General features: G+C 40.1%; 1 protein-coding gene across 1 annotated transcript; it reads right to left on the reverse strand.

Annotated features, from left to right (window-relative positions):
• Positions 1 to 13,418: 13,418 nt before the first annotated feature.
• Positions 13,419 to 91,970, reverse strand: PIG-S (phosphatidylinositol glycan anchor biosynthesis class S). Its single transcript, XM_068346487.1, has 11 exons — positions 91,857 to 91,970; positions 85,745 to 86,056; positions 85,073 to 85,306; positions 58,635 to 58,759; positions 56,841 to 56,937; positions 49,080 to 49,256; positions 46,997 to 47,108; positions 40,972 to 41,125; positions 40,678 to 40,803; positions 40,196 to 40,419; positions 13,419 to 13,547 (listed from the first exon to the last, which is right to left on the reverse strand). Exons 2-11 carry the CDS (start codon positions 86,007 to 86,009, stop codon positions 13,433 to 13,435), a joined length of 1,629 nt encoding a protein of 542 aa, XP_068202588.1. The 5' UTR covers positions 86,010 to 86,056; positions 91,857 to 91,970; the 3' UTR covers positions 13,419 to 13,432.
• Between the last annotated feature and the right edge of the window lie 38,030 nt (positions 91,971 to 130,000).

Below are 130,000 nucleotides of genomic sequence, written 5' to 3' on the forward strand. Positions count from 1 at the left end.
GTTCGTGGTATATATTATGAATATTAATGGAGTTATTATTCCAATATACTCTATATTATTCCAATATACTCTATATTATTCCAATATACTCTATCTCCAGAAACTCTGATGTGTTGATTATCTTAGCATCGTAAGCCGCACTATTATGAATATAGATCGCAGTTCCTAATGCATCAACAGAAGGGACTGAGCGAGATGCTAAAGAGTAATTTCCTTTAGAAGGAACAGCATCATTAGTATGTTGTAAGCATATTGCAAGAGGGTTATAAATTTTCAATAGTCTTTGAATTTCCCCTAGATGTAAATGGGTATTAAGACCATTAATATTCCATTGTATCATGTATGGATTCAACATTAAGGCAATGGAGATGGATTTTCACTAGGCAGAGCGTCATCTCTGCTTATTTGACCACAGTTAGGTTTCTGGTTAACAGCTCTAAAATTAGAGTTTTTAAAAGGTTTCAGTTCTTTAGATATAGTTTCCTGAATCTTTCTTTTATTATGATTAACTTCTCATTATCATTTTGAATGGGTTAAGTTTTTCTATTCAATTTCTTCAACATACGTTCAATCCTCCATATTTGGAGAGACAATTCCGACGAACAGGAAATATTAACTCCTTTCAGTCTAAAGGCGAGGCTCAACGCTGAGCAGTAGTCTTTCACTGCCGAGACCGAGAGGAGTTTTCCTCCCGTAGGTATAAGAGGAACTTCGCTATCAATGATATAGTGGCATTGGGAGGAGTGATACCCCTTCCACAACAATAACCACAGAAGACTGCCCACTTTTCCTGGTAGACGGCGGTTGTTGATTCCCAGAGGTTCCTGGACAACCTCTCTACAAGAGTAGATGATGGATAACCTCGAGGAGTAAAGTCGTAGGGATTTTACAGCTTGTGGTAAATCTTCATGTGTGGTTGTCTGAGAAGATCGTGACGTGGAGGAAGCTCCCTTGGCACCTCTGTGAGCAGATGTAGAAGGTCCAGAAACCCTTATACCTGGTGCCACATCGAAGCTATGAGGGTCATCGCCAGCTTTTGGATGCCCTTACCTTGTTCAGTAATCTTCTTATTAGGCAAAAGGGAGGGAATGCGTAGACATCTATGTTGTCCTCCTGTTGATAGAAAGCCTCTAGCCAAAGTGCTTGGAGAACTGGTACTGGAGGGCAGTACATCAGAGGCTTATTGTTCAGAGACGTCAAGGACAAGTCTAATCTGGGCGAATCCTACAAAGTTGGGACTCTGTTGGCTACCTGATGATTCAAAGACCACTTGGAGCCAATTATCTAAGTTGCTCTGCTCAGATTTTCCACGAGAAAATTTATCTTGTTCAGGATGAACTAGGCTGATAGGGTACAGAGTTCTTTCGTCTATCTTAGTATTTCCCCAGCTAGTTAGCATAGGTGCTCTGAGGAGGTACCGCCACTACCGGGTTGTCATCCCTATCAACACAACGGAGTGTCTTGTTGCAACTGCTGGAGCACCAGAAAGGTTTTCCTCATTTCCAGGAATTTTAAGTGGCAATGGCGCTCGAACTCGTACCAGAGTCTGTAGACCATGTGATGCTATATGTAAGCCCTCCACCCTTATTTTAATGCATCCATAAAGAGCATAAATTCTAGGGGAGGAGGGAAGATCTATCCCCATGAGGAGGTTGGTATCTGATGCCTACCACCTCTGGTCTCTCTTTTGCTTGGGCCCTGAAGGTACAGTGGGTCCTTGTGCTCGGCCCCCTACTGGACTTCAACTGCTACTGGAGAGACAGTATGCATTATCGTCTGTTGGTCACTAGACGCTCCATGGAGGACAGGTGGCCTATCAGATGGAGTCACTGATGTGCTGGTAGTGAGTCTAGTGGCAAGAAGGGGCTCACTACTTTCTTCAGTCTCTCTATTCTGCTCTCGTATGGAAAAACTTTGCCTAGTCTGGTGTCTAGTAGCCTTCCTAGGTATACCAGTTTTTGCATTGGCTGCAGGGATGACTTCTCAAGATCTACCACAATCTCCAGATTGCGGAAAAACTCGAGAAGTCTGTCTCATTGTTGAAGGGTCGCTATCGAGTCTGCTAGAATTAGCCAGTCATCTAGGTATCTTAACAGACGAATGCCGTTCTTGTGAGTCCAGGTTGACACCAAGGAGAAAACCCTTGTGAAAGCCTGAGGTGCTGTGGACAGGTCAAAACAGCACCTTAAACTGGTATTGCCAATTGTCTAGGATGATTCTTAAATACTTCCTTGAAGACGGATGGACTGGAATCTGGAAGTAAGCATCCTTAAAATCTAGTGTTATCATGAAGTCCTCGGGTCTGACTGCCTGTCTGACCGTATCTGCTGTCTCCTTCTTGAACAAAGTTTGTTGAACAAACTTATTCAGGTAGGAGAGGTCAATGACTGGTCCCTAGTCTCCAGACACCTTCTCTACAAGAGTGTGTCGACTGTAGAAGCCTGAAGACCTCTATTGTCGAACATTCTCTCCTTTTCTGGCGGACAGGTGGCCACGAGGTGGCATTCCCTCACTAATGACCATATGATGTAAAAATGTGCTCATGCGTTGTTGACGTAAGGCCCGAGTTTATATGTTTGTGCAAACGCTTGGGTTTGCATATATTGTCGTTGGCGCGAGAAGCTCACCTCGCTCCCCAACAGGTGGATGGGTACGCAACAATGCGTTTGACTTTCCTGCCAAATTGCGGTTTACTCTTCTATGGGAGTCAGCTCAGTCACACGATGGGGTTCGTGAACACTCTTGTTCGCGTAAACCCTCGTTGGCAAGAGCTCTCGTTTGACTTGGGTTTACCTGCTCATGAGCCGAAGCTATAAGAGCTTCACTCATCAATACTCCTGCGGGAGTTTAGCGAGTGGTCATGTGCAACCCAGCATTAGGATTTGCAACAAGGACGGGAGATCCTGTGTACATATGTGAGGAATGTTGGAATCTTTCCCTAAAGGGAGGAGAAACTTCCACCCAGAACACAAAGGCTCCAGCTTGACGATGCTGGAACATGACAGATGTGTCTGCCGCAATGGCTGTGCTCATCCTATGCACCACCTCGTCGTCTCGCTCCAGCGGGCTTGAAAGAGGTATGGAAGAGTCCAGGACCCTTTGCATTGCGCCGTGTGGAGGAGACCACTCATGGGAAGACATAAATTGTGAACAAGAAAGGTGGCTCCCCTTTGAGAGGGGCAGCTTGATGCTTCAGACTTCGCAAACCCTCTGCAGGCTGATCGTTTTCAAGTTAAGGGAGAGCGCTGTCATCAGCGCGATGACAAGCAAGACCGAAGCCAAGCTCTGGGTTGGTCGCATTTAGCCTTCCCGACGGAGAACTCCAAGAAGAGCTGAATCGAAGCTGTTCTAGCACAAGTATCAAGGGTGCCTGTGCAAGCGGTTACAAAGTGGGCAAGGAGACAGAACCAGGTAGGGACGCTAGAAACTCCGACAGTACATTACCTTCAGATTCTCTGGAAGAAAGATCGAGGTCAAACTTTTGAGGAAGTCAGTGCGTTTCCTCTGTGCCCGACAGAATCGCCTCCAGCGACTAGCAATAGAATAAAGAACATGAAAACGTTTGTGGGCATATAGCTAGCGAAGCAACCGGATCTCTATCGGTAGTAGGGACTTGCCCGCCCTTGGGTGGGATAAGTGTAATTGTAAGCGAACATATGTTTGCTATCGATCGTAAATGTAAGCATGGGCTGATTCCATCCCCTAGGAAATAAAGGGGTTAAAGAATAACCTAGAAGGGTTATGTCTAACGAGACCATTGTTCTTTGAGGGTATGATAGTGAACTGGATATCACAAGGGATCGGGGACCGAAACCATGTGAGTGTTCTGATAGAGAGGAGAAGTATGAGATAATAACCCCGAAGGATTATGTTTCCCGAGCTTCGTTTCCGAATCGCAGTGTGATGTGGTGGACGCAAGCAGTTGGAAAACATTCTTATATGCAGCAATCACTGGGTAGGACTATGTCTAATGGATTTTAGGTAAATTTCCTGAATGCAATTTCTCGAAAGTCAAATTCTCGAACTCAATTGCTCGAAATATAATTTCTCGAACTATCATTTTCTCGAAAACTGATATCTATTTTGTTCAGAAAATTGAATGGAAAAATTTTCATGTATTTCAAGGAAAAATATCACAAATTTTTAAGTACAGTAATTTGTATTTTTCCTAACATACTTACCTGGAACTACTTTCTTAGGAGTTACTGGTAACTCTTCCCAACCGACCAGAATTTTGTGTAGTTTACCCTATTCCCATTTTCTATGGGTGACCTCAGGCGGAGTGATACGCGCCCTGAGGCGACCCGGGGTCATAGAGCGTGCTAGTTCAGGTCATGCTCCTCAGTAAGTTTCATAGCCAAAAAGGGTTCTCCTCAACCCTGCAGGACCCTCGGGGAACGATGGGCGGGCCATAACCCGAAAGTAGTTCTAGGTAAGTATGTTAGGAAAAATACAAATTACTTAAAAATTTGTGATTTGTTCCAACACAGAGTACTTACCTAGAACTACTTTCTTAGGAGACTTAAACTTTAGGAGGAAGGAGTGTCCTGCAGGGACTAGGGTCTGACGGTTAGGAGCACGATCGGGCGAAAAAAGGGAACCTCGAAGAGGAACTAGGTTCCGATGACCTCCACTAGAAACTGAATGAAAATAGGGGAAACTACCCAAAAAACTAACTTAGTGTCTAAGTGGCTTACCTCTGAACCATTACTTCTGAGACGTATTTCTTGTTGAAGACGTATATCCTGGCCGCCAGGGCCTCTTGATTCACGCCCACGCTGGGGATTAAGGGTAAGGGAAAGGATGATAAAGGGGAAAGGTAAGGGATGAACGTGTGTCTCATGGCTTACCACCCCCTTAAACAGCTCGCTCCGGGGCACCATGATACTCACCCAATCCTTAGACTTACTCCTCTTCGCCTTCTTCTTAGATGGCCTGGACTCCTTCTTCTTGTGTCTTGAACGGGAGCGGGACTACTTCTTCTTCCTGGACCTCTCGCGCTTCCTCCTCGCGGACCTGGAATCGTCCTCTGATGATGAATCTACGGATGAGGAAGACGAGGAGGAGGAGAGGGAATCAGCCGAACCACCTGAGGCGTCCAACTCCGCGGGGGTTACTCCATGACGAACCTCTGTTTCCGCAGGCTGCATGAAGACGGGCGGAAGCATCGCCGAGGGCGCTGGGGGGGACCGAGGAACGTTCTTCCGGGCGATCCAATGGTCAAACTCCTCTTCTAGTCTGAAGGGTGACCTGCAGGGTGTTCTAGGGAGATCCCAAACGGCGGGGTCCGAATTTGACGAATGGCTTTTCTCGGTATCGCCCCCGCCGGCCGAAGTACCTGAAACACACACCCAAGATGGGGGAGAAGAGGTAGTACCTGACTTCCCCCACATCGGGTCTTCGGTAGAGACGGGCCCTGCGGGCACCAGGACCTCGTCTCCCACACACACTCCTGCGCTTCCCTCAGGCCCCACACATGCCTGTAACACATCAGAAGCTTCTCCCACAGGTAATTCAGACTCTTGGGGAAGGACAATGGGCCGCTTCCCCGCAACGGACTTACCTCGACCCCTACTCTGGGTAGGGGAAGATGGAAGGGAACCACGTTCCGACGAGGCATCCGGGGACACCAAAGCAGAGGACGCGGTAGCTTTCTTGGGCAATTTCTTGGCCGACTTCTTCTTCTTAGTCCCATAAAGGACCCACTGAATCTCGCCCCAAGACTCGCACTCCGAGCACGTGGCGGTAGGGGAGCACACTTTGCCCCTACATGACAAACAACGCGAGTGTGGGTCAACCTCAGGCTTCGAAAGGAAAGCCTCTCAAGACTTACCGGCCACAGGCCCAGGGCAACAGCGTGGATGCTCCATAATGAAAACACTAACACCAAGAGACACAAGGACACAAGGGAAAGGGGTAAGGATATGGGCACAGGAACCACGTGGTAAACACAAAGGGTCGGGGACACAAAGGGTCGCACTGGGTAAGAGAGATCGCGGCGAGATGTGAATCACATCGCGACCAGAAACTTACTGAAGAGCACGACCTGAACTAGCAAGCTCTCTGACCCTGGGTCGCTTCAGGGCGCGTATCACTCCGCCTGAGGTCACCCATAGAAAATGGGAATAGGGTAAACTACACAAATTTCTGGTCGGTTGGGAAGAGTTACCAGTAACTCCTAAGAAAGTAGTTCCAGGTAAGTATGTTAGGAAAAATACAAATTACCTAAAAATTTGTGATATTTTTCCTTGAAATACATGAAAATTTTTCCATTCAATTTTCTGGACAAAATAGATATCAGTTTTCGAGAAATATGGGATTCGAGAAAATGATAGTTCGAGAAATTATTTTTCGAGCAATTGTTGATTACTTATTTTGTAGTTTATTTATCTCCTTATTTCCTTTAATCACTTGGCTATTTTTCTCTGTTGGAGCCCATGGGCTTATAGCATCCTGCTTTTCCAACTAGGGTTGCAGCTTAACAAGTAATAATAATATTAGTAATAATAGTAGTACAGTAGTTAGGCGAACATTAGCGAGTGTCGAATGTTTGCGAGCACTGATAAGAACAGTTGCACCGATGTGGAAGCTTACATATCTGCATGAGCAAGCAACTTAAATGTCTGTGTATGATGTGTCTCTTTTGTACAGCTGTATCACAAACTGAAGCACACATAGTTACAGTTTACTCCAAATTAGAAGATGAAGTTATAATAAGAGGTATTGCATAGAGAGATTTGCTCTGTTCTCACTGTACTTGTGTGCTATACAACAAGCACCGAGTGGAGTGTGAGGTATTAAATGCATAGGGTGGCGAGTGTGCTGCACCCCCTCTATAGTTAACAAGTGTTGGGTTAGGCGCATAGGTATAAGTATGTGCTGAACTCCCTCAACTCTATGTTGTGGTGAGAGGGGGGTCTAGTACATAGCTGTTGTTGGATGCTGAACTCCCTCAACTGTTTGTTGTGACAAGAGATGGCTCTAGCACGTAGCTGTGTGACCATTGAACGCCCAGTGAGGGCGAGTGAATAGGGAAGCTCGTAGATGGTTGTGCTCCTCCCCCCCTAACCTCTCTGGGTGAGGGGTTAAGCACTCTAGCGTATGATGCTTATCATTCTCGTCAAGAAACAAAAGTTTCATCATGGTAAGAGTTTGAAACCATGAGACACAAGTCCCTAGGGAACTGGCTTCTTAAAGCTCCATAAGCTTTGTTGTGCTTTGAAGAGGTACAATGTAGGTAATAACCCTAAACAGATACAGGGTATAGCCTACGAGAGGTTTGTCCCTTGTAAGAGGTTACCACCCATGAGCTACAGATCCTGAAGGATCTGGCCTCATGAAGCTCCAAGAGTTCATTGTATCCAAAGGCATGATGTCACCAATAACCCTTAAGAGTTAAAGCCTATGACTCATTGATGGAAGACGGCGACCGCAAGCAGTCCTGCGGCACTCTATTAACAAGAGACTTTTTAGTTTTTTAACTCGGAGGGTACGGAGGAAAGGCAGTCTCTCCCTGTTGGCAATTCTCCCTACAAGCGGGAAGATTGCTGGACAGTAGTTTGTGGTGTTGCGAGCCAAGAGAAGGTTGTGAACTCAAAGGCAGTGTGAGAGCAACTGAGTTAGTTTATCAAAGAACACTCTCTTTTATATACAAAATCTCAAAGCAACAAGAATTTTCATGTTCAAATATTGACACTGTTACAGAGGAGAAAAGCAGACATGAATTTTCAGGTTAGTTTTAGTGCGAGGGGAGAGCGAAGATACAAGCACAAAATGAACTATGTACGATCGTGTGACACACGGTTGGTACATGGCTCCCCCTCTAAAAATGACATACTGTACATGTTAAATAGGGTGCCCTGATCTAGAGAGGCGAACTGTAGGCGGGTCATTTGGCAGAAGATAAGCAGGTTTTAGATGATCAATGGAGACCCAGTCTTCTTTGCCACGAATGTTTAGTAGGAATGCTTTCGGACTGCGGCGGATCACAAGGAAAGGGCCCGTGTAAGATGCCATCCATGAGACGTTGAAACGTGGCCCCAGCATTACGAAGGCCAAAACAGGAGTAATTGAAGGTGTATGTACCAAACGGAGTGGTGATGGTAGTCTTGGGGATGTCTTCTGTGTTCATAGGCACCTGATAATACCCCTTTAGGAGATCGAGCGTAGAGAAAACCTTTGCTTTGTGCAGGTAGGAGGTCACGTCGGCAATGTTTGGGAGGGGGTAGTGATCCGGCTCTGTTTGCATGTTCAGGCGCCTGTAATCCCCGCACGGACGGAGGGAGCCGTCTTTCTTCAGAACGATGTGTAAGGGTGACGACCATGGGCTGGAGGCCTTTTGGCAAAGGCCCATTTCCTCCATTTCGGCGAACGTCTGTTTGGCGGCTGCCAATCGTTCCGGTGCCAGACGTCTGAATTTTGCGAAGACTGGGGGTCCCGTCGTCTTGATATGGTGATAAATACCGTGCTTGGCAGGAACCGTGGCCGTTTGGCGAAGTTCTGGACGGAAAACTTCCGGGTACGGCGTGAAGAGGTGGGCGTAGGCATCCGTGGGTGCGCTAATGTGGAGAGCGAGGTTAGAGGGGGCGAGTTGAAGAGGTGTCGACAAGTACGAGTCTGCGTTGACCAATCGTCGGTGGGCGACATCGACCAGAAGGTGGAAATGAGAGAGGAAATCCGCACCGAGGATTGGCAATGTGACGTCAGCAACGAGAAACTTCCAATTGAATTTACCGTTTCCGAACGATAATGTGAGGTTCTCGTAACCGTAGGTGGGTATCGCAGATCCGTTGGCAGCTACCAAGCGGACGTCGGCAGATGTAGACAGACTACGTCGTGTCTTGAAGAGTTTCCTTGGCAAAAGAGAACGACAAGCACCCGTGTCTACCAAAAATCGCACGCCCGTTCCTGCATCATGTAAAAAGAAAAGATTAGAAACACGGGAGGCCACCGTTACGAGCGATGGCCTACTTACACGTTTTTTGGCCACTGACACGTACCAACCGTGTGTCACACGATCGTACATAGTTCATTTTGTGACACACGGTTGGTACAGTAGTAAGTGGCTGTAGAAGTCGTTTGTTGGGGCGCGAGCGATTGGTGGGTGGTGGGCGGCTTTGCCGCTGCTTCGGCACGTCACGGTGTGGGCGTGTATGTCCTACGGCATTCATGTCAGCTTCGGTTGACGTTGAATAGGCATCCTCTTCGTCAGGGGTGGAGGCGTTGATGGAGGTCTTGAAGTGGCTGTTCATAAGGGCGTCGGCTTTGGTCATCAAGTCCTTTATGGGTAAACTATCGACATAGGGTATGGCAGCGCGTATAGGTCCGGGTAAACGGCGTATCCAAAGGGCATGAAGTAGGTTCACCTCACGAGGAGAGCCGTCTGCGGCAGGTTGAAGGCAAGCGATACTGGTCATTTCCCTGAGGGCAAGCAAAGCCCTTTGGTCCCCCAACAGTTGTTGCGAGAGCTGAAAAAGCTTTGCTACACGGGCGGCTGGCGACGGCGAGTACTGCTGCAGCAGGTATGTTTTGAGGACGTCATACGCTATTGGGGTGTCTCCTTGTTCACAAAGCCAGTCGGATATTTCCGGGAAGGTGTCCTCGGGTATCGCCGCGAGAACATAATCTGCTTTGGTGGTTGAGTGAGTCACGCCCTTGATGCGAAACTGGACTTCTGCGCACTGAAACCAAGCAAACGCCTCTCCACTGGCGAACGGTGAAAGTTTCAATGGGGCAGCCGCAGCGCCAACTTCTGTAGAGTCCGTCATAGTACCAACGATGGAGGGGCGAGGGGGGTGGGGATGGAAGGCGGTGGGAGCGAATCGACTTCCGGGGTCACCAATGTTGCGAGCCGAGAGAAGGTTGTGAACTCAAAGGCAGTGTGAGAGCAACTGAGTTAGTTTATTAAAGAACACTCTCCTTTATATACAAAATCTCAAAGCAACAAGAATTTTCATGTTCAAATATTAACACTGTTACAGAGGAGAAAAGCAGACATGAATTTTCAGGTTCGTTTTAGTGCGAGGGAAGAGCGAAGATACAAGCACGAAATGAACTATGTACGATCGTGTGACACACGGTTGGTACAGTGGACTGTGGCCAGAGGTAACACCCAAACTGCTTAGTGTCCGAATGCCAACCACACTCCAACGTTCACTACACAAAAAGGTAAAACGGTGGAATACCCAAAAATCTAAGTAACAGGTCAAGAGAACTGGGCACTAGGCACCACCCCTTGATTTTATAATGGGCAAGGGGACCCAGTTAGGACTGTAATTGCTTAATATTATTCAGAGATAAGCCGTTTTAAGGTTATTTAAGTACAGTACTAAATATTGGTGGAGGAAACAAAAAAAAGGAAAAACAATGATACTGAGGAGAAAAAAGACAAAATTAGTGGCTGAGAAGGGGACATTTACAAGGGAAGGAAACGCTTCCAGTTTACAAGATAAAGGGAAAATAAGTTTATTTCATTCCTGAGGAAAAAAAATAATATTAAAAGAGTCTTATTAGAAGCAGATTTAATAAGAAAAAAAAAAGACAAATAATTAGGTCGACAATAAAATTTTTTCTCAAATTTTAATAAGCAATTAAAAAAAAACTAGTATCTCTTCACACTCCAGCCTCACAATAACAAGATAAAAAAAAATGATTTGAATAACAAAAAAAAAAAAAAAAAAACAAGAATTATTCACATGCTGGACACTTATGGGTTCCATATACAAGTATAGCTGTGGAAAATGGTTTTCCTTTATGTCTCAATTTTACTAAGTAACTTTATTTTCTCTCTTTAATTTGATCACTCCAATGAACATGCACACCCTTCTAGTTTTTTCTATCAAAACAATTGTAAATCATTAGACACAAAGAGAAGCCAAGGGTGGAAAAGAAAGTATACATTTAATGTAAAATGTTTAATGAACTTTATCAAGGACTAAACTAAATTAACATCTTGTGAACATATATACAGACCATTACTAATGAAATTAGACAGCATCTAACAGTGAGTGCAAAATTATTTTCTTTGTAGCAGCATAGGAGTGAATGATCATCCATTCAGATTTTTACATCCGACAATTACATTATTTGTACATTACAAGAAAATAGAAAATCATACACCAGCAACTTACTGGAAATATATAATCATCAGACAAAACATATATCTATTTCATGTGCATTTCAAAAGCGCTGTTAAAAGATTTAGGACAAAATTTCACAGAAATTAGTCCTCATCTTTCTTTCCTGCTAAATATTTTTTAAATTGAAATATTGTATTGTACAACTAAAATTGTGAAAATAATGAAGACATCAATAATTTAAATATTATAACAAATCAAATGTACTTTAATTGAATAGCCAACTGCGCTATACAGCATCATTATCATGTATTATTAATAACAGTTTGGAAAATAAGATTTATTCCAATAATTACTCAACATCCATTGTGCTATTCATTTTGAAAGTACAACTTGGTTTACAAACTCAAAATTAGATACTAGAGAGTTATAGGGTCCTTTGACTGGCCAGACAGTACTACATTGGATCCTACTTTCTGGTTACTGTTCATTTTCCATTTGCCTACACATACATCGAATAGTCTGGCTTATTCTTTACATACTCTCCTCTGTCCTCATACATCTGACAACACTGAGACTACCCACCAATTCTTCTTCACCCAAGGGGTTACTGCATTGTCATTGTTCAGTAGCCACTTTCCTCTAGGTAAGGGTAGATATAACTCTTTAGCTATGGTAAGTAGCTCTTCTAGGAGGACACACCAAACTCAAACCATTGTTCTCTAGTCTTGGGAAGTGCCATAGCCTCTGTACCATAGTCTTTCACTGTCTTGGGTTAGAGTTCTCTTGCTTGAGGGTACACTTGGGCACACTATTTTATCTTATCTCTCTTCCTCTTATTTTGTTAAAGTTTTTATAGTGTATATAGGAGATAGGTTGGCCAGGGCACCATCCGCCCGTTGAGATACCACCGCTAGAGGGTTATGGGGTTCTTTGATTGGTCAGACAGTACTACAGTGGATCATTCTCACTGGTTACAGTTCTTTCCCTTTGCTACACATGCACTGAATAGTCTGGCCTATTCTTTACAAAGTCTCCTCTGTCCTCATACAACTGACAACACTGAGATTACCAAACAATTCTTCTTCACCCAAGGGGTTAATTGCTGCACTGTAATTGGTCAGTGGTTACTTTCCTCTTGGTAAGGGTAGAAGAGACTCTTTTATCTTTGGTAAGCAGCTCTTCTAGAAGGACACTCCAAAATCAAACCACTGTTCTCTAGTCTCTTTTAGCTTAAAAGAGTATTACCCCACTTCAAGGGCTACCACCAACCAAACCCAAACAAGGACTATTCAAAAGAACCTCTCAAGAAGTGAAGTCACTGATCTAGTCCCTTAAAGTAACCCTAATCCCCTAACTTCACCACGTAATAAAATGAAACTGTGGAAAAAAAATATAATTTTTAAACTAAAATGTCTCCTTCCACAAGTGAAACTAATAAACAACGCTAGTCATACATAACTTGAACTTCCTTCAAGTTTGAGGAAGCAAAAAACAGAGTTCATCTTCCATTGGCTTGCACTTATTACATTCAGGACCAAACAGTCTTTGCCTCTACAGGATGATGCATATTTCATGCGGGGAAAACTTAAGACCCATACTTACAAGTCTTCATACAGACTGTAAAAACTCTAATTTCAGAAGACATATCTTTAATAGATAAAAACTTGCATCTTTGTCTCTACAGGTCAACAGGCGATACATATTTTATGCAGGTCAAACGTAGTCCTTTACATATACAGTGGATCAGATTACAAAATTCACAAAATCTTATTTCAGAATACATACTGTACCTACAATAAGATAAAAACTTAATATAACCTCAATATCATCAAAAGCCTGAAAAATCCTCTAATGAAATTAGCATCACCAGATGAGATGTACACTAAACTTTTGACAAAATGGCTGCTGGAGGCTGCCTCTACAGCCATTAAACATACTGTAGTAGTCATTGTAGAGGTATAAGATGGTTGGGTTAGTCAGGGAGTACATACCAACTACAACTTCTCTAATTTTCCAGTTTCTTACTCAAGCTACGCTTGCAAAATATTCAGCACAATAAATGTTGGGTAAGATTTAATGAAATATAATAATTAGCATTCTTGAACTTTCAAAAGGCTGTTCTGACGCATTCAATCTTAATCTATATATTAAATTGTATTTAACTTATTACATCTCCGTAAAAACCTAATGACTGGGGCCTATACATCAAATGCACTAATAATGACATTACTGTACACTATAAGAATCTTATTTGGGGTCTGAAAATTAATATACTGTACTGTATCTTCTTCAATACAATTTTATGGGAAAAATTACTTCAACTTTGTTCCTCAATCTAGGGAATGTGTAAATATCTAGTCATTTTTTATTTTTGGTGTATTTTGCTTCTTGTAGAGACCAAACACAACCTTGAATGACAAAATAACAGGAATACTCACAGGCAGGAACAATGGTACGTATATTGCATACCTGTAAAAGATGAAGATTAAGTTAATGAAAAGAACATTAACTCTTTGTAATCAAGTCAATACAGTAGTGTTGGAGAATGAATGAGTAAAATAGATACAGTAAATTCCTAAGTTAAACTACCTTGATTTATTGAGCTTCAGGATTTATCATATTAATTGTTATTTCATATTTTGCCAGGCTACCCTTCAAGACATTATGGATGGGAAGATGAATTGAATTTGGTCATATGATGAGGCAATGGAGGCCAATCAGGAATGACCTGCAACTAAGAGAATATCTTGCAGTTGCCCAATGAAATATACTGTAATTTAAAAAAAAGATAATACTGTAGTGATAAAGTAAAATGATTTAGACAGAATTATCATTGGCTGTGTGATATCTTGAATGTTCATCTGAGGAGTTTACTAAAAGGCCTTTATTATTAACTTGGCTGATTTCATTACTGAATTGGGTTTAAGAATTCACACCATATAGCACTATGACTGGGGCAGCCATTTACTGCCAACTTGCAACTATTATGTAAAAGTTAAAAGAAGTTAGAAGTTAGGATTTAGATGTCTGAATTCCACTTTGTAAAGAACTGAGGACAGGAGACCGTAGGGGGAAAACCCTGCAGTTGTACAATGAATTAAAATTTAAAAGGTTGGATTACAAGGATAAAAGGACGCGAGAACGGAGGTCTATTGAAAAGCTAAAAAGTGGGTGCAGATAAAGACTGAAGGGAAACTGTAGACTTAAGAAATGTGTACAGTACACCACATGATGAACACTAACGACACTACCCACCTATGTGATTGGAAATTCAGATGGAAGAAAGAAAAGTATTGTATATCAAAATGCACCTGAGAAGTTGAGTGATTATACTGTAATGTACTAATATATTTTGATAAGGCAGGTGAAAATGTTATTTTCATTAGTAAAATAAATTTTTGAATATACTTACCCGATGATCATGTAGCTGTCAACTCTGTTGCCCGACAGAAATCTACGGTCGGGATACGCCAGCTATCGCTATACAGGTGGGGGTGTACACAACAGAGCCATCTGTGAGCAGGTACTCAAGTACTTCTTGTCAACAAGAACTCAATTTTCTCCTCGGTCCACTGGTTCTCTATGGGGAGGAAGGGCGGGTCCTTAAATTCATGATCATCGGGTAAGTATATTCAAAAATTTATTTTACTAATGAAAATAACATTTTTCAATATTAATCTTACCCGATGATCATGTAGCTGATTCACACCCAGGGTGGTGGGTGGAGACCAGCATACATGTTAACAAAGAAGCTAAGTATCCCGTATTTCATTTTATTAGTTATTCAAAAATAACATAAAATAAATAAGTACCTGGTAAGGAAGACGACTTGAACCATTACTCTGCCTTTATTAAGTACGTCTTCCTTACTGAGCGTAGCGGTCCTCTTAGGATGCTGAACGACTCTTAGGTGCTGAAGTATAAAGGGCTGCAACCCATACTAAAGGACCTCATCACAACCTCTAACCTCGGCGCTTCTCAAGAAAGAATTGACCACCCGCCAAATCAACAAGGATGCGGAAGGCTTCTTAGCCGACCGTACAACCCATAAAAAGTATTCAAGAGAAAGGTTAAAAAGGTTATGGGATTATGGGAATGTAGTGGCTGAGCCCTCACCTACTACTGCACTCGCTGCTACGAATGGTCCCAGGGTGTAGCAGTTCTCGTAAAGAGACTGGACATCTTTGAGATAGAATGATGCGAACACTGACTTGCTTCTCCAATAGGTTGCATCCATAACACTCTGCAGAGAACGGTTCTGTTTGAAGGCCACTGAAGTAGCCACAGCTCTCACTTCATGTGTCCTTACCTTCAGCAAAGCAAGGTCTTCTTCCTTCAGATGAGAATGTGCTTCCCTAATCAGAAGCCTGATGTAGTAAGAAACTGAGTTCTTAGACATTGGAAGAGAAGGCTTCTTGATAGCACACCATAAGGCTTCTGATTGTCCTCGTAAAGGTTTTGACCTTTTTAGATAGTACCTAAGAGCTCTAACTGGGCAAAGTACTCTCTCCAGTTCGTTCCCCACCAAGTTGGACAGGCTTGGGATCTCGAACGACTTAGGCCAAGGACGTGAAGGAAGCTCGTTTTTAGCAAAAAACCGAGCTGCAAGGAACATGTAGCCGTTTCAGATGTGAAAACTATGTTCCTGCTGAAGGCGTGGATCTCACTTACTCTTTTAGCTGTTGCCAAGCACACGAGGAAAAGAGTTTTTAATGTGAGGTCCTTAAAAGAGGCTGATTGGAGAGGTTCAAATCTTGATGACATAAGGAACCTTAGGACCACGTCTAGATTCCAGCCTGGAGTGGACAACCGACGTTCCTTTGAGGTCTCAAAAGACCTAAGGAGGTCCTGTAGATCTTTGTTGGTGGAAAGATCCAAGCCTCTGTGGCGGAAAACCGCTGCCAACATACTTCTGTAACCCTTGATCGTAGGAGCTGAAAGGGATCTTACGTTCCTTAGATGTAACAGGAAGTCAGCAATCTGGGTTACAGTGGTACTGGTTGAGGAAACTGCATTGGCCTTGCACCAGCTTCGGAAGACTTCCCATTTAGACTGATAGACTCTGAGAGTGGATGTCCTCCTTGCTCTGGCAATCGCTCTGGCTGCCTCCTTCGAAAAGCCTCTAGCTCTTGAGAGTCTTTCGATAGTCTGAAGGCAGTCAGACGAAGAGCGTGGAGGTTTGGGTGTACCTTCTTTACGTGAGGTTGACGTAGAAGGTCCACTCTTAGAGGAAGAGTCCTGGGAATGTCGACCAGCCATTGCAGTACCTCTGTGAACCATTCTCTCGCGGGCCAGAGGGGAGCAACCAACGTCAGCCGTGTCCCTTTGTGAGAGGCGAACTTCTGAAGTACCCTGTTGACAATCTTGAACGGCGGGAATGCATACAGGTCGAGATGGGACCAATCCAGCAGAAAAGCATCCACGTGAACTGCTGCTGGGTCTGAAATCGGAGAACAAAACAACGGGAGCCTCTAGGTCATCGAGGTAGCAAACAGATCTATGGTTGGCTGACCCCACAGGGCCCAAAGTCTGCTGCAAACATTCTTGTGAAGGGTCCACTCTGTGGGGATGACCTGACCCTTCCGGCTGAGGCGATCTGCCATGACATTCATATCGCCCTGAATGAACCTCGTTACCAGCGTGAGCTTTCGATCTTTTGACCAGATGAGGAGGTCCCTTGCGATCTAGAACAACTTCCTCGAATGAGTCCCTCCCTGCTAGGAGATGTAAGCCAAGGCTGTGGTGTTGTCGGAGTCCACCTCCACCACCTTGTTTAGTTGGAGGGACTTGAAGTTTATCAAGGCCAGATGAACCGCCAACAACTCCTTGCAATTGATGTGAAGTGTCCTTTGCTCCTGATTCCATGTTCCCGAGCATTCCTGTCCGTCCAATGTCGCACCCCAGCCCGTGTCTGATGCGTCCGAGAAGAGACGGCGGTCGGGGTTCTGAACAGCCAAAGGTAGACCTTCCTTGAGAAGAAAGCTGTTCTTCCACCACGTTAGAGTAGACCTCATCTCTTCGGAAACAGGAACTGAGACCGTCTCTAGCGTCATGTCCTTTATCCAGTGAGCAGCTAGATGATACTGAAGGGGGCGGAGGTGGAGTCTCCCTAACTCGATGAACAGGGCCAGCGATGAAAGTGTCCCTGTTAGACTCATCCACTGCCTGACTGAGCATCGGTTCCTTCTCAGCATGCTCTGGATGCATTCTAGGGCTTGGTTGATCCTTGGGGCCGACGGAAAAGCCCGAAAAACTCGACTCTGAATCTCCATACCCAGGTAGACAATGGTCTGGGATGGGACGAGCTGGGACTTCTCTAAATTGACCAGGAGGCCCAGTTCCTTGGTCAGATCCATAGTCCATCTGAGATTCTCCAGACAGCGACGACTTGTGGGAGCTCTTAAAAGCCAGTCGTCTGACGGAGCCGGACACAAGATCATGGTACTGCTGCACAGTCTGTGAACTGTCAACCATGGGGAAGCGAGGAAGTACAGCGACAACCCGAAACTGTCTAGACTGTCTGGGTAGTACAGACAACTCCTTATCGGGTTGCTGAGGTTGCCGCACTGCGTCACAACAAGTCACCTCTGCTGGTTGTTGAACGTCTTCCCAGTGACACACTGACTCCGTAAAAAAAAAAAAAAAAAATTCTCTATCAAGGACTAAGCTTGGACTGCATGTCTTGCAACAAAGCTCAAGGTCTATGGGAGCAGGTGTGGCAACAGACGGGGTTAGCGACTGAAGCGGAACCATTTACCCTCCCTGGAAGCATGTTATGCTTAAATAAAAGTCCATAGGAGGCTAAGCAGCTTAAGGCTCCTCTCCAAATGACAGAGTCCTCAAGGGAATATCAGAAGGAGGGAGAACAGCACTTTCTCATCTACAGGAACCATATCCGAGAAAAGCTAAGTTCTCTCAGTGAGGGTTTCACTGGTGCAAAAGCAGCAGACCAGAAGGCAACGTTATGAAACTGCTTGACAGTCTGTGAACTGTCAAAAACTGAACTGTCAACCACAACAGGAGCGTGAGGACATACAGCACTGGTGTATAAGTAGCAGACCAGAAGGCAACGTCATGTAACTGCATGACAGTTTTTAAGTTGGCAACAACCAAAGATGTGTGGGGAAGCCTCAACTCCTGCCTGACTAGTTTGCTGCTGGCGAGTGGCGGTAACCACAGTGTGTTGCGGAGGCTGACACACCGTGTCAAAACACGGCAGCTTGTGGTAGCTCCCGCACGGCAACGGAGTGCTCTGTGTGTGGGAGTCATCATACATCTGGCAGGGTTGACTGTGCATGGGTGGAGGAGCTCTCACAACAAGAGTGTGAGAGCATGAAGCCATGCCGGGCGCACAACCGTGGGAGGTGTAGGCCCACGGGTGCATCGTCAACCTTCTCCGCAGTCGGAGAGTGGGAGCTGGCAACAACAAAAGCAGAGTGCTGGTGCGTGGGAGGGGCTGCGGTGGGTTGAGGAGCATGCGGTATGGTATGCAGAGCATGCTGTAAGGTATGCAGAGCATGCTGTAAGGTATGCAGAGCATGCTGTAAGGTATGCAGAGCATGCTGTAAGGTATGCAGAGCATGCTGTAAGGAATGCAGAGCATGCTGTAAGGTATGCAGAGCATGCTGTAAGGTATGCAGAGCATGCGGTATGGTATGCAGAGCATGAGGTAAGGCATGCGGCTCATGCTGCATGGTATGCGGCTCATGCTGCATGGTATGCGGAGCATGCTGTAAGGTCTGCAGAGCATGCTGCATGGGCTGAGGAGAATGCCGCAAGTGCTGGAACCCGGCAACTCCTGATGCGGCAGCTCAGGCATGTTAGCAGATGGTGCAGCAAGAACATGCGTCTGGCAGTGAGGACTGCGCATCGGTGGAGGAGCTCTCACAGGTGTGGTGTGGGAGCAGGCAGCCGCAGTATCTGCTGAGCGCACAACCTCGGCGGGTTGTAGGTAAACAGGCTGCATTGTCAACCTTCCAGCATGATACTCCTGCATGAAGGAGCAAGCTGAGACTGTATAGTCTGCAGCATGGACCACTAGGGTCTATGAAAGACAACAACAAACGGAGCTACTGTCCGTTGTGACTGAGGGTCTAAAACAGCTGGTGCGGCAACAGACGGAGTTACTGCCTGTTGCGGTACCACCTAGCCTCTCTTAGGAGGTGTGCAGTTGTCGTACTGCAGCGAGTCCGAACTGACCCAGTGGCTACACCTAGGCCGTTGGACTTGCGCGGAAGGGACCGACTTGCACTTAAAAGCTGCAAGATTTGGTCCATGGTTTCTGCGAGAAACCTCTTCCGCAGACGAGGAATAAATGGGCTCTCTCGTCTTTGTGTGGGTGGGGTGATCACGTCGGCAACGTGTGTAGATACACCCGAAACCACAGAGGGAAACGTCTGTTCGTCGATCAAGGCCTGAGGAACCCATAAGTCCTTCGACATTACTTCTCCCCTGGGCTTGGGAGCTTGTAAGAGGTATCGGACTAGGTGAACCACTGGCACGAACAGACGAACCCTCGAACGCAACACTGTAACACTTTGCGCATATCACTTTATCACTTTTGATTTTCTGTTTGCACTTATTTCACTGAACTCGAAACTTTAAGTGGTTTGTACCTGAAACACGCAATCCTATCCTTCATTAAAAGGTAGTAATTGCGAAAACAGTATTACAATGTAACAGAAAAACATAATGAAAGATAAAGAATTCAGTGGCTGGAAAAGAGACTAAACACTAGATCAAATAAACTACGTTTAAAATCTCTCACCGCATAAAGCCTGGGAACAAGAATAAAACTCTAGAAACGTTTTACCTTCTTCCCCTCTATCGACTAGGGAGAAGAGCAAAAAAAACGAGAACAACGTTACCCGCTTGAACGAAACGTTTATCCTCCTCTCTCTCCCTCCGTCTCTATCTCTCTCTCTCTCTCTCTCTCTTGACTTAGAACCTGAGAGATGAGCCCAATTATATATATCGTTAAAACATATTATTTGTTAAAGGAAAAAAACTGAAAGGTTTCCCAAATAAAAAGTTCCTTTATTAGAATTAAAACCATTTAAGCTAAGAAAGAATGAACGAAACGCTATAATCGGTTTACTCTTACTGCAACGTGAAACCGTGAATACTCTCTCTCTATCGTAACGATAGAGCGCAAGTTGAACGTTCTGAACGTCAACAACTGCGGAGACTAAACAAAACGTTAGTTCAACTTTGAAAACAGTACGAGACTTATCAAAGAAATTCTTTCAAAAACATAAAATTAAAATAGCATAAATTCTTAACAGGAAAAACGATATGACGAGCTCAATGTTAATTAACTTCGGTTCCAAGTAAGGACCGCCTACTATTAGGAAAGGTCGCATATTTTTTTTTTTTTTAAGGAAAGTTAATCGAAGAGGCCTATAAATGGCGGAGAGATATAAAAAGTGAAAGAGAATCTATACTCTCTTCGACACCAACACTTCCATCTAAGGGAAGGGTCGGCCATTTAAAAGTGAAAGAGAGTCCATACTCTCTTCGTCACCATAATTAATTCAAATTAATTCCAAAAGCTTGCTAAGCTAAAGATAAAGCTTCCTGAATAGCGAAGGCTAAACTCTAGAGCAAATACATCACCAAATCGTGAACAATAACTCCAGAATCAACAGCGTATCCAAGTAGGTCTAGCCGGAGGCACGACAGAGGAAAAATTGAGTTCTTGTTGACAAGAAGTACTTGAGTACCTGCTCACAGATGGCGCTGTTGTGTACACCCCCACCTGTATAGCGATCGCTGGCGTATCCCGACCGTAGATTTCTGTCGGGCAACAGAGTTGACAGCTACATGATCATCGGGTAAGATTAATATTGAAAAATATAATAATCTTTTTATAGGCATCATCAGTTATCATCATCATCAATAATAATAATGACCACAATAAAAATAATAATTTTCCTGGAAGTTTCCAAATAGGAAAGTACCATACTGTACAGTACGGTCATTATCTTTGTGGGGTGATTACATTAATCTTATCTGGCTTCATGTAAATCTACCTGCTACTAAATATCTGACATAGTTTAATTGTCTGCTATTAATAACCCGCTACTGATTTTGGTCTAGTGATTTAATCGCAATTTTGTAAATCAAGTAATTAAGGTCACAGAATGCTAAAATTAATTAGCTGCATCCAAATTTATTTGTTGTGATTTATAAGAAAATAAAATCCTTTATTTTTCTTATATTTTGAAGAACTAGTTACATATACAACATGATCGAATATGGGATGACAGTAACAATGGAATGAATTAAGTATCATAATCATCATCATAAAAGTTTTCATTAGCTCTTCTCTTGATGAAGTTAAAGACATGAAATGATCTAAATTGATTTTCTTCTAATCTGCACACTGTCTTCCTGAAATGTCAAAAAGACCAAGTGTTCATCTGTCACCTATTTAAATGATTCTTGAGAGTTCCAACAGGTCTTCGTCCTGCCGCTTTAATATTTGTTGCTTTCATGATTAACAGTTCTTGGCCTCTTTTCATCTCATATCCAAACCATTTCGATCTTTGAGCTCTTAACCATTTTTTTCAGGTTTTAGACACCACATTTCTCTACAAATTACTTATTTGTGATATCATCTTCATACCTTACTGCAGCCACAAATCCTAACATTCTAAGGTCACACTTTACCTAATTCATTTTTATTTCTTTGTCAGTGCCAATGTTTCTACTGCATAGAGTAGTATAAGCCTCTCTACTAATGGCTCTTCCTATATACAATAAAACGGATTTTGAGCGAAGCGAAAAATCTATTTTTGGGTAAGATGGCCATGTCGTCCTGATGGAAGTTCCTTAAAGGCAGCTTCCTAGGGTATATTACAACTACGGCGATATTCCCAGAGAATTTACCTTAAGGTACCCAGAATTCTAACTCCTGGAGCGAGTATCCCTAAAAAAGACCTTAGGGATATCGTAAATATCAGTGGACGTATTCTTGACACGCCTCATAGCAATCTATACCCCGAATAGAGTTAACACTTCGTAGGGGTCAAATGGCAAGAAAACGAAAACGAGAAAGAAAAGGGGAGAGCCGTTCGTAAGGCCCTCTCTTCTCCCGTTTTGTAAGCGTGCCCTGCGCCGATTCTGGCGCCATCTGCATTCCTTGTAGCGAAACACGAGGTGCTACAGATACTGTATGTAGGGAGGGATCCTACGGCCCTTTCATTGAAAGGGAAGGGCGGGTCCATCAGGACGACATGGCCATCTTACCCAAAAATAGATTTTTCGCTTCGCTCAAAATCCGTTTTTTGGGCTCAAGCCATGTCGTCCTGATGGAAGTATACCAGAGCATTACTGTATCTGTGGATTCTCAAAATGTGCCGTACTCCTCGGAAATATTTCCCCCAGTCGACGCGACCTAGAGACCTAAGATGTTACCGTCATACATCTTTTCAACTAATCATAAACCATGATAGAGCTTCCTGCCCCCAACAGGGAAGAGTCTTACTAGACTCTGGGAAAGTCTCGAAGAGTACATATATCTAAGTATGAACCCCAGGCAAGCGAGTATAGTGGTCTCACCCCATACTGGGTAAAGCGAAGTTCGAAAAGAATCACTGTGTCAATATGAAATATCGACCAGTCCTCCGCTCAAAACACGTATTGGACAAAGGTTCATATCCGCTTAGGAGGAAACTCGTAAATCCGCCACCATCCCTTTATGGGATGGAGTCCTCCAGCTAAGGGGAAGCATAAACCAATGCAATATTAGCTTGCATAAGGGAACATTCTATTAGAATTATCCCCGGGTAAATATACATAGAATGAATGCTCACAGGTGAAGGAGACGCAAGGTTCTCAAGAACCAGTTTATTGACAGACAATAAACAAACAGGTTAACCACACTCATATATATATATATATATCTATATATAAGAGGAGGATAACTAAAACTTTAAGCATAAGTATGATAGTAAACAGCAACTTGTTTGTCTGAAAGAAAAAACATTGGAGCCACTTTTAAGATACCAAAGTATCAAAGTCAAAAGTCTGTTTTACTAATCAGTCACATTAGCGTTAGAAACGCTCGGCACGCATGTTTGCACTTATGCTGGGTTCACCTTTGAAAGTGGAACAGTCAATGTGGGTCACCCAGTACCCTCACATAGTATGTAGTACAACATGTGACTACATACTCACCCTGGAATTAATTGTCCCAATTAAGTTACTGTTCCTCGCAGAGTTAAACAGCAGGGTTAACGACGCAACCCACTGCCACCACAGAACCTCTTAGTTGCTGCACTTGCTTCGCATAGTGACGAAAGAACACTCTGGAAGACTTCCAGCCAGTGTACGAACGAAGATGTCCAAAATCCCTACAACTAAAGAAGTTTAAGGATGAAGCAACTTTCCTCGGATCGTGACCTGTGGGTGAACAGTCAGGATCCGCTCTGCGAATAAGATATGTGATTTTCGCCCTGAGTTATTTCAGTAATAAATTTTTGAGCCTGACGTTTCTCCCCTGGCCAGATGGCCATCCTTGAAGTCTGAAGTTCTACGAAGATAGACCTTTAGGCATTCTACTGGACATAGAGATGCATCTTCTTTCAGAGGGCAGATTCTTCAGGGACCCCACCTGATGGTGGGTAACTCGTTCTTGGTGAGAAACGTAGGATCCGGAAATAGGTTCAGTTCACCCATCCAGGGACTGAACACGACCTTCCTCTCTCGAGAGGGGTATGATCTCACTAACCCTGGCCCCGGACGCGAGTGCAAAAAGGAGGATAACTTATGGGTCAAATCCTTTAACGCACACTCCTTATTGTTCAACAGTGAAGCAACATGAAGAACTTTTCTAAAGACCATGAATTGGGCTTTGGAGGTGCTAAAGGTCTGAGCCTAGCGCAGGCTTTCGGAACTTTTATAAGAGATCTCGTTAGCGAGGTCGACCTGGAAGGCATATAGAATGGATCTTGTCAAAGCAGGCCTACATGATAAAATCGTGTTAGTTACCGATCCATAACCATGGAGATGGATGAAGAAAGACAAGCAGAAGTCCGTTGTGATCTCCTGCGGAATCTTCGTCTGACAAGGGCTACCCATTCTCTCCAAGATGACTCATATTGCCTTATAAAAGGTTTGCACTTATAATCCTTTAGGAAGTCCGTGCTGGCTTTCGACATCCCGAAACACTTTCTCACCTGATTAAGGAAAGAAATCATGAGCTGCTGGGTCCGGGTTTTCTGTGATGAAGCGCAGACAATTGACTTCTGGACTCACTGGGTCAGAACTGGATCTGGTAGCGGTCGAAACTCCAATCGTAGTTCCAATGCCAGAGGGAACCCCACACTGTTCGGCCACTTGTGGGCCACTACTGCCGCTACTCCCTTAAATGATCTCAGTTTGTTGAGGACCCTCAACAGAAGGTTGTAAGGAGGGAACAGATAAATCCTGAACAATCTGTTCCAGTCGAGGGACATCGCGTCCACTGCTTCCGCCAAGGGGTCCTCGTACGGGGACACATACAGGGGCAACTTCTTGTTGTCTTTCGTCGCAAAGAGGTCTAGCCGCAGTTCTGGGACTTGACTCCGAATGAAGGAGAATGGTCCTGCGTCTAGGGACCATTCCGACTCTATCGGTGTGAACCTGGATAGAGCGTCCGCTGTCACATTGCGGACTCCTTAAAGGTGAACTACTGACAGGTACCATTTCTTCTTCCCCCAAATCGGAAGATGGCCAACATCACCTGGTTGAGAGGTGGCGACCTTGATCCTTGTCGATTCAAGTATCTCACAACTCCCCCGCTGTCCAGCACCAACCTAATGTGGATCGAGCGATGCGGGGAGACTTTCTTGAAGGAAAGAAGGACTGTCATAGTCTCTCGAAAATGACTGTGAGAGGTCTTGAATAGACTGGACCAAGACCCTTGGGCCTTTTTCTGATAAGAGTGAACTCCCCATCCCTCCTTCGAGGCGTCTGGGTGACTCGTCACCGACGGGGGAGGTGGATGAAGAAGAACCGACTTCCTAAGGAGTCTGGCTTGGGACCAAGGCCTGAGAAGAGTATTTCGACGAAGCGGAACTGGTCTTCTCAGATCTCTTCGCGCATCTGATGCATAACTACTCCAATCTCCGGTTGCATCCTTTAGCTGTGCTCTTAGCACCGGGTCTGTCACCGAAGTAAACTGGAGAGACCCCAGTACACTCTCCAGTTCGCATCTGATATCCATACGGAATCTAGAAGTCTCTTGACAGAACCAGCTATCTCCTTTCTTTTCTCCGCCATGACGGAGAAAACGGTGTGACATTAGGTCCCAGTGGATTCACACCCACCGGAACTTAGAGATGGAGGAAGTTGAGACTTTTCCTGTTGATCTTGAAGCCTAGATAAACTAGGAAATGGATCACATACAGGGAAGCTTGCAAGCATTCTGTCCTGGGTGCTGCCCACCCCAGCCAAAAATCCAGGTAGGCTACTACCTGAATTCCCTTTAGGCGTAATTGACTGAGAACTACGTTCGCAAGCATCGTGAAAATCCTTGGGGCTATTTTAAGCCCGAGAGGCATGGCTTTGAAGACGTATAGTCTTCGTTGTAGCCTTAACCTTAGGTAGGAGGGGAATCGACAATAGATTGGAACGTGCCGATAGGCGTCTGACAAAACTATGGAGGCGGTAATTGCCCTCTTGGGCAGTAAGGTCCTTATGTGTTGTATTGTTAGCATCTTGAACCTGTAGTTCGCTATGAACCTGTTAAGTGGCGACAAGTCCAGAATGACTCCGAGATTTTCGAGTCTTTCTTGGGAACACAAAACAGCCTCCCTTGGAATTAGATGGACTTTACCCTTCGGATCACTTTTCCTCTAACAGTTCATGAATGAACTCCTCCAGAACGGGGGTGGAGTATCGGAAAAACGCCGAGGGTATGGGGATGGAGTGCTGTACCAGCTCCAGCCCAGTCCCTTCTTGAGTAGGCTGTGGACCCAGGGATCGAAGGTCCACCGATCCCAAAAGCGTTGGAGACTCCCTTCTACCAATATCATCTCGCTCGGACTGTTGTCCTGAGGTCTTGCCTCTCTGACCTCGACCACCCATGAAACCCCTTCTCCTTGAGGGGCGCCTAGACGAAATTCTGGCTGCTCCTCTAGGCTTGTTCGACAGGCAGTTGACTGACCTTCGAACGATGGGTTGAATGCCGGAGACTGTGTCGACACGAATTGGGGAACCCACTGAAGTGTGGTCGGGGTTTTTGCCACCATCTGGGGCACTGAGGGCATCAGCAAATGCCGTTGCTGCTGATGTCTACTTGACTTAGCTGGCCGAGAAAGTATCCTAATCCTTTTAGTCTTCCTCCAAGGTTGGGGACCCCATCCGGGGAAGAATTTCTCTTGGTAGACAGGCCCCACTCCCGGAGAAGATTTCTATCGTCCGTGGCGGCCCTATCAACCTTTTTGACCGACTCACTAGGGAAAAGGTCTTTGTCCCAACTGTTGGAGGAGATTAGTTTCCTTGGCTCGTGCCTCATCGTAGCCCGGGCGAACTCGAATTCCCTACAGGTTCTCTTCGCCCTGACGGAGCTGTAGAGATCCTTCGTCACAGTGGCCATATGAGTCTTGATCACAACCATGAACGTTTCATGGACCTTGGGATCACTTGTCATCGTCTCAACGTGGACTGAAGAGACAAAGAGGCAGCCAGTCTTTCTTTTGTCTAGAGTTCTCTCCGCAAAAGAAAACCAGACAGCTTAGAGAGGATCTCGCCGAACCGGCATCCGACAAAATCCGCCTCCCACATCTGGACTGAGAAGGTAAGATGGACGTCCTTCCAGTCCTTGATTTGCTTACTAAATCTTCCTTTCTAAAGGCCAGCAACAAGGGTTTACACTCCACCAGGGAGGGGAAAGGCTTGCCAGCCTCGACTGTTTTCAAAACCGCCGCAAACCCTTTCAGCGAAAAAAGGGGGAAGGCTGTGGCAGGAGAGGACACAAAGGAAGGGAGCCTCTTACTCAAATACAGCTACCTTTGAGTTCATGACGCCCCTCTCTTTCATCGAAGAAGAAAGCAAGGCATGAGCCTGTCATGGTCTATCACTACGACCTCCTTAGGCTCTGTCTCTTCCTTTGAAGCTGGTACCTCCTTCCACCGGACCTTGCAGTCCGGATGTGCCCCTGCAGTTACAATGCAGCTGCCTTCCCATTCTTCTCCCTCTGCCTTTGTTGGATCAAGCCAACAATGGAGGGAGGGCCTGCTCTACTGCGAGAGCAGATGATGTTGAGGGAGCAGGTTCAAGGACCTGAACCGGAGCAGCCGACCTCTCTCGGCCTCTTCCGCTACCTTGTCCGGAGCTCGAACTTCATCCTGGCCTTCTGCCAGGAGGTCTTCCTCCAGACGTTCGGACACGTCTGGCATCCTGTCGTCCAACTGGATGCTAAGCAAGGCGACCGTGACTTCAGCATCCACGGGATCTGAATTAAGGGGACCTCCTCTTGAGGTTGGGGAATCACTGTAACAGTTGATGCCCTAGGAAAAGAAAGCCCTCATCTTCTCATTTGGAAGATAAGGTCCAGAGGTAATTTTATGAAAGCCCCTCACCCAGGTACGAAGCTTCTCCCTAGCTATATCCCTTGAATCCACCGTTGTAGGGGAGACGAAAATGGATTTTGAGCGAAGCGAAAAGAAAAACCTCAATAGATAGGTTAGTGCATATGAAACATACCTGGGGAACCCAATACCGGAGAACATCCGTGGAGACAGCGCATGCCACACGCCTCCTTCAGAACCATGTCCGCAGAAGCCCTACTGCGGACGTTGCAGAAATACATCCGCACTACGGATGGTCCTCCTGTAAAGAGAAGAAATTTCCATGAGTATCAAGTGAACTACGTATCACTGGATATGCACAGTAGCATAACAAAACGGAAAGACACATCCTTGTATTTCCCGCACACCCAATTGTTGTAGCCTTCCAATTCATAAAATCGTATAGTTAATCTATGCCAGATTAACCAATGGAAAATTTCCAAAGGAAGAAGGTGTAGCCCCCCCTAAGGAATGATTTTAAAATACCGGATAGTAGACAAGAAAGAACTCACTTTCTTATCTGTAAGGCCAACAACAACGGGTCGTGCAAGACCACAAAGAATAAGGAAAAGACACATACTTGTGAATCCCCCACAATCACCTGTGGAAGCCCACCAGCCATTAAAATCAAATGGTTAGTCTTTGCAAGAATAACCAAAGATCATATTTTCCCGAGGGAAATTAGGTGTAGCTCACACCTAAGGTAAGATTTTACCATTCTGGCTAAAGATGAAAAGAGTTCTCTTTTCATCCCTGTAAGGCAACACCAAGTGACTGTACAAGGCAACACAAGTAAGTTAGAGAAGACAGTGTTGTAACCTACTATATCATGTTCTCCCCTGGTAGAAGACATTAAACAGGGAAGAACTGATACAGTACATGAGGGTGGTGTGCCGGCCGGCTCTTGCCGGTCAGCACCCCCACCCCCTTTTCCAAAGGTAGGTCTCAAGTATGCAACTTAGGATCACCCAGACGGGGAAGAACTCCAGTTCCTATGCCTGAACCGGTCGGTAGTGGTTGCCGGTCCATAGCTACCCGGTTGGTACCCAGCTGCCGGCCATCACTCTTAGTGGCCGGCCAACCGAGTGATGTAGCAGGCCGGCCCGGCAGCGGTGAGTAAACCCTGCCGGCTGGCATCCACTCCAGGTAGCGTCCGGCTGCCGGCCGCCACTCAAAGCGGCCGGCAGGTGAGCAAGGAGACCGGCCAGCAAAGGCATAAGACCACTGCCGACCGACAGCAAGAGAACTAGCGAACACCCCCCTACCGACGGCCGGCCACTAGGCCGGCAGACGGCAAGGACAACACAAGAGAAGACAACAGAATGGGTGCCGGGCTAAGAGGCTATGTACCTCCGCGCCCGACACCCGAAAGAGTGCCGAGAGGAAGGGGAGACACTAAGTCAAGCTTCCTAACCACTGCTTACTGAAACTACAGACGGCAGCGGTTGAGGGACCAAGGAAGGACCGGGCAGCACTCAAAGGATAGGGCCTCTGCCGGTCGGCACTCTCTGCCGGCCGACAGGGGACCACGTCAGCTCCCCATCCCAACCTATGCTAGGTACGGATGTGAGACGACTGACACAAAGGAAACAGAAAATAGAAGGGAAGGACAGAGGGTCCTGTCCAACCTTGCCTTGGTTAAGGATCATTCCAAACTAAGAAAGCTCATCTCAGCCAGCGAGATCCAGGGAGGGAGGCCGGCACTACTGGCTGCCTCCCTAAAACCAAGGCAAGGAAGGAATTGCTATTCCGGAAAGGGAACATATCCCGAACCCGGAACAGCAAAGAGGACAAGTCTGAGGGGTCACCGAGCGAAGGGATCATAATTACCGAAACCTTCCAAGGTGAATCAAGGAGGATAAACCTCCTATGCCCGTGTCAGGCAGCAAGGGAGACTCTGCCCCACGCTAGACCAACACGGACTCAGACTAATACACTGCTGTACTGTCCCCCTCTGAACCAAATCAGTTGGAGCAGGAAGGTACAGTACTACTCCAGCATAGTTATATTTGAAAATTAATTCAAACAAACCACTAGAGTTAAGCCTAAGGCTTAAACAGAGGGAAAGGGTTTGCCCCTTCCCCGAAGAGAAGGGAGCAAACGGGGAAAAGATAATATTATCAAGACCTAAGACAACCTAGCTTAGGCACTAAGAGAATCGATTACCTAAATCACCGAAACTCACTCCAATACTATCTTGGAAATTACTCGAAAAGGGCTGTATGTATAACGTTGCCTAACGCTTTAAGCAATATAAAATCACACTTGGAAGACTAAATATCATGCAGGAAGTACAAGGACCAATAACTAGGCTACGAAGACTAGTGTTGGTCAGCCTAGGCAAAGCTTTCGCCAGGCGCACTACTAACGCATCATAATAGAATTCCTAATTAAGCTAAGCAGCTAATTATTAAAGCGCAGGGGGCTGGGAACGTCGCTCTTGCTAACAAATAAATCCTATTCTAGCGAGCGACAGCGTCCATGACGCCTCCAGCAGGCAACAGCTCTTGTATCAAAGATAACTCTTATAAATACTTTAATTTTAAACAAGAGCCTACATTTATACATAAAAGAAATAGTACTCAACTTATCCGAAAAGCAGAAGAAGTTGGAGAAAGCATAATATGAGAGTAAATCCAAGATTTTGGTAGAAACACAGGAAAAAACACCGAGTTGTAAAGCTACGCAAAAAGGAATGCAGATGGCGCCAGAATCGGCGCAGGGCACGCTTACAAAACGGGAGAAGAGAGGGCCTTACGAACGGCTCTCCCCTTTTCTTTCTCGTTTTCGTTTTCTTGCCATTTGACCCCTACGAAGTGTTAACTCTATTCGGGGTATAGATTGCTATGAGGCGTGTCAAGAATACGTCCACTGATATTTACGATATCCCTAAGGTCTTTTTTAGGGATACTCGCTCCAGGAGTTAGAATTCTGGGTACCTTAAGGTAAATTCTCTGGGAATATCGCCGTAGTTGTAATATACCCTAGGAAGCTGCCTTTAAGGAACTTCCATCAGGACGACATGGCTTGAGCCCAAAAATGCTTAGGATACAACAGTTTTGATTCAGCTTTTCGTGGATACATCGCAGCCCTCATAAAGGAATTGTAATTTCTTGCTTCATTTTATCATTCTATATTTATGTCCTCCATGTGTTTCTTCTAGTCCGAGTTATGTTTCTATATCATAAAGTGTGTTATTTCCTAGATTATGACTACTACTAAATTAGTAAAATTAACTAACTTTTGTGGTTATGTACTGTATTGTATTTAGGTGTTCCGACTTACATCACAACTCCAGTCTTAGGAATGAATCTACGCTGTAACCCGAGTACCTATTTTACCAGTAGTATGTCAATTCACCTATATTTTATTTAGTATACTACCTATCTCTTACTGCTCTCGTGATTTCTGCTTCCTAATCCACTACGTTTCCAAATGCTGTAATAGTACCTCTTCTACAACCTGCCCATTAATCACAGCAGGGTTCTCAACTCTTGTTTATTCCACATTTGCTCTTTGCTTATGTGTCATGATTTGAAAGCCTCTTCTTCCATGTAGATTTTGTAATCCAGAGCACCTCTTATGACACCATCTGCTAGATTCAGTGCACAGTAATGAAGTCAGACCCACTTCTTTCCCAAAATAACCACGTCCTCATATTCCTGATTGTACTTTTTCCTTTGCTTCTTTTCTAGTCCCCAACAGTTTTAGGTTGCTTACACTGCCTTTAAGTCATCTCTTCATTCCACTATAAAACCTTTTAAAAATTCTCACCACTTCCTTAGATTCTGCTGCTAATATTCAATCATCTGCAAACAACAGCTCCCAGTGATCCCATTTCTTGGACTCCTTTATAGTCTTCTACATTGCTATGATAAAAAAGCAAAGGGTTCAGACCTGATCCTTGACGGAATCCAAAATTTAACTCAAACTCTTCTGATACCTGTGTCTTCCCTCTAAGTGTAGTGTTATGGTAAAGTAACATCATAATGTCCATTTACTTATCTCGGTTCTCTATTGAATTACTTTTTCACTAACCACAAATATGTGGGAACAGATTCTTTCTCTTTACCAATTACAAACACTGCTTCTGTTATTGATTTCTCTGGTATAGAGTCATTATAAACTTTTACAATTTTCTTCGACTTTCCCCTCGCATCATTTCTGATATTTACATGACATGTTCCAGGAGTCTTATTTCACTGTAATTTCCACACTGCGAAATCATCCAATCTACTTTTGAACTACATTACTGTAAAATTCTTTTCCAGATCTTTTCTTCTGAACTCTTGTCAGGTTCTCATATACTCTAGTAAGCTCATATGACAGGATCTCTGACTGCTTTTGCAAGTCACTTATTATTCCAGATGGTCTTGGAACTTTTATGTTTTTTATTCTGATAAGTTCCTTTCAATTTCTTCAGCTCTTATGCTTTTTGTTGGTCCCTCTATTAGCCTATTCTCTTTCAGTTCTTTTTCCTTGTAGACTATAAATCTCTATCCTCTTCCTACATGTCCTCTGCTATAGCTTGAAAGCTTTCTTCTTCTCCAACACCATGTCTCTCTTTCTCTACAAGCCTTCCCAATATAACCTCCAAAAGACCCGATGTAAGTCAATTTCCAACGTAGGTAGAATTTTGCTCTATAAAGTTACTTATATGTTCCCTATACACGTACTGAACATAAAAGGTACTTACAATATACTGTACTACTATTTTATAAAAGCTGGGTACTGTGGTAGGTTTCTTTATTGAAAATATAATTTTTTTTACCTAAAATTTGCTTTTTTCTACAAGCTTGTTCTCTTTTTTTTTCAGGAAGGCTGAGAAGATGCAATTGTTATAAGTGACTTCCCTTCCCTTTCCCAGTTGTTGAGATACCAGACCTGGTGGGGTGTCTCTTAGTAATTGAGAAGTTGATGACAGGGAGATAAATAAGCCTTGTCAAAGAGTAAGATAGAATTAAGAAAAAATGAAGGCTTTTCACACTGATAGTGAAGTTATTAAGCTTTGTCAATAATTAAAAGTAAAGTCAACAGTAAGACTAGGAAGGTTGATTTAAATTAAAGATTAAGTGTAAAGAGGGCTGTACAGTATAATACAGAGCAAATCCTGATTAATTCTATATATTAAAATGGAAAACACAGATGAAAGACTGAATAAGGTATACTATACTTGCACAGACAGTGTAATATATGAGTGAAAAACCATATTGTGGTTTTTTTTCTTTTTTTTGAGATTCATATGGTGCTTTATTTACCAGAGGAATAAGATTTCTATAAGGAGATAAAACAATCTCATGGTTTTATAACAAAAATATAGTAGCGTATTATGATACACGATATAGTTGTTTAATTATATTCTTTTGTGATTGTTGTAATTAATCAAGACATTTAGTGTTGAGCTTATTGGATTGAGAATCGGTGATATCAATTAGTTTAAGTAAATATGAGGTGGTTGTTTTTTATAGTTTTGATGTGGAAAATATGATGTCTTCATTTGTAATATGGATTAATATCTAATAGGATTGAATTATTTCTAAATTGGATAAGTTTAGGGCTTAGATTAATACTAAGGTAAAACTGTGAATGTATGTGCTTGCATGTTTGTGTGTAAATGGCGAATAAAGTAAAATATAAGTAGAAGTGTGTTTGATTCTGGTCCATACTAACTCTAAACCCATGACACTACTTACATTAATAAGCTTTCATGTGAACTAAAGCACTGTACAGTACATTACTTCATTGCTATTGTATGATGTTGAAACCGACATAAGGTTGTGTAAAACAGTGTTAACATATTTTATTCTTTAAATTTATCATTTAAGGATGAGCGCTGTAATGTCAGAACTGATATATGTCAAACTGATGTACTGTACTGTATATTATTTCCCATACCACAGAGGGGAAAAAAAGAAAAATGTTATTTTGATAACAAAATAAATTTTTTAATATACTTAGCCGGTGATTATATAGCTGCAACTCTGTTGCCCGACAGACAACTCTACGGTAAAACCTCGCCAGCGATCGCTACACAGGTTGCGGGTGTGCCCAACAGCGCCATCTGTCGTCCAGATACCCAGTACTCAATGTAAACAAAGACTCAATTTTCTCCTCGTCCCACTGCGTCTCTATTGGGGAGGAAGGGAGGGTCCTTTAATTCATAATCACCGGGTAAGTATATTCAAAAATTTATTTTATTATCAAAATAACATTTTTCAATATTTAACTTAGCCGGTGATTATATAGCTGATTCACACCCAGGGGGGTGGGTAGAGACCAGCAATATATGTTTACACTTTTATGAGCTAAAAGTTTTTATTTCATTTTAGAAGTTATCAAAATAACAAAAACAAAATAAATAGGTACCTGGTAAGGAAGTCGACTTGAACAATTTCTCTGCCTTTTAAGTACGTCTTCCTTACGGAGCCTCGCGATCCTCTTAGGATGCTGATCGACCCCCTAGGATCTGAAGTATCAAGGGTTGCAACCCATACAACAGGACCTCATCAAAACCCCTAATCTAGGCGCTCTCAAGAAATGACTTTGACCACCCGCCAAATCAACCAGGATGCGAAAGGCTTCTTAGCCTTCCGGACAACCCAAAAAACAACAATAAAAACATTTCAAGAGAAAGATTAAAAGGGTATGGAATTAGGGAATTGTAGTGGTTGAGCCCTCACCCACTACTGCACTCGCTGCTACGAATGGTCCCAGTGTGTAGCAGTTCTTGTAAAGAGACTGGACATCTTTCAAGTAAAATGACGCGAACACTGACTTGCTTCTCCAATAGGTTGCGTCCATTTTACTTTGCAGAGATATATTTTGCTTAAAGGCCACGGAAGTTGTTACAGCTCTTACTTCGTGCGTCTTCACCTTAAGCAAAGTTCGGTCTTCCTCACTCAGAAGTGAATGAGCTTCTCGTATTAACAATCTGATAAAGTCTGACCAAGCATTCTTTGACAAAGGCAAGGATAGTTTCTTAACTAAACACCATAAAGCTTCAGATTGGCCTTGTAAAGGTTTAGTACGCTTTAAATAGAACTTAAGAGCTCTAACAGGGCATAAGACTCTTTCTAGTTCATTGCCTACGATCTCCGATAAGCTGGGGATATCGAAAGATTTAGGCCAAGGCCGAGAAGGCAGCTCATTTTTGGCTAGAAAACCAAGTTGTAGCGAACAAGTGGCTTTTTCTGACGAAAATCCTATGTTCTTGCTAAAGGCATGAATCTCACTGACTCTTTTAGCCGAGGCTAAGCATACCAGGAAAAGAGTCTTAAGAGTGAGATCTTTCAGGGAGGCTGATTGTAACGGCTCCAACCTGTCTGATATGAAGAATCTTAGTACCACGTCTAAATTCCATCCAGGGGTAGCCAAACGACGCTCCTTGGTGGTCTCAAAAGACTTAAGTCGGTCTTGCAGATCTTTATGTTTGGAAAGATCTAAGCCTCTATGCCGGAAGACCGATGCCAACATGCTTCTGTAGCCCTTGATAGTGGGAGCTGAAAGGGATCGTCCTTTTCTCAGGTATAAGAGAAAAACAGCTATTTGAGCTACAGAGGTACTGGTCGAGGATACAGAAACTGACTTGCACCAGTCTCGGAAGACTTCCCACTTCGATTGGTAGACTCTAATGGAAGAAGCTCTCCTTGCTCTAGCAATCGCACTGGCTGCTTCCTTCGAAAAGCCTCTAGCTCTCGAGAGTCTTTCGATAGTCTGAAGGCAGTCAGACGAAGAGCGTGGAGGCTTTGGAGTACCTTCTTTACGTGTGGCTGACGTAGAAGGTCTACCCTTAGAGGAAGACTACTGGGAACGTCTACTAACCATCGAAGTATCTCAGTGAACCATTCTCTCGCGGGCCAGAGGGAAGCAACTAACGTCAACCTTGTCCCTTCGTGAGAGGCGAACTTCTGCAGTACCTTGTTGACAATCTTGAACGGTGGGAATGCGTAGAGATCCAGATGTGACCAATCTAGGAGGAAAGCATCTATATGTATTGCTGCTGGGTCCGGGACTGGAGAGCAATAGATTGGAAGCCTCTTGGTCAGCGAGGTTGCAAAGAGATCTATGGATGGTTTTACCCCAAGTGGCCCAAAGTCTCTTGCACACATCCTTGTGGAGGGTCCATTCGGTTGGAATTACTTGCCCTTTCCGACTGAGACAATCTGCTATGACGTTCAAGTCGCCTTGAATGAACCTCGTTACTAGGGAGATGTCTTGACCTTTTGACCAGATGAGCAGGTCCCTTGTGATCTCGTACAACGTCAGTGAGTGGGTACCTCCTTGTTTGGAGATGTACGCCAAGGCCGTGGTGATGTCCGAGTTAACTTCCACCACTTTGCCTCGAAGGAGAGACTTGAAGCTTTTCAAGGCCAGATGTACTGCCAACAGCTCCTTGCAGTTGATATGCATGCTCCTCTGACTCGAGTTCCACAGTCCTGAGCATTCCCGACCGTCTAGTGTCGCGCCCCAGCCCACGTCCGATGCGTCCGAGAAGAGAACGTGGTTGGGAGTCTGAACAGCCAGGGGAAGACCCTCTCTTAGGTTGATATTGTCCTTCCACCAAGTCAGACAAGACTTTATCTTTTCGGAAACCGGGATCGAGACCGCTTCTAGCGTCTTGTCCTTTTTCCAGTGAAAAGCTAGATGGTATTGAAGAGGACGGAGGTGTAGTCTTCCTAGTGACACAAATTGTTCCACGGATGACAGCGTCCCTACCAGACTCATCCACAGCCTGACTGAGCAGCGTTCCTTCTTCAGCATCTTCTGGATGGATAGCAGGGCTTGATCTATTCTGGGGGCTGATCGTCTTGTTGTTCAGCAACGTCCTCATCAGAGGGTTCCTCATCCGAAAACTGATGAGGAAACGGCAACGGAGTGGGCAACGTCTGGCTCGCTGAGTCCGGTCGCACTGGTGGATGCGTGACGGAGCCGGACGCAATATCATGGAACTGCTGCACAGTCTGTGAACTGTCAACAACCATGGGTGCGCGAGGAAGCACAGCGTCAACCCGAGACTGTCTAGACCGTCTGGGTTGTGCAGTCAACACCCTACCGGGTTGCTGAGGTTGACGCACTGCGTCAAAACAAGTCACCTCTGCTGGTTGTTGAACGTCCTGAACGTCAACAACCACCTCCGAGCGTCGCTTAACGTCAACGTGCGGCTGGCAACCCACACTGGGTCGCATCGGTGGAGGAACCACCTCAACTGGCAGACGCGAGTAGGTTACCTCAGCGTCAACAGGGCGCACAACCGACCGGTTGGAAGGTTGTTGGCCAGAAGGTTCGGTAGCAACCTTCTCCGCATTAAAGTCCTCTATCAAGGACGCAAGCTTGGACTGCATGTCTTGCAGCAAAGCCCATTTAGGGTCTACGGGAGCAGGTGTGGCAACAGACGGGGTTAGCGACTGAGGCGGTACCGTTTACCATCCCTGAAAGCCTTGTTATGCGTGACATAATTGTACAGCAAAACTTCAAAGGCTCGAAAACAGCTGTGAAGTTGACCTGTAAACAACTTGGAGCGTCTCCTGGCCAGGCGCCAGGGAGAGTCTACGAGAATTGAGAAGTCTATCTGGGCAGAGGCATGAACTCCCAAGCCGAGAACTTCTCTCGTGTCATATCAGACTCTCGCTCTATAAACCAGTTTAAAAGAAGGGAAAGCAAAGGCTGTATCCCCCAAACTCCTCCTGGTGAAAAACCAGTCGCCTAGCCAACGTAACGCTCTCTAGGAGAGCGAGAGAGCACTAGCTTAAAAACAACGGCTTCGAAGTAGCTAGGCCTAGTGTAAGTTCTGACGTTTAGGCGAACGAGGAGCAGCAGTTACAAAAAGATCCGGACAAAGATCCTTAAAAAATCATCATGATTTAATTAAAGTCCATAGGAGGCTAAGCAGCTTTAGGCTCCACTCCATCTGACAGAGTCCTCAAGGGAATATCAGTAGTAGGGAGAACAGCAACCTCCTCATCTACAGGAACCTTGTCCGATAAAAGCTGAGTCTCAAGCAAGGGAGAGACCTACCGTGGTGGCAATGCTTTACAAGCAGAGTCCACACTCACTGGTGCATTAGTAGCGGACCAGAACGCAACGTCATGTAACTGCTTGACAGTCTGTGAACTGTCAACAACTGAACTGTCAACCACAACAGGTGCGTGAGGACGCACAGCGTCCACTCGAGACTGCTTTGACTGCCTAGACTGAGCAGTCAAAACAACTCTAGAATGCGGAGGTTGACGCACAGCGTCAAAACAAGTCAACTCCGATTGTTAGTGAACGTCTTGAACGTCAACAGGAGCATCAGCAAGTGGCCTAACGTCCAAATGCGGCTGAAAAACCACACGAGACCGCATCGAGTGTGGTTCTAAACAACCTGACTGACGTGACTAAGCTACGCCAACGTCAACAGTAAGCACAAAGGAACGTTAGGTTGGCTGAAAGCCAGGATATCGATGAGATAAACGGCTAGACTCAACGGACTAATCGGCAGAATAGTCTTCCATAAGGGAGGCAAGCATATACTGCATGTCTTGCCATACAACCCATTAAGGATCAACGGAAATGGTTGTGGTAAGAGACGAGGGTAACGTCTGTGACCGCAACACTTTGCCTACAAAAAAGACTCTCGGAGTCTGTGTTACGCTTTTGTTAGGCGGCGAGCAGTTATCCGATGACTGCATAGGGTCAGAGCTGTCCTAATGGTTGTAACCAGGACGCTGGACCTGTCCTGAAAGGACAGACTTTCGCTTAAGGGCTTCGAAACCTTGTGACAGGTTTCTTATGCGAAAAGCCTTCGGATGACGAGGAGAAACAACTTCTCTCTCGTCTTATGGTAGGGGAGATCTTGGTAAGATACACCCGATACCATAGAGGGAAAACGTCTGTTCGTTGGTCAAGGCCTCTCGAACCCATAAGTCGTTTGAAATTACTTCTCCCCTGGGCTTGGGAGCATGTAAGAGGTCCCGGACTAGGTGAACGACAGGCACGAACAGACGAACCCTCGGACGCAACACTGTAACACTTTGCGCATATCACTTTATCACTTCGATTTTCTGTTTTGCACTTATTTCACTGAAATCGAAACTTTTACTGATTTCTACCTGAAACACGCAATTCTACCCTTCATTAAAAGGTAGTAATTGCGAAATCAGTCGTATAATGCAAGCTCATTAATACCAGCAAAAAACAGAAAACATATTTTAAGATAAAAAAAAAAAAAATCATTGGCTGGGAAAGAGACTAAACACTAGTTCATATAACTACGTTTTCAATCTCTCACCGCACATAGCCTGGGGACGAGAATAAAAAACTAAAACGTTTTATCCTTCCTCCCCGTACAGCGACTAGGGACGAGAGTAACTCGAGAACAACGTTACCCGCTTGAACGGAACGTTTTCTCTCCTCTCTCTCCCTCCGTCTCTATCTCTCTCTCTCTTTCTCTCTTGATTTCGCACCTAAGAGAAGAGCCCAATTATATTTCGTCAAAAAAACATGTTATTTGACTAAAGGAAAAAACTGAAAGGTTTTTCAATTAAAAAGTTCCTTTAAAATAGAATTTAAAACATTTAAGCTAAGAAAGAATGAACAAAACGTCAGAATCGATTTACTCTTACTGCAAAGTGAAACCGTGATACACTCTCTCTCTATCGTAACGATAGAGCGCATGTTGAACGTCCTGAACGTCAACAACTGCGTAGCATAAATAAACTAAACGTTAGTTCATCTTTGAAAACAGTACGAAGACTATCAAAGAAATTCTTTCATAAAATATTACATTTAAAAAGTTTTAAATCCTTAGCTCTTTAAAAGCTAATTACGATATAAAGGGCTCAACGTTGATTAACTTCGGTTTCCAAGTTAGGACCGCCTACTCTCAGGAAAGGTCTATATAAACAAAACATTAAAATTATTTTTATATGTTTATAATAAATGGAAAGTTAATCGAAGAGGCCTAATAAAGGCGGAGAGATATAAAATATATAGAGGAAAATCTATAACGTGATATAATTACTAAAAGCCTAAACACACTTCCGTCTAAGGGAAGGGTCGGCCATTTAAAAGTGAAAGAAAGTCCATACTCTCTTTGTCACCATAATTAAATCTATCCAAAACGAGTTCAAGATTTAAGATGAAGATAAAACACCTGCATAGCGAAAGCTCAAAACTAGAATAAAGTACTTCACCAATTAGTTGTGAAAAAACTCCAGTTTAGCAACAGCGAGTAAGTACGTCTTGTCGATAGCTCGACAGAGAGAAAATTGAGTCTTTGTTTACATTGAGTACTGGGTATCTGGACGACAGATGGCGCTGTTGGGCACACCCGCAACCTGTGTAGCGATCGCTGGCGAGTTTTTACCATAGAGTTGTCTGTCGGGCAACAGAGTTGCAGCTATATAATCACCGGCTAAGTTAAATATTGAAAAAAAAAATATATATATATCACCTAATTTTCCAATTTTTGAAGTTCCCCACTTTTTTTCTGAACAGTAATCCCAAAATTAATAATGTTGTCCCTATGCATTGCATATTGCAAATAATTTACTTTTGCAAAAATACAGTACATATACTTACTTCTGATTGTCTGGGAAGTACAAAAGCGCCAACATTGATGGATGGAAGAAAGCCGCATCTGCCTGCATAAATGAGCGACTACAATACAGCGTTGCTTCCTTAAGTCGACCTTCCCTTGTTGCTGCGCCGCATTCACCCCATTCTTCGACAGCACCCCACACCCAACCTCCAACTTCGTCGCTAATCACCATATTGCTGATCTCTCCAACTAATTCACATAGTGACTGAAAATGAACAGTTATTACATCACCAGCATAATAAATGCTAAGCAACATAACATAAATACTTTTTTTTTCATGCAAATCTAATAAAATTACTTTGTAAACTCTAGTTTCGGCATGCCTTTGCAATCAACCTGAAGCAAGCTGCAAAAAGGTTCAATACAACATTTTAAAAACTGCTGTTTGAAAAGACACTAATTTTGTAAGTGAAAATTGCTTTAAGGATTAATCTTTTCTTTATTTAACAACCAGTGAACTCACCTGTAATGTTATGCGAATGTTAGCCAGATAAGAAGACACCCTTGCACGGGCAAGGCCATCTAACTGCCAGTCAGCCAATTTGCAAGACTCTCTGGGTTCCATTAACAAAATGCCTTCCTCATTTTTCTATGAGAGAGAGAGAGAGAATTAAAACTTTCTACTTTACTTAGACACCATATACTGATCTGAAGATTTACTTTTAATCTGATTTTACACAATGATCAGATTAAAGATATTTAGTCAATCAACAAATACCCTTCAGTGATCTGAGTGGTAACAATGTAATATACATACTACTGATGGTACGGGTAAAAGTTTGTGGAGATGAGTTAATACAGTTGTCATAATCCAATGAGTATCAAGATCAATGTACTGAGGGTATGAAGCGTTGACATTCAGTGGGGGAACATTGTGAATCATCACTCCTCCCCACCTTGGTACCATAAAACTGAAAAAAAGATTTAAAAATGGGATTTATTATTTCAACACTTGACCAACATTCTTTGTGTTATCTACTTATCAAATGCAACTTTTATGACAGCCTAGTAGGTAATAGGTTGGCTAACGCATATGCCATTTATTGAGATACTAAAGGTAGAGATTACTGGGTCCTTTGAATGGCCAAATAGTGTAACATTGGATCCCTCTCTGTTTATGGGTCATTTTTCATTTGCCTACATATACACTGAATAGGTTGGCATATTCATTACATATTCTCCTTTTTCCTTATACACCTGACAACACTAAGCAAATCAAACTATTCTTCCCTTAAGTGGCAAACTACATTAATTGTTCATTGACTACTTTTCCAATTGGAAAGGGTAGAAGAGACTCTTTAACTATGGTAGGGAGCTCTTTTAGGATACTCCACAATCAAATCAATGTTCTCTAGTTTTGGGTAGTGCCATAGCCTCTGCACCATGGTCTTCCACTATTTTGGGTTAGAGTTATCTTGCTTTAGGATACACTCGGACATACTAATCTAGTTGTTTTCTCTTTTCGCTGAGATATGGATATATAAAGTACTGAGAAGTAAAAGTACACCACCAGTCAGCTGTAACTGACCATTTAAATCTATGATTATTAAGCATTTAAAGATCTGTGTGCAAGGCAACATCGCATAATCATGACAATGGACAACAGGAATGCATTCTAGAAGAGTATTTCATCATAATTAGACAATAAAAATAGAATCGCTATGCAAAACTTGGGAAGTCATCCTAGTATTCCCAGTCTTCTCTAGATTACTCTGAACTAAACACAAACAATGCTTCCAGGTAAAGGTGTCACTAAACTTTAACTTGACATTCTGATTACTAATCAACTAATAGCTGACATAACTTTAAAGAAGAGGGAGTGTTAGTGAACAATACTCCTCCATACATATACTGTAATCACAACACTCAGGTTGTTGGTCGGTTTACGTTACACAAAGCCGGGAAAAATTTGAATCACATTGTGATTTATCATTCCAGAAATGGACTCTTTCGATTCGTATTAAAGTGCAAAATAAGGACATCTTATTAGACTCAAGCAACAAAATGAACTAAAAAAAGGAGTTCTCATAAAGGAAACACTTATCCTTGAGGAGGTGCTGTATGGTCTTCAAAGAATTTCCTGTGAAAGGTTAGAACAGAGAATCTTATACAGCATGAATACCAAAGATATATTGTCTCCCATGCTCTAAGGCCAGTGTATCAATGTGCAAGGTGCAAGGTACGGACTTAGTGTTTGTATTGGAGACCTCGCAACTTCAAGCTCCTTTGAACTTGCCACAGCACCTCAGTAGCTGAAAGTCATCAGATATGAGTGATGTCATGCACGGCATCCAAGAGTGGAACTATCATTCCAGTTTTCATCGGCATACTTACATTATAACAAACCATCAACCACCATTCACGTCAAACGTACATAAACAATGCTACACTCTCCTGATTGAGGCTAGAGAGGAAGGAGGGTTTTGGAGACCACACAGCACCTCTCCAAATATTTTTTCCTTCATCAAAACTTAATTTTTGGGGTTAAAGTGCTGTGTGGCCTGCAAAGATGTACTGTAGTACCAGAATAGTATTAAGTAAACTCTTACCCGTTCATGGACATCCATCTGCCACCAAGCCTAACCTACACCTCATACACGTTCGCAAGAGTAAAAAGAAAAACCAACAAGTCGACTCTTCCCCCCTAAAGGAGAACTGAAGAATACTGGCTGCCTCAAGGGCCTGGTGATTTGGTCCTTTCCTCCCGACTACCATTGCAGGGATCCCAAATGCGCCAAGTACCATGCATGAATGTTATACTGTTTGGATTTGCTTCATGTGTTCAATGAACACCCTATACCTAGACCAACCTTTAAAACTCTAGGTGTCCTGAAATTGCCTATTAGCAAAGAAAGCTAGCGTAGAGGAAATTTTCCTCACATTGTGGTTTTTAGGGATGGAAAAAGCATGTTTAAAAAATAACTAAGAATGTCATCAAAATATGGATAGCCTCTGTTGAAAGGTTGAAAAGTGCTTGTTGGACTGTGTGTTTTAAACAGACTACCTTCTTAAGATGAGGATCTCTGTAAATATATTAAGGTAGACCCTGGACAGAGGATGCTATATTCTGACTCATGAGCTTAGATATAAAACAGATCTTGTCTACAGAAAAGAGATCCAATGTCAAGATTAAATCACCAGATGACCTGGGATATTGCAATGAATTCCAAGGCTTTTCAAAAGGCTGCCAGTTCACTGACTCTTGCTCCCAAAGCTAAAGTGTAGCTTTCCATGAAAGTTCATCAAGAGAAATAGTGTAGTTATCCAACCCAACCAAAAACCCTAGGCAGACACCCAGAAACCATATGAGTGAGTGGAGATGGTGTTATGCTAAGCAAAAGACTAGATGATATGAAACCTGGTCGAGTCGAGTTCCATGTTAAAGGCATGCTTTAAGAGGTTCTGTTAAGACAGATTTATATGACAGTATATTTGATGGCTGGAACTTCCTCTCCTCAAACACAAACCTTACCAAAGTTATAACTAATAAGCTAATGTACACTCAGTCAGGATTCAGTTAACACTAAGCCAGAAAATGACTGAAGTACAATTAAAAGTAATAATATTCACCTTAACCCAGTTAGACAACCTCCAATGAGATTATGCTAGCCTAACCAAGGTATGACCAAAGTTAACCTTCCTTTGTATTTCATAACAATATAATAATTAGAACTCATTGATAATGAAATTAAGTTACCAAAATGGCACCAGCAATCAACCCCTTCTCCCTTTATGTTATTAAGAGACAAATTGTCTAGGACAGTAAAAGTACTTACAAAATTATAGGAAACACATCAAATTAAAGTTTGGAAGGCAAGAAACAAACACAATTACTTGAGTGCTAGAGCTAACCAGACATGCCTATATTAGTACTGTATTTGATAAACCATGAAAGGCAGAAAAAATCTGAATACAGGTCGTATTTTAATATTCTTGAAGTGATTTTGATTACACGAGAATTGAAGAGACAGTGAAAGATGGAAATGGAAGGTTGTTAAAAGGAGAGGAGGCAAGGAAAAGGTGGGCGGAATATTTTGAAAGTTTGCTGAATGTTGAGGATAATAGGGAGGCAGATATAATTGCTGTTCCAGGTGTTGAGGTGCCAGTGATGAGAGATGAGAATGAAAGAGAGATTACAATAGAGGAAGTGAGGAGAGCACTAGATGAAACGAGAGTAGGAAAAGCATCTGGTATGGATGGTGTGAAAGCTGAGATGTTGAAGGAAGGGGGTGTGACTGTACTTGAATGGTTGGTGAGATTGTTTAATATGTGTTTTGTGTTGTCAATGGTACCAGTAGATTGGGTTTGTACATGTATTGTACCACTATATAAGGGTAAGGGAGATGTGCATGAGTGTTGTAATTCAAGAGGTATTAGTTTGTTGAGTGTAGTTGGAAAAGTGTATGGTAGAGTAATGATTAATAGGATTAAGGATAAAACAGAGAATGCAATCTTGGAAGTACAGGGTGGTTTTAGAAGAGGTAGGGGTTGTATGAATCAGATTTTTACAGTTAGGCAGATATGCGAGAAATATTTAGCAAAAGGTAAGGAGGTGTATGTTGCGTTTATAGATCTGGAGAAAGCATATGATAGAGTTGATAGGGAAGCAATGTGGAATGTGATGAGGTTATATGGAGTTGGTGGAAGGTTGTTGCAAGCAGTGAAAAGTTTCTACAAAGGTAGTAAAGCATGTGTTAGAATAGGAAATGAAGTGAGCGATTGGTTTCCAGTGAGAGTGGGGCTGAGACAGGGATGTGTGATGTCGCCGTGGTTGTTTAACTTGTATGTTGATGGAGTGGTGAGAGAAGTGAATGCTCGAGTGCTTGGACGAGGATTAAAACTGGTAGGCGAGAATGATCATGAATGGGAGGTAAATCAGTTGTTGTTTGCGGATGATACTGTACTGGTAGCAGACACAGAAGAGAAGCTTGACCGACTAGTGACAGAATTTGGAAGGGTGTATGAGAGAAGGAAGTTGAGAGTTAATGTGGGTAAGAGTAAGGTTATGAGATGTACGAGAAGGGAAGGTATTGCAAGGTTGAATGTCATGTTGAATGGAGAGTTACTTGAGGAGGTGGATCAGTTTAAGTACTTGGGGTCTTGTTGCAGCAAATGGTGGATGGAAGCAGATGTACGTCAGAGAGTGAATGAAGGTTGCAAAGTGTTGGGGGCAGTTAAGGGAGTAGTAAAAAATAGAGGGTTCGGCATGAATGTAAAGAGAGTTCTATCTGAGAAAGTGATTGTACCAACTGTGATGTATGGATCGGAGTTGTGGGGAATGAAAGTGATGGAGAGACAGAAATTGAATGTGTTTGAGATGAAGTGTCTAAGGAGTATGGCTGGTGTATCTCGAGTAGATAGGGTTAGGAAGGAAGAGGTGAGGGTGAGAACGGGTGTAAGAAGTGAGTTAGCGGCTAGAGTGGATATGAATGTGTTCAGGTGGTTTGGCCATGTTGAGAGAATGGAAAATGGCTGCTTGCTAAAGAAGGTGATGAATACAAGAGTTGATGGGAGAAGTACAAGAGGAAGGCCAAGGTTTGGGTGGATGGATGGTGTGAAGAAAGCTCTGAGTGATAGGAGGATAGATGTGAGAGAGGCAAGAGAGCGTGCTAGAAATAGGAATGAATGGCGAGCGATTGTGACGCAGTTCCAATAGGCCCTGCTGCTTCTTCCGGTGCCTTAGATGACCTTGGAGGTAGCAGCAGTAGGGGATTCAGCATTATGAAGCTTCATCTGTGGTGGATAATGTGGGAGGTTGGGCTGTGGCACCCTAGCAGTACCAGCTGAACTCGGCTGAGTCCCTGGTTAGGCTGGAGGAACGTAGCGAGTAGAGGTCCCCTTTTGTTTTGTTTCATTGTTGATGTCGGCTACCCCTCAAAATTGGGGGAAGTGCCTTTGGTATATGTATGTTGTACCTCCGACAAGTAGAGAATGGAGGTTGAGGGTTTGTTGTGACGTAGGTATGCCGGCGAGAACTGGAATGATGATTAATTTCTGGGATGCCATGCATGATGTTATTCATAGTAGATGATTTTCAGCTATTGAGGTCTGTGGCAAGTTCAAATGAGCCTGAACATTTGCTAGGTCTCCCCTATATGCACAGTCTATGCCTTGCACATTGTTACACTGGCCCTAGAGCACGGAAAACAATATTTTTTTGAGATTCCTGTTGTATTAGATTCCCTGTTCTAGCCTTTTGCAACACTTTAAACTATAAAAGCCGGAGGTAAATGGTTGTGTCATCGACTATAAAGTTGCCATTAATCTCCAAATGGCATGGTCATTTTGCAGAAGGAGAGAACAAGAAATTCTTATTTTGGGGTAGACATCGACACATTTTCGAGTAGAAGCAACATGAACATCAGGGGAGTTTCATAAAAATGAAAGAGCATCAATTGCAAGATATGTATTCTTAATTGATACGCATCATCTACTTTACCTCAACCTGAATGACAAACTGAGATTGGAAAAATCTAGAGCAACTGCTTTGAGTCAGGCATAATAAATCTATTTAGATTGGTCCGTACAAAACTAGCAGCATGATAGCAAAGGATGAATGACAGTGTAGTTTGTATGGTTAATAATAGGATGTTAAACCAAGAATGGTTTAAAAATAATACTAAGGGTGCTTAATGCTAATTTTATCAACAAGAACTTGAGAAGATTGTTCCTCAACATAGATACTTCACAACATATGGGCCATTTGTTTAGAAATCTTGGCGTATCACTTCTCTTATTCACTAATCAATTCTTAAATAATCTGTTAAAAAGTAATCACCTACCTGTTTATTTCTAAAGGAGTTCCATCTGTTTTATGTATGAAGAGTGGAGACTGTTTTACCTTTGGAATGTAAACCACAAAGTGAAGTGATGGCCTGGTTCGGACATACGAACCTAGAATAAGTCAGAAAATTGCTGTTGTAAGGTTGATTACAAATAATCGTAAGCATTATCTTAAGTACCAGAAAGTGCAGTATGATATAATGAATGACATATTTATCATAAACTCTGCTAAAGATACCAAGTATTTATCCAAATACTATTCTTATATTACTTGTTAACTGTTTATCATGAAAAACTGTGATAAACTAAAGTAATAAGTAACAGTACAGTACATATAAACAGGAGTATTTTGTCATACATATATCCTTTATTTCCTTGTAAGCCATTAAAGTGGGAGAGAAATTTCCAAAATTTTTAGAAAATTATCCTGAAAAAATACTAAAGTTTTCTTGCATTTCATATACAGTCAACATATCCCAAATTTATATCACAGCAAAACTTTAAAAATAACCAACAGAATTTTGATGAAAAAAATTATATCCATACTCACCTGATGTTCATATTACTGTACTTTTTCTATGGGTGCTCAATTTACTGATATTTACCCATAAAATTATAAAAACTTCTCATTACCTTTCCTTTCAATAAACGCATGACTCTAGTAAAGTAATGAGGCCCTTTGGTGGGCAAGTATGGGAATGATCAATTTTATCAAATTTCCATTTATCTGTAAGATCCACTTTGATGTTCATATGGCTGAGACCCACATTCTATGAGGCGGTGGGTAGCCAGTGAAGTAATGCAGGGCATTTAAAGTCCCATAATCAATTAAATACAATCATAGATTTGGAGAGGCAAATGTAACAGTATCCATAGTTATGTAACACTAAATATAGGAAAGCATTCCAAGTTTATTAACACTATATAGAAGAAAGACTAAAGCAATTATTACACAAGCATTTGAAATTTCTCAGTGTAAAGTATATAACAGTATCAGCCTCGTCTTTTTTTACCATGTTGTAACCGTGTAAGAAATGAGTTAGCGGCTAGAGTGGATATGAATGTGTTGAGGTGGTTTGGCCATGTTGAGAGAATGGAAAATGGCTGTCTGCTAAAGAAGGTGATGAATGCAAGAGTTGATGGGAGAAGTACAAGAGGAAGGCCAAGGTTTGGGTGGATGGATGGAGTGAAGAAAGCTCTGGGTGATAGGAGGATAGATGTGAGAGAGGCAAGAGAGCGTGCTAGAAATAGGAATGAATGGCGAGCGATTGTGACGCAGTTCCGGTAGGCCCTGCTGCTTCCTCCGATGCCTTAGATGACCGCGGAGGTAGCAGCAGTAGGGGATTCGGCATTATGAAGCTTCATCTGTGGTGGATATGTGGGAGGTTGGGCTGTGGCACCCTAGCAGTACCAGCTGAACTCGGTTGAGTCCCTGGTTAGGCTGGAGGAACGTAGAGAGTAGAGGTCCCCTTTTTTGTTTTGTTTCAATTGTTGATGTCGGCTGCCCCCCAAAATTGGGGGAAGTGCCTTTGGTATATGTATGTATGTATGTAACCGTGTATGCTGTGCTGCATTTGGTCTTGAATAACTCAATGCAGATCTGTATTTTCAATTTAAGTACATTCCCGGACATTTAAGTGTAAATGCACCTTTACTGAGAAGACATAAAAGCACTGAGGTAAGACCAAATACAGCACTACATACTCGGTTACGTAACAGGAAGAGTAAGTTGATATTGATACTGTCATTTGAGTGAATTTCAAGCCCTTGTGTATTGCTGTAACAGCTTTTTGCCTTTCCTATCAAGCCTTTTCTTTCTTTGGTTGGTGATACAGAATTGTAAATAAATACCCACAAGTATTGCTTTATACAGTAACGGACCTTCTTCCGAATAATCAAATTAGCATAAAGGAAACCTGTGAATGATAGGGTCTGACTGATAAAAATAATCATATATCAGATTTTTTGTACTGGGATGCTTATCCTATTGGGACCTTTCATCTTATGTCATTCCATTTTTCCAACTAAGGCTGCAGCTTGGTTAGTAATAGTAATTATAACAATAAGCATATCAAATCTTACCTAACTTTGCTTCAATAGCATTTATGGTCAAAGGCAACTGCTCTTCTGGTAAGGCAAAATGTGAATAGGACGATGACCACTGCGGGGATACATTAAGGCCAGTCATATACAGTACTTGTGACCTTATACTGACATCTGCAATATTCTCCACCTGTTTCACTAATGGTTTCAAGTAATCTGCAGGAAAAAAATATCAAGACTATTAAAAGGCTAAGACACATTGGAACAAATTTCCGAGTAATACTTTACATACTAACAACCACGAGATAATATAGTGAACTCGTTTCCTTATAACCTATAATATCCAGCAAGCATAATGATTATATGTTTGTAATAGTTTTGATACTCGGCATGCAAAATGCTCGTATGTTCATACAGTTATTGTTTATAAAAATGTTATTTTTATAATAAAATAAATTTTTGAATATACTTACCCGGTGATTATATAAGCTGCAACTCTGTTGCTCGACAGAAAACTCTACGTTAAAAATCCGCCAGCGATCGCTATGCAGGTAGGGGGTGTACTTCAACAGCGCCATCTGTCGTGCAGGTACTCAGTACTCAATGTAAACAAAGAACTCAATTTTTTCCTCGGTCCACTGCGTCTCTATTGGGGAGGAAGGGAGGGTCCTTTAATATATAATCACCGGGTAAGTATATTCAAAAATTTATTTTATTATAAAAATAACATTTTTCAATATTTAACTTAGCCGGTGATTATATAAGCTGATTCACACCCAGGGGGGTGGGTAGAGACCAGCAATAAATGTTTACATTATTATGAGCTAAGGATTTTTTATTTTATTTTAGCAGTTATCAAAATAACAAACTTAAAATAAATAAGTACCTGGTAAGGAAGTCGACTTGAACAATTACTCTGCCTTTTTAAGTACGTCTTCCTTACGGAGCCTCGCGATCCTCTTAGGATGCTGAGCGACCCCTAGGAGCTGAAGTATCAAGGGTTGCAACCCATACAACAGGACCTCATCAAAACCTCTAATCTAGGCGCTTCTCAAGAAATGACTTTGACCACCCGCCAAATCAAGTAGGATGCGAAAGGCTTCTTAGCCTTCCGGACAACCCAAAAACAATAATAAAACATTTCAAGAGAAAGATTAAAAAGGTTATGGAATTAGGGAATTGTAGTGGTTGAGCCCTCACCCACTACTGCACTCGTTGCTACGAATGGTCCCAGAGTGTAGCAGTTCTCGTAAAGAGACTGGACATTCTTAAGATAAAAAGACGCGAACACTGACTTGCTTTTCCAATAGGTTGCGTCGATTATACTTTGCAGAGATCTATTTTGTTTAAAGGCCACGGAAGTTGCGACAGCTCTAACTTCGTGTGTCCTTACCTTCAGCAAAGCTTGGTCTTCCTCATTCAGATGGGAATGAGCTTCTCGTATTAACAGTCTGATAAAATAGGATAAAGCATTCTTTGACATAGGCAAAGATGGTTTCTTAACTGAATACCATAAAGCTTCAGACGGGCCTCGTAAAGGTTTAGTTCGTTTTAAATAGAACTTAAGAGCTCTTACAGGGCATAAGACTCTTTCTAGTTCATTTCCAACCATACGATAAGTTTGGAATATCGAACGGTATTGGCCAAGGCCGAGAAGGCAGCTCGTTTTTGGCTAGAAAACCAAGTTGTAGAACATGTAGCCGTTTCGGATGAGAATCCGATGTTCTTGCTGAAGGCATGAATCTCACTGACTCTTTTAGCTGTGGCTAAGCATACCAAGAAAAGAGTCTTTAAGGTGAGATCTTTCAGGGAGGCTGATTGTAGCGTTTCGAACCTGTCTGACATAAGGAATCTTAGTACCACGTCTAAATTCCAACCAGGTGTAACCAAACGACGCTCCTTCGTGGTCTCAAAAGACTTAAGGAGGTCCTGTAGATCTTTATTGTTGGAAAGATCTAAGCCTCTGTGACGGAAGACTGATGCCAACATGCTTCTGTAACCCTTGATAGTGGGAGCTGAAAGAGATCGTTCTTTCCTCAGATATAAGAGGAAGTCAGCTATTTGAGTTACAGAGGTACTGGTCGAGGATATGGATACTGACTTGCACCAGTTTCGGAAGATTTCCCACTTCGATTGGTAGACTCTAAGGGTGGATGTTCTCCTTGCTCTAGCAATCGCTCTGGCTGCCTCCTTCGAAAAGCCTCTAGCTCTCGAGAGTCTTTCGATAGTCTGAAGGCAGTCAGACGAAGAGCGTGGAGGCCTTGGTGTACCTTCTTACGTGTGGCTGACGTAGAAGGTCCACCCTTAGGGGAAGTGTTCTGGGAACGTCTACTAGCCATCGAAGTACCTCGGTGAACCATTCTCTCGCGGGCCAGAGGGAAGCAACTAGCGTCAACCTTGTCCCTTCGTGAGAGGCGAACTTCTGCAGTACCTTGTTGACAATCTTGAACGGAGGGAATGCATATAGATCTAGATGTGACCAATCTAGGAGAAAGGCATCTATATGAACTGCTGCTGGGTCCGGGATTGGTGAGCAAAATATTGGGAGCCTCTTGGTCATCGAGGTTGCCAAGAGATCTATGGTTGGCTGGCCCCAGGTGGCCCAAAGTCTCTTGCATACATCCTTGTGGAGGGTCCATTATGTTGGAATTATTTGTCCCTTCCGACTGAGACAATCTGCCATGACATTCAAGTTGCCTTGGATGAACCTCGTTACTAGTGATATGTCTAGACCTTTTGACCAGGTGAGGAGGTCCCTTGCGATCTCGTACAACGTCAGAGAGTAGGTCCCTCCTTGCTTGGAGATGTAGGCCAAAGCCGTGGTGTTGTCCGAGTTCACCTCCACCACTTTGCCTTGAAGGAGAGACCTGAAGCTTTTCCAGGCCAGACGTACTGCCAGTAGCTCCTTGCAGTTGAAATGCATTGTCCTTTGACTCGAGTTCCATATTCCCGAGCATTCCCGACCGTCTAATGTCGCACCCCAGCCTACGTCCGATGCGTCCGAGAAGAGAACGTGGTTGGGAGTCTGAACAGTCAGGGGAAGACCCTCTCTTAGGTTGATATAGTCCTTTCACCAAGTCAGACAAGACTTTATCTTTTCGGAAACCGGGATCGAGACCGCTTCTAGCGTCTTGTCCTTTTTCCAGTGAAAAGCTAGATGGTATAGAAGAGGACGGAGGTGTAGTCTTCCTAGTGACACAAATTGATCCACGGATGACAGCGTCCCTACCAGACTCATCCACAGCCTGACTGAGCAGCGTTCCTTCTTCAGCATCTTCTGGATGGATAGCAGGGCTGGGGGCTGATCGTCTTGTTCAGCAACGTCCTCATCAGAGGGTTCCTCATCCGAAACTGATGAGGAAACGGCAACGGAGTGGGCAACGTCTGACTCGCTGAATCCGGTCGCACTGGTGGATGCGTGACGGAGCCGGACGCAATATCATGGAACTGCTGCACAGTCTGTGAACTGTCAACAACCATGGGTGCGCGAGGAAGCACAGCGTCAACCCGAAACTGTCTAGACCGTCTGGGTTGTGCAGTCAACACCCTACCGGGTTGCTGAGGTTGACGCACTGCGTCACAACAAGTCACCTCTGCTGGTTGTTGAACGTCCTGAACGTCAACAACCACCTCCGAGCGTCGCTTAACGTCAACGTGCGGCTGGCAACCCACACTGGGTCGCATCGGTGGAGGAACCACCTCAACTGGCAGACGCGAGTAGGTTACCTCAGCGTCAACAGGGCGCACAACCGACCGGTTGGAAGGTTGTTGGCCAGAAGGTTCTTCTCCGCATTTAAGTCCTCTATCAAGGACGCAAGCTTGGACTGCATGTCTTGCAGCAAAGCCCATTTAGGGTCTACGGGAGCAGGTGTGGCAACAGACGGGGTTAGCGACTGAGGCGGAACCGTTTACCATCCCTGAAAGCCTTGTTATGCGTGACATAATAGTACAGCAAAACTTCAAAGGCTCGACAACAGCTGAGAAGTTGACCTGTAAACAACTTGGAGCGTCTCCTGGCTAGGCGCCAGGGAGAGTCTACCAGAATTGAGAAGTCTATCTGGGCAGAGGCATGAACTCCCAAGCCGAGAACTTCTCTCGTGTCATATCAGACTCTCGCTCTATAAACCAGTTTAAAAGAAGGGAAAGCAAAGGCTGTATCCCCCAAACTCCTCCTGGTGAAAAACCAGTCGCCTAGCCAACGTAACGCTCTCTAGGAGAGCGAGAGAGCACTAGCTTAAAAACAACGGCTTCGAAGTAGCTAGGCCTAGTGTAAGTTCTGACGTTTAGGCGAACGAGGAGCAGCAGTTACAAGATCCGGACGAAGATCCTTAAAAAAAATCATCATGATTTAATTAAAGTCCATAGGAGGCTAAGCAGCTTAAGGCTCCTCTCCATCTGGCAGAGTCCTCAAGGGAATATCAGTAGGAGGGAGAACAGCAACTTCCTCATCTACAGGAACCTTGTCCGATAAAAGCTGAGTCTCTCACTGGTGCATTAGTAGCGGACCAGAACGCAACGTCATGTAACTGCTTGACAGTCTGTGAACTGTCAACAACTGAACTGTCAACACAACAGGTGCGTGAGGACGTACAGCGTCCACTCGAGACTGCTTTGACTGCCTAGACTGAGCAGTCAAAACAACTCTAGAATGCGGAGGTTGACGCACAGCGTCAAAACAAGTCAACTCCGATTGTTAGTGAACGTCTAGAACGTCAACAGGAGCATCAGCCAGTGGCCTAACGTCCAAATGCGGCTGAAAAACCACACGAGACCGCATCGAGTGTGGTTCTAAACAACCTGACTGACGTGACTAAGCTACGCCAACGTCAACAGTAAGCACAAAGGAACGTTAGGTTGGCTGAAAGCCAGGATATCGATGAGATAAACGGCTAGACTCAACGGACTAATCGGCAGAATAGTCTTCCATAAGGGAGGCAAGCATATACTGCATGTTTTGCCATACAACCCCTTAAGGATCAACGGAAATGGTTGTGGTAATAGACGAGGGTAACGTCTGTGACCGCAACACTTTGCCTACAAAAAAAGACTTTCGGAGTCTGTGTTACGCTTTTGTTAGGCGGCGAGCAGTTATCCGATGACTGCATAGGGTCAGAGCTGTCCTAATGGCTGTAACCAGGACGCTGGACCTGTCCTGAAAGGACTGACTTTCGCTTAAGGGCTTCGAAACCTTGTGACAGGTTTCTTATGCGAAAAGCCTACGGATGGCGAGGAGAAACAACGTCTCTCTCGTCTTATGGTAGGGGAGATCTTGGTAAGAAACACCCGATACCATAGAGGGAAAACGTCTGTTCGTTGGTCAAGGCCTCTCGAACCCATAAGTCTTTTGACATTACTTCTCCCCTGGGCTTGGGAGCTTGCAAGAGGTCCCGGACTAGGTGAACGACAGGCACGAACAGACGAACCCTCGGACGCAACACTGTAACACTTTGCGCCTCGGACGCAACACTGTAACACTTTGCGCATATCACTTTATCACTTCGATTTTCTGTTTTGCACTTATTTCTACCTGAAACACGCAATTCTACCCTTCATTAAAAGGTAGTAATTGCGAAATTAGTCGTATAATGCAAGCTCATAATACCAGCAAAAAACAGAAAACATATTTTAAGATAAAAAGAAAAATCAGTGGCTGGGAAAGAGACTAAACACTAGTTCATATAACTACGTTTTCAATCTCTCACCGCACATAGCCTGGGGACGAGAATAAAAACCTAAAAACGTTTTATCCTTCCTCCCCGTATAGCGACTAGGGACGAGAGTAACACGAGAACAACGTTACCCGCTTGAACGGAACGTTTTCTCTCCTCTCTCTCCCTCCGTCTCTATCTCTCTCTCTCTTTCTCTCTTGATTTCGCACCTAAGAGAAGAGCCCAATTATATATCGTCAAAAAAAACATGTTATTTGACTAAAGGAAAAAACTGAAAGGTTTTTCAAATAAAAAGTTCCTTTAATATTAGAATTTAAAACATTTAAGCTAAGAAAGAATGAACAAAACGTCCGAATCGATTTACTCTTACTGCAAAGTGAAACCGTGATACACTCTCTCTCTATCGTAACGATAGAGCGCATGTTGAACGTCCTGAACGTCAACAACTGCATAGCATAAAAAACTAAACGTTAGTTCATCTTTGAAAACAGTACGAAGACTATCAAAGAAATTCTTTCATAAAATATTACATTTAAAAAGTTTTAAATCCTTTAAAAGCTAAAGACGATATAAAGGGCTCAATGTTGATTAACTTCGGTTTCCAAGTTAGGACCGCCTACTCTCAGGAAGGGTCTATATAAACAAAGCATTAAAATTTATTCTATATGTTTATAAAAAATGGAAAGTTAATCGAAGAGGCCTAATAAAGGCGGAGAGATATAAAATATATAGAGGAAAATCTATAACGTGATAAGATAATTACTAAAAGCCTAAACACACTTCCGTCTAAGGGAAGGGTCGGCCATTTAAAAGTGAAAGAAAGTCCATACTCTCTTTGTCACCATAATTAAATCTATCCAAAACGATTCAAGTTTTGAGATGAAGATAAAACCCTTGCATAGCGAAAGCTCAAAACTAGAATAGTGTACTTCACCAATAGTTGTGAAAACAAATCCAGTTAGCACAGCGAATTAGTAGGTCTTGCCGGTAGCCCGACAGAGAGAAAATTGAGTTCTTTGTTTACATTGAGTACCGAGTACCTGCACGACAGATGGCGCTGTTGAAGTACACCCCCTACCTGCATAGCGATCGCTGGCGGATTTTTAACGTAGAGTTTTCTGTCGAGCAACAGAGTTGCAGCTTATATAATCACCGGCTAAGTTAAATATTGAAAATTATCAATTTCTGAACTTCAGTGTTCTGTTTGGGCTATATTTAGTTCTACATGATCTTACAAATAATACAAGAACCTGACATGAAAATACAGTTTTTTCTTACATAGTTTCCATAACAATCATTGACAATATTTTTGACAAATTATACTAATTCATTGTGTTATGAAATCACTTATCTGATAATAAATTAAATAGTTTTTATTCTTTTTTATGGAAATCATGTTCAGATATCTAACCACTTGAATGTTATTCACTTTAATGTGCTTGCCTTTTACAGCTGGGTTACAATTGTTTCCACAACAGTAATGCAGTTTCAGTGACCCTTGTTAAAAGTAATTTCTTTCACTCTGTCATATTTTCTCAGTCCATCTCTCCTATCCAAAACTTCCACCTACTCACAACTCCTGACTATTCCCTCTTAATAATTCTATCCAAAGCTCTAGATTTAGTTACATTTTTATTTTTACCCTTTTCTTGCCTTCTTTCATTCCTCATTATATTCTGTTATCCATTCTCTCCTAGCTCTCCTTTCTGTTGTTTGTATCATTTCATTTCCTTCTCTTGTTGTATTTTACTTACATTGGAACTAATTTCCCATTAACACATGGTTTGTACACAGAGGTGAAGTCAAAAACAGAATGTATGGTAAACTAGCCCTCCTATTTCATAGCTAATCCTTAAAAAGAATGTATAAAATGTCTGCATTTCTTGTCTAATAAGCAGTATTAGTAAAATATGAATACAGTATTGAACTTCACTAACGGATATTGTGTATCACATGAAACGGAAATTGTGTATCACATGAAACAACGAATATTGAAAACTCAGTGCCACACACACAGGCTGGATATGTTTCAGTTTTCATCATTTCAAGAAATGAGTCTCAGATTCTAAATCTTGCAAGCCAAAGCTATTCTTATAGACATGTAAATAATTCTTATTTTTCTATAACTTACCTGAGACAGCTTTCTTCGCATCCCAATTCACAGATATCAACTGTGGCTCAGGTACCATCAATGTAATAGTTACGTCATAACCTGGCTCAGTTGGGATCTGAAAACATGAAAAATATTGAAGCATGTGGAGGTAGGTAAAGACATTCCATAATACAATTTCTTAATCGAAAAGCATTCTAAACTTACACGCAGGTTACATCTTACAATCTCATGTTATAAAAATTTTGGCCATTTATTTCAATTCATGATGGCCATAACAAAGTTCAAAGCTAAAAAAAATCCATACTGTACTATTATCATTATCATTACTAGCCAAACTAAAGCCCTGGCTGAGGAATCAGAGTGTTACAAGCCCTAAGGCTTCAACAAGGAAAGCAGCCTAGTGAGGAAAGAAATTATAAAAATATCGCATAAATTATCTATGACTGGTAACGAATAAAAAGAATAATTCTTCAGGTCAGTAACAACATTGAAATAGATCTGTCATATATAAACAATGAAAGGAGACTTATGTTAACATCTTTAACAGAAATGCATTTGCAACAAGACTGAACTTTTGAAGCTCTACCAATTCAACCACCAGATTAGGAAGATCATTCCACAATCTGGTCACAGCTTCTACAATGTGGAGTATTATTTGAGCCTCCTGAAGGAGAAGTCAAGATTGGTAGAATTAACAACATTCCTAGAATACATAAAGGGTGGTACAGTTTGGCAAGATCTGATTACAAAGGAAGGTCAAAATAATGAAACATTTTATACAATATGCACAAAGACCTAATTGAATAATGGTACCAGAAATTAATATCAGATCATGAATAAAGAAATTAAATAGACCTCAAGTAATTGTCCAACAAATTAAGATGAGAGTCAGCAGCTAAGACCTGATAGAAGAACAATACAGTACCCAAAACATGGTAGAATGAAAGAATTAAACAATTTCCTCAAGGACAATTGATCACCAAGAATCTTGAAACACTTCCTCAATCAGACAATTTTGATATTAAATTAATCAAGGACCAGAGCTCAGAACTCAATACTGAGAATCTCCAACACCTTTAGAAGGAAGGAAGGGATGATGCTCCTAGTTCAATTCAGGGGATCTTGTAGCAGATTTTTTTTTATTTTTATTAATGTATCACCTACATAATTCTGTAGAAAACTGAAAGATTACAATTGTTCTAATGATAATGCTATGGGGCCTATCAAGTACTGTAAAATGTAGGCAAAACCATCTTTGGATAAGTTCTCAGTGAGACAAGAGTACCAGAGGCTCTCACGCAGCAGTAGAAAAGAGGCTCGAATGAATAAAGAATCCAGGACTATTATCTGATGTTATCATGAATGGGGACACATCCTTCTAACTGACAATTCCTCTTCTTACCACCTTATCAGGCCATAAACTTACTAAATGTAAAGGGGTTTTCAGTTTTCATTTACTGTACTGTATTTCATGATTATTTCCTCCTGTCTTTTACATGCGGCTATGCAAATTTCCTTTATTCTTTTTTTTTTAAATTAGTTTTAGTTGGGCTTTAGAATGGTTTAATAGAACCTAACTTAATTCTTATGGAGAAAATTCATTGTGTTGAAATAAATTGGTGATTGAATGGCCTTCTGGAACCAAGTAAGTTTGAGCGATGAATTTCTAATGTAGAAATCGTGTCTAAGTACAGAATTAAAGCTGAAAATTCTTTTAAGATCTGTGGATCACTTGATATCATACCTAACATTTCACCTAAGAGCCTGGGGTTCGATCGAGATAGAAATTTATATTATCAAACGATAACTCACCTGTCTCATGGCTTCTTTTCTTTGTTGCCCTTTCAATTCATGAAGAACCTTATTTCCATCAGCTTTTTTACTAGCAAGTGTGTTAATAACCATATCCTTAATGACTGAACTAAGTAATTTTACATCTGAAACAATAAGAAACAGCAATATTTATTAAAAAGAAATTATGTTATCATACCTGGTAACAGAAAAACAAATACTTCCAAGAAATTAAATGTGGATCTAAATCATATCCACTGTACAAAAGTCTATAAGTCTAACTTTGTTAAATAATAAAGATGCTACAAATAATGTAGAGTAGTGATACATACATACATATACCAAGGCACTTCCCCCAATTTTGGGGGGTAGCCAACATCAACAAATGAAACAAAAACAAAAAAGGGGACCTCTACTCTCTACGTTCCTCCCAGCCTAACAAGGGACTCAACCGAGTTCAGCTGGTACTGCTAGGGTGCCACAGCCCACCCTCCCACATTTTCCACCACAGATGAAGCTTCATAATGCTGAATCCCCTACTGCTGCTACCTCCGCGGTCATCTAAGGCATCGGAGGAAGCAGCAGGGCCTACCGGAACTGCGTCACAATCGCTCGCCATTCATACCTATTTCTAGCACGCTCTTTTGCCTCTCTCACATCTATCCTCCTATCACCCAGAGCTTTCTTCACTCCATCCATCCACCCAAACCTTGGCCTTCCTCTTGTACTTCTCCCATCAACTCTTGCATTCATCACCTTCTTTAGCAGAGTAGTGATACCATGGATATATACTGTAGATGATGATTATCAAGAGAAAATCCACAACATTGAAAAGGGACAGTGTAGTTTAAGCTAAGATTTCTCTTTAACAATATGGATATAAATATTTACTTATTAAGAGTTGTAGCAATTATTATTAAATGGGAAGATTATCAGGCCTTATGAGGTAAACTGACTCTAACAGATCTGGCCCAAAGAAACTGGGAAGAACATAATGTAATATAAAATAATAAATTTAATTGATTAAAAAGATTATATGCTATAAATAGAAACTTGCAATTCACTTATAAAATGAGACTTATAGGCTAGAAAGAGCCTAATAGTTCACTTGCTGCAATAACTGTCTGTGTTTTTTATAGACTTAGGCCTTAATAACATTAGTGTATTTCCATTAGTTTAGTGAATAAAAACAAAAACTGGAAAAGGACGTCTATTTCATATCATTTTGGAAAGTGTCTTATGGTAACAGAACGTTGGCACCGACCAAAATATTTCATTATTGAAACCAGGAATTATTTATAAGATATTACATAAAGTAAACATGGCCAGTTAAAGTTGCCAAGATATATTTCCATTAAAAACAGCAAAATGGTTTCTATATAGTGCCAGAACAACTGTATCTTAATAAATTATGCATATGATACATTTGAAGATTTAGAAAAAACAATTTATATTCTTTGGTGAAGATACACAACTAAAACAAATCAGTTGTTCCACCCCATGCCCTATGGTTTGTCATCTGCAATGCATCATTACTACTCCTTTTAGTATATATATTCTAATATCCTATTTCACAGATATTACTGAAGAAAAAAGTAAACTAACTTGTGAATTAGCAGTGATAAAACCTTTTTATTTTAATTTATTCAAACTAATGTTAAATCATAAGATGTTATAACAAAGAAGAAGCAAAAATAACTTTATTCTATTCAGTTATGAGGTAACGAAACATAGCCGAGTCATCTGAAGAACCTCCCCAATTGTTTCCATGAATATTTTCTATGGCTTAGTCAATTTTATATCTTGAATAATTTATGATTCTATTTTCACCTTAATAAATAATTCATTGGCTTGTGTGATATTGGATTTGGAAAAAAATCAAAAGTATTTTTGTTAAAATGATATTTTGATTATAAAATAAATTTTTGAATATACTTAACGGTGAATATATAATAGCTGACGTCTCCGACGGCTCGACAGAATTCAAAAACTCGCGAGCGATCGCCATGAAGGTAGCGGGTGTGCCCACCAGCGCCGACTATCGGCCAGATACCGCATATACATGTAAACAGCTCCAGTTCTTCTCATCCCGCTGGGTCTCTATCGGGGAGGAAGGGGGGGGCCTTTAATTTATATATTCACCGGGTAAGTATATTCAAAAATTTATTTTATAATCAAAATATCATTTTTAAATATTAAACTTAGCCGGTGAATATATAATAGCTGATTCACACCCATGGTGGTGGGTAGAGACCAGTATTAATACAGTTTACGGCGTATATGCTTAGAGCTTTTGACAGTTATACATACACACATATACCAAAGGCACTTCCCCCAATTTTGGGGGGTAGCCGACAACAACAAGAAACAAAACAAAAAGGGGACCTCTACTCTCTACGTTCCTCCAGCCTAACCAGGGACTCAGCCGAGTTCAGCTGGTACTGCTAGGGTGCCACAGCCCAACCTCCCACATTTCCACCACAGATGAAGCTTCATACTGCTGAGTCCCCTACTGCTGCTACCTCCGCGGTCATCTAAGGCACCGGAGGAAGCAGCATGGCCTACCGGAACTGCGTCACAATCGCTCGCCATTCATTCCTATTTCTAGCACGCTCTCTTGCCTCTCTCACATCTATCCTCCTATCACCCAGAGCTTTCTTCACACCATCCATCCACCCAAACCTTGGCCTTCCTCTTGTACTTCTCCCATCAACTCTTGCATTCATCACCTTCTTTAGCAGACAGCCATTTTCCATTCTCTCAACATGGCCAAACCACCTCAACACATTCATATCCACTCTAGCCGCTAACTCATTTCTTACACCCGTTCTCACCCTCACCACTTCGTTCCTAACCCTATCTACTCGAGATACACCAGCCATACTCCTCAGACACTTCATCTCAAACACATTCAATTTCTGTCTCTCCATCACTTTCATTCCCCACAACTCCGATCCATACATCACAGTTGGTACAATCACTTTCTCATATAGAACTCTCTTTACATTCATGCCCAATCCTCTATTTTTTACTACTCCCTTAACTGCCCCCAACACTTTGCAACCTTCATTCACTCTCTGACGTACATCTGCTTCCACTCCACCATTTGCTGCAACAACAGACCCCAAGTACTTAAACTGATCCACCTCCTCAAGTAACTCTCCATTCAACATGACATTCAACCTTGCACCACCTTCCCTTCTCGTACATCTCATAACCTTACTCTTACCCACATTAACTCTCAACTTCCTTCTCTCACACACCCTTCCAAATTCTGTCACTAGTCGGTCAAGCTTTTCTTCTGTGTCTGCTACCAGTACAGTATCATCCGCAAACAACAACTGATTTACCTCCCATTCATGATCATTCTCGCCTACCAGTTTTAATCCTCGTCCAAGCACTCTAGCATTCACCTCTCTCACCACTCCATCAACATACAAGTTAAACAACCACGGCGACATCACACATCCCTGTCTCAGCCCCACTCTCACCGGAAACCAATCGCTCACCTCATTTCCTATTCTAACACATGCTTTACTACCTGTGTAGAAACTTTTCACTGCTTGCAACAACCTTCCACCAACTCCATATAACCTCATCACATTCCACATTGCTTCCCTATCAACTCTATCATATGCTTTCTCCAGATCCATAAACGCAACATACACCTCCTTACCTTTTGCTAAATATTTCTCGCATATCTGCCTAACTGTAAAAATCTGATTCATACAACCCCTACCTCTTCTAAAACCACCCTGTACTTCCAAGATTGCATTCTCTGTTTTATCCTTAATCCTATTAATCAGTATTCTACCATACACTTTTCCAACTACACTCAACAAACTAATACCTCTTGAATTACAACACTCATGCACATCTCCCTTACCCTTATATAGTGGTACAATACATGCACAGACCCAATCTACTGGTACCATTGACAACACAAAACACACATTAAACAATCTCACCAACCATTCAAGTACAGTCACACCCCCTTCCTTCAACATCTCAGCTTTCACACCATCCATACCCGATGCTTTTCCTACTCTCGTTTCATCTAGTGCTCTCCTCACTTCCTCTATTGTAATCTCTCTCTCATTCTCATCTCCCATCACTGGCACCTCAACACCTGGAACCGCAATTATATCTGCCTCCCTATCATCCTCAACATTCAGCAAACTTTCAAAATATTCCGCCCACCTTTTCCTTACCTCCTCTCCTTTTAACAACCTTCCATTTCCATCTTTCACTGTCTCTTCAATTCTTGCGCCGGCCTTCCTTACTCTCTTCACTTCTTTCCAAAACTTCTTCTTATTCTCTTCATATGACTGACCCAGTCCCTGACCCCACCTCAGGTCAGCTGCCCTCTTTACCTCACGTACCTTGCGCTTTACTTCCACCTTTTTTTCTCTATATTTTTCATACTTCTCTATACTATTACGCTGCAGCCATTCTTCAAAAGCCCTCTTTTTCTCTTCCACTTTTACCTTCACTCCTTCATTCCACCATTCACTGCCCTTCCTCATGCTGCCTCCAACAACCTTCTTGCCACATACATCACTTGCAATCCCAACAAAATTTTCTTTTGCTAACTTCCACTCCTCCTCTAAATTACCAGTTTCTCTTACTCTCACCTCGTCATATGCCATTTTCAACCTTTCCTGATATTTACTTTTTACCCCCGGTTTTATTAGCTCTTCAACCCTCACTAGCTCCCTTTTACATCCACCTACTCTATTCCCCCACTCTTTTGCTACAACCAATTTTCCTTCCACCAAAAAAATGATCAGACATACCGTTAGCCATACCCCTAAACACGTGCACGTCTTTCAATCTTCCAAACATTCTTTTTGTTATCAACACATAATCCATTAATGCCCTTTCTACTACTCTTCCATTTGCCACTCTTACCCATGTATACTTATTTTTATCTTTCTTTTTAAAAAAGCTAGCACTTATTACCATCTCTTGTTCAACACACATATCTACCAGTCTCTCACCACTCTCATTTTCACCTGGTACGCCATATTTCCCAATGACACCTTCTACCTCTCCAGCACCCACTCTAGCATTTAAGTCACCCATAACAACTACATAATTCCTTCTACCCAGTCCTTCTACACACCTAGTTAATTCACTCCAGAACTCATTCCGCTCTTCTTCACTTTTCTCACTACCTGGCCCATACGCACTGACAAACGCCCAACATTCCCTACCCAACCTAACCCTTACCCACATTAACCTAGATGATATCTCCTTCCATTCCACTACTTTACCTGTCATCCATTCACTCAACAATAAAGCCAAGTTATATCATAACAAAACCCAAATAAATATAGGTACCTGGTAAGGAAGCTGACTCTAACGATTACTCTGCCTTGTTAGTCCGCTTTCCTCACGAAGCCCAGCCATCCTCTTAGGATGCTGAAAGACTCCCAGGAGCTGAAGTATCTAGGGCGACAACCCATACAACAGGACCTCATCAAAACCCTTAATCTGGGCGCTCTCAAGAAATGACATTTGACCACCCGCCAAATCAAAAAGGATGTGAAAGGCTTCTTAGCCTTCCGTACAACCCAATTAAAAAACATTTCAAGAGAAGATTAAAAGGATATTGGAATTAAGGGAATGTAGTGGTAGAACCCTTACCCACTACTGCACTCGCTGCAACGAATGGACCCAGTGTGTAGCAGTCCTCATAAAGAGTCTGGACATCTTTTAAGTAAAATGACGCGAATACCGACTTGCTTCTCCAAACAGTCGCGTCCATAACACTTCGCAGAGATCTGTTTTGCTTAAAGGCCACAGAAGTTGCTATAGCTCTTACTTCGTGCGTCTTAACCTTAAGCAAGCAACGATCTTTTTCACTCAAGTGAGAATGAGCCTCTCGGATTAAAAATCTAATAAAATATGACAAAGGATTCTTTGACATAGGCAATGAAGGTTTCTTAACTGAGCACCACAAAGCCTCAGATCCACCTCGTAAGGATTTAGTCCGAGCTAAATAAAACTTCAGAGCTCTAACTGGACACAGCACTCTTTCAAGCTCGTTGCCTACGATCTCTGACAGGCAAGGTATATCAAATGACTTAGGCCAAGGACGAGAAGGCAGTTCATTTTTGGCCAAGAAAACCAAGCTGAAGTGAACATGTGGCTTTATCTGTAGAAAAGCCGATGTTCCTACTGAAGGCATGGATCTCACTGACCCTTTTAGCTGAAGCAAAGCACACTAAGAAAAGCGTCTTGAGGGTGAGATCCTTCAGGGAGGCTGAATGTAATGGCTCAAACCTGTCAGACATTAGGAACCTTGGGACCACGTCTAAGTTCCATCCAGGAGTTGCCATACGACGCTCCTTAGAGGTCTCGAAGGACTTAAGGAGATCTTGATTATTGGACAGATCTAAGCTTCTATGTCTGAACACAGACGCCAACATGCTCCTGTAGTCCTTAATAGTGGGCGCTGAGAGGGAGCGAACATTTCTCAGATGTAGGAGAAAGTCTGCAATTTGGGCTACAGAGGTACTGGAAGAGGAAATGGATGATGACTTGCACCAGTCTCTAAAGACTTCCCACTTCGACTGATAGACCTTGATGGTAGATGCTCTCCTAGCTCTCGCAATCGTTCTGGCTGCCCCCTTCGAAAATCCTCTAGCTCTTGAGAGTCTTTCGATAGTCTGAAGGCAGTCAGACGAAGCGCGGGGAGGCTTTGATGAAGACTCCTTACGTGGCTGCCGTAAGAGATCCATCCTTAAAGGTAGACTCCTTGGAACGTCTACCAGCCATTGAAGTACCTCTGTTACTCACTCTCTCGCAGGCCAGAGTGGAGCAACCAATGTCAACCTGGTCCCTTCGTGAGAGGTGAACTTCTGCAGCACCTTGTCTAGGATCTTGAAAGGTGGAAAGGCATAAACGTCCAGGTGAGACCAGTCCAGCAGGAAAGCGTCTATGTGAGCTGCCTCTGGATCTGGAACTGGAAAGCAGTAAGTCGAGAGCCTCTTTGTCAGAGAGAGTAGCAAAAAGATCTATGGTGGGTAGACCCAATGTCATCCATAGCTTCTCGCACACAGTCTTATGCAACGTCCACTCCATGGAGAAGACTTGTCCTCTTCTGCTGAGGCCGTCCGCCAAGACATTCATTTCTGCACAAATCTCGCCAAAGGAGAGATGTTACTGCCTTAAAAGGAGTTCCTTCTGATCCGTGGATCAAAGAACCGAGCCTTCCAGACTGTCCAGTGGAGCACCCTAACCCAAATCCGCTGCATCTGAAAACAACACATGGTTTGGGTTCTTGATCGCAAGAGAAAGACCTTCTCGAAGTCTGATGTTGCTGTCCCACCAAGTCAGACATGTCTAGACTGAGTTGGAGATTGGGAAAGAGATACTCACTAAGCCCTTCTCCTTGTTCCAATGTTTAGATGAAATAGGAAAGGGCATAGGTTGAGTCTCCCCAGAGAGATAAACTACTCCAGCGATGAAAGAGTTCCCACGAGGCTAGTTCAAACTCTTACAGAGCAACTGTTTTTCTCTTGCAAGTGAAGGACTTTTAACAGAGCTTGTTCCATTCTTGCGGGAGACGAAAAGGGCCGGAAAATCAGACACTGTATCTCCATTCCCAAAAAAAGAATAGTCTGGGATGGGATACTGTAAGTTACGACTTCTCTACGTTCACTATGAGACCTAGCTCCTTGGTTAGGTCTAATGTCCATTAGAGGCTCTCCAGACAGCGATATAATGACGAACACCCTGATTAGCCAGTCGTCAAAATAAAGGGAGGCTCTGAATCCTCAAAAAATGTAGAAAGCTTGCTACATTTTGCAAGGGCCTTGTAAAAACAAGAGGAGCAGGAATGAGGTCGGAGTACAGTGCTCGACAGTGGTACATTACTTTCCCGTCCACAAACCTCAGATGTAGTTGAAAGTTTGGATGAATCGGGACGTGGAAGAATGCATCCTGAAGGTCGAGAGAGACCATCCAGTCGCCTTCCCTTAATGCTGTCAATACAGCTTGGTAGACTTCATCGTGAAGTTTGTCTTGACAATGAACACATTGAGCGCACTTGCATCTTACGTACTCCTGCAGTGAACGTGGCTGCCAGATCATTGGAGCCATCCCTGATAGTCTTGTTCCTGTAGAGAACGTGGCTGTCAGATCATTGGAGCCATCCCTGATAGCCTTGTTTATGCATGACATAATTGTACAGCAAAACTTCAAACGCTCGAAAAACTCCTAACAGGAGATGGTCTAGCTCTGAAGCCGACCATAAAATCTTGGAGCGTCTCATGGCCAGGCGCCAGGGAGAGTCTATGAGGCTTGAGAAGTCTATCTGGGCAGAGGCAGGAACTCCCAAGCCGAGAACTTCTCCCGTGTCATACCAGACGCTCGCTCTATAAGCCAGTATAAAAGGAGGGAAAGCAAAGGCTGTCTCCCCCAAACTCCTCCTGGTGATCAACCAGTCGCCTAGCAAACGTAAAGCTCTCTTAGAAGAGCGAGAGAGCACTAGCTTAGAAAACAACGGCTTCGAAGTAGCTAGGCCTAGTGTAAACTCTGACGTTTAGGCGAACGAGGAGCAGCAGTTACAAAATGGTCCGGACAAAGATCCTTAAAAATCAGCATGATTTATTTAAAGTCCATAGAGGGCTGAGCAGCTTTAGGCTCCTCTCCGTCTGACAGAGTCCCCAAGGGAATATCAGTAGGAGGGGGATCAGCAACTTCCTCATCTGAAGGAACCTCGTCCGACAATTGCCGAGTCTCAAGCAAGGGAGAGACCTGCCGTGGTGGCAATGCTTGACAAGCAGAGTCCACACGCAAAGGAGCATCAGTAGCAGTCAAGGACGCTACGTCCTGTAACTGCTTAAAGGACTGACCAGCAACAACAACAGGTGCGGGAGGACGCTCGACGTCAAGTCGAGACTGCCTTGACTGCCTAGATAGAGCAGTTAAAACAACTCTTGACTGCGGTGCTTGACGTTCAACGTCAAAACAAGGCAACTGAGCTGGTTGGCGAACGTCCTGAACGTCAACACGAGACTGCGGCAGCGGCTGAACGTCAACACGAGGCTGCGGCAGCGGCTGAAAGTCAACACGGGACTGCAGCGAGTAAGGATCCAAGTCACGTGACTGACGTGACAAACTACCGACATCACGTTTCATAACGTCAAACGGACGAGTAAATGCTCATTTGGGCGGCTGACGGCCAGAGTCTCGTTTAGTGTAACGGCGACTCGAAAGCGAAGGTTCATCGTGAACCTGCTCAACGTCATACTTCTCCATAAGGGAGGCAAGCTTAGGCTGCATGTCCTGCAGGACAACCCAATTAGGATCAACAGGAGTCGGGACGGGCCGAGACGACGGTAACGTCTGTGTCGGCAAAACATTGCCTTTACCGCGACCCTCGGACCCCGTGTTACGCTTGCGTTTAATAGGCGAACCGTCTTCCGACGACTGCAAAGGGTCAGAGCTGTCCCCATGGCTACAGCCAGGACGCTGGACCTGTCCTGAAAGGACTGACTTCCGCTTTAAGGGTCTAGACACTTTGCTCCAAGATTTCTTTTGCGAGAAGCCTTCGGATGACGAGGAGAAAAACAGCCTCGCTCGTCTTATGGTAGGGGCGATCTTGCTAGACACGCCCGATACCATAGAGGGAACGTTTGTTCGTTGGTTAAAGCCTCTTGTCCCCATAAGTCCTACGACATTACTTCTCCCTGGTAGCATGGGAGCCTGAAAGAGGTCTCGGACTAGGTGAACGACAAGCACGAACAGACGAACCCTCGGTCGCAACACTAAAAAACACTTTGCGCAATTATCACTTTATCACTACGATTTTCTGTTTTTGCACTTACTTCACTGAAATCGTATTTTTCAATAATTTCACATTAGGCATGAATAAAAACTGATTTCTACCTGAAGCACGCAATTCTCCCCTACATCAAAAGGTTATAATTGCGAAATAAGTCGTATAATGTAAGCACATTAATACAAGCAAAAATCAGTAAACATATATATCGAATAAAACGGAAATATATAAAGTTAAAAGTATCAGTGACTGGGGAGGAGACTAAACACTAGTTCATTAAAAACTACGTTTTCAATCTCTCACCGTACAGTGCCTTGGGACGAGAATAAAAACTAAAAACGTTTTATCCTTTCTCCCCGTACAGAGACTTGGGACGAGAGTAAAAAACTGACTCGAAAACAACGTTACTCGCTTGGGACGAGAATAAAGATCGGAACGTTCTCTCTTCCTCTCTCTCTCTCCGTCTCTCTCTCTCTCTCTTGATTTCACACAGAAGAGAAAAGCCCACTCACCCTTCGTCAATAAACAGGTTATTTGACCAAAGGAAAACACTGAAAGGACTAAGAAATTGAAAATTAACAAGTTCCTTTAAATTAGTATTTAAAACATTTCAGTTTGAAAGAAGAATGAACAAAACGTCAAAATCGATTTACTCTTTCTGCAAAGTGAAACCGTGATTCTCTCTTTCTCTATCGTAACGATAGAACGCAAACTGCGTAGCATAAATAAACCAAACGTTAGTTCATCTTTGAAACAGCACGAAGACTATTCAAAGAAAATCTTTCATAAAATATCTACTAAAAAATATTCATTTCATAACTCTTACAGAGCAAATGATTTAAACTTAACGAAAATAAAAGTTGAATGGGCTCAACGTTGTTTAACTTCGGTTTCCAAGTTAGGACCGCCTACTCTCGGACTAGGGGAGGAATAGGTAAGGTCGCATATAAACAAAACATTAAAATTTATCTTGATGTTTAGTATAAATGGAAAGCTAATCGAAGAGGCCTAATAAAGGCGGGTGAGATATAAAATATATAGAGGAAAATCTATAATTAACAACAACAATTTATAACGTGATAAGATAATTGCTAAAAGCCTAAAACACACTTCCGTACACTAAGGGAAGGGTCGGCCATTTTTACTCTATGGAAAAAAACCAGAGATAAAAGAGCAAGGGCAAAACACTTTTACTCTCCTTTCAAAAGCATTTCTTTTGAGGATAGTATTGAATAATCCAACACGGCGAAAGCAATAAAACCAAAACCAAGTACTTCACCAATTCGGTAGAAAACTCGAAGTCATAATAGCGAGTGGAATCGACTTGTCGATGAAACCGACAGAGAAGAACTGGAGCTGTTTACATGTATATGCGGTATCTGGCCGATAGTCGGCGCTGGTGGGCACACCCGCTACCTTCATGGCGATCGCTCGCGAGTTTTTGAATTCTGTCGAGCCGTCGGAGACGTCAGCTATTATATATTCACCGGCTAAGTTGAATATTTAAAATTCCATTTTACACCACTGAAGAAATTCTGGCATTCACCCAGATCTCATATATTCATTTGAATTTATTATTATTTATTCTACTTGTGTTTATTTCAATTTATGTTATTGAATATTAATGAGTGAAAAATACTTTTGTTAATAAATTTACCTAAGTTTACTACTGTATGTTATGGAAAGGAGAACGATCACGATCACTTCCTAAAGGCCGTTTGGACCGGCTAGCAGGAAGCTTAGATCCCCGATTACGAGAGCGCTCGGAAACACGTCCTGGCTCGCTGCTCCGATCACGACAGCTGATATGAGATTTGTCACTACGCTGGTATGATTGCATAAAGGACGAGAGCCTGCTTTGCATGTCTTGAAGAATTACAAAGTTAGGATCCGAATGTTGTGAAATCGGTGATGAAATCACAACGTTCTCCTCATCGCTAAACGGAACAGAGCGCCTAGAAGGCGAAAACCAGTCTGAAGGCTGCTTGGGAGCTTGGAATGAGGTAAAACCTGGTCCTGAGTGCACAGAAGGATCCTTGGAAACGTCCAGCGTTCTAAAAGGACGTTTGATCGGGGAACTTTCAAAAGGCTCTGGAGTATCCCAGTGACTACAGTGAACCCTCACTACTTCGCGGTTCGACCATCGCGGATTCACCACTTCGCGGGTTTTTTCCATAACCCATATATATATACATATCGCGGATTTTCCGGAAATTTCGAAAATACCGCGAAATCTGAAGACCCCCAAATACGATATTTCGTTACCTGTAATTCCATTAATACTGTAATTAGTAATATCTGCTCTTACTGATTGTTCATTGCATTACATATGATATATAATTCAGCACAGAAAGAAATAAAACACGAAAAGAGAATGTGATCATACGATAATACAGTACTGTATACAGTACGTAGTAAAATTAAATCGAACATGAAACGCAAATCAGATGCAGTCATACAATATTAGAATGGTGTAAGGCTGCTGATGGCTACTACTGTACTACAAATGTAATGGATGTGCATCTTTTCCATGAATCTTTTGTATGTATACGTACGTAGTACTGCATCCAATAATATTCTTTTTGGGCTCAAGCCATGGCGTCCTGATGGAAGGTTCCTGTTTGGTAGCTTCCTTGGGTATAAGACTACTAAGATATTCCCAGAGAATTTAACCACAGGTTATCACAGAATTCTAACTTCTGGAGCGAGTATCTCAAAGGTTTCCCTTTAAGACATCGTAATACAACAGGGGACACGCATGTCTGAACGTGCCACATAGCTATCTTCACCCCGAACAGAGTTAATGCTTCGGTGTGTAAGGGCTGAGAATAGCTGGGAGCCGTTCCACAGCTAATCTCACTCGTGGCTACTACTGATACTCGAGACGTAAACAAACGGACGCCATTGCTCTGATGACGTCACGCCCGTCTTCATCCTTTGTTTAGTAGCTGCCCTACTTAGACGGATTTTCCCTTGTGTTATCTTTATCGCTTTGCATCTTCGCTATGTCGTTACCTTCAGCCTCGCCTTCTTCTGGAAAGTTGAGTACAAGGTTCCAGTATTGTTTAATTAAGCTCTGGCCGTAAAGTAAATATTATTTTGCGAAATAATTGATGTTTTGTGGCAGAGCTGTGCCTCTACCGGACCCGCCATTTTATGGCGTCGTTGTTGTTTTTACATGTCTTATTTAGTTAGCCACAACAACGCTTCCGGCATTATATACTAATCGAATATATTAGTTTATTTAGTCTTCATAGCTAGGAACTTTTATATCGTGTTTAGACGCTTTTTATCGGTCATCGATTGACCTCATACCAGTCGGCTACTATAGCCCCCAGGCCAGGAGCCTACATACAAGTGTTCATGCATGATTTATTAGTGATCCTAGACTAAGTTATGAAGATAGTGGCATTATTATTTTACAATACTTTTGACAGTGATGCAAATGTTTTCGCCTTCAGGGACCATATAGGGGATAGGCTAGTCAGTGATTCTTTCTAGCCTAACCTAATATTAGGACCCCTATATGCTTCCTTCATCCCCTGCCTTGGCATTCCCTCTATTTAGCCTTGATCCCTTTTCTGAGTAAAGGGATTAATTGTCTAATAGAGTATATATCGCCTCTCTGTCCTCCCTAAAGGAATGAACCCCCTTTAGGGCTGCGTCTGAGAGTGAGGTTAGGCTAGCCTACCTCTATGGCTAGGATAGTCTATGACTTTCCTGCGATAGCGATATGTCTTCTTCCTTGCCTAGTTCAGGACTTTTAGCCCTGTTCTAGGTCGGGTTAGGAAGGTTTCTCTGTTCCATGCTGAAACGGTACTCTTGCACCGTTTTAGCCGATCAGCCTGATCTTAGGTTAGGGAGTGTCCTCCCTTCCCTTAGTGGCCGCTCTGGTACAGAAACCCTTCCTGGGAAGACTTCTCTCTTCTCCCTCCCCACCTATCTCTTGTATAGCCTAGCCTATGCTTAGGTTAGTTTATACTCATCTGTCCCCTGTCCTACAACTCCTCCTTAGGGTGGAAGAGTAGGGCTACCCGAGCTTCCTTGTGCAGTCCACTCTGGTACATATACCCTCATAGTGTCCTATAAGGTTAGTTACTAGTATAGTTCTGCATATGGGAGTCTCCCCCCCCCCTCTTGGGTGTTCCCTAGCCCTCCCTTGGGCTACCTAGCTCCCGGTCCCTAGTGACCCCTGCTCATGGATGTTAGAGCCTGCCTCTATCATGGGTACACCCCCTCAGGGAGGGGGAGGGATGTCTGGAACCCTGACGGTACTTCCTGCATCCCTTCCCCCCTCCCCCTGTCTCTCTTTCTATCTGGGTGCCGGTCTCTTGCCGCCTCTACTGTCGGCAATACCTGCCTCCTACTTGGTGACTTCCCTACCCTTGCCGCCAGCCCCCCGTGTACCGAGGGACTGCCGGCTGCCGCCGGCTACCACCGACGGCTCTCCTACTCCTATCTAATCGTCCGCTTGCCGGTCGATCACCGGAGTGCCGGCATATACTGCCGGCAACCCGATACTGCCTTTACCATCCTTATCCCAGTCACCAACCTGGCATCCTCCGACTGCCGGAGCCGCCGCTTCCTGCCGGCGTGCCGCCGTTGTGCCGGCGGCCGCCATCCTGGTATTTAACTGACTTTTGAAAATCGTCTGTTCTAATGCCAGAATCTATGCTGGAGCGAGCTCCGGCATGCCGGCGGCTTGCCGGATGCCCCGGAGGCGTCAAGAATACTTGCACCCCCTTACTGTAGCTATCATAAGACTAGGATAGCCCTATATCGCAAACAGATAAGCTGCTTCCGCTATTAAGATCAGTACCTAGTACTGCTCTATTAGTGATCATGCTGTCTCTTTGCATTCTTCTATTTCCAGCAGGCTATGTGCATCTTAGCGCGGCTGGTTGCCAGAAGCAGTTACCCTTTAATGAGGCCTTCTGGCTCTTAACTGGGAACCGAATGAATTCGATCCCAATCTTGTCCTTGGTTTTCCATGGAGTTCCAAAATACTAGGAATTCTAGGAAACTATATCCAATGATCTCGGTCATTTGGATTATCCAAGGACCAAGCTTGTGGTAACCAGCCGGGCGGGATGCATGGAGCATGTTCTCCTTTACTGCTTTCATTCTCTATGCATCACACCTTCTTTAAGTTAAAATTAATGATTAATATTAACTTAGTTTAAGAGCCATTCTTATGACTCCCCCATACTCATTTTCTCTTTCTTCCACAGGAGGAGCAGATGAAGTGTGACTTCGCCTTCTGCGCTGTGAAACGCCCGCAGTTTTACGGGCATACGGCTTGCAGGACTCACGCCCCTTGTGCAGACAAGAAAGGGGACTTGAAGTTTTGGAATCCACTGGATTGTACGGTCTGCCAGGCCCACCTAGTTGAGGCCTTCCATAACCCTCCCTCAGCGGAGGTTAGAGACATTTCTCGTGAAAAGCTGCGCAAGTGGGTGCGTGGCTTTCAGAAAAATGCTACTGGACCGTACCTGGCCACCGAAGAACTGAGGTCCCTGTTGTTCCCTAAGGCCTCCTCTGACTCAGTGGTACCAAAAGATACGATCCCCACTGTCCAAATTACGGTGGAACCTGATGTGGTCATGGCTCAGTCCATGCACGAGTGTCGCTTAGATTCCGAGGATGATGAACAGATCTCAGACGTCTCGGAAGACACGGAGAAGACGCTTATGGCTCAAGGAGCCGAAGAGGACGAAGACAAGGTGGAGTACACCGAGTCGGAGCTTGGAGCTGCTCCCTCGTCCATCCCTCCTCCTACTCCTACACCGACGGAAATGTCTGTTCCGTCTACCTCCTCAACTCCGGATCCTTCCTCTTCTACCCAAGAACTGATCCAGCTGATTAGAGCCGTCATGGACGACAGGCTGAAGGAGAACCAGGAGTCCATCAGGTCGATGATTGGATCCAGAGAACCGAAGAAGATTTCGGTCAAGGATCTCCCAGCTTGCTCTCATGCCAACCCGTGGAGGTATGCAGAGCATATGGTTATTGCGACCGGCAGGATCTTTGTTAGTGACAAGATCGGCACGGTCCCGTTGGAAGATGTGGAGTTCTTCCCAAGCTTCGAGGCCTACCCGGACTGTTACGTCCGGCTTCGTTCCGAACCTGCCTCGAAGGAAGAGACCGAACCTAAAGAAGAGATAGTGTTCGATCTCGCAAAGGCCCAGGCTATGCTAGCCTCCGCATTTAAGAGTAGGGGCTTTACCTGCTCTAAGCTTCCGGCTTTGAGCAAGAAGCATCCTACGTACGTTGCACCTGACACTGCGGTTCTTCCTTTCTTGGAAAAGGCCTTAGCTGCATGCCTTAAAGCGGCGGAAGAAGGGAAACCCTGCCCTGCACTGGAGGAGTGCAGACCCTTCTCCATCGTGACCCCCCCTGACGCTCGACACTGGAAAGATGTTCAGCATACTTTCGTCGTGGGAAGGCTCGATCCTGACGTCGCCGGACGTCAGTTTAATGAAGACCTCCCTAAGCTCAACGATCACCTCCTTCGCCGGGAACAAGACACGAAGGAGAGGCTTGCGGCATCTCTTTCTCATCAAGTCCAACTGGATGTGATGGCCTGTGACACAAGAGTACCAGATCACTACATGGTACTAGCCAAATCCCACTTACTGACAGTAATGAAGGACTTGTACCACTTCATAAAGGCTCGCAGAGCCTGTCGTGAATTCGTGTTTGCCGGTGCCACCGTGAAACACGAACCCCGGAGGCTGATTTCCTCCAACATCTGGGGAAAGCACCTGTTTCCTTCTGACCTGGTCAAGGAAATAACTGACAGAGCCGCCACGGAGAATAGGAACCTTCTCCACAAGTGGGGCATGTCCAGAAAAAGGAAACCCTCTCAGGACGAAGGACCTCAGCCTAAGAGAAAACCTCAAAAACCAAAACCCCAGCAACGTCAGCAACGACGTCAGTTTCCGGGACCCGCTACCTCCCAAGTGGTTGCCCAACCACAACAGACCTTTCAATTGGTCCCCCAACCGGTGTTGTCACAGTCACCGGTCTTCACCCCTGCCTTTGAGCAACCATCCACTACCTTTCATGCCAAAGGTAGAGGCTCGTTCAGGGGTGCAAGCAGAGACGCATCTCGTCGTCCCTCCAGAGGTAGAGGAGGAAAGGGAGCTAGCGGCCGAGGCAACAAGTCTTCGGGACACCAGAAGCAATGAAGTGCTTCCGGTGGGAGGAAGACTCCGCCAATTCCAGGATCGTTGGACCTTCGATCCCTGGGCACACAGCATCATCAAGAACGGTCTAGGCTGGAGTTGGACGCAACCACCCCCAATCTTCCAGCGGTTCTTCCAGCAATCGACCCCCCTTCTGGAAGAATATGTTCTAGACCTCTTGGACAAGAAGGTGATAAGGAAGGTAAAGTCCACCAGGTTCCAAGGGAGACTGTTTTGCGTTCCCAAGAAGGACTCAGACAAACTCAGAGTCATTCTGGACTTATCCCCCCTCAACAAGTTCATAGAGAACAACAAATTCAAGATGCTGACGCTTCAACAAATAAGGACCCTTCTGCCTCAAGGTTCCTACACGGTCTCTATAGACCTGGCGGATGCCTATTGGCACATTCCAATGAACCATCACGCTTCCTCCTACCTAGGATTTCGACTCCAAAGGAAAAGCTACGCCTTCCGGGCCATGCCATTCGGCCTCAATGTGGCCCCTCGGATCTTCACAAAACTGGCGGATGCCATAGTACAACAGCTCCGCCTAAGAAACGTCCAGGTGATGGCCTACCTCGACGACTGGCTAGTCTGGGCTCCATCGCCCGAAGAGTGTGCAAAGTCTTGCAACGAAGTTACCCAGTACCTAGAACACCTGGGATTCAAGATCAACGAGAAGAAATCTCGCCTCTCTCCAGCTCAGAAGTTTCAGTGGTTGGGAATCCACTGGAATCTTCAGTCACACCGCCTTTCCATCCCCCAGAAGAAAAGGAAGGAAATAGCAGGGTCTGTCAAGCGACTACTGAAATCCAAACGCATTTCAAGACGACAGCAGGAACGAGTTCTAGGCTCTCTACAATTCGCCTCAGTGACAAACCCAGTGCTTCGTGCACAGCTAAAGGATGCCGCGGGAGTCTGGAGACGCTCGGCATCCATCGCTCGAAGAGACCTCAAGAGACGGCTTCCAAACAGACTTCGACGCCTCCTAAAGCCGTGGTCGGAAGCAAAGGCCCTGAAAAGGTCCATCCCTCTCCAATACCCTCCTCCATCACTCAACATCCACACGGATGCCTCACTGGAAGGCTGGGGAGGTCACTCCCACCTGAAACAGGCTCAAGGGACCTGGTCTCCACTATTCAAGACGTTCCACATAAACATCTTGGAGGCCATGGCGGTCCTTCTAACTCTGAAGAAGTTATCCCCGCCGCCCTCGATCCACATCCGTCTAACCCTAGACAACTCGGTGGTAGTTCGTTGTCTCAATCGCCAAGGCTCAAGATCGCCCCAGATAAATCAGGTGCTTCTCCCAATCTTCCGTCTGGCGGAGAAGAAGAAGTGGCACCTGTCTGCAGTTCACCTACAAGGATTCCGCAATGTGACAGCGGATGCTCTATCTCGGACAAACCCGATAGAGTCGGAATGGTCTCTAGACGCAAGATCGTTCTCCTTCATCTCTCATCAAGTCCCAGAACTTCAGATAGATCTCTTTGCAACGAGCGACAACAATCAACTTCCTCTGTACGTAGCCCCGTACGAGGACCCCAAAGCAGAAGCGGTGGACGCCATGTCACTGGACTGGAACAGATGGTCAAAGATATACCTGTTCCCTCCCACCAACCTTCTGTTGAAAGTCCTCTCCAAACTGAGAACCTTCAAAGGGACAGCGGCCCTAGTGGCTCCCAAGTGGCCCCGGAGCAACTGGTACCCCCTGGTCCTGGAGCTGCAGCCCAAGCTGATCCCTCTCCCGGGCCCAGTTCTCTCTCAACAAGTACAGAAGTCGACTGTCTTCGCTTCATCATCGAAAATCAAGGACCTTCATCTCATGATTTTCTCTCCCTTGCCGCAAAGAAGAGGTTTGGGATCTCGAAGAAAAGTCTAGACTTCCTAGAGGAATACAAGACCGAATCCACGAGACGGCAATATGAATCATCCTGGAGGAAATGGGTCTCCTTTGTCAAGGCAAAAAATCCTAAAGAAATCACCATTGATTTCTGTATGTCCTTCTTCATTCACCTTCATGGACAAGGATTAGCAGCCAATACGATTTCAACCTGCAAATCGGCCTTGACTAGACCAATTCTTTATGCTTTCCAAATTGATTTGTCCAACGACATCTTTAACAAATTACCAAAAGCATGTGCTCGCCTACGCCCAGCACCCCCTCCGAAACCGATCTCCTGGTCACTAGACAAGGTACTCCATTTCGCCTCCAACTTGGACAACGATTCATGCCCCCTCAAGGATCTGACTCAGGAAGTTATATTTTTATTTGCTCTCGCTTCGGGAGCTCGAGTCAGTGAAATAGTGGCATTATCAAGAGAAGAGGGACACATCCTGTTTGCCGATTCAGGAGAAGTGACCCTCTCCCCTGATCCGACGTTTCTCGCTAAAAACGAATTACCCACCAAAAGATGGGGCCCTTGGAGAATATGCCCCCTGAAGGAGGATGTCTCTCTATGTCCAGTAGAGAGTCTCAAGGTCTATCTTCGCAGAACTTCGAACTTTGGTGGAGGCCAACTCTTCAAAGGAGAAACATCGGGCAGCGACCTGTCACTGAAACAATTAAGAGCGAAAATCACCTACTTCATTCGCAGAGCGGATCCGAACAGTACACCCGCTGGTCATGATCCTAGAAAAGTGGCTTCTTCTCTGAACTTCTTTCAGAGCATGGACTTTGAAAGCCTTAAAAACTTTACGGGCTGGAAGTCCTCGCGAGTTTTCTTTAAACATTATGCGAAACAAGTGCACGAAGTCAAACATTTTGTGGTAGCCGCAGGTAGTGTTATGAAACCTGCACCTAACTCTGCGTAGAACAGTGAGTTACTTGGGACTCTAACTCTTCGGGTGCCTATGTTGACCCTCGAGCGATTCATAGTGATGTCTAAAAACACTTAGTGCTTTTATAACTGTTCTTATCCCAGGTGAAATGTCATAGTGTCACACAAGTGCCGCATGCCTTGAGCATGATGTGTTGTTTAAAGACTTGCGTTCCTCGAGAACGAGTACCTACTAATCCTGAAATTCCTTTTCAGATTCAAGAGCAAGCCTTTATTTCTATGTACATTATTATTACTGTAAATGAACTTTACTTTTGCTGTAAATTATTTAATTTCTGCATTGTGAAATAAAATTTCTATTTTATTACTTATGCGTCTCTTTCAGCTCCTACCTACTATGAAATACATACTGTCATAGTTTTATTTATTCCTCCTTTCTTATGGTCATGAAGAATTTAAGATGTCTAATCCTAAATTATATTCACCCTGTCTCAGTAAGGTTCCTACACGAATACTTACTTCTGATAACCAAGAGATGAACTCTATACACAGTGCCCAACCACCACTGGTCTAATTTAGAATGTTCCTATACAAATATCAAACATTCTGCTTCATCTCTGAGTTCTTCAAGTTCTTCTGTCAGGATGAATAGCCCTTCAATACCACTTTGACGTCGGCATAGCCCATGGGAACTTCCTACCAATGGGGGGCAGGATACTTCGTTCCTATGGTTCTTTACCTAAGATTACTTTGCTGTTTTGTCAATGCCCAGGCACTTAACACTGGGGGAAAAATCTACCACGATACATTGATTCTCTGGTACTCTTCCATCAGGACGCCATGGCTTGAGCCCAAAAAACGGATTTTGAGCGAAGCGAAAAATCTATTTTTGGGTGAGATAGCCATGGCGTCCTGATGGACCCTCCCTACTACTTTGTCCAGTTTTGTTCCCACCCTACACAATTGTATCATGGTGATGGGCAGCAACTGGCTTCAGGATGAAGACGGGCGTGACGTCATCAGAGCAATGGCGTCCGTTTGTTTACGTCTCGAGTATCAGTAGTAGCCACGAGTGAGATTAGCTGTGGAACGGCTCCCAGCTATTCTCAGCCCTTACACACCGAAGCATTAACTCTGTTCGGGGTGAAGATAGCTATGTGGCACGTTCAGACATGCGTGTCCCCTGTTGTATTACGATGTCTTAAAGGGAAACCTTTGAGATACTCGCTCCAGAAGTTAGAATTCTGTGATAACCTGTGGTTAAATTCTCTGGGAATATCTTAGTAGTCTTATACCCAAGGAAGCTACCAAACAGGAACCTTCCATCAGGACGCCATGGCTATCTCACCCAAAAATAGATTTTTCGCTTCGCTCAAAATCCGTTTTGTTGCAAAAATCACATTTCGAATAAGCGTACGAGAGAGAGAGAGAGAGAGAGAGAGAGAGAGAGAGAGAGAGAGAGAGAGAGAGACACACACACACATCCTACAAAAGAATAAAATAGCATACGTAAAGCTATTATTATTATTGTTATTATTATTATTGTTGTTGTTGTTAATAAAATTATGATTGTTATTATTATTATCATTATTATTATTATTATTACAGTACTGTATTATTATCATTATTTATTATTATTATTATTAATACTGTACGTACGGTATGCGCGGGGTATCTTGTACTTTGAGTTGGTAACCTACGCATCATATACTGTAAGACGGGTTGTGATTGGTTCAAGCGCTGATAGATGACGAATCAGAACTCAAGTTTTGTTATCTAGCCTGTGATTGGTGTTTTGCCCGCATCTCCAGCTTCCAGCATCTAGGTTCTCGCGGGCCCGGGTCGTCCACTTTCTCTTACCGCGTATCGCTGAGTAGAAGTTCCTAAGTTTGTGAAGTTTAATCTGTGCTGTGTGCGACCTTTTTAAGTTGAACTTTTTGTCAAATCCTACTGTACAATGCCTCCCAAGCGTTCTGCTTCTACTAAGGCTGGTAGTGAGCCTAAACGCCACCGAAGGATGATGACGATTGCTGAGAAGGTTACGCTTCTCGATATGTTAAAAGATGGTAGAAGTTACGCGTCCGCTGCGCGCCATTTTGGGATCAACAAATCTACTGTTCGCTATATCAAGAAGGACGAGGCGAACATTAGAAAGACGGCTGCAATCACCTTTAGCAGATCAGCGAAGCGAGTCGTTACAACGCGTAATAAAACGATCGTACGCATGGAAGGTGCTTTAGCTGTGTGGATTGCCGACTGCCGGAAGAAGAACATAGCCTTGGATACGAACACCATCCGAACAAAGGCTTTGAGCTTGTATGAGAATTTTGCTGCAAAGGAACCTCAAGACGACGACGGCAACCATGCTGAAGAAGATGATGATGCAGATGATCCTCAACCAGGGACATCCACTGATTCCCAGCCTCAGAAACAACGTTTTTCCACCAGCAAAGGATGGTTCGCGAAGTTTCAGAAACGCTTCGCCCTGAAAAGCGTTTCCCTGCATGGCGAGGCTGCTTCGGCTGACACTGCCGCTGCTGAAACTTACGCAAACCAGACATTCAAGAATATTATCGCCGAAGGTGGATACAAGCCGGAACAAGTCTTTAATATGGATGAGACCGGCTTGTTTTGGAAGAGAATGCCGTCGCGAACTTTCCTGTTCAAAGAGGAAGCCAAAGCCTCTGGCTTTAAAGCATTCAAGGATCGCGTTACCCTCGTGATGTGTGGCAATGCTGCTGGATTTTTGCTAAAGCCGGGGCTTATTTATAAGTCGAAAAATCCTCGCGCTTTGAAAAATAAAAATAAGAATCTCCTTCCCGTGTACTGGATGCATAATCAAAAAGCATGGATTACGAAGATGCTGACCTCCAACTGGTTCCATCAGTGTTTTATCCCGCAAGTCAGCAAATATCTCTTAGAGAAGGGCTTGCCATTCAAGATCCTTCTCCTTATGGATAACGCTGGTGGACACGCAACTGACCTGTCGCATGAGGGCATTTAGGTTGAGTTCCTGCCACCCAACACCACGTCATTAATTCAACCGATGGACCAGGGGGTTATCAGGGCGTTCAAGGCCCTCTACACGAAGAATACCTTGGCGGACCTCGTTGCGTGTGTGGATGCTGCCCAAGATAATGAGGATGAAGATTTTAACTTGAAGGCGTACTGGCGGCAGTACACCATAGCCGCGTGCATGCAGAATATTCAGAAGGCACTGCAAGAGATGAAACCTGCAACCGTGAATGCGAGCTGGAAGAAGTTGTGGCCCGAGATTGTTTACGACGACGAGGGATTTACACCTGCTGAAATCCAACACTCTGCAATACGCAAATCTGTGCAGTTGGCTGCCATAATTGGAGGTGACGGGTTTGGCGACATGACGACTGAAGACGTCGACGAGTTGTTGGACTGCCATTCCCAGCCCCTAACTGACGCAGACCTCGAAGACCTGACGAAATCGGCAAGCGAAGAAGAGAGTGAAACCCAGGAAGAGACCCAAGAAAATGTCAAAGAAACGGGCTTAACATTAGAACGGCTTGCCAAGGCCTGCAACCATGCGAAGGAGTTGAAAGAAATGTTGCAAGAGTGGGACGAGGATATGGTTCGGTCGATGCAATTCTGCAACAAGGTTGATGACATAATGACTCCCTACAAGATGCTCTTAGATCAAAAAAAGAAGCAGCGGCAACAACTTCCGATCACAATGTTCTTCCAGCCTCGCAAAAAAGAGCCAGTTCCTCCTGCTAGTACGCCTTCGGAAGAAATTGAAGAAGTTTCCCAGGAAGAAGTTGAAGAGGTGTCCCAGGAAAAGACACCTCCGTCTGAAGAGACGTAAAATACTACCTGGCTGCACAGTAGAACACATCATCAGCTTCATCATCATCATTTCTACTGTGCAGCAAATTCATGGCCATCATCATTCAAGTTTTTCTTGAACTTCTTTCGTGGTGAGTACAGTAACAATCTTTATTTTTTACTTTAATATTCTCACATTCTAATATTTGTGCCTGTTTTATAGTTTAGTACTGTATGCATTAAGTTAAAGGGAAGGTTTTAAAAGTCTACATGTTGTAACCTATCATATTTTTTTTGTTTAAAATTTACATTTGTACGTACGTAAAACAATCTCTCTCTCTCTCTCTCTCTCTCTCTCTCTTTCTCTCTCTCTCTTCTCTCTCTCTCTCTCTCTCTCTCTCTCTCTCTCTCTCTCTCTCTCTCTCTCTCTCTCTCTCTCTCTCTCGTAAATTGTTTTCCTGCTTTGCTACGTACAGTATGTACTGTATGATTTTATATAGATACGGTAAATTATATTTGTACTAATAACATATTTTGTAAATGCTTTTACTGTAAATATCATTATTTATCACTTTCATCATGCGCGTTAAATGCCTTCTTTGTTCTGAGCATGGTTGTTTACTGAGCGTACAGTACTTTATGACGCCGTCGTTTCAGGCGGTGTCATAAAGAAAAACATTTCATTTGGAAGTCCTAAGAAAAATTAAGTACGTAAAACATTGGTAATAAAAAAATCAACATACTGTATAATCAATATAATCGATGCAAAAACTAACCTATACATATATGTGTACACTAAATGAGTTTGTTTCTTCATTATGATCAGAGATGAACGTAAACAAAACATTGGTTGCCATTTTTTATCGTGCTTTTTAGGTGTTTAGGAAACGCATGATATAAAATCGCCTTTAATATTTGTGCCTGTTTTAGTTTAGGGTGCTGTAGTACATGCATCAAGTGTTCTGTACATTAAAGGGTGGTTTGTTAACAGTACTACGTACAAGGGAAGGTTTTAAAAGTCCGAATATACATGTTAAATAAATAGGTAAATATGATGTCACTACTTCGCGGATTTTCACCTATCGCGGCCGGGTCTGGAACCTATCTACCGCGATAAACGAGGGTTCACTGTACATCCAAGTTTTGAACTAGCAGGACGTCGATAGGCCTTATCATAGGACCTCTTAAGAGGTCTGGAAGCGAGCTTCCAGCCTCTAATAGGCAAGGGGTCACCCGAAGACGACGAAAAACACTTAACCTCACCTTTCCAATGGTGTGGGCGAACGTCCTGGGAGGCGCCCACAGGTACGTTCGAGGGGACATCTGCTCGTTTGATAAAGCCTCTCGTTTCCTTTCGCCTTTCGACATTCCTTCTCCCAAGGGTTGGGGAGCTTGGAAGAGGTCTAGGACTAGGAGGACGACAGACACGAGCAGGCGCACCCTCCACTGCACTTGCACCTTCACCTTTTAATAGACGCACATCGGACATCAACTGTGTCCTGTCCGCAGCGAAAGATTCAACTTTAGCGCCGAGAGCTTGAATCGCCACTAACAAATCTTTTAGTGAAGGTTCATTAGCAATTGCAATAGTGGGATCGGGATCAGCCACTACAGGTGAAGGAATAGGATTAATGACATGGGAAGAGGAAATATCTCTAGATGAGCGAGAAGAACTACGCCTCAATCTATCCCTTTTGAGTTTACGTCTGTATCTATCAAACTCAATCCATTCATGCTCTGACAGCAAAACACACTCGTCACAGCGATCGCCTAAATCACACTCTTTACCTCTACATGCAACACAGAGAGAATGGGGGTCAAGAGAGGCTTTAGCCATACGGGTCTTACACCCACTAGTCACACATAACCTAAAAGTTATAGGGGGGGGGGGGTGGCCATTTTGAAAATTTAAGAGAATTCGGACAAGCAAAGGTAAAAAATCATCTAATCCAAACAAAATCAAGAAATATCCAAAGCGAGATCAAAAACAAGCGGGAGTCAATAACCAAAGATTTGTACTTCACCAAAAAAATTATCAGTAATGACGGAGTAGAATTCACATGTCGCCGCTAGCGATGGCAGGGAATACAGTATATGAGGGTCACTGGAATGGTTCCCAGGTACCTCGCTAGGGTGCAGGGGTGGTACACCTGGCTATCCAACTGGCGGTTGGCGCGAGTTTCGAATTTTCTGCCGTTGACGTCGGGGACGTAAGCTATATATATAACTACCGGGTAATTCTTGTGTTTAAGAAATTGGTTTAAATTACACGATGTCATTCAGAACTGAAACCTCTTGCATATTAAAAAGTTACTGCAGTGGAAATTGTCCTGAATCAGCTAAGAATGTGCACATGACAATAAAACAGGTGAGGTCTTTGTCATTGCAGCTACTATGACATTTGACTGTCCAGATTGATGTCCAATTTTTTTCCAAGTTTCTATTTATCAAATAACAAATATTAACATGTATCATGATCATAACATCAATGACAATTGATGTCACAACTATAGGGAATTTAAATCAATCCATCACATGTATCCTTTTCCGTAAGATTTCTTCTCCTTTAGTCAGAGAACAGGAAGTATGAATCTCCCAGTACATATGCCATCCATTACCACATAGATTTCTCTCTGTACCTAAATTCTTTTATCTACAAAAATAAATTTAGCTAACAGGCTTCCTACACCCTTTATAGCCGATTATAGCCATTGTATAGTATATAAATAAATTAAGTTTGGTACAAAGTTTACAAGAATGCTAGCTACTCGGATGAGATAGATAGATCACCTCCCTACAGGATTAATAATCAAATCATCTCAGTAATCAGTTGATCAAGAATCTGTGTACAAAGACTACATTGAGTACAACTAACCAAAATCACAATTCATTTCAACTTACCAACTTCTGGCTTCACAAATATCAATCGATGTCGACCAATTGCAATGGTCACATTGTCTGCGTCCAACACCTTTGTGTCTGAATCGGACAAAACAAAGACTGCAAGCGTTCCTGATGCTACCAATGCCGAGGCTGTAAGCTTTTCATCTAGATCATACAGGGATTCCGATGTTCTAATAATTGTCAGCTCCTCTTTCTCAGGTCGTCTCTGGGATAGCAGAAATCTTATGGAACCTGAAAACAGCAGGATAAAAATATGTTCAATTGTGTAAGATACTAAAATTCTAATGATTAGAATACATGATCTTTAATTTCACAAAGAAAGCAACGTACATATCAGGGAAGATTCATAAAAATAATTTGAGATGGCTGCTTGCCGTCAAGGTCCAATGCACTTGTCGTTTTAACTAACATGTGGGCAGCACTTTCACCCAATCCCTTGGCAGTTATATGTACCTTGTTAAATTTACAATTCCAGCTTGGCTAAAGTCATACTTCTATCAAAGGTGATGATTTGCACTTAGATAGGGAATAAAAACGTTTTCTGAAAACTAGATTAGCCATTTCTTTGCAGCGTTTGACAGTCTTTGCCATACAGTATTTCAAATGATAATTCTGTAATTAAATGAAAGTATTCTAACACATGAATGACATGTCTACATGAATACTCACGCATAGGCTTCAACTGCTTATCGAGGTCAGATAAATATGCTAGGTCTGTTGCTCCAACAACAGTAACTCCAACACCATGATACCTGAGATTCTGAGACAACTCTTGAATAGTGCTATAAGGCAGGTGAGCACGATACACAGTTGTGGTGTACCACCATACAGGTAAGCCCACAACTACAAGGACAACAGCAAAGCCTGCAGCTGCCCAAGCCCCTTCTCTTGGCGTATCAAGTTCTTTTTTGCTATCCTTATCAACTTTGGCCATTTTGAAGTCAATTACAGGTAAGTCACTATATAAGCAGCATGTATGACCTGTATCAGAAAAAGAAAATTAAATATCAATTCATAAACACAGGAACTACTGCACTTTTTATAATACAATTTCTGCTAATAAATAATTACAAAGTTCATTCAGACAAAACAATTTTCACTATATCTTTGTTGCATAATACAAAACATCAAACATTTTTTAATCAACATGACAAATTTGGAAATAATTTGTATTTTCCTTAACAATACAAACCTCAGTGAGCTCTTTTACCATGGATATATCTTTTCAGCGTAGCTGGAACTAGCCATAAACTTTTAATGCTAGTTGTCAACGACCCTCTGCTAGTTAGGGGGGGGGGTAGCAGAGGGAGACCAGCCCCCCCCCCCCTCCTTCTCCCACCTCACCCAGTGTACATGTCACTTTTGATTTTTTTCCCAGGACTTTCTAGGGGGATAGGTGATGTTGGGATAATTGTAGGTAAAGATCTCATGTATGTATAGTTAGGAACAATACAAATTACTTTCAAATTTGTTATTTGTTCCTACACAAATACAAACCCTTCCCTATTTTACTATGGAGACACCCCCTTAGGTGGTGGAAGTCTTTAACCTAACTGGCTGCAAACTTGACCTCAGGTGCAGTCCTAGGCTCGTTAGTGTGTCAGAAAAGTACCCTGAGACCTCGTGAACTCCCAATTATGCAGAATTGATGGCCTGAGCAATCATGGTGAGTAGTAACCAAGCACTGTTACTTGATCAGGTAAGAATAAGTGTGATATACATCTTCAAATTTAAACTTAAGACATTGCCTGCCTCTCACTCACAGGGAAGATGGGGACATAACAAATTATATTACATATTTTAGACCACACAAGGGAAATGGTTATTACCTGCAGTCGGATTTTCTTGCGGCTCTGTGTAAGGCAGTTAGTTCTGAAAACCACTAATGGACTAGTCGCCGTTTGAATAACCCTGTGGTTTTAGAAATCAAAATGACTCCTGCTGTATGAAGAGTTCCATTAAGTAAGTCTATGGAATCGTCTGCACTTTCAAACTATTCAGCGATATCTGTAAGGGTGGAATATTGTTGGTGTTTATAATAATTGGTACATGATTACTAGTATGGCAATCATCTAATGTTCTCCCATCAAAATCAAGAAGGCAGTTAGAACTTGCAATTGAAAGGCGAATGCATGCTAAGGGACCTGTCTGAACATGAAAGTGTATGGGTTCTTCTGTATTAAGGAGCACCACATGTCCATTTTCCACAATTGATGATATGATGTTGGCCCTTGTGTTTGCTAAAACATCCCCCATAAAGAATGTCTACCATTCAAATCTCCCTGTAATCAAAAAGGTTGCGGGAGTTGTTGAATCACCTCTATTAAATTATCATATAGGTTCATTAACCAAAACCCATACAGGGGCCCGAGACCTAGAGGGAAGGTTCCCCGCTTCCGGTTACATAAACGCCAAGTCTCAGACGAGAATGCCCTTCTGTTGACCTGAAACTTTGGGGTATCTGGAGATCTAGTTCTTTGGAAAAATCTTCAAGTCCTTCTGCTCCCAGGCCTTGGCCGAGAAGGTTTCATGGAGGGATGGGCCTTCCTTCCGAGTGTCTTCCAAAGGTCACGAGGCCTAAAGAGGAACCTTAGGCACTGATGGAGGCTCCAGGAGAGGAGCAGCTGATTCAATCGTCACAAACTTTACTGGGGACAGCCGGCAGGATAATTGTCTTTGAACGAAATCTCCAAACCCTGCTGGTCCTTGGGTGATGAGTATCACCTGGTGGAGGTACTACTTGGCTGTGACCTCTTCACCTCTTGAATGGTTTGACTGGGATAATATAGTACTCAGTCTTTCCCCCTCGAGGTCTAGGCCAAGATAGGAAGCCTTAGAGTCTAGGTATTCTTGGTACCTAGATGACTGCTCAGGAGGGGAAGGAACACAAAGCACCTAAACGACCGCTCAGCACAAAGCACCGCTGGAGGAGGTCCCTGCCTAACAGCAGAACTCATATGCCTGGGAACCACAGATGGATCTGAACTCACAGGTGAACCTGACAGCACAAGAGGGATAGGGATCGGCATATGTGATACCCGAGATGGTGGAGCTGGAACAGGCCCCGCCAACTGCCTGCTTCACTGCCTCAACAAGCTCTCTAAACCAAGGCACATCCTTCACGAATGAAGGAACTGCCGCAGGAACCTGAACAGGGTGTTCGTCAGCATGTCAATGATGAGCAGGTGCTTCTCTTGGTGAGCGAACCGCACTGACGCACAACTCTCCTGCCCGACTAGGGACTGTTGGTCTGGAGGCCGAAGCATTGTGGACAGGTGCACAAACACTTGTCAGGGAACATGCAAGATGTTGACGAGCCTCCTTACACACTCCTGCAAGAGGAGGATGTGCTCGGGTGGAAACGAGCAAGGGAGAGGGGCTTCTCAGTGAACACAAGGTGCCCTCGCCCGCAAACATCAAAACAAGATGGCTCTATACCGTAAGGAGAAGTAGTCTCAGACAATAGCCGCAAAGAGTTATGTCTCACAAGAATCGTGAGGCTCATTGCGCCCAACGGGAATGGTGGCGAAAGGCAGCGTATAGAAGTGAGTAGCTAGAGCCAGAAAACGCAAGCAGGTGGCGAAAGGTGGCGATGGAGTGGTTTGCGGACGAGAGGCGGCGATCGCAAGCTGGGGGCGAGAAGCAATGACCAAAAGAGGGTGGCAAAAAGTGGCGACTGCAAGCGGTTGGCGAGCATCACCATCAAGGTGCTAGGAAGAGCTCAACTCCGAAGAGTTGGAGCGAAGCATGGACGAGTCCAATGCCCACTTACAAGCAACTTGAGGGGGAGACCACTCAAAAGAAAGCCCTTCTGAAACCACAAGAAGGACGACCTTCTTCGTATGGCGGACGAACAGTACAAATGTGTTTCTCCTACTGAGGGAACTTAGGGCACTGAGCAATCTCAGCTGGCTGACTGACATCAGCAGGCATTCTCACCCTGGGGGAGATTGCAAGCCTGGCAGGGACTCCGAATAGCCCAACCCAGCAATTTCTCAGGTTGCCGATAAGGGCACGACACCCCAGATGTACACAACTCAGGAGGTTTTGAGGAGAAAGGTGTGACCAGCCCCTGCGGAGGAAGATGTGCACTGCTGCTGTGCTCAAAATTCCAGTACCTCATACAGATATTTCTTGAAATGTGGATCTGAAATTTCCAAGGAAGGCAAAAGTTAATGCATGAAGTCAAGTGAGAGAGATTCCGCTCCAGCTATGGGCGTTGCTGCTTCACTAAAGAAAGTGGCAGGGTTCTCTGAATAGGAGGGTTGTCCAGGGGTCAAAGGGACATCACTCTTACTTGTTCGTCCAGCAAAGGAGACCAAACATTCAAAGTCAGCGGGGGGCGGACATGAAGCCAGAGTAAGAAATCAGGACTCCTTCAACCGCAAGGAAGAAGAATCCCTTTTAGACTACTACTTCTGTCGTCTACCGTACTGCTCCTACTGGGAGGATCGTCACTCCTAACACTCTATGCAAGGAGATGCCTCAGTGCACGAATGTCGTCTACACCCAGGACAAACGGAATGAAGATCCATCTCCTGCGCTGACATGAACATGCTGCAAGAGCAGCCTTCAATGCCAGGACAAACCTGAATCTTTATTAGTCCTCAAAAGACCAAATACACCTGAAAAGAAAGAGAAATAAATAAAGTTTATAGTCAGTTTTAATAACGAGCTAAGATCAAAAGTGGAGACGCAGTCTAGCCGATTGTATTAGCAGGGTGGTTGATTTACCACCCACTAACTAGAGGGAGTTATTTACCTCGCGTTAAAAGTTTAAGGCTCGTTTTCCAGCAAGCCGGAACAATATATCAAAAGTAAAGAGCGAATGGTTTACAGTTGTGTAGGAATAACTAAGCGAGTTCTGGCCAGAGGGAACGTCTGTTCTCACTGACAGCTGCAATCAAAGTGACTATACAGTGAGCAAGCTCGGGGATGGAGCTTCCCCGCTCCTGGCCAGTAAGTACTGGCCACTGCTTGACAACTTGTTATAAAGTTTAAACAAGCTCAAAATAAAACAAAATTTCAGGGGAAATCACATAGATTTCATTTAGGGGTGTATGTAGTTGGTTGGGACAGATGAAAACTTTCTTATTACTTGCTAAATTGATTTTATTTATGGGGAAAAATTTTGTTTGTATTGGTCTAAAACAGAATAATATGAAGGTAGTTTCACGATACAATATGATATTATAAAGACAGTTTTACGATTTATTGAACATTATACAATATTACTTTGCCAAGATTGATGCTGGTTGGGAAGTAAAGATAGGGTTGAGACTTAGGCCTAGTCGTAGGGTAAGCTGAAGATACAGCAGTATAAGGAGGGGGGGGGGGGGCGTCACCTGGTAGGTAAGTAGGTAAAAATACAGCTCCTAGGTTAGATTAGGTGGGGAACCTTAGGTTAGGACCTATTCTTGAATTTGTTTCCATTTTAAAATGTGGTTTTTAGTCATAACTTTTGGAAGTTTAAAACATCTATAAGGGTTTCCCCCAACTATTTATATCTGAACAGTTTTTAGTACTTATACTTACACTTGAAACACTTTTAATTTCTAATCACTAGAAATATTGTGTTAATTATTGACCGGGCTTGTCCCAACATACATCTGAAAGAAGAGTTTAAACACGCCACAAAAGGTTGCCAAAACTGATAAGAAGGTAATATCCTTGAGCCTTTGTATAACGACAGATGGGACCTGCCACATACATAGAACACCATCTAACCTACATTCCCCACCTAACCTAACCTACAAGATATGTACTTACCTACTTACTTAACAGGGGAGAGATAACATCCCACTGCTATCCCCTTAAACTGCCATATTCTTAGCTAGCGCTCAGGTTCAAAATAGTCAAGGGGCATGGCAATCAATATACATACACCCCATTATCCCAATTTATTTTTTGGTAATATTGGTTAAAATTAAGATATGTTTCATTCAAATGGTTGTTTGTGGTTATAGGAAAAAACGGAGTCTTTGTATATCAGCGGCCAGTTCCTCCAGCGAGCATAGAATATGGACACCAACTAACCTAAACTTCTCCCCAGTATCTAACCTACATGCCGTGTCCTTACCTAATGGGGGGGGGGGAGGTCTAACACCTCCTGCGACCTCCCTTACACCGCCATTTTCTTAGTTAGCCGTCATCATACTGTATATCAGTGTTGCCACTGGATCTGCCTAAGAATTCCGCCTGGTAAGGAAAACGGCCTAGAAACGCTATGGTACCGAAAACCATCAAAACATCCGCCAAATTAAACCAAATATAATCATAATTTCTATACTTTGTTATGCTAGTTTTAGTTCACAATACAATACAGATCAGCAGACATAAAAACAGATACTTCATATTATAACTAAAAAACAGATTTATATGCCTACAAGTATGTTTTTAACCTTGATAATTGTGCGGAAATATTTTGCGCTCCAAGCAGAGTAAAGCAGAAATAAAAAATTGAAACGATGGAGATCCCTCTGTAGGTCTATTTACCCGTCATTACCCCCCATAATTCGGCACTTTGGCAACACTGCTGTACATACAGGTGGCCGCTATCATACATAAACCCCAAAAAAGTTCCGTTACAGTACTTATTATAAACTTTACACCTATGTGTTAGTTGATACAGTGCCGGAAAACTTGTTTTGCAGAGAGCAATTAGGAACTAGGACCCTAGCCTATGGTACCCTTGCAATTAGTAACCAGCCTAGTATAAAGTTATCAACAAACAATGAAATTTTCTGGGAGAATAACCTACAAAGTAAATAAAATATACTACCTGATTTATGCTACTGGATCCTCGAATCTCCTTCTACTAGAATGATTGTAAAACAAATACATGCAAACTTCCAAAGTAACAAAGTTGACAGAACCGAGTTAGGCCTAAGTATAGTACCGGGACTATAGCATGCTTTGTAACGGCTACCCTGCACGGTTTCTCTTTGCTTAGGTTTCACTTTTTCCCAATGCTTTAGAGTTCGTTTATCATTTCTTTTCTGGCTTTTCACAATTTATAAATAACATTTCTATATTAAAATATGTATAATATTTTTCTGTTTCAAATAATAGCTGGTATTTTATTATGTTTTCTCGCTTTTCTGGGTGTGGTTTCACTAGTAAAATGCACTAATTTCTTTATGATATTTAGTTTTTATGTTATACAGCCTAATAAGTACATCAAAGGGTATTGTTATAGCTTATAACGAGAAATTTTTCTTCTTATTCTTCATATAATTAGTATTTTGTACCAGCAAATGAGTGGTTAATTCAAATTTGGGGATAAGCTGTCTCTTATGTTTCTAAAAAACATTTAGGGGTGACTCAAGTTTTAGCAGTAAGAAGGGGACAGTGTCGTTCAACAGTGATCACGTTCAATGGACACTACAAAGGAATGCTTAGAAGAGTCTACAAAAACATACAACGACGGTTGGCTAACCTAGTGAGCATTACAAGAGACTTCAATATTCATAAACCTCTTACATTTTTAAGGATGTTGTTGCGTTCATGAATATGTTCTGAGCTAAAGGGGAAATCCTAGCCCATATCTATCATTCAATGCTTCAAAGTAAAACGTTTTTCTAGGATAATGACTGGTGAAATCAAACTCATAGAATCACAAATTGAAGCAATCAAGGAAACAAATTTTCTTTTGGTGTAACGTAGAAATAATCTTCCAACATTAATTCGGGGGGCAATTCCATGTTCAATGTGTCTCTGGTCATACTCCAATCAAGACTGAGGTAATCATGAGTGCCCTCTTCCATGAAATATCTTGAAATGGGGGCAGTGGTAATCCACTTGGCCAACATCATATTTGCTTTTAACATGAGCTCTTTACTACAGTTTTTTTTTTTTTTTTTTTTTACTGAGGTTGCCAGGGGAAAGTCGTAACGATGTTGAAAATTATCAATGAAGTTCGATTCAAGTTTTGAAGTTAAGGCACTAGATTGACTATCCAACTAGTGCTAAATAGTTAAAATTATTGAGCAAATAGGGACTCGAAGTGTCTTCTATCTTTGCAGCATTTCATATACTTATCCAGATGGATAAGCATAGACTTCTTGGGGATTTGTTCCCTCACGAGACCGTCTGGGGATTCTCCCCACACTATGTAACCAACAGTAATGCTAAATAAATTAACAGATTTGATGTTGTGGATACATTTGAGGAGTCTGGGAAGATAGTCTACTCCTAGTATAATCTAAATTCCAGCCATATTATTGATTGGCTATTTGTTCATTAGACAGATACCACTAGCCTCCAGTGTATGGATGGCATGAGTGTATCAAGGTGTCTTAACGCTTTTTTTTTCTAGTATTAGAAGTAACAATGACAACAATTTTCTGCTTGAGCTTACCAAATTTTAAATTAAGCTGACGTCGGAATATTTGGTGCGTCCATCAAGATTAAATGAATCAAGTTCAGTACAATAACTGTTTATTGCTCCAATGGGAGTAAGCTTTAAGGACTTGACTACATTGGGATGTACAAAGGAGAATTGGTCTCTGTAATCTAGAAAAATGAGAATTAAATGTTTAAATTTACCACTAACTAGCTCAACTGTAAAAGTTGGCAAAGCGATAGGGGCAATTTGATCAGCCTGGACGGTCGAACCATTACTGTATCATGCTATATGATTATGATTATTACTGTTAAACTCACAAGCTTCTACGTAAAAGACTGATGAGATGAGCGTTAATTGTCTGATGGGATCCGAATATATTTTGTATTGGATGTAGTTGGCCAAAAAAAAAAAAAAAAATAGAAAACGGAAAGGAATTGCAGTAGGCATGGAATAAAAAGGATGAGATGGGAAAGTCATTGAAAAGAAAATTAAATACAGTAGGGGGTAGTATAAAAAATAAGGGAACTCTTACGGGGACCAAAATAACATAAAAGGTTAAAAGGCAATTTATATATATATGTATATATATATATATATATATATATATGTATATATATATATATATATATATACTGTATGTATATGTATATATATATATATATATATATATATATATATATATATATATATACATATACATATACATACACACACACACACACACACATATATATATATATATATATATATATATATATATATATATATACTGTATGTATATGTATATATACATATATACATATATATATATATATATATATATATATATATATATATATATATATATATATATATATATCTATATATATATACTGTATATATATATATATATATATATATATATATATATATATATATATATATATATATATATCATCTCCACTTACACATATTGACGCAAAGGGCCTTGGTTAGATTTCGCCAGTCGTCTCTATCTTGAGCTTTTAATTCAATACTTCTCCATTCATCATCTCCTACTTCGCGCTTCGTAGTCCTCAGCCATGTAGGCCTGGGTCTTTCAACTCTTCTAGTGCCTTGTGGAGCCCAACTGAACGTTTGGTGAACTAATCTCTCTTGGGGAGTGCGAAGAGCATGCCCAAACCATCTCCATCTACCCCTCATCATGATTTCATCAATATATGGCACTTGAGTAATCTCTCTTATAGTTTCACTTCTAATCCTGTCCTACCATTTAACTCCAAATATCCTTCTGAGGGCTTTGTTCTCAAATTTACTTAATCTATTGGAGACTGTTTCATTGTCATACCATGACTCACGTCCATAGGGTAACACCGATCTCACTAAACTGATATATGGCCTGATTTTTATATGTAATTTCAGGTGATTTGATTTCCAAATTTTACTTAACCTAGCTATTGTCTTATTTGCTTTTTTCAATCATTCATTAAACTCTAATTCTAAGGACCCTGTATTGGAGATCATAGTTCCTAAATACTTAAATGATTCTACCTCATTAATCCTTTCTATTTCCAATGATATTTCATCTTCCATTGCATACTCCGTTCTCATCATCTCTATCTTTCTATTTATCTTGAGCCCAACGTCGAGTGATATTTCATGCATTCTGGTAAGCAAGCATCAAATCCTCTAGTGTTCTGCTAACAAGGACAGAATCATTAGCATACTCTAGGTCAGCTAAATTCTTATTACCAATCCAGTCCAATCCTTCTCCACCATCTCTCATCTCTGACTGTTCTATGCATTATATATATACATCACATACACACACACACACACACATGTATATATATATATATATATATATATATATATGTATATATATATATATATATATATATATATATATATATATATATATATATTCATCATCCATTACTAGTCCATTGCAGAACAAAAGCCTCAGACAAGCGCTTCCACTTCCGTCTGTTTATGGTCTTTCTATGCCAGTCCACACCCGCAAACTTTCTCAGTTCGTCAATCCATAGTCTTCTGTTCCTTCTGCATATTTTGTAATCTCTAGGGACATATTCTGTTATTCTTAATGTCCGTCTATTGTCTGTCATTCTCATTATATCTCCTGCCCATGACCATTTCATTTTCTTACATGTCGTTAGAATATCCTCTAATCTAGTTTACTCTTGTATCCATGTTCCTCACTATATGTTCCTTAGTGTTATTTCTATCATCATTCTTGCCATATGTTTTTGAGTTATAACTAGCTTATTTCCTAAGGCTTTAGTAAGGCTCTAAGTTTCTGATGCACAAGTTAATACTGGTAGGACCATCTGATTGGATACTTTTCTCTTTAGAGAAAGTGGCATTTTACATTTTTTAATCTCATCTTGTTCACCAAATGCTCTCCATCCCATGCTTATCCTTCCTTCAATTTCGGTCTTGTGTCCCGAGGAAACACTTACTGTCTGTCGTAAATACGTACATTTATTAACAATCTCTGGAGGTTCGTCCATAACCGTTATTTGCTGTCTCTGCATTTTCACTGAACATTATCTTATTTTTACTCACATTTATTTTTAGGCCTACAGTTTTGCTTTCTCTATTAATCTTCTATCATATCTTGTAATTCCTCCCATGATCCACTAAACACAACTACAGTATGTCATCTGCAAAGCTTAAGTTGTTATGGTATGCCCCATTAATAATACGTCCTACATTTTCCCAATCGAAATTCTTAAAAACTTCTAGGCATGATGTGAATAATCTAGGAAAGATGGGATCTCCCTGTCTAACTCCTTTCTCAATCTGAACCTTTTCATTATCTTTATGTAGTTTTGGGATTGCGGTACTGCCTGTATAGACATCTCCAAGTGTTCTAACATAAAATTAATCTATTCCTTGTCTTTGAAGGGCTTTAATTACTGCTGAGGTTTTGAAAGAATCAAAAGCCTTCAGGTACAAAAGGTTGCGGGTCGAAATTCTCATCTTATTTGGTGAAATTAGGCCTAAATTTCTCACTTGCTGCTAGGTTTCAAAATGGCCACCCTGACTTTTCTGATAATTCAAGGTGTCTACTCTAAAATCCAAGTGGGTGAATCAGGGTACATCTCATGCACACGGAAACCCCAAGGCTATGCATTAACTATGAAATCTCTTCTATCTATAATCAAATCAATAGTTAGGCCATCTTCTCCTGCGGCTTTGCCTCTTTCCCTGCCTTTAATGTTTTCTTTAATTCTCCTACTGTTACTCTTTGTACCGGGTCAGGTGTTTCATTATTTCTATTGGTGAAAGTATTTCTTATATCACTATTGTATAGTATTGTAAAGAAATCCTCTGCAATTTTTATCACTCCATCTATTGTTGATAGCATTACCATTTTAATCTTTTAAATCAAACATCTGTTGGCGCCCTGTTTCAAGTCTTCTTTACATCAATTTTATGTTTCGTCTTTTCTTTACTGTTTTCTCAAATTTGGTCTGATTGTGTTTACGAATATTTTGGGATTTTAGTTTGGTTATTGTTTTGGATAGTTCTGCTAATTCTATTTCATCTCTCTGAGATTAGACCCTCAGTTTTCAATCTTTTCTTTATTAGGTTTTTGGTCTTTTCTGATAGTTTTCCCTGATCTTGTTTAGGAAGTTTTCCACCTATCTCATGTGCTGATTCTAGTACAAATTTTGTTATATTATTATTCATTTCTTCTTTACTTGCTTCCATTTCATCATGTAGCTGTGAATACATATTTTGTATTGCTAAATCAAATTCATCAGATTTTTCTCTTATCACAGGATTGTTTATCTTCTTTCTTAACAATTACAGTGCCGTAGTTAACCTCTTGAGAAAAGATTTGTTTGATAATTTCAGTGTTGTCAAGTGTATGAGAATATGGGGGACTGTGTAAAGAATAGGCAAGACTATTCTGTGTATGTGTAGGTAAAGATGAAATGGGCCGTAACCATAGAGAGGGATCCAATATGTACTGTCTGGCCAGTCAAAGGACACAATAACTCTCTAGCGGTAGTATCTCAGGATTGATAGTTGCTTAAGAATTTTGAACACTTTTTAGATTTTTCCGAAATAAGGAATTATGACGCACCTCTCTATAAAAGAAAAAAGAAAATGAATTGATTATTACTCTGTGCCAGCGGTTCCCAATTATTTTTGTTCATTAACCCATTTTTTCCGAAATCCTGGCTAGCAACAAGCTCATTACGCCCGCACCATATCTATAATTTTGGACATAATTAATGCAAAACAAAATTTTAGTTGGTTGAACCTTCCTTTACTCAAATATTATTGAAACAAATATATCAAAAAGTACTATGACTTCTGTTGAAAATAAAGATAGAAAAAATGCATACATATAATAGCGTTGAAAATAAATGGAGAGAGTATATAATTGAAATAACGTTCATCAGGATGAAAAATGACAAATGAATAAATAAATACTTCTAGAAATGAATAAAGCAATTTTATGTAAATAATCACACCGGTTGAAAATAAGTCTGAATATATATATATATATATATATATATATATATATATATATATATATATATATATTCATTTATATATATATATATATATATATATATATATATATGTGTGTGTGTGTGTGAAAAGAAACTTCAGTAGTATGAAAAATGACAACTTAGCTTTGAGATCATTCCAGTATTGCAAGGAGATAGTTTTCTAAGGGCACATCTGATGTCATTCTCTGGGTTCTATCTATTTCTCTCCTTGCTCCAGATGTCAGGATGCCAGTAAACTTTAAATCAATCAATCAATCAATTCCTTACTCCGGATGGTCAAAAGAGCTGAAAAGCCGGCCTCACTCGTGTACAGTAAGTTGAACCAAATGATAAAAGCATTTTCTCTGCTTCTAAACGTGCCAGAGAGAACTATTTGATACGGTTAATCCAAAATGTAGATAATTTTATGGAGTTAAATTCCATTTGTATGAGGTTGCTTACTTTTATCCCTGCTGTATGGGACCGGAAAAGCAGCCATCAAAGTAAAGTAAGTAATTTTTTCTTCTACTAGTCCATTCGGTTTATCTGGAAGATATTCAGTGTTACATATTAATGGAATCTGAATAGAAGCATAGTTGAGTGGGATAATTTCATGGAAATATTCTTCCATCCTCAGACGTAAGCTATTTAAATGAAAACTAATTATACCGCCCCCCTATAACTCAAGTGTACAGAATCAGTATCTTCCAAAAACTCTCCCAACTTAGGAAATGCAGCTATTCTGTCAGTTTTCAATTTTGAGTCCCAAAACTTCACTTGTCTACGAAATACTTTTATTTTTTTTTTCATTCGATGAGATAAAATTCTTCTGGTCATTGCAGTGATGTGTTCAGGGCATTTATATGCGTAAATATTTCCACTAAATAGCACAGATTGGAAATCCGTTTTGGATCTCTCAGTTTCCGTGTTAAATTGTGCTCCTTATCGTCAAAAAACTTTTCAAACTCAGTTTTGAGCTGAAATTCTTGCTCGTTAACATTTTTGCGGGATCGCTATCTGGTTGGAGCATAATACAACAGACACTGATGTTCAGAATCAATCTCCCCACACAAAGAACTAGACAGTCTCGAGTTTAAAGTACTTGACATAATTTAGTTAACTGTTTTCATGACGTCACACATCAACTTCTCCGAATCAGGTTGCAAAGACTTTACTGCCAGTGCTTGATGATGGATAAAAGTGTGTTACAATAACTGAAGGATTTTCCTTTTTCACATACTCCAAAAATTCTAAGTTGACACCTAACATAGATGGTACCCCATCTGTTGTGACCCCGATGCAGTTTTTCCAATCTAGTTACACATCCGGTTCATTAAAAAGCATTAACATTTCTGAATACATCCACACCATTTTTAGCCGTTTCAAGTGGACTGCGCATAAATAGATCTTCTTCAATTTCCCTTTCTCCTTTGTACCATATATATATGAGCCCGTGTCTTGCACAAGGCAAGGCAATCTGTACACACACACACACACACACACAGTATATATACCAAATTGTGCACACCTGCAACATCAGTTGTTTCATCCAGTTGAATGGTGAAAATACCACTGTGTTTTACCTGTGAAAATAATTGATCCTTGATATCATTTGACAGTTTAACTATCCTACACTTAATTTTTTGTTTTGTTTTTTTGTTGGATAGTGGTACTAATTTCAGTCTGTCAGCTTGGTTAGGTCCACACATAATTTCAGCCATGTTTACTGCTATTTGCAACCTCTCCTGAGGTGGCAACTAATTGCCGGCGAGAGATATGGACGTTCTCTAATATTTAAATGTTTAATCTTTTTAATATTAATACACACATACATGTATATATATATATGTATGTATATATATATATATATATATATATATATATATATATATATATATATATATATATATATATATATATATACATATATACAGACACACACACACACACACACACACACACATATATATATATATATATATAGGCTATATATATATATATATATATATATATATATATATATATATATTGCAGCACCTGTCAAAATAAACACTGTCATTAACCCCCATCAAAAGCGAAATTACCCCCAAGTTGGGTAAATCATCCCTATTTGGGAACCGCAGCTCCAAGCGAAGTCGTAGGGTATGAACTATTAAAGCGAGTGATAAACAATCATAAGCAGGTGCCTTTGGCTGCTTGAGGCCACTGCAATAAAGCCCATCGTTCTCCTTCAATTGGAGATATATGAGGACCCATGATTTGTTTGTTTTGCGTTTTATTTGACCCATGAGATAGGTGAGAAGTCTCAAGAGTGGGCCAGGTTTATTGCTATCGGTTTTTTTTTTTGCTTTCTTTTTTCTTCTTAGTTATCTTTTTTTCTATATTAATTTATTCGTTCGTTATGAGTCTTATAGTCAGCCTTCGTCGAAAAGCTAAGAATGTTGTTACTGTTATTAAACCCCGCCAACGAAGTTGGAAAGGAGGTCATGTTTTTACCCGATGTTTGTCCGTTACTCTGTCTGTCTGTTTGTTTGTTTGTTTGTGAACAACTTCCTAGAATCAATTTTACTCATAGAGTAGTGAAACGTCCAGGGATTAATTGTTATGTTGAGACGTGGAAGTGATTCAATTTTGAAACTCTTAGGTCAAAGGTCAAGGTCGAGCAAAAGGCTGACTGAATTAACCCTAACCTCGAGAAATAATCTGCCGTGGTGGAGGTTTGCTCTCTATTGAGTGCCCCTCTAGTTCATTATATACTTATGACTACTTCTGCATGATGCGTCCTTCTCTTTTCTTCTGAGTTATCTCTTTTTAAATTTATTCACTCTTTAGTTGAGTCTCTGAAAAGTTAAAATCGCTCCAGATGAATGAAATTAATGCAAAAACCCTATTGAGACCGCATCTGAAAGGTTAAAATCACTTCCAGATGAATAAAATTAATGCAAAAAACTCTATTGAGACATCATCAAAAACGTTATAATCGCTTCCAGATGAATAAAATTAATGCAAAAATTCTATTGACACATCATCAAAAACGTTATAATCGCTTCCAGATGAATAAAATTAATGCAAAAATTCTATTGAGACATCATCAAAAACGTTATAATCGCTTCCAGATGAATCAAATTAATGCAAAAATTCTATTGAGACATCATCAAAAACGTTATAATCGCTTCCAGATGAATCAAATTAATGCAAAAAATTCTATTGAGACATCATCAAAAACGTTATAATCGCTTCCAGATGAATAAAATTAATGCAAAAATTCTATTGAGACATCATCAAAAACGTTATAATCGCTTCCAGATGAATAAAATTAATGCAAAAAACTCTATTGAGACATCATCAAAAACGTTATAATCGCTTCCAGATGAATAAAATTAATGCAAAAAACTCTATTGAGACATCATCAAAAACGTTATAATCGCTTCCAGATGAATAAAATTAATGCAAAAAATTCTATTGAGACATCATCAAAAACGTTATAATCGCTTCCAGATGAATAAAATTAATGCAAAAATTCTATTGAGACATCATCAAAAACGTTATAATCGCTTCCAGATGAATAAAATTAATGCAAAAATTCTATTGAGACATCATCAAAAACGTTATAATCGCTTCCAGATGAATAAAATTAATGCAAAAATTCTATTGAGACATCATCAAAAACGTTATAATCGCTTCCAGATGAATAAAATTAATGCAAAAATTCTATTGAGACATCATCAAAAACGTTATAATCGCTTCCAGATGAATAAAATTAATGCAAAAATTCTATTGAGACATCATCAAAAACGTTATAATCGCTTCCAGATGAATAAAATTAATGCAAAAATTCTATTGAGACATCATCAAAAACGTTATAATCGCTTCCAGATGAATAAAATTAATGCAAAAATTCTATTGAGACATCATCAAAAACGTTATAATCGCTTCCAGATGAATAAAATTAATGCAAAAATTCTATTGAGACATCATCAAAAACGTTATAATCGCTTCCAGATGAATAAAATTAATGCAAAAATTCTATTGAGACATCATCAAAAACGTTATAATCGCTTCCAGATGAATAAAATTAATGCAAAAATTCTATTGAGACATCATCAAAAACGTTATAATCGCTTCCAGATGAATAAAATTAATGCAAAAATTCTATTGAGACATCATCAAAAACGTTATAATCGCTTCCAGATGAATAAAATTAATGCAAAAATTCTATTGAGACATCATCAAAAACGTTATAATCGCTTCCAGATGAATAAAATTAATGCAAAAATTCTATTGAGACATCATCAAAAACGTTATAATCGCTTCCAGATGAATAAAATTAATGCAAAAATTCTATTGAGACATCATCAAAAACGTTATAATCGCTTCCAGATGAATAAAATTAATGCAAAAATTCTATTGAGACATCATCAAAAACGTTATAATCGCTTCCAGATGAATAAAATTAATGCAAAAATTCTATTGAGACATCATCAAAAACGTTATAATCGCTTCCAGATGAATAAAATTAATGCAAAAATTCTATTGAGACATCATCAAAAACGTTATAATCGCTTCCAGATGAATAAAATTAATGCAAAAATTCTATTGAGACATCATCAAAAACGTTATAATCGCTTCCAGATGAATAAAATTAATGCAAAAATTCTATTGAGACATCATCAAAAACGTTATAATCGCTTCCAGATGAATAAAATTAATGCAAAAATTCTATTGAGACATCATCAAAAACGTTATAATCGCTTCCAGATGAATAAAATTAATGCAAAAATTCTATTGAGACATCATCAAAAACGTTATAATCGCTTCCAGATGAATAAAATTAATGCAAAAATTCTATTGAGACATCATCAAAAACGTTATAATCGCTTCCAGATGAATAAAATTAATGCAAAAATTCTATTGAGACATCATCAAAAACGTTATAATCGCTTCCAGATGAATAAAATTAATGCAAAAATTCTATTGAGACATCATCAAAAACGTTATAATCGCTTCCAGATGAATAAAATTAATGCAAAAATTCTATTGAGACATCATCAAAAACGTTATAATCGCTTCCAGATGAATAAAATTAATGCAAAAATTCTATTGAGACATCATCAAAAACGTTATAATCGCTTCCAGATGAATAAAATTAATGCAAAAATTCTATTGAGACATCATCAAAAACGTTATAATCGCTTCCAGATGAATAAAATTAATGCAAAAATTCTATTGAGACATCATCAAAAACGTTATAATCGCTTCCAGATGAATAAAATTAATGCAAAAATTCTATTGAGACATCATCAAAAACGTTATAATCGCTTCCAGATGAATAAAATTAATGCAAAAATTCTATTGAGACATCATCAAAAACGTTATAATCGCTTCCAGATGAATAAAATTAATGCAAAAATTCTATTGAGACATCATCAAAAACGTTATAATCGCTTCCAGATGAATAAAATTAATGCAAAAATTCTATTGAGACATCATCAAAAACGTTATAATCGCTTCCAGATGAATAAAATTAATGCAAAAATTCTATTGAGACATCATCAAAAACGTTATAATCGCTTCCAGATGAATAAAATTAACGCAAAAATTCTATTGAGACATCATCAAAAACGTTATAATCGCTTCCAGATGAATAAAATTAATGCAAAAAATTCTATTGAGACATCATCAAAAACGTTATAATCGCTTCCAGATGAATAAAATTAATGCAAAAATTCTATTGAGACATCATCAAAAACGTTATAATCGCTTCCAGATGAATAAAATTAATGCAAAAATTCTATTGAGTCATCATCAAAAACGTTATAATCGCTTCCAGATGAATAAAATTAATGCAAAAATTCTATTGAGACATCATCAAAAACGTTATAATCGCTTCCAGATGAATAAAATTAATGCAAAAATTCTATTGAGACATCATCAAAAACGTTATAATCGCTTCCAGATGAATAAAATTAATGCAAAAATTCTATTGAGACATCATCAAAAACGTTATAATCGCTTCCAGATGAATAAAATTAATGCAAAAATTCTATTGAGACATCATCAAAAACGTTATAATCGCTTCCAGATGAATAAAATTAATGCAAAAATTCTATTGAGACATCATCAAAAACGTTATAATCGCTTCCAGATGAATAAAATTAATGCAAAAAACTCTATTGAGACATCATCAAAAACGTTATAATCGCTTCCAGATGAATAAAATTAATGCAAAAATTCTATTGAGACATCATCAAAAACGTTATAATCGCTTCCAGATGAATAAAATTAATGCAAAAAACTCTATTGAGACATCATCAAAAACGTTATAATCGCTTCCAGATGAATAAAATTAATGCAAAAATTCTATTGAGACATCATCAAAAACGTTATAATCGCTTCCAGATGAATAAAATTAATGCAAAAATTCTATTGAGTCATCATCAAAAACGTTATAATCGCTTCCAGATGAATAAAATTAATGCAAAAATTCTATTGAGACATCATCAAAAACGTTATAATCGCTTCCAGATGAATAAAATTAATGCAAAAATTCTATTGAGACATCATCAAAAACGTTATAATCGCTTCCAGATGAATAAAATTAATGCAAAAATTCTATTGAGACATCATCAAAAACGTTATAATCGCTTCCAGATGAATAAAATTAATGCAAAAATTCTATTGAGACATCATCAAAAACGTTATAATCGCTTCCAGATGAATAAAATTAATGCAAAAATTCTATTGAGACATCATCAAAAACGTTATAATCGCTTCCAGATGAATAAAATTAATGCAAAAATTCTATTGAGACATCATCAAAAACGTTATAATCGCTTCCAGATGAATAAAATTAATGCAAAAATTCTATTGAGACATCATCAAAAACGTTATAATCGCTTCCAGATGAATAAAATTAATGCAAAAATTCTATTGAGACATCATCAAAAACGTTATAATCGCTTCCAGATGAATAAAATTAATGCAAAAATTCTATTGAGACATCATCAAAAACGTTATAATCGCTTCCAGATGAATAAAATTAATGCAAAAATTCTATTGAGACATCATCAAAAACGTTATAATCGCTTCCAGATGAATAAAATTAATGCAAAAATTCTATTGAGACATCATCAAAAACGTTATAATCGCTTCCAGATGAATAAAATTAATGCAAAAATTCTATTGAGACATCATCAAAAACGTTATAATCGCTTCCAGATGAATAAAATTAATGCAAAAATTCTATTGAGACATCATCAAAAACGTTATAATCGCTTCCAGATGAATAAAATTAATGCAAAAATTCTATTGAGACATCATCAAAAACGTTATAATCGCTTCCAGATGAATAAAATTAATGCAAAAATTCTATTGAGACATCATCAAAAACGTTATAATCGCTTCCAGATGAATAAAATTAATGCAAAAATTCTATTGAGACATCATCAAAAACGTTATAATCGCTTCCAGATGAATAAAATTAATGCAAAAATTCTATTGAGTCATCATCAAAAACGTTATAATCGCTTCCAGATGAATAAAATTAATGCAAAAATTCTATTGAGACATCATCAAAAACGTTATAATCGCTTCCAGATGAATAAAATTAATGCAAAAATTCTATTGAGTCATCATCAAAAACGTTATAATCGCTTCCAGATGAATAAAATTAATGCAAAAATTCTATTGAGACATCATCAAAAACGTTATAATCGCTTCCAGATGAATAAAATTAATGCAAAAATTCTATTGAGTCATCATCAAAAACGTTATAATCGCTTCCAGATGAATAAAATTAATGCAAAAATTCTATTGAGTCATCATCAAAAACGTTATAATCGCTTCCAGATGAATAAAATTAATGCAAAAATTCTATTGAGACATCATCAAAAACGTTATAATCGCTTCCAGATGAATAAAATTAATGCAAAAATTCTATTGAGACATCATCAAAAACGTTATAATCGCTTCCAGATGAATAAAATTAATGCAAAAATTCTATTGAGACATCATCAAAAACGTTATAATCGCTTCCAGATGAATAAAATTAATGCAAAAATTCTATTGAGACATCATCAAAAACGTTATAATCGCTTCCAGATGAATAAAATTAATGCAAAAATTCTATTGAGACATCATCAAAAACGTTATAATCGCTTCCAGATGAATAAAATTAATGCAAAAATTCTATTGAGACATCATCAAAAACGTTATAATCGCTTCCAGATGAATAAAATTAATGCAAAAATTCTATTGAGACATCATCAAAAACGTTATAATCGCTTCCAGATGAATAAAATTAATGCAAAAATTCTATTGAGTCATCATCAAAAACGTTATAATCGCTTCCAGATGAATAAAATTAATGCAAAAATTCTATTGAGACATCATCAAAAACGTTATAATCGCTTCCAGATGAATAAAATTAATGCAAAAATTCTATTGAGTCATCATCAAAAACGTTATAATCGCTTCCAGATGAATAAAATTAATGCAAAAATTCTATTGAGACATCATCAAAAACGTTATAATCGCTTCCAGATGAATAAAATTAATGCAAAAATTCTATTGAGACATCATCAAAAACGTTATAATCGCTTCCAGATGAATAAAATTAATGCAAAAATTCTATTGAGACATCATCAAAAACGTTATAATCGCTTCCAGATGAATAAAATTAATGCAAAAATTCTATTGAGTCATCATCAAAAACGTTATAATCGCTTCCAGATGAATAAAATTAATGCAAAAATTCTATTGAGACATCATCAAAAACGTTATAATCGCTTCCAGATGAATAAAATTAATGCAAAAATTCTATTGAGACATCATCAAAAACGTTATAATCGCTTCCAGATGAATAAAATTAATGCAAAAATTCTATTGAGACATCATCAAAAACGTTATAATCGCTTCCAGATGAATTAACATCCTTAGTCGAAAAGCTAAGAATGCTGCTATTGTTGTGATTGTTTCTAGAGTTGTAATTATTGTTCATGTCGGGTAATAACTTTTTTAAATTATTAAAATTATTATTATTGTCAATATTAGTACTACAATTATTATTACTATTAAAATCATTTAAATCATTATTATTAATATTCTCAAAATTATTATTGTTAGATTTATTAAAATCATTATTGTCATTACTGAAATTATTAAAATTATTATTATCAATAAAATTATTATTAAAACTATTATTATTATTAAAATTATTAAGAGTATTATTATCATTGAAATTATTAAAATTATTAATAAAATTATTAAGATTATTATCATTACAATTATAAGCATTATTATTATCCAAATTATTTATCAAATTACTCTTATTATTAATATTATTGTTATTGCTAAAGTTATAAAAATTATCATCATTATTAAAGTTATCATTGTTCTTCTAAATACTAACTTGATAATATTGAGTTTAATCTTTATCATAACAGTAAAATTTTCAAATTTTATTTTTGAATTATTATTATTATAATTCTTTCGATCTAAAGATTTAATTTGTAGTACTGTCTGTGATTTATAAATTTCTTTGCCATGTGATAGTAGGTTACTAAGCAGTTGGAAGTAGTAAAATACTCTCTCTCTCTCTCTCTCTCTCTCTCTCTCTCTCTCTCTCTCTCTCTCTCTCTCTCTCTCTCTCTCTCTCTCATAAAACAAATGCGCATGGCATATTTCTATCTCTCTGAATTTCTGGCTACGCTGATATATATATATATATATATATATATATATATATGTATATATATCTATCTATATATATACATATATGTATCTATATATATGTATATATATCTATATATATACATATATATATGTATATGTATGTATATATATATATATACACACACATATATATATATATATATATATATATATATATATATATATATACATATATATATCTATCTATCTATCTATCTATCTCTCTCTCTCTCTCTCTCTCTCTCTCTCTCTCTCTCTATATATATATATATATACATATACATATATACAGTATATATACAGTATATCTATATATATACATATACATATTTTGTTGTTGAAGTTGTTGCTTTTTATTTTCATGCTGTTGTTGAACATGATCCCGAACTATTTCCTCAAAATACCTTTGTGTGTTTTAAGGACAATGTAAAGTTGAAACTTTCTTCTCAGTTATTGCTGAATATGATGTTAAAGTTTATTTTTGGTTATGTGAGATATTTCCTTTTTCATAATACAATTCTTTGTTATACTTTCTATTTACATTCGGGAATCGGATTAACAAAAATACACTTCTTTAGTCTATGCAGAGAGTCCAGGCGAAATAAGCCCCGCCCTTGATGACACCATAGCCAATCATGTTGTCTCCTGCTTAACAGCGGTCACAACACATCCATTTAAATTGATTATAAGTTAGTATAGTTTGAAATTTGTAAGGGAGACAACTTGATTGGCTATGACATCATTGGGGTTGGGGCTTGTTTCGCCTGGAATCTTTACGGCGACTATACACTTGTTGCATTTTAATGTCCAACTAAGGTTACGAAGTACGGCCCGGGATGATAGTACACCTTATAGGTGGGGTCACACGTTCACGTATCCTGCTCCTGTTTACTCGCGTAGGAAGATTTAGTGGAAATTGGCAACATACACGTCATACTTTAGGGCATGTGAAGTGAAACCCCGATTGGTACGTCTGACGTGTGGCGCCGCGTTTTTTTTTTTTTTTTTTTTTTTTTTTTTGACTCCCTTACCTTCCGGTATCCGATTGGATGCAAATCACGGTCGGTGCTCGAGCCCGTACATGAGCAAATGCACAAATTTGGTGGGTTTGATGGCCTGCTGGCGGTAGCAAGTAGGTCATACGTATATAGCTTGTAGGTCAGACATAAACATGGGACGCTAATTCATGAAAACATTATTACATTAAGGTGTTAAAGTAAATTCATAATGAAAGTAGTAATACATGAAATTGATTATTCCAAATATATTACAAAAACTAGTCAGTATCATATTAGACGATGTATGGTGCAAGTTGAAGTCAATACATCAACGTAAACAATAATTGTCAATACGACAATGAGCGAAGATTAAGGTAATGTTATTCAAAACTTTTAGATAATAAAATGGTCTACGCACAAGTAAAAAAATTAATACACAATGAAGTTAACAAAAATATTAAATGAATATTGCAAACTTGTTATAATATTCTTAGCAGGCTATCATGATAGTCATTGTATGGTTTTCGTTCATTCAAGTTAATACATCAACGAATAATATGAATAAGATAAATGGATAATCAATATATCAATGAGAAATGAAAGAGGCAATGACATTTAAAATAAGATGATAAAATAACATACAAATAAGTAAACGAAGTGAGTACATAATGAAAGTGATAATAAAAACACATGAAATGAATATCTCAAATGTATGCACAATGTAAGGTGTTCTTTCAAAGTAAAACATCAAATAACCGATTAAGATATATTAATTTTTTCTTAATATGACAATGAAAAATGAAAGAGGTAATGCCATTTAAAGTGCCATAAAGTTAACATACAAATATGAATGTAATCATACAAAAACATGAGAAGAAGATCCCAAAGATATTTACGAAAATAGTCAATCCATCTCTGTCCCTTTTATACCGGAGCCTCCAACCAAGACCTATACAACTGTCTTGAGTACGACGGGCTGTTTCCAACGTTTTACCTGTGACGTACCTATTCACACGTCACACGTTCATAGCTACGTAATTTTTGGGGAGATCTAAGAACATGCACACGTTAATCGTAAACACATACGTAAGTACCGAAGACTGGCGTCGCCATGGCTCCCGTCAGACGTAGTACATCTATGGGGAAGTGCAATTATTCGGCGGTCAACGGCCGCATGCCTGTGAGGATTGTTAGAAAGGGAAGTATAAGTGAGTGCATTGAGTACGCCTGTCTTGAGGTTACGTATGAAAGTACTATTTGAGACTTTTGTGATTGATAGTATTTCGTTGCCTGTGACCGCATAGATACACGTGGAAATGATTGTTATGGTGGATCTTATGAGTAAATTTACGTATGCAATACCTATCAAGAATAAGATGAGTAAGGCTTGTAGCGAGAATGGTTAGTCAAATGATGTTGCCGATGTGTGTGTTAAGAGATAATGGTCTTCAGTTTGTTGGATGGGAGTCTGAGCAGATGTTAAGAGGATGGGACATTGAATATGCGTATTCGACTCAGTATATGCCAAGTGTGAATGATTTGACTGAAAGGACTGTGAACACATTGACTTAAATGGGTATGTGTTGTGGGCTATAATGCGACGGTACACAAGGGTACAGTTATGTTGAATTTTGACAAGATACTAAGATCAAGATTGGGTGTGCCTGAGAATAATAAAGATGTTTGGAGGAAAACGAATGAGAGGTTTGAAAGCTACAAAATTGGAGAGAGAGAGAGAGAGAGAGAGAGAGAGAGAGAGAGAGAGAGAGAGAGAGAGAGGGGAAAACGAATTAGAGGTTTGAAAGCTACAAAATTGGAGAGAGAGAGAGAGAGAGAGAGAGAGAGAGAGAGAGAGAGAGAGAGAGAGAGAGAGAGAGAGAGTTAAAAGAAGTCATTGAAAAAGGAATCATGGATGTAAATAATGTCCGTGATAAATTTGAAGGTCCATATGAAGTGTTAGATGTTGGTTCTAGTCGGTTGAGTTATGTTTTGGGTTAAGTGTGTGGCTGGCGTCACTAGATGGTAGTGCGGAAAAAGTTAGGACATAATATAACCAGTTGCGCAAATGGAAGAAAGTACTGTATCAGTATAATATTATATTCAGGAGAATGGGATGAATAAATGGTTGAAAACAAGTATGAACCTACTATGTGAGAGACTTTAGGTTTAGAAGATAAGCAATTAGTGTCAGTTGAGAATGGAGAGAAGGGGAAGCTTATGAAAAATGTTGGTGAGGATAAAAGACCAGAAAATATCTATAGGTATAGGTGGGAATCTGAATAGGTATGGCGAAAATGTAAATGTACTGGATAATATGGAAGATAATGGCTAAGTATGAATGATACTTATATTATTATTATTATTATTATTATTATTATTATTATTATTATTATTACTAGTTATGCTACAACCCTGGGTGGAAAAGCAAGATGCTATAAACCCAGGAGCCCCAACAGGGAAAATAGCCCAGTGAGGAAAGGAATAAGAAAAAAATAAAATTTTTCAAGAACAGTAACAACATTAAAATAGATATTACCTATATAAGCTATAAAAACGTTAACAAAACAACAGGAAGAGAAATTAGATAGAATAGTATGCCCGAATGTGTGTGGTTTTTCGTTTGATAATGTAAAACAAAGTATGACAAACGCGAGACTAAGAGATAGGAGAATGATAAGTAGTATGAATAATTCTTTTGCTAAAGTAGATAATGGTTTTGATGGAATGGATAAATTGTTGACGGAAATAAGTGAGATTTTAAGACTAGATAATGAAAAGGTAGAAGGAATACTGCATGCTATATTAGACGATAGAAGTATAGATGGGAATCTAAATAGTACAACGAACACAGGAATAGAGTTCTTCCCCCCCCCCCCCCCCCCCGCCCCATCATGATTAGCCCATGCCTGATCTACGGCCTATTGCGATGGGAATCAATCTATGCTTTCAGAGTTCTTTGGATGGAACTAAGATGATTTTATTTATATACCAACAATGAACAGATTATTATTATTATTATTATTATTATTATTATTATTATTATTATTATTATTATTATTATTATTATTAGCGAAACTACAACCCTAGTGGGAAAAGCAGGATGCTATAAGCACCAGGGCTCCAAAAGGGAATATAACCCAGTGAGAAAAGTAAATAAAGAAATAAATAAACTACAAGAGAAATAACGAACAATTAAACAAAACAGTTCAAGAACAGTAGCAACATTATCATTATATCTTTTGGGCTCACTCTAGCCTACACCGTTCTTAAGTCATTGGTTTTGCGTCGCAAGATCATGCGAGCTTCCTGACTTGCTATGATATTTGATTCTTTTATATTCGACTTTTCTCTTCTAGGATAAGATATAAGACAGCTGTGTTTGTCCCACTGTTTTCCAAACTAACGACATTTATTGTTCGTCTGACATTGAAATATTGATTGGTTATTTAGGTAATTCCTTTTCACAAAATTATTTTATTGTTTGCGTTAATGTGGTGTTTGATAACGTCCATTGTATTATGATTGTTGCTAAATTTCATTCTAATTATTCAGTTAATCAATTCGTCAGAATTTTAGTAATAGATTTGCATTCACTGACAAAGCTTCACCTCTATACTACACGAATTGTTAATATAAAATTTATAGCAAGTATTTTAAAAGTTTCTTTAACATAAGTCGCAGACGATTTTCTCTACTTTTGGTCTCCACACGATTTTTTTTCTTCATCATTTTAACATTCATGAGAAAATCTAGGAGGAAAGACTAGGCCTAGGGCATGAAAACCCTTGAAAATTACCCTGAAAGTTCATGCTACCAAATGCGCAAAATGTACTCCAAAAGCAACAACAGATGGCGGAAGGCCGCAATTATAGCATCGTCTAGTCCAGCTAGAGCAGACGTGTCCTTGTCGTTCCTCTGGTCATATAAGGAACGAAAATATTCTCAAGGATACCCTGCCTGCTCTTCTCGTATCCTGAAGTTCTATTGTTCGGTTGGGTTGGCGTTCATCTTTTCCCATGATGTATCTGTCTTCCACGAGAGGCTTGTTGATCAGCTGCTTAAAACGTAGGAGTGCCTAAAGGAGACGCTGTTCCTCCTTATTCGTTGTAAACAATCTGTCACTCGCAGGATATGATTCCGGCTGAGAAACTCTCAGATATTCGTAGGCGTGAACAAGTCATTGTTGCTTCAGGATTCTTCTTCTTCACGAACAGAAAGTTCTTCGTCGTAAGTTGGGAGGCTAGCTAGGCGTGGTTTGGCGCCGCTAGTTGAAGCATTTGCATTCGAATTGCATAAACTTACATAAGAGGAAAACTCAGCATGATGTTTGTTGACTGCGTTCTTCTTCCTACTTAAAATATGAAGGAAAGAGTCTAGCGATGAATAATATTCATATCTGTTGCAAGTTTGAATTGTAATTGATCAATTGAACAATAGATGCCTATTCAGCGGTGCGTTTTGATTATGTTTATCATTATTATCTTTATTATCATTCATACAAAGATCTAAATTTTAAATGGGATACGTTAGGTGGATATAAACTAGTCATATATGAAGACAAGAACAGATAGCTCATTCAGGGAAACAGGAAAGATGAGCAGAAATAACAGAACTATGTATTCAATAATGCTAACTGAAGATATCATTTCGCTGTGGATGGTGTATGTTATTCTTCCAATTAAAATTTTCTAATAATGTCATAAAACATCTTAATCTGGTCTTGAAATTTATCGCAAGCTGACACAAACACACTGATTGCCGGTAAGATAAAATGATATAACGTTAGAAATGTAAAAGTTCGGTTAATAATGAGTATTCATGAAAGTGCACGGACACCTTAATTAATCGCGATAAAGTCTAAAAGAATTATGAGGATTTAAGTCATTGATATTTGAAACTCATTTAAAAATGCAAATTAGGATTTTATCATCAGCATTTATCAATTTATCAAAATCAATAGTGTTGATAATGAAAATATATTCTTATGCTACAAACCATATATAGGATCAGTTTTTGCATTGCTATCCCAAGGATTCAGGTTTACATTCAGGAAGTGATTTTACGATATGACCTCAACAAACTTTTATTGGACGGATAACGGGATTGCAGATTCTCAATGTAAGAAAAATTCAACGTAAGAGAAGAAAACTCCCCCCCCATTTTTTATGTTAGTTACCCCCAAAATTGGGGAAGTGCCATGTTAAATAGATTAAAAGCCATACAAATATAACTGATGAAATTTGACAAAATCTATAAAAAATGAAATAAAGGAAGAACAATAAAAAAGTGATTCGAAAGAAATCTGTTTTCTATGGAACAAATAATAAGTTTAGGAAGATGTAGAAATACATAATCAGGGAAAACTTGTATGATCGCTGAAAATACTTTATCATGAAAGACCTCTAAAATGCAGTACGAAGGTATGCATCAAAATATCTCGAAAATAATAGTAAGAAAGAAAAACAGATTCACCCTAAAAGCATATGTCAATGAAGCCATCAGATATCTCACTACGCGACACTATTGCAATAAAAAAAGAAACTCGACATTTCATAACATTACGCTACATTATTGCAATAAGAACAAAACTCGACATTTCATAACATTACGCTACACTATTGCAACAAAAAAAGACTTGACATTTCATAGCATTGCGCTATACTATTGCAATAAAAATTCGACATTTCATAACATTATGGTAAACTATTGGAATAAAAAAAGATTCTAAATTTCATAACATTACGCTACACTATCAATAAAAATTCGACATTTCATAACATTACGGTAAACTATTGAAATAAAAAGAGACTCGACATTTCATAACATTATGCTACACTATTGTAATAAAAAAAATAAACTCAACATTTGGTAACAATACGCGACACTATTGCATTAAAAAAAGAAACTCGACATTTCATAACATTACGCTAAACTATTGTAATAAAAAAATAAACTCGACATCTCATAACATTACGCTACACTATTGTAATAAAAAGTCGACATTTCATAACATTACGCTAAACTATTGTAATAAAAAAAGAAACTCGACATTTCATAACATTACGCTACACTATTGCAATAAAAAGTCGACATTTCATAACATTATGGTAAACTATTGAAATAAAAAAGACTCGACATTTCATAACATTACGCTACACTATTGCAATAAAAAGTCGACATTTCATAACATTATGGTAAACTATTGAAATAAAAAAGACTCGACATTTCATAACATTACGCTACACTATTGCAATAAAAAATTCGACATTTCATAAATCATGGAATTGAACAGGGCTCGAGTTCGTCATTTGAGTTCAGACCAAGAAAGAAAAGAATCCACAACAAAACTTGATACTGTAACAGTCTGCATTATCTGCTACAGGGTTCTATTTGAACATGTTTGGGGTTCAGTTCCCAATGCTTTTATATACTTCATATGTTTTTTTTTTTTTTTTTAAATCTCAGGGGATTTTATTACGCAAAATGGCTTCCCTTTTGGCTTGTCAATTATGTGTACACATGTGATTTTTAAAATAATAATAATAATAATAATAATAATAATAATGATAATAATAATAATAATAATAATAATAATAATAATAATAACAAGAGCAATAATGATACTAATAATAATAATAATAATAATAATAATAATAATAATAATAATAATATCACCTTCGCCGACCGTTGCGAAAGTTGTTTTGATAGGAGTGTATTTGTTTGTATGTCTGTGTGTTTGTGATGGATGGCCATGATCCAAGAACAATTTGATTAGATTTTAGGAGTGGTTGGGTCAAAATTCAAGGCCTAGGTCTCAAAAAAAAAAAAAAAAAAAAAAAAAAAAAAAAAAAAAAAAAAACATTTTTACCATATCATGGCCTATTTGTATCTGATTTGTGTGAAACTATTGACGAAATGTGCATAATTTGATGGTCTATCTTGTGATATACAATGTGATATCGGCGAAGGCATGCGCTCTACCGTGTGCTCGTTCTAGTTAAAGTTGGATTTACAAAGTTTTTTTTTTATAGAAATCTCAAAGTTTAGTTAGTATTATTTTGATGCACATTGTGGTTGTGGTGGCCGATGTGGTAACGTCCCTGACTGGTGAACGCCAGACTAAGGTTCGAGTCCCGCTCAACTCTCGTTAGTTTCTTTGGTCGCCGAAACCTCACCATCCTTGTGACCTAAGGATGGGGTGTTTGGGGGAAGCCTATAGGTCTATCTTCTGAGTCATCAACAGCCATTGTGTGGCCCTCCTTGGTCCTAGCTTGGGTGGAGAGGGGGCTTAGGCGCTGATCTATGTATATATGGTCAGTCTCTATGGCATTGTCCTACTCGATAGGGCAATATCACTGTCCTTTGCCCCTGATCATACAGTATGTATATATGGTCAGTCTCTACGCCATTGTCCTACTCGATAGGGCAATGTCACTGTCCCTTGCCCATGCCATTTATGAACGACCTTTAAACCTTTAGATAAGTATGGGTTCTCTTTATCACATATTTCATCCTTTCTTCCTCACCTTCGATTTCTTTTACTTGACCTTATCTCCAATCTTGCAAAATTCATCAACAACTTGTTACCGATCATTCGATACCCTAAACCACCGAAAATTATCAACAGAAAGCGTCGAATTTTCTTTACATACTTGGTCAGTTATTTATCTGTTTACGATGTAAACAACCAAGTCTCTTATATGTGATTCTGTTTACGAATATCACTCAAAGACGCCGTTCTTTTTTTTTTTTTTTTTTGCAATGTTTGTTATGACACCAGTTTTGAGTTTACGGACACGCAAACGAGTTGACGTTTCGTCACCTGATATTTACTTGGACTATTTTCGTTTATTTTACGAAAACTAAAAATATGTTTAGTGTTTATTTCTCTGTCGCGTATCGTCTGAATTAACCTTGACGTATCGAGAGAGACAACTTATGATATAGAGGTTAATTGTTCTTTGTTTACATTTGAGAAAGAAATTTGTAGCTCTTTTATTATTATTATTATTATTATTATCATTTTTTATTATTATTATTATTATTATTATTAAAAGCTAAACTATAACGCTAATTGTGAACGCAAGACACTATAAGCCCAAGGGCTCCAACATGGAAAATTAGCCCAGTGAGGAAAGGAAACAAGGAAATTAATAAACTGCAAAAGAAGGGATAAACAGTCAAAATGCAAAGAACAGCAGCAACACTAAATTAGATCTTTCATATATAAACTATATAAAATAGGAAATAGATAAACAAGAGGAATAATAATAATAATAATAATAATAATAATAATAATAATAATAATAATAATAAGAAGAAGAAGAAGAAGAAGAAGAAGTTAGAACAGCTTGCACAAGTGTAACCTCAAGCAAGAGATCTCTAATCCAAGACAGTGGAAGGCCATTCATGGTACAGAGGCTATGGCACTACCCAAGACTAGAGAACAATGGTTTGATTTTGGAGTATCATTCTCTTAGAAGAGATGCTTATTACAGCTTGAGTCTCTTCTACCCTTAACAAGAGGAATTGTAACTAAGTCAGAAAAATAGAAAATGAATTTATTGGTTATCAGAGAGAGAGAGAGAGAGAGAGAGAGAGAGAGAGAGAGAGAGAGAGAGAGAGAGAGAGAGAGAGAGAAAGTTACAAGGAGTTACAAGGATTTTGAATGTCTCTAAGACTTTTTTAGACCATCTTTGGAGACTCCATTTGCACTTTGGTAGAGCGATTTAGTTTAAGCATTTAGAGAGAGAGAGAGAGAGAGAGAGAGAGAGAGAGAGAGAGAGAGAGAGAGGCATACAAATAATCAAAGATAATGAAATATAGTGAATACAAGAACCCACGATGACTGATTCAAGGAGATAGAAAGTGCTGCTTAGTCGACGTAATTTATGAAGCGATAATGAACCCTCTGATGCCAGTTTTGGTGACGAAGTGTTTTTAATTAAGTTATCAATTAAATCAAGTGATTAAAGTGCCACTTCATTGTGTCACCAGCAAGTCAGTTAAAAATATGGACGTCGTTGTTCTCTCTCTCTCTCTCTCTCTCTCTCTCTCTCTCTCTCTCTCTCTCTCTCCATGGGCTTTGTTCTCTCTCTCTCTCCCCATGGACTTTGTTCTCTCTCTCTCTTCATGGCCTTTGTGCTCTCTCTCTCTCTCTCTCTCCTCTCTCTCTCTCTCTCTCTCTCTCTCTCTCTCAATTGACTTTGTTCTCTCTCTCTCTCTCTCTCTCTCTCTCTCTCTCTCTCTCTCTCTCTCTCTCTCTTCTATGTCTAGGTGTCCGTATCTTCATTGGATTTTTGTACTTCATACTTACATTCTTTTTCCTTTTATTCCCAATCTCTGTTAATCTCTGTTCTGTCGTTCCCTAATTTCTCTCTCAAGTTATTCTTTTGATAAAAGCTTTAAACTCGTTTCCTATATATGATTACTTCCATATATTAAAAGCAGATAAGCCGTAGATCCCAGTACTTCTTTTTATAAATATTTATTCTTATGACATCATAATTTCTGTCAGTGTCTTAACAAGATGATTACGTATACAGTGATCCATGCATTCGCAAACAGCGCTCTGGTAAATATGCAAATGATCTATTTCCACAACTGGCTCACTGGCTTTTAGGTTTCTTATTCGAGATATGCATTGCAGGTTCAAGAAATTACCTGTTTTAAATACTAAATTAAAGAACATATCATGCATGTTAGAAGCCTAAACAGCTAATCTATGAATAAATGCCCGTATGTTAATTTTTAGGAAAATACACTATACCGACTTGATGTAAAAGATAACTGGGAAGTAACAGCCTTCACATGTTACTTGTGAAATCAAAGAATATTGTATGTATATGTATATGTATATATATATATATATATATATATATATATATATATATATATATACTAAATCAAATAATTAAAGTGCCATATATATATATATATATATATATATGTATATATATATGTATATACATGGATAAAAAGCAACACAATATAGCACTGAAATAGAAATAAATCTCTATCTCATACAGGGATCGAACCCTAGCCCCTTCAAATAAAAGGCAAGGTCGCATGATTGGTAGCCATCATTCCTTTCATTTGAAAGGGATAGGGTTCGATCCTAGTAAGATGTAGAAATTTGCATATATATACATACATATATATATATATATACATATATATATATATCTATATATATACATATAAATATGTATGTATATATATATATATATATATATATATATATATATATATATATATATATATACATGGATTAAAAGCAACGCAATATAGCGCTGAAATAGAAATAAATTTCTACCTCATGCTAGGACCGAACCGTAGCCCCTTCAAATGAAAGGCAAGATCATATGATTGGTAATCATCTTTCCTTTTATTAGAAGGGGCTAAGGTTCGATCCTAATATGAGGTAAATATATATATATATATATATATATATATATATATATATATATATATATATATATATATATATATATATATATATATGTATGTGTGTATTCAAATGTGGGTTTAGTATTACAAATAATAGATCTATTCATCGTCATACCATTAAGAAAAAAAAAACACTCATATTTGTGAATAACAGGCCTACTAAAAAAGTAAAACGGATACGAAACCAAGGTACAAGTCCAAATACGAGTCATACCTAGTTTGGTCAACTAGGAAGGATTTATAAATCCTCATAGATCATACAGGGACAAGGCTTTGAATTAACAAACCGACTAAGATGCTATCCGTCTAATTAAAACGGGGTCGTTTCAACCTGGGGTACGTGTACCCCTTGGAGTACCCAAGGGGCTACTCTGGAGGCCTGTCAGGGGTACATGTACCCAAGGGGCTTCTCTGGAGGCCTGTGAAAGGGTACGCCCTTTTCCACTGAGAGATCAAATAAGCATATAAGGAATGCTCTGTCCATTTTAGTACCACTGCTACTGTAAAATAGGAAGCTTTATTAGAGCTAAAACTAGCTCGTTCAATCGGCAGAACTTCGAAAGTTCAAAGTTGCAGCAAAATGTTTTTATGTTGAACAGACAGATATAAGTCTCTTTTTATAGTTTATATTTGAAAAATCTTTTAATATTTTTATTGTTTTTAAAATATTTTATTTTAGTTTTTTATTACTTCTCATATAGTTTATTTAATTCCTTATTTCCTTTCCTCACTGGGGTATATTTTCCCTGTTGGAGCCCTTGGGCTTATAGCATCTTGCTTTTCCAACTAGGGTTGTAGCTTTGCTAATAATAATAATAATAATAATAATAATAATAATAATAATATCGTACCCTAGACCCGTTACAGAAATTAGATGAGGTGGAAGATTAATGGTTTTTGAATGTGCAAATTGGTGTGATGTGGTCCATGGAATATTATTGTTAATCATCGTTTGTTGCTCAAATTTTACTCATTTTCAGTTTGCTTTATCAAAGATGTATATTCTAATAATGGTTCTTAATGGTTTCTTTTTGCGCAAATTTATTTTTATCTGCGTCTTTTTTTTTTTTGTTTTATGTGAATATTTGAAAAAATCTCTTTGCATGTTTTCACCTTTAATAGTCATAAAATTTTATGTTTGTCTTTGAAACTTTCTTTTATCTATGATGTGTAAATATACCTGTGTGTAGCTGCTTTGATTTACTGTGGGATTTATTTCATAAGATGTATGAACAGAGATTGGAGACATTCAAGATTGTAACAACTATGATGGAATGAGGCTGATGTCTCGTACAATGAAAATATGAGAAATAATAGATCAAATGTTGAGAGGAGAGATAGAAATATCACCAGAACAGTTTGGATTTATGCCAAATCAAAACACCACTGACGTAGTGTAAGCACTGAGACAGCTGGTGGAACTGTATAGAGAATGCCAGAGGACTCTGGATGTCATTAGCATTGATCTAGAAAAGGCATATGTCAGAGTGCCAAGGCAAGAGATTTGGAGATGTCTAAGGGACCGTTTGGTCAATAGGATGAAGAACTGGAGAGGCGGCGAGGCATGATTTGCCACGCTGCGATATGTTATTCAGACGGGTAATATGAAGCAACAAGGCAGTCCTAGTAGGAGGTAACATCTCTCCTTCCAAGTTCTTAAATGGAAACATCTCCCATCTCGAAGTAGAAAGAGATATGAGACCTCTAGAAGAGTACACGGAGTTCTCTAGACTCTTGATTTGTGGTGGCAACTCCCACATCTATGAGACAGAGAGGAAACGGTCCTTTACCAAGTTCTCGAAAGCAGTCACTGACAGAATCTTCATTGTCAAGTTGAAGGTACGCATTAACCCAAGAAAAGTTGTGGATTCCAATAAGGCCTTGGCATTTAAGATGTCCAACAGCTTGCACTAACTTCCTTACTGTAATTTCCGATACTTAGTGCTTTTGCCAGTCAGAAGTTTGAGGCAAGTTTCATCTGCAAAGTGACTGGGGGACAAGGTTCAGGAAAAGTATAAGGACATCAGTGATACTTTTCAGGGGACTGATTTATTAAGTGAGGTCTCTACATTCTATCGGGTACAGTGAGAGTATGGACATACATACAGATATATACAAAACAATACTCCACACCCAAACAGACTACCTGGCCTATATTTTCAGGTGTTTGTGGTTGAAGTCTATACTACATTAGCCAGGTGTTAAAAACGGGTCATTTCGGATGACAGGTAAATATTTTAAGCCTACCGATACAGTTTTTTTTTTCATATTAATAGGCATTAACCTTATCCATATAAATGCATAAACCTAATCATATATATGTATGTATATATATATATATATATATATATATATATATATATATATATATATATATATATACACATATACTGTATAAATATATACACACATAATATATATATGTATCTACAAAAATACAGATAGTATACATAGAGGCATGTACCCATATACTGTATACATGTTTGCACACATAATAAACATGCATATACACATTTATGCAAAGATAACCCTATCATCATAAATATATAAATACATAATATCAATGCATAATATATAACATGCCATTAAGCACCAGCAAAAAATACGTCTATTTTTATATGCAATAATTGTACTTACATGTGTATGAAAGCTTAGATCTGAAAGATTAATTTCACATAGGCAGTTATTATCTGTCTCTATTCTTGGGTAGTACCATAGCCTCTGTACCATGGTCTTCCACTGTCTTGGGTAAAGTTCTCTTACTTGAGGGTACTATCGGGCACAATATTCTATCTTATTTCTCTTCCTCTTGTTTTGTCTTTATAGCTTATATAGGAAATATTTATTTAAATTTTTTTACTGTTATCAAAATATTTTCTTTTTTCTTGTTTCCTTTCCACACTGGTCTATTTTCCCTGTTAAAGTCCTTGGGTTTATAGCATCCTGCTTTTCCAGCTAGGGCTGTAGCTTAGCAAGTAGTAGTAGTAGTAGTAGTAGTAGTAGTAGTAGTAGTAGTAGTAGTAGTAGTAGTAGTAAATTCAGTAGTTGAAGGTTTTTTTTTATATCTTGCAGATCTCATTGCATTTAAATGCAACGAGTTTAAAAATTTTGTCCTATATTCAAGTTGTTATCAAAGCTTTCTTTTATGAAACTGGAATCTATGATGTTTCTTTCCAATGAGTTATTTGAATGAACCAATTTCTTTACACATCACCAATTAATTGCGTGATTTTTATTTATAACATGGTAAAACACTGCATAAAAGCATCTTACTTTCCCAACTATGGTTTTGTAGCTTAGCAACGAATGATGATAATAATTATTATTATTTTGAGCATATGTGACTTTTTTTTTATGTTTTCATGATGTTCAGTTCTCTTTTTGAGAGCTTCACCTGTTTAAACATTACAGAATTTTTCACATGAATTACACGGGATACAGTATACACATCCCTTGGTAATGTTAGGAAAGTTCTTTTATTAGGGCTGTTTTTATTGCATTTTTACTCTTAAATGCTACATTAACGTTGGATTTTATTTTTAACAATTGAGGCATTTCTTTTAAAAGAATTACTATATTGTAGTAGAAGTATGTTTTGTGTATTATTGTTTTCCTTTGCATTATTACCAAAGAATTATTTTTGCTGTTCTTAGTGTATCATTTAATAGAATTTCAGGCTACTTCAATTTCTTACTAATAGTCCTAATCTCACTTATATAGTCATCAATATATTCAGGGCTGCAAACTTATAATGCTGTTAAAACACACACACACACATACATATGTGGATATGATATGTACATGTGCTATAATTTTAGTGAATAGCCTTTTTGTACCTATGTACAAGAACTAATGATAATAAATAGATTTGGAATGGTATTACTATGTTATTAATCGGAATTTGTTTGTTTATTTATATATTTTTGTGGACATAATATTTTCGCTAAAGTAAATCTGTCTTGTGCAAGATTATTGTATATAATTTATGATGTATCTTTACGATTGTAAGTTATTTGTAATATTAAGTCAATAAAGTATATACATAAATATAAAGAAATAACTCGGAAAGATCGTTTCTAAATAATCCAAGATCAAACAAAATAAATAAACTTTTATCTTCAACAATCTTCAACAATCTTCGACAATGCTTGGGCATTAACAGATTATAAAGTAAGTGCGCAGGGAGGCTCACAGATAATACATCGAAGGAACAAAGCAGAATTCCTTTTGAAAAGTTCATTGAAATTCTCCTCATAAACTTCCCCTTAGGCCCTCACTTCTAAGGGAATGCAGTGTTGGACGTTGTGAGGTCGTTACATGTTCTAGGTACGGTATATAGCCTACCTAGACCGCGGGCCGATGGAGGGTCAACCTTGGAAGCGACAAGTTTCAGACGGTGAGAGCTGCTGCAGTCTAGCTGGTTTCTAGTTCAAAGATCCTGTATAGTCAAACTAAAAAAGGAACCTACCTTTCTGTGTTCGAATATCTGTAAAAGCATAAACAAGGTGGGGAACTTTGCTTCATATCGGAAGATGATAATGTCTCGCCTGCTTTATTCAGGAATGCCCGTGCAGATATACGGAAATGAATTGCAATGTTACAGTAATCAGGTAATGTCATTGTCACACATTACCCATAATAGACCTGTTATTATTATTATTATTATTATTATTATTATTATTATTATTATTATTAGCTAATCTACAACCATAGCTGGAAAACTAGGATGCTATAAGCTCAATGGATCCAACAGAGAAAAATAGCCCAATGAGGCAAGGAAGTAAGGAAATAAACTAAAATAGAAGTAATGAATAAGTAAGATAGAATATTTATAGAACAGTGACAATATTAAAATAGATCTTTCACATATAAACCATTGAAACTTTCAAAAAACAAAAGAAAGAGAAATAAGATAGAATATTGTGCCCAAATGTACCCTCAAACAAGAGAACTCTACCCCTAAACAGTGAAAGTCCATGGTACAGAGGCTATGGCACTACCCAAGACTAGAGAACAATGGTTTGATTTTGAAGTGTCCTTCTCCTGGAAGAGCTGCTTACCATAACTAAAGAGTCTCTTCTACCCTTACCAAAAGGAAAATAGTTACTGAACAATTACAGTGCAGTAGGTAACACTTTGAGCAAAGATGAATTGTTTGGTAATCTCAGCTGTCAGGTGTATGAAGACAGAGGAGAATATGTAAAGAATAGGCCAGACTACTCGGTGTATGTGTAGGCAAAGAAAAGGGAGCCGTAACCAGAGGGATCCAATGTAGTAGTGTCTGGCCAGTCAAAGGACCTAATAACTCTACCCGTAGTTCAACTGAATTGAATTCATATCTTATTTTATTCATTAAAGAATTCTTGATTACCACTTTTCCAATGACTTTTTTTTTTTTTTTTTTTTTTTTTTTTTCAAAACTGCTAACGAGGTAAAGGAAAGCCTACTCTAGCTGCGTCTTGAAAGCTATTGGTTACATTTTGTGTATGAGATGATTTCGGGTGTTGCAAAACTATGAGTATTTGCATATTGTATGTTTCAGAATTCATGTAAAATATATCATATACTGAGATATATCCTGTATGGAGTGGATTGTCTAGCTGCAAACAGCTAGGCTATTCATTTTATGACACTATTTTAGATTAAAGTAAGATTCTTACTATGTTTTAAATCCTAAGTTAATAAGGGAATGATAATCCACATAAGAAAAATTTTGTCTTCTTATTTTTTTACCTTAACCAAATGAAGAGGAAAATAGATAGCCAGTATTTCTTTCCTCTATCTTGATCTCCAGCTTCTCTTAAGTATTAATTCATATTTCAGATGTGAGTCGCACCCTCCAGCTGCAATGCACCATTGAAGGGCCTCCCCAACCCTGCTTCTATTCATCTATCTAGCTGACCTCACTCGCTTAACTGCTACTTTATACAGTATATCAGATATGGGTCCCTGGTTCCAGTTATACTTCTCCACTGAAGTGTCTTCGTTGCCCCTCTTCCTTTTCTTTATATCACTGTCCAGCATTTCTTAAGTGCTCCTTCATATTCCAGAATTGGGTCCTACCTTCCAGTTTCACTTGACCACTAAATGGTCTTCCCACCACTGCTTCTTCTCCTCTTTCTTGCTGTCTATCCTCTTTTAAGTGCTACTTGACATTTAAAATATCAGTTCCACCCTCCGGTTACACTTCGCCACTGAAGGGCCTACCTAGCTTAGCTTCCTCTTCTTTATCTACTAGTCAAGCCTATCTTAAGTGTTCTTTCATATTTCAGATGTGGGTCCCACTCTCCAGGTGCCTTTCGTCACTGAAGGGCCTCCCCAGCCTCACTTCCTTTCATATATCTAGCTGTCCAGCCTCTCAAAACGTCTAATACTTATTTCAGATGAGTCCCAGCTACTAGATACTCTTCACATCTGAAGGGACTCCCCAACCCTGAATTCTTTCAGCTATCTTGCTATCCATCATCTCGTTACTACCACTTAATATTTTAAATGTGTCCCAACCTCCATTTGAACTTCACTACTGATGGGTCTCCCCAGTCCCATTTCCTTTCATTTATCTTGCTGTCTAGACTCTCTTTAAGTGCTACTTCATATTTCCGATGTAGGTCCCACCCCCAGTTGTACTTCGTAACCTAAGGGCTTCGCTAGTCCTCACAGTTACCCTTATGGCTCAAAATCCATAAATCATATTCGGTAGGAGGAGGACTTAAGGAGAGATCGTAAAAACTGAAAGTAATGTGACATGGGTTTCTATGGACTAGTTAGGACCCCCATTTGAAGCCTTAAACTTTGTCAGGGTTTTCTTATACTTCTTAGAAGGATTCTTGAAGTTCAAGTTTTATTCTTTAAAGGATTAATCTCTTTTTCTTCAAGAGATTAACTACCTGTTTCTTCAAAAGGGTTAACAATGTTTTCAACAAGATATTCATTACTTTTTCTTTAAGGGATCAATAATTTTTTCTTCAATCGAATAATGATTTTTTCTTCAAATGATTAATGATTTGTTTCTTCAAGGGGTTAATAATTTTTTCTTCAAATGATTAATGATTTGTTTCTTCAAGGGGTTAATGACATTTTCTTCAAATGATTAATGATTTGTTTCTTCAAGGGGTTAATGATTTTTTCTTCAAATGATTAATGATTTGTTTCTTCAAGGGGTTAATGATATTTTCTTCAAATGATTAATGATTTGTTTCTTCAAGGGGTTAATGATTTTTTCTTCAAATGATCAATAATTTTTTCTTCAATCGAATAATGATTTTTTCTTCAAATGGTTAATGACTTTTTCTTCAAATGATTAATGATTTTTTCTTCAAATGATTAATGATTTTTTTCTCCAATCGAATAATGATTTTTTCTTCAAATGATTAATGATTTGCTTCTTCAAGGGGTTAATGATTTTTTCTTCAAGGGATTAATCATTTCTCAAGGGATAATCTTTGTCTTCTCAATGGATTACTATTCCTTTCTTTCGGGGATTCATATTTTATTCATAAAGGGAATTATATTTTTTCCTTCAAAGATTGAAGGGATTAATAATATATTTTCAATGAATTGGTAGATAAGAAAGCAGAATTTTTGAATGGTACAATCAGCTATAAACTTATTGAAGATTCTGATAGATTAATGCTAATAGGCTACTTATCTATGTATCTATCTATGTATCCATCTATATATATATATATATATATATATATATATATATATATATATAAATATATATGAAATTATTTTTGAAAATTACAACGGAACTTATAGAAGGTTTTATTACATATTCTGAAAGAAATGAAAAAGGGGAAATGAGTTTAATAAAACAGTACGAAACATTTTGGAGGATCTTTGACTGATCGTATAATTAAACAGAGACATTTTTTTGTTCTAAATTAGATAAATATAAAACCAAACCGTTTCGATACAGAGGAAAAATAAACATAAATAATACAAGTTTTTCTGTTAAAAATGAATTTGAAAAAAAAATATTATTCATAACATTGATGCAATGAGAGAGAGAGAGAGAGAGAGAGAGAGAGAGAGAGAGAGAGAGAGAGAGAGAGATTTAAGGTATTACTGAATATATTTATTATTTCTTTACCCATTGTTTCCATGAATATTTATTAATCACAACTCGCATAATGATCGTTAAGATATTGTTTATAGGAGAGTTAATTAACTTCTCGTAACCTAGAACTTCTTGTGGTATTGCCAAGCAACATTTAAAGGTTAAAGGTGTCAGGTTTCAGTTCCAATTTCATAAGAGTGGATACTCACTCGAACGTCAGTCGGGCAAGCCCAATCCCCCACTATGGTGCCCAACCACAGCAGTGGCCTTATCATTAAACAATTTAAACCCACGGTCCCGGGTGGGGATCGATCTGCTGCCATGCGAATGCAAGGCAAACCAGTTACCACTGCAGTGATTCAGGTGTTCGTAATATAGAATGACTGCCGTAATCCATTATCTAATGATAGTAATATTTGGTAAATAAAAATGCTCGGAATAGTGGTCTAAACACATTTTCTGTGTTTAGACCTTTTGTTTTATTCCTAATGTATTTGTATATAACTATCAATTTTATTGTAATATTTTGTATATGGCTCTACAGCTGAAATAAGGAATTTGAATTTGAAATTTGAATTTGAATTATATTCGTGTTTTTTATATAAAATGTGGTCTCTGGTATGTCCACATGTATACCGTATACTTAATAGTTGAATACAATGATCTTCAGCAAGACATTAAAAAAAGCGAGCCATGTGCTTCATGAAGTGATATATGTCATTGCCTTGTGCCCAACATCTGCCCTCCCTCCCTACCTGCCGTTAATGTTTACCTTCGTGGATAAACATTTCAGATAAACTGAAAAAATAAACCTCAACCCTACCAAAAGACACCGATTATTTTTGTAATTAATTTGTTTAGAGGAAAAAGAAAATTACGAGGGTCAAAGTTTGAAATCAAGCAAGGCTTTAGAGTAAATTTCGTTAATTTTTGGGGCATAAACTTCCATTTATTTACCATCGGATTCGGGGGCAATGGAAGAATAAAAATTCATCCAAGGATATTCTTTGATGTACCAAAACATGAGGAAAGACAGTGACAGACATGGTGTAGTCAACAGGACCCTCAAGATTGATTGATTGACCTTGAGACTATGGTAAATTCTTTTTAGTAAGGCAGATTTGCACTGACCCGCGGCGGTGCCCTTTTAGCTCGGAAAAAGTTTCCCGCTATCTGATTGGTTAGAATTATCTTGTCCAACCAATCAGCGATCAGGAAACTTTTCCGAGCTAAAAGAGCACCCCTGCGAGTATTATTATTATTATTATTATTATTATTATTATTATTATTATAAGCTAAGCTACAACCCTAGTTGGAAAAGTAGGACGCTATAAGGCTAAGGACTCCAACAGGGAAAAATAGCCCAGTGAGGAAGGGAAGCAAGGAAATGAATAAACTACAAGAGAAGTAATGAACAATCAAAACTAAATATTCTAAGAACATCAACTACATCAAATTGAATATTTCATTTCCCGTTTTAATTCCTGACTTAGGCCCTAACGCGTTAATGTATTTCTATAAATCTATTGAATAAAGAGATACTGTAAAGAGATAAGCAAGTAATTCATATCCTATTGAAAGTATCTTAAATTTTAATCTCTATGCAACTGAATTTGCAAAAAGTTTTTTTTCATATCGAAATATTCATATATTTTTAATCATCATCATCATTGCCTCCTACGTCTATTGACGCAAAGGGCCTCGGTTAGATTTCGCCAGTCGTCTCTATTATGAGCTTTAATTCAATACTTCTCCATTCATCATCTCCTACTTCGCGCTTCATAGTCCTCAGCCATGTAGGCCTGGGTCTTCCAGCTCTTTTAGTGGCTTGTGGAGCCCAGCTGAACGTTTGGTGAACTAATCTCTCTTGGGGAGTGCGAAGAGCATGCCCAGACCATCTCCATCTACCTCTCATCATGATCTCATCCACATATGGCACTCGAGTAATCTCTCTTATTGTATCATTTCTAATCCTGCCATGCCAGGTAAAAATACGAAGAATAACCTTTCCAATGGTATATTAAACATAACGATTGCAATTCTTTAGAAACACAAAGACCAGTAGAAGATATTATATATGCTTTCCTAAATTTCTCGTGGAAAAGACGGTCTAAGTGCGTTTTACCGTAATCATACTTTCTCCACCATTTTGCCTGATAAATAAGTAATGAGTAACGCTTTAAAGGAATAGAAATTGCAATTGAACGCTGAATAGATTTTTTTTAGATAATTCATCAATGAATTATATAGGTTTTGTCAGAAAGAAAATTAACAATTATAGAGCAAAGATGGACAATACATTTTTATCTATATGCTACTATATTTAGGATAAAGTGTTGTATATATAAATGTTAATATTATTTGTCTTTTAAAATCTCATGCAAAAATAAAATTAATGAAATTTTATTAGTGCCATAGCCTCTGTACGATGGTCTTCCACTGTCTTGGGTTAGAGTTCTCTTGCTTGAGGGTACACTCGGGCACACTATTCTATATTATTTCTCTTCCTCTTGCTTTGTTGAGTTTTTATAGTTTATATGGGAAATATTTATTTTAATATTGTTGCTGTTCTTAAAATATTTAATTTTTCCTTGTTTCCTCTACTCACTGGGCTATTTTCCCTGTTGAGCCCCTGGGCCTATAGCATACCGATTTTCCAACTAGGGTTGTAGCTTAGTAAGTAAGTAAGTAAGTAAGTAATAATAATAATAATAATAATAATAATAATAATAATAATAATAATAATAATAATAAAAATAATAATAATAATGAAGACAATTAGAATTATTGGCAATTGTATAAATAGGCTTTAAGAAATTAAATATGCGATAATGAAATTCTATTTGA

The sequence above is a fragment of the Palaemon carinicauda genome, chromosome 22 (genome assembly GCF_036898095.1).
Source record: "Palaemon carinicauda isolate YSFRI2023 chromosome 22, ASM3689809v2, whole genome shotgun sequence".
NCBI lineage: Eukaryota > Metazoa > Arthropoda > Malacostraca > Decapoda > Palaemonidae > Palaemon > Palaemon carinicauda.

Excerpts from the sequence above, each read along its gene's own strand:
- PIG-S (XM_068346487.1), bottom strand. The coding sequence starts at position 86,009 with ATGGCCAAAGTTGATAAGGATAGCAAAAAAGAACTTGATACGCCAAGA. Across the intron at positions 85,307-85,744 it reads TAAGCAGTTGAAGCCTATGC|GTTCCATAAGATTTCTGCTA; the intron begins GTGAGTATTCAT and ends TGCTGTTTTCAG. Across the intron at positions 13,548-40,195 it reads TACTTCCCAGACAATCAGAA|GTATGCAATATACGTACCAT; the intron begins GTAAGTATATGT and ends CATCTTTTACAG.